General features: G+C 33.1%; 1 protein-coding gene across 1 annotated transcript; it reads right to left on the minus strand.

Annotated features, from left to right (window-relative positions):
* Nucleotides 1–1,288: 1,288 nt before the first annotated feature.
* Nucleotides 1,289–110,920, minus strand: LOC129216228 (uncharacterized). The gene is made up of 15 exons (XM_054850425.1): nucleotides 108,944–110,920; nucleotides 32,714–32,943; nucleotides 27,499–27,613; nucleotides 27,330–27,417; nucleotides 25,839–25,951; nucleotides 23,376–23,546; nucleotides 22,043–22,136; nucleotides 18,843–18,935; nucleotides 14,463–14,628; nucleotides 14,233–14,312; nucleotides 14,019–14,141; nucleotides 13,817–13,937; nucleotides 8,763–8,949; nucleotides 6,305–6,447; nucleotides 1,289–4,313 (listed from the first exon to the last, which is right to left on the minus strand). Exons 1-15 carry the CDS (start codon nucleotides 110,712–110,714, stop codon nucleotides 4,074–4,076), a joined length of 3,735 nt encoding a protein of 1,244 aa, XP_054706400.1. The 5' UTR covers nucleotides 110,715–110,920; the 3' UTR covers nucleotides 1,289–4,073.
* Nucleotides 110,921–144,179: the final 33,259 nt, after the last annotated feature.

Consider the following 144,179-nt stretch of genomic DNA (forward strand, 5'->3'; position numbering starts at 1 on the left):
TTTGCTCCAACCATCAGCTCATGTAAGGGCTGATATCAAATGATATTTACTCACAGAAAGTAAGGTATTCACCAACATGTACAGCAAAAAAATCAGAGTTCAAATAGCAACCTCGGTGCAATTTTCTTCCTTTTTATTTTTTAAAAGTAATTGTATATTTTTTTTTATTTAGATATCGCTTTCCTTTCCAAGAACAGCATAGTTTACAATTTGCTGTGTTTGAACAAAAAGAATGTTTGGAAAATAAAAACACAATTTCTGTTTATAACTATTAGGCCAGAAATTACAATGGGGTCGTTTCCGAAATTTTAAAAGTATTTTTTCTGAAAGATCATGTTTAAAAACATAGGATTTGACCATTTTTTTAAATTATTAGATTTCAAAAATTATTTGAATCGGTGCACAGACTCAATTTTATTAATTACGCTTCTGTGCATGACATCACAAAGGATAGGATGAACTGCCATTCACTGTTGCCATTAGCGCAATATTTAATTTGTTTCTTTACTCATGTGTACTGCTAACAATATGGTTGATAGCAAGCATAGTGCGCAATATCTAATTCGCTACTGAATTATCATAACCAGGAAACCGTGGTAGACAGCCCCCCCCCCCCCCCCAAGCATAAACATTCAGCGCATCAGTAAAACATGACTACTTCATTTGTGATGTCATAAAGGCCATGCCTTATGTGAAAAATCGTACCTTTCAAAAAATGAATGAAAAGAATAACTATTGGGGAAAATGAAAGTTTTCTGGGTTCATGTTATTTTGTTTTGCTCATTCTATCAACTTTAGGGATTAAAAGTAGAACTCTTGATTGAAAGAAACAAAACCATTCTTTCTGTTAATATTACTGCTACCAAAGTATTATCACATGTCAATTTGCCAAAAGAATTGAATTGAACAAACTAACTTTATTTCCATACAAGATTTTAAACTTAAAGTTGTAATATCCCGCTTGAATTTTCAGTGATACTGAAATGAAATTACATCACTCAAACTCATTTTTGAGGAAAATGGGTTTATTTAAACATTATCATTTCCAATCCTAAAACAAAACGCCAATTTAATGGGATTACAAAAATTTAATTATTTTAAATTTTGTACGTAAATATTGTAATCATTGTTTGTGACAAGTTCACTGATATTAAAATAAAGTATGTTTTTTGTCTTACAGCAAATAATTCTTATTGTTCAAATCAATCAACATTTTATTTTTCACAATATATCTGTATGAAATAAACTTAATACATCAACAAAATTTAATAACACAAAAGATACACATGCACAACATTGATGAACATAAAAATAATTTGAAACATTTTAAAATTGAGTTTCACATAAAAACACCTACGTATATATCATATAAAAGTCATTACATATTATCACAGAATATGCTTAGATGCAAGTATTATGACTTGCAAAAACTCTCCATATGACAAGCATGGGGAAAATGATTTATTTATCAAAAGAAAAAACACAAATACAACTTTAAAACGAAAATTGAGCGACTTAATTTAAGTTGCCATAGCTTCACAATGCTTACTGAGATTTACTTTTAAATAATATATTCAAAACTCATAATTATTGTTAAGACTTCTTATGCTATTACTTCTTATTATCATACTTAGTACATGTTCATATCTAGAATCTCTGTTAGTGAAATTATTTATAAAAGTAGTATTCAGCTTTAAGGAACTCTTAAATCGTTTGTGTATGCAATTACTAAGTAATTAATACTGGGGGAAAAATGCAACAAAATTACTACTATTGTTGGTGAAATATATTAACCAACATAGCTTAACAAGCTCAGGATCAATAATGTTAGAAGGAATTTAGTCTGGATCACACTTGGGGGGTGGGGGAAATAAATTTGCCAAGTAATAAGATAAGAAAGAAGGAAAATTATAGGAGAAATTGACAGTCTAAGACCAAGTGTAGTAAAAAAACACTGCTTGTGTCAAAAAGAAACGCACTCTCTAAACGAAGCAGACTTCAATTGTAAATAAATAATTTGGTCTCTTGCTTTTCCTACAGAACTACAGTATAACTTTGATTTAACGATACCCCATTTAAGGATTTCCCCAATTTAATAATATATTTCACCGGTACGGATATGACTGCATTAACTGTCTATGCTCCTTGATTTAACGATATCCTTGGTTTAACGATAACTTTTTCAGTCTCTTGACAATTGTTAAAACGAGGTTTGTACTGTATTTAGTTTACCTCAGTCAAAGCATTGCAGCCGTACGTCAGAAAATATGTATTAATAAAGACATGTATCATATGGATCATAAAATTTTTAAAAAAATTTTTTAAAAATATTTTCAATATCAAACAAAAAAAACAGCAAACACAAATCAAAGACGAATACAAGGGAGGGACGATGAGGGAGATTGCCCCTCCCTTGAGAGACCCTGCACCGGCAAATTTTCCTGGAAGACACTAAACGCAAATGTAAGCCATATTTGAAGACATTTAGGAATGAATTGGGGTTTGAATTCTATTCTAATTCTCAAAAATTTTTCAGAGTTGAAGTTTTAAAGATACAATATCAGACCGTTTTTGGCCATGTTAGGAAAAAGGAGTATAGAGATTTCCCCCGGTAGATAAAAATGTTGTGTCCCCGCCCCAAACATGTTTTAATTAAATAGACAGGTAAGTTAAAAAAATCAACCCCTCCTTGAAAATTTTCTGGATCTGTCCTTGATACAGATAAAGAATTGAACAAATCAAATGGAATGCACCAAACCATCAACCATAGTCTTTTTCTTTCTTCTAGGAAATTTGTCCATTTTAATTTTACAGAATATATTTTTATTAATGAAAAGCATATGAAGGCTTACCAAATAATTCATATTTCTTGCTATTTCCCTCTATTTTTTTTTCAAATAATTTTTATAAATTTTAAAAAAAATTAACAAATTTTCATTAAAATTTTTGAGCTTCATATTTTATTATCAATAAAAATTAAAAGGGTAACAAAAACACCAAAGAAATTGCTTTAAAAAAAGGGGGTAAAATTCATAAAGAATTCAAATTTTGTGCTGTTCAAATACTATAGTTATAAGATGTTAAACAAAAAGTTTCAATTCATAATAAACCAAGAAGTCAAAATCTCAAAATACATTTGAAAAATATTCATGTATCCTAAAATAAAAGGAACTCAATCAAAATATTAAGAATAATAATGAACAATTTTCAACAAAACATCCATGACCATCTTTGATGCAAGTCATGTCTCTGCATAACAGTCCACTGATTGTATCCAAATAATTCTGAGCAATTTTTCAGAAAGTTAAAATACTGCTTTTCTTCACCAGAAAAATGGTTCAAATAATCCCATTTTGTACAAATGGGATTAAAATTTCCTTTCACTTGTATATTCCAACTTCCACTTCCAACTTTAACAAAAACCGAGAACATTCTCCAAAAACAACTTCATATTTACAAAAAGGACAAATATATTCTGTACCATCCATTTTATATTTATTTACAAGTGTATAGCAGTGGCGCACACAGAAATTTTTCAAAAAGGGGGTCCAGGATCGAAGGTTTACCATTCTCGAATTATACTTCACCACATATCCAAACATGTTTTTTTGATTTCATAGATTATCAGGAACAAAAAACATTTTAAAAAATATTGAATTATTACTTAGCATGAATATTAATTTATTAATAACAAATGCTTAGTAAAAATTCCAGAAAATACAAGAAGGAATGTATTTACATTTGTCATAAATAAAACAACAAAGCAAAGTCATCATAACAGAACAATTTATGTTCACATACAGTTCAATGTTGCAGGGGAAGAAAGAGAGAAAATAAATTTTGTATTTTAATTTACTAAAAATTAAATTATTGCTACCTTTGCTTGGTATTTTACATACTGCATGCAAAGGATTATGATCTATCAAAAACACTCAAGGGCGATGGGAGGGGTCTGAACCCCCAGGACCCTCCCATTGTGTGCACCACTGGTGTATAGCAAAGTCTTTGACATGAATTCCCAAAGCTCTTTTTGTTTCCCATTATGATGTCACACTTCCTAGTGCTACCAAAAATCATGTGACAAATCGGTCGGGTCGCCTGCGCATCAAGACGACTGAATCCTTCAATTCGGGATGTTCTGGATGCAGCCAGTTGCTGTGGGGAAGCGAAAAGGATGCTCTTCTTTTTCGTTTGCTTTGGTCCAAATAGCTAGAGAAAACTTTCTCCAAATTTAGGAAAGGCAGTTCAAAGGCTAAAGAGAACAGGAATGCAAGACCGAAAGTCACGCATAGGTGACTCAAGTAGAGATACACCTAAAATGGATTAGAGAAATTAATGAAGTGGTAGAAAAAATACAAAACTCTAAGTTATGAGTACAGATATTTGCCCACAGCAGATAGAATTAGTGCCTCACAAAGTGCTGAAGTCATACCTTTATGTAGTCTATAAGCTTGGCAAAAAAGGAAAAAATATAGCCAATTTGGCAACATTTTTCCTGACTTTTTCTTGTCACATGACACTCAACAACTAATCAGAAGTGACCTTTAGCCAGATATGCATTATACATACATACATAAATTTGGTCGAAATTTAATAGCATAACTAGAAGACAGATCATCTCTCACTAATATGTCCTAAAGAGCAAAATTAGTGGTTAACACTCCGGTCACAGGAGGATTAGTTAAAAAAAATAGTGATCATAAAAAACATCAGTTGATCTCCAGCTTAGAAATAAATTGGTCTTAAAGTGTGTAGATAAGTAATTGATAAATCATTTGCATGAAAATAAAGATGCATTCTTTATGTATGTGACCTAGTTGAAAAATAGTTCAATAGTTTAAGTATTGTTTAAGTATTTAGTATTATACACTCCAAGAAATTAAATATATATATATGGCTTAATACTTTGAATTTAAAAAAAAAGTGGCAACTATTTCAAAAAAGTGCTATTAATGGAATTGCTACTATCAGCCACTGGAGACTAAAGACTTTCCCTAGTTTTACCCTTAATATGCCAGCAGCAGGGACGAATAAAAAAAGATGCGGCAGTGAGAAGACATGTAATTGAAACTAAACTTGATTGTAGCTCAAATTAAAATAATATTAGTAAAAAAAGTTGCAAAAAAAAAAAAAAAAAAACAGCAGTTTCAGTTTTAAGAATAGTTTGTGAGTTTGGTGTAAGGATTTTACTCAGGCACGACAGAATATGTGACGCATAAGAAAAATCACATTGATTTTCCTTGGACTTTTTGTTTAGGATATTTAAAAACCAAGAAAGAACTGAGAGATACTTAAAAAAAAAAAGGTTTACATATAAGTAGGAGGATATTGTACATTCATTTATGCTGTATTAAGTTTTAGATCAGTTTAGATGTTCAGAACAAAATTAGTCTCACGCTATCAACAGACTTAGATAAAATGAAAAGCTTTCTGCAAACACAAATCCTAACTGGAAAATTTTCTGCAAATAATTATTTTGCCTAACTCACCCTTGAATAAAGAATTAAATTTACATTCAAATATGAAAGAGGTCAAAAAAAAAAAAAAGGGCTCTTTTAATTTTTTTTTTTACAATAGCATATAGTTGCTTATTTTTCACCAACTGAAGAAAACTGCCAAAACCATTATTTTTTTCACACATGTGCTTTAAAAGGCTTTTGGTGAAAGGCTTTAACAGAAATAAACTGGGAAGAGGTAAAAATAAAAAAATTGTTTCCAGAAGTGCCAAGTGCTAAAAGCTGTGACAGAAAAGAGGGTGTTCTCAGAAAGGTGGCATGGAACTATTTTCTCAAAAATTAAGATATCTCTAATTTACTCTAACCCTATCTCACAAATCAAAAGATAATAGGGAAGAGGGAGACGAGCTTACATGCCCAGAAGGTATTGTTCAATGGATATAAATTGAGAAAATTATTATTAAACCTGATTTGACTGAGAATTTTTTTTCCTGTAAAGCTTTTTCAAAACAGTGTGCATAACTGACAGTTCTTGTATGTTTTGATGGCAAATAAAAGTTTTTCTAAAGAAAAAAGTTCAATTAAAAGTCATATTCAGTTTTTAAAAAAATATTGTTATTTAAAATCTAAATACAAATATGTAATTCTCAGATTTTGATTCAAACTTTTACAAACGTGAAATTTGACAACAGGAAAAAATGGAAGAAAAAAGAGGATAGTATAATCCGCTTAGAATATGCAGAAATGCTCTCATCAACTTAACATTTAAAAAAACAAAAACAAAATAGATCAAACTGAAAATGAATGCATTCATATAAAAAAAATTTATTGAACAGAAACATACTTACCACTACATACTGACTGAAATAAAAAGGAGATCTGACATAGCTGGCGTACAAATACATCAATAATGGATGGATTAGGTATGCTAAATAGGACAAGCGGCTCAATGGCACAAAGCCATGCCAAGACAATATGTCATTTACGATACCTAAGAGTTAAAAACAAAGTATAAAGAAAGAAAAGTAAATTAGCAAGGACATGTAGTGCAAAAATAGGATATTAAAGGGCTAAACACTGAAAAATATATATACAGTTGGACCCTGTTAAAATAAACAAATGATCTTTGAAATCAGTTCGTCTTATCAGATAAACAGTAAACAACAAACAATAGGACAGGAATCACAAATGTAGTTGGTCTTAGCAGTAATTAGTTTTAAGCGAGTTTAAATAACGAGGTCCCACTGTATATGTACGCTTTAATGGAAATAAGACAAAGTATAGTTACAACTGAAATGTCCCATTTAAACAGAAAATGACTATTTTAATCTTCTATTAGTTATTATGGACATTATTATATATGTTTATCGTTAAGTTTACTTATTAATTTCATTTTGTTGGAAATAAGAGGTAACATAGCATTACATGTGCCACCTATCCTTTATATTGCTAGAAACTAAATTTAGTTTGGCATCATCTACATTAATGTGCAGAACCCTTTTTTCTACATCGAAAAAGAAAGACATTTAATTTGCATGCATGCTAAGCAATAGCTGTGAAAATTCAAGTTATAAAATCTCGCTGAAGTGGTAGTTCATTTCTGTAGTACTCACAGGCAGGTGCAGGTAAGTGCATTTTTGTAATGAAATGCCGGGCGGCATGGTTTTCATCTTTGAACAGAAATAGTATTTTATGATTTTAGTTTGAATAAATTTTTATAAATGTCATCTTTACAAGTTTTTGTTATTATTCAAGTATAATGGTTCAGTTCATAGTCACATGATATTTACTGCCATATCTGCTTTAAAAGAAATTTTGTACAAAATAAATCAAACCATGCACCAGAATATCATAGTTCTGGCATTAATCCAAAAAAAAGCAATAATTTTCAAAGCTTTAAACTTTTAATAACTAATTTTTTAAAAAAATCAACTTTTCCTTTTTTTTTTTCATAGTTATAGCTTTTGATACTTTTTAATATGGTTTTAAAACTGTCCACTTGGTACCTAATATTAAGCAAGCTAAGAATTCCAATGCCTGAGAGTGCACCAAGTGGTGTCACATAAGTATCAGTATCCAAAGCAGGAGTGAATCCAGTTTCTGTTTTTGTAAAGGTTCAGTGTTGGAAATGTTAAAGTAAAGCAGAAGTCACAAGTATAAAACTCAAGCCCAAATAAGGGCTCAGGCGAAATTTCTTGAACTATAACTCTCCAAAACGCAGCTTTATGATATATTTAGGTTACTTAAAAGGGGGGGGGGGATGTTATGACCCCATGATCCCCTCTGGATCTGAGCTTGATTTCCACTAACACTTCCAAGAATCTTGGGACATACTAAAGTGATTGAGAATCATTCTCTTCCTAACTTCTAATAAGCAATTCAATGATCAATTACAATACATTTCACAACTAAATTTTACTTTTTGTTCATGTCAAAACAAAATGATTACATTGTAATGATTACATCTAAAATAAAATAAATGATCAAGGTAATGCAGGCAAAAATTAATTACAGTAGAACCTTGGTAAACCAAAGTGGTCAGTCCATACAGTTAATAGAAAACTTCAGGGGGGGGGGGATTTAATAAATGGGCTATCACGAACCCACAGAAACTTTAACTCTGGATTTCGACATGCGCGCACACATGTGGAAAATAATTATTAAATTTGGTGTTAAATTACATATTACTTAAATTTTTTAAAAAATGCATAATAAATGTTACGCAAATCAGAAAATGCAATGCAAATTTATAAGGACACATTATATGTACTTTATTTTATGTACAATATACTTTAGCTTCCACTGACCATGAAGAGATATTTAGCTTTAATCCATATGGACAATTGATAAGAACGTAATAAACTTTACTGTGTAATTAATAATACAACTGACTTTGAACATCGATACATATAGTTAAAAAATTATTTAATAAAATAAAACTTTACTTTCCAGTTCAATGGCTTTTGAATTTAACAGCATTTCAAAAGCTAGAACTATTTACGAGGTTCGAAAAATTTCGAAGAGTGTGGGGAAAAATGTAAGAAATGTATGGATAACTCAAGTTTTCATTAGGATTTTCTGCCTCATATGACCTTTAAGATAAAGTGATATTGTTTATTTACTTTAAAAAAAAATCAATGAAACTGATTTCCATTAAAAAAGGTTTAGGTTGAAAGTGATTCAGATAAACGAAATTCTACTGTTGCTAAACTAAAAAATTTGTTATTTTTGCTACTTTGTCTTCAAAAATTGAGGGCACAATATGCATGAAATTATAATTGCACTAAATTATATAATAGTACAAACCTCCATGTCCAGAGTAGCATACTATAACTAACCAAGCTACACCAAGAGACCAAATTGTTCTGCTTGAAGTGGCATAAGCAACCGACACTTTCCAATCTGGCAACTCTCCACTATTCCAATTCCACGTACCATAAATTACAAGTAAGCAGGTAATAGTCGAAGAAACCCAGCCAAAGATTTGAACAGACTGAAAAACAAAATAAAAGTGTAGAATACCTCTTCAAAATAAAAGTAAAAAAAAATATATTCAGAAAAGAGAAAATCATTTGAATTTTGATGTCCAGAATTCATGTTTTTTTTTTTTTTTTTTGCAATCAGGGTACAGTAAGACCCTACTCGTTGGGTTTCTTGTTTCTACAAATAAACTGAAATGGAAACGGAGTAGAAAATCAAACATATTATATTATGACTGGTGATTTTCTAGATTAAGTAAAATAAGGTATATCCATAAAACAAGAAATAGTCATTAGGATGCAGTAATAAAGATCTGGTTATTATGGGGCTAAGTGGAACTTGTACACTCACCATAAAGATTAAATTTACAGTTTATGACTTAATGGACTTTTATTTTTTATCAATCTTAAATGATAGGGATTAGTGATCTGGAAACTTTGTATTTACTTGAAGTTTTGCTTTTTAAGTTCATCTATATTAATGTTTTTCCTGAAAAATGTAATTTTACCCCCCCCCCCCTCCTTTAAAAGTAAAATCTGCTTAAGTTAAGCCTTGAATCAAAGCAAATGATTTGTAACCACAGGGATGAACATTTGTCCTCTTAAGATACATTAAAACAGCGAGCAAAAATAATTCCCAATGCTATGGTAATTTGAAAAATCAGAGCAATATCAACTTTGGTAGAATGAAGATAATAGCAATTTCTGACTGCTCAAAAATAATAAATATTTTTTCTTTTTTTTATCCTGCAGTTCTGTTAAGAAAAAAAATATCAGACTGATTAACTCATGGATGGTTAAAAGAAATTATCTCATTAGGTGAAATTTCTTTCTTTGCAATAATACAAAGCAATAAAAGTAACAGCAATAATAACATTGGTGTTACCTAGAAATTCATATACATTGAAATTGGAAAATTACATAATTTAAGCAGTTGATTCCTGCACTGAATTACTAGTTTTCCAAACTTCCCTATTCGCAACTCCAATGAACTATAGGAGGCACTGTAGCCACTTTCTAATAGCAGACGAAAAAGGTAAAACAAACGCATGTGGTAACGAAGAAAATGCTAATAAGCCTAGTAAATTTTGTTCGTATGCATGATTTTTTCACTTTATTCTTTTTAAATTAATTTTCAATGCCTTGTTGATATTCTGGCCCACGTAGAAATAAATGAGAATTCAAGAAGCATTACTAAACGTCAAATAATAATACAAACTATGTAGTTCGTAGTTCTAAGCAGCCATTCACACGATGTTGAATTCGATATTTATCAATTCTTGATAAAACTAAATAATAATTGTAGCCTGAAAAGAATAACAATTAATGCTAGATAATTTAATTATATGACATTACGAATTATTATCAAAAGAAGATGATACTTCTTTGCCCTTCTTGGCTAGCGCTAATTGTTTTGCATTTGTAGCTGAGTTATTTTTCTCAAATTGCCGAATCGGTTAATTTTCAATTTTTCTGTTTCGTATTTTTCTAATTTCTGCGTTATGATTTAATTATGTCATGCCATGCAAATCATGAACAAAATTCTCATGGATATATGGTGGCAGTTTTCTTTTTAATTGCTCTAACATTATTTCTTTAAACTTATCGAATTCTGCAATCTTTCTACCATTTTATTCCACTCATGATAAAAAATAAATATGGTTTAACTGACATGCGAAATCTCTCGCCAGATGCACAATTCTAAAACTATAACTCTAAACTATAATCCCAATATTTTGGCGAGGAAAATTCTCAGCGTTAAAGTGTTAAACATTTTTCATTTGTTCTACGATAAAATATATTCAAGAAAATATTTTGCAAACTGCCCATTCCAACTAAATGCTGCAGTAAATTAGGTTGGTTTAATTAATTATTTTTAAACTAGGCGGAGATGAAAGCTCTAATTCTTCTGCTAATGTTATCAAATCCTTCTTTCGAACTTAAGATCAAAAGAACCCTATATTCTTACAAATTCACACAAAACAATTTTTAAAAAATCTTACCTGGTATACCGTTATCCTCTTTCAAAAAAAAAATGCATCGAACAGAGCAAATGCGAAGTTTGTTAACCCAGAATTTTCTTGTTTTACGCTTTCGCCATTTACGACGATCATCACACTTTTTAGAGGGAAATAATGAAAACTAACATTATTTTGAGAAAATCGAGAATACCATTAAGAGACGAAGCAATTTCTGTTGCTGAAAGCAATCTAAGACACATCGAATGCGTTAATAAATACTCCAAACAAACTGCCTGTGTTTACGTCAACAGACACACATGGAACGCAATGTGGCAATGTTTTAGTTTTTTCCGCAGTTTTGTAAATCACCGCAAGGTAGCATATTCGAGCGCTGGAGTTGCGAATAAGAATAGGGGCGAGATAATAAAGGAGTGTGGGAATTAAGGGGTGATGTCGTCTTTTTCATCTCAGTGTTTTCACCACAGGTTAGATATTTAGCGCTTTTCTTTGACACTATGACCCACTTTGAGAACAGGAGATGAATTTTTTGTTGCTCAAAGGAAAACGTGTTCCACATAATTTCACGTTTTTAATTGCACAAATGGACTAATGAAAAGTTTAAATTGAATGTGCTTGAAGATAAAATTACAACTTTGAAGCCTCTAGAGGAAAGAAGATTGAAATGGCTACTCATATCAAAATAACTTGCTAATGGTATCCAAAGGGATCACATAGTACATGTATAAATATACGTATCATATATGTAGGCAATTGTGAGAGTTACTAGTGCAATTATTTCAAAACATTAACAACTCAAAAATTTGATTTCTTGAATTTTTTTTTCTCTTTCCAAGAGATTTGAGATATCAAGGTTGTACTGTATTGTATTTGTGTTTTTTATATTTTTCATACAATTTATATTGAATCTATCTATGCATTTAAACTTTTTGTATCAGTTTTAATAACTACCACAAATTAATTTTATTTCTTATTGATTCTCCATTTAATTGTATATAATCAAATAACAATGGCTAGCACAATTTCTGAAGAGTTTTATAATATTTTTGCTTTGGAACAAGATGGAGAATATGACGTGTACAAGCTTCAAGTCATCTTTTTACTAATAATAAAGCTGAAAGTCTCTCTGTCCAGATCTCTGTCTGTCAGGATCTCTGTGATGCACATAGCATCTAGACTGTTTGGCCAATTTTCATGAAATTTGGCAAAGTTAGTTTGTAGCATGAGGGTGTGCACCTAGAAGCGATTTTTCAAAAATTTGATTTCGTTCTTTTTCTATTCCAATTTTAAAAACAAAATTATCATAAGATGGACGAGTAAATTACCAAGTTATCACAAAGTGGAACCGTAATATGAGCAAGCCAATTGGCCAGAAATTCACCATACATTATTTGTAAATATACAGGCAAACCAAAAGACCATTTCATTTTCTATTACAGGCAAAGCCATGCAGGTACCAATAGTTAGGAAATAAAATGTGATTAAAGATCATCCTGAAATGCAGCAGTATAAAAATCTCTTAAATCAGCGGAAGGCAACGGGCCGATAGCCATCAGTCGATCTCGAGCCCATTTTGAGTCGATTGTGGCAATGTTTTGAGACCTGCTTTTTGTCTGAGTAGAATTGCTATACATTAATTTCTAGAAACGGTTTAATGTCTAAATCAGAACTTATTTGATAATTTTATATAGTCACTGGAACATTTTTAGTCACTACTTCATCAATTTTAAAGCAAACATTATACTTGTGTCTTAAAACATTCTGATATTGGCTAACAAAACATTATTTTTGCAATTTAAAACAACTAATTTTTGCGTATCAAAGTATTTTTTACAAGTGTTGACCTACCATTTGAAGTCAGCTTTCTCAACTTAATCCTGTATGCAAAATATCCATTTCAGTCTATAGTGTACGCATCATGCCCCCCCCCCCCCCCCCATCTTCCGCTCCTACAAGTCGATCTTGTGTTCACATTAAACTTGGAAAGTAAACCAGTAGTGAAAAAATTTCGGTTGCAAACCACTGTTAAATATCTTTCACATAAAAATAATATTAACAGATTTTTTTTTTTTTTACTTTCTTTTAATTTAGTCATGTCCCAACAAATTATATGGTTCATATTGGTTCTGTTACAGCTATTTTGGAAACAAAATAAACAACTACATTGAATCTGGTAATATTTTTTAAAAGGTGCATAACTTCTGTGCCACTAGCAAGCCACTTTCTACAGTCAACAAACAAGCTGTGTCTTATTCTTGTTTGCTAACAGTTAATTTGAGTTACATAATGTCCAATATGATGATTAAAAAATGATTATTACTAATGATTATCATTAATACTTTTTATTAATAATTTTTAAAAAGTTTTTTGCATTGATACTGAAAACATTATAACAGTTTAAAACCATCGTTCAATTTTGTGTTTTTTCTGTAATTGTAACTTTTCTCTTCAACTAGATTCTTTTTTTTAAAAGCTTAGTTCTTCCACTCAGCTCTCCATGTGTGGCAGAGTGGTTGAAATAATTTCAAATCCTTTATATAAATTACTTATGTACATCCATCTGATACTTGATTATATATCGTCACCTCAGAGCAACAGAAAGTTATCTTAGGGTTATTTCTGGGATTAGATGTCTTGCTGTTGTTCTGAGGCAATGATATAAGTAAATGGGAAATAAATAAAAAAAATATAACTAATTGGTGGTAATTATTAAATCTGACTTAAAAAATACAAACACAATTTTTATTATTTTTGCAAGAATGACTAACATTTGAACGCATGCAACAATCATACACCTTTGCAAGCTTTAATGTCATGATGGTGCATTTTGAAGCACTTTTTTTTAAGTAAAAGAATCATCAATAGGCAAACTTCCCAATAAACATTAGTTTCTAAAACTTACTTTAGTTACAGATATTTTCTCCTTAGCAGCCAACAAAAAGCCTGTTGCCATTCCTACACAATAAGCAGCATAATGAGCATAAGGTTTGTAACCAATTGTGTTCAGGTATTCATTTATGTCCCTAGAAAAATATGAACACAAAATTAAGACTCAATACTTAAATTTTTCAAATGCTAACTTTGGAGGAGGGGGGAGGGCTTACTTGGGGTCAGGAAGAGAAAATAGTGATACTGGAGGTAAATTATACATGAAAGTCAAACAGCCAGTGGTAGCCATTGAAGTTAGAATGCCGAGAACAATTAATAACATGCCAATTTTGGGTTTCCTGTTAATGAAAATAATCAAAACATACAGGTCATATGTGAGTAAATTTGACACTTCAAGAAACAAGTTCTGTTTGATTATTGGATACTAACCTATATAAAGCTAGAATAATTACAGGAGAAATGATATAAAACTGCATGTCACAAGATAAAAACCATCCATGAGGAACACACTAAAAATATAAAATATGGATGCATACAAGATTATTCAATATGATAGCATAGGGGATCAATTCACTACACATTCAATTTCATTACATATTGATCAAATCTATGATGGTTTTAATTTTCGATCTGTCAAATAAAAATAACTAATGACTTACAGTTTTTGATGTTGGTATAAAATTTGAAAAATAAAACAAGTTCGTCCACCAATAACTCTGGCAACCGCTAACAAAAGGTTCTAAAGTTTCATGCCAAATAGGTCCACTTCCAGCCAATGGTCCAAGCAAAATTACTCCAGAAATCATAAGAAAGGCTGGAGTTAACCTAAAAAAAAAAAAAAAAGATTTATAATTTTAAACACCAGTTATTTTGATATTGTCATTTAAAATCAAAAGGAAACTTTCAGTTGTACTGGAATTTTGCCGAATTTCAAAATCGTTAACTTTTTAGTTGAAAATTAGAGGGTCCACAAATAAAAATCAAGGGATCTCAGTTGAAGGTTACAACATCTGAATAATTACTAAAAATTTGCCCAGACTTCAAATGGCACTAAACAATCATGTAACTGAAAGCCCTCTAAATAAAAGCATACAATATTTTTAATAACAGATTTTTTAAAAAAATACTAAGCACTTTTCAAAATGCACTCAAAAGGAGAAAATAACTTTTCAGGATCAGAAAGGACAATCTAAGTATTCCTTTAGTTTTCGAAAATTCCAAGAAAATGACACCACAAAAGAATAAAAGTGTGGCTCAAGTCATGAAGAGAATTTCTTGTCATTATCTTGCTTCCAATCATAACTTTGAGTGTTGAAACATGCATATTTTTCTTAATGGGGACGTTTGGTTTAAAATGACTAGAACTGCACTTTTCTTCGTTTGTGGTGTCATTTTCTTGGAATTTTCAACACTGAAGGAATACTTAGATTGTCCTTTCTGATCTTGAAAAGTTATTTTGTCCTTTTGAGTGCATTTTGAAAAGTGCTAAGTATTTTTAAAAAAAATTCTGTTATTTTATTCTTTTTAGCGTAAATGTATTTCAGAAATAGAATAATTTTACCCTCACCAAACTTTACCTTATTTTTTTATATAAATGCTCGGTACTAAAATGGAAAAAACCTATAATATGTGTCTAAAACATTAAGCAGTTGGCACTAAAATTTAATCCTTGTTCCTCGATAGGATTTATGCTTGCTTCAGAGAAGCCTTGATTCAAAATTTTCATTATGATTGGTTTTTATCATTATTGTAGCAAGGCAACAAAATGTGTAACAATGGGTTTTATATTTAAACATTTAATGGGGAAATTACATGAAATTTGCTATTTTCCATCCTAACCAAAATAATTATTTTATTTCAGAATTTTAATTTTTCAGTGTTAAGTTGTACCTTAAGATTAAGTAAATCATTTAGTGAAATCCAGAAGTCTCTAAGTGATCTAGTTGAGGAAATATAAGCAAAACCAGGCCTCAGATTATTCCGTGACAAACAGGCCAAGTATAATAAGTGCTTAAAAATTAAGTTATACTTAAGTTTGCTAACATATAGTGTTCCACAAAAAAAAGGGCCGTTTTCTTCAAAACAGTTAGCCTAAACAGGGGTAAAAATCAGAGGAAGATTTTTTAAAGAAGTTGTTAAGCATTCCGACAAGGATTAGATAATTTACATAATTAATTTCCATTAAAAAGTTGTTTTTTTTTTTTTTTCCTTTCTTAAACAATGCTAACAATTTGATCGATTTGGAAGTTTCAGATATTGTTAACTTGTAGTGTTTGCCAATTTTTATGTCATTTAAAAAAAATTGTGATCGTAAATAATGAATAAATTCATTTTGTACTTAGAGTGTGATAAAAAATAATGAATAAATTCATTCTGTACTTAGAGTGTGATAAAAAATATAATCAGCAAACAAAATTTTAAGTAGTACATTTATAACAAGGGTACATATTGACACCATTTTTTATTAAATAAGAATTTGAATGTATGAAATTAAATTTAGAACAGAGATACAAAAGCATCAAACCGGGATAACTTTATCATTCAATGAAAAAGAGACTTTATTTTGCTCCTCAATATGTTTTTTTTTTTTTTTGGTAATAGTGTTTAAGTTAGAACCAAAACAATAGCTCTCCATAATATGTACTTGTTGATGAAAAAACACGACATAATCAATTAAAAAATAGTTCATGTACACAGCATGTTCCTGTTTAACCTGCGAAAACTTTTATTTTCACAACCATTGGTCCTCCAATTGCAAAAAAGGCAAAAATAAGGTGCAGAGTAAAGATGAAAGTTTGAAGCAGAAAAGTAAATGAGTCAAAAAATACAAAATATAACTTTTTATACAGAACCTAGGTCCCCTAACTTATATATTGGGAAATAATCCCCACTGAAAATAATTCCAACACAAAACATTTAACATTAGAGAAACAAATTTTCACCGAAATATGAAATGCAGTATTTTGTGACTTACACCAATTTACACTTGCTGCAAATAACACCATTTGGGGAGGGGGGTGGAATAGTAACCTTTGCTTTTTTTTCAATCGCAATGAAAAATAAAATATATATGTATATAAAGATATTTTACATCAACAACCTGTCATTTTTTTGAAAGAACGATAAGTTTCTATCTCATCTTTTGCATGGTCCCTTAAAACTTTGAACTCTAATATTTACTTGAGTTTTGGTCAAACAAATGCTTCAAATTGCTTGTGCTGAACTAATTTTTTAATGAAGATTTTTTCCCAAAATATAAGTTAGGTAACCTAAGGTTCGTACAAAAAAAAATAGATTTCGTATTTTGTCACAACCTTTCTTTTTTTGTTTCAAACTTTCAATATCATAACAATGCACCTTATTTTGATCAAACTCCCAGTTACTTATGAAATATGATGGAACAATAACCCTGTATAAGCGAATTTCACGGATAATGTGCAAAATAGGTAAAAAACGATATTGATGCATACAATAGCTAAAGAATTAATAAATTTTTCACAAACAATTAAACTAGTTAAAAACTATAAGTATTTTAAAAAATTATGTAAAAGCTAAAAATGTATCATTCATTTCTGCAAATGGATTACACACATGTGTTCCAATCATGCAAAGATATCAACTAAAACAAATCAAGTTAGGTTAAACTAAAAGCGTGTAGAGGAGGTAAGGGGAATTTTTTAGAACCAATCCAAACAATTTTTGGATTCAAAAAAATATTTATATAGGTAAGAACTTACTTGAAAACAAATTTATTATTTTTTTTTTCCAGAAAAATTTAATGTGCTACACAATAATTTTTCAATCACTAAAAATATCAAAAAAAAAATCAAACATGCAGCAAAAATGAAGTAAAAGTATTAGTGAACAGCGAAGCATTTGAGCTTGATTTTTTTTCTTTAGTACTTTTTTTAAATAAATATTTTATATTATAAACAAATAATGAATCTAAAACTTATTTTTTTAAAGCTGGTAGTTTTCTAAAAAAATCTGCGACAAGCAATAATTTAGTAAATACTAAAATTATGTTTACAAGAAATAAAATAAATAAATAATCAGAAAAAAATAAATATTAAATTAAAGTAGGCACTTAATAATTAACTTACCAGATATTACCAGATATACAAACACCAAAGATTAGGATTAGCTAAAAATATTTTTAAAATTCTGGATTGAAAATTCCCTGTTATATGTATATTTTATTGATATTCTAAACGTCCTTAATTAATTCTTTAGACAAATTTTATTTTCTAAAATTTTCATTAATGTAAGACACTGCTGAAAACTAATGATAATTTTTATGAGTCTCTTGAATCAACTCAGATGCAAATGACTTAAAAGTTTTGAGTCGAATAAGAGCAGAAAAATTAGAAATATTCCCCCAAAATAAGTCCTCAACTATACAATTTAGACAAATAAGGAGCTTAAAAATGATGCTAAACACAAAATTATAAACGTCCAAAAAGAAGAATAACATTGCAAAGAAAAACGAGCGAGTATTATAGCAGCGGATGTAATTGGATTTCAAAATGTGTGAAAAATCGGGACTGATGGGAAAAAGCGTAAAAAACGGCTAAGATGCGTAAATTTTGCACCTAATTTGTAGAATTTAATAAATATGCATGTTCTTGAACCCAAAATCCATGACCAGGTGTCAGTTTCCTTGACTTTTGAGGAGTTTTTGCTGGAAATCGATTTTCCATGACCATTTTTGATCATAGTTGAAATCCATGACTTTCCCTGACTTTCCATATGCACGAACACCCTGCCTATTATCTGCCTGCAGATAATTGGGAGCGTACATTATTATAATCTTCTGCCTCCCTTTTATACAACTCTTTAACTACTGATTTTAATGTAAGATTTAAAAAAAAAAAATTTAACTCTCTCACAAAAATATATCTCTAAATCCTCATCAAATATAATTCAGTTTTCATAATGAGCATAATTAAGGCAACAATTTCAGTTATTTATTTTTATCAGTCATATATTACAGTTTAGTTTTCTAATTCAAAGATCAACCTTGTTTTGAAAAAACTTACCTGCAATATCTGCGCACATAAAAACCCACAATAGAAAAGTGTCCATTATTTAGCTCTAAATAACTGAAGGCAGTATACACAACAAGAAGACCACTAAAATGTTTTTAAAAAATAAATAAATAAATGTTAAAAATAACAGAGGAAATATTTAAAAGCGAAGAAAAGGAAAAGAAAAATCAATACAAAAATAACACAACAATAAACACAAAACAAAAATAACGTAATTAATCTATTTAAAAAAAAAATAACATTAAAAGAAAAAATTTTGGAGACTTAGATGTGTACAAAATTGTAAAAAAAACCTTCTCTTAAATGTGACAGAATTGAACTTTAAACTGCAACACAATATTAAACATATATTTAATGAAGCTACAGGATTTTAATGTACTTTTAATGAAAAAAGAAAATAATGTGAAATTTGAAAGGATTATACTAAAAGTAAAATAGTTCCTTTTGAGTACAACTTACATAAGTTACTATTTCAAAATTTTCAAACAGAATAGCAACTTACAAATGAATAAAACAATTATAATAAAAAGGAATATTCATATGGAAGTGGAGGTACATGGAAGTGGAGATACATGCTAGAGATGTGTTTGGGCTCATTTTTGAGAGCCCAGGCCCACATGAGCCCGAAAATTTGTAACCGAGCCTGGGTGATATTGTCTCTGATCAAATCCGAGCCCGAAGGAAACTTTCTTGTATCAAAAACTGAACCTTCTACAGTCTGACAAGATCTCTCTGTTGATGAAAAATGTTACACTGAAATTTCAGTAAGTCGAACTTCGATGAGCCGAAAACTTTGGTAAGATGAAGTGAATATTTATTCCTGTCTAACTGAATGGAGAATCAATGTTATTTATTTTCGATAAGTCAAAGTTCTTTGAGTCGAAATATTCGATAAGTCAAATTTTATTTTGTGATTGTCGTCAAAGTTTCTTTGCTAACATAACTCTAAGTCGAAATAGTGGGTTTTTTTCTTCTTTTTTTTTTGCTTTCCAAAAAGTATGAACAAAAAGAAAAAAATCAGCACCATTGCATTGCATCAAAAGGCCTCTAGACAAAGTGGATCAAATAAATCTTGGACACCGATTATTTGCATGTAGTTTGGCAAGTTTTTTTTTCCGCTTAAATTCTGGCTTACTTCATTTCTTTCGGTACAAAAGAAAAACCTGCTCACAAGGGAAGTCACAGCTTTTATTTAGAGCAGCCAAAAAATTAGGGGGGAAATATTGCAGGGAGGGTTTTGCACACAAGTACTGAACATAGTTCATGAATGCAGTTGAATACATATATTGTCTGTTTTTTCAAGAGAAGGCACTTAGCCATGCCCCCTCGAACGTAGAGTTCCATTTTATGGGGGGGCGGGTGATCGGTATGCAATCAGCGCTCTTTTAGCGAGACAACCAGGCAGATTTAACTTGGGCATGCATTTTAATTCCGCAAAAAAGTCTTAGTGTCATTTACATCACTTGCTTCACTTGTCTCTTGTCATTTTAGTTATTCTTCCATTTTAAAAACTGCTTAAAACAAAATGCTATGATCTGAACATACCTTCTGCTGAAAACAGCGAAATAGAATCATCGGATACCACGTGACGGGGAGGAGTCAAGTGCCTTCTTGTGAAAAACGGACAATACATGAATTATTCAGTCTCTTTCTATAATGAACACCCCCATAATCTGAACACTTTTGTTCAGTCCCATGAGTGTTCAGAATAGAGAGAATCCAGTGTACCTCATCATTAGTTAGTAGAAAAGTATAACATCAAGTTGAGAAGGTGTCAACAACATCTTTTATTTAAAAAATAAATAAATGAAAAATAAAATAAAATAAAAACTGCATAGAGGTACTATATCTACACTTTGCTTCACTTGGAGTACCATTTCGATCTGTGAAACCCATAATAGAGTTGAAGACGAAACACCTAACAAAAAAAGTTTCGGCCATTTTTCGATCGGAAGTGCCAGAAAAAACGACAACGCAAGAAAAGCAGCAGATGTATTGCATGTTTTTTATAGAATCCCATCCGAATGTCCCCGACTCCCTGTTTGAGATTTTAAAACTATCTGAGGACTATTAAATGAGAGAAAAAATTTCTACTCAAAGCAATGTTTGATAACAGATTTTTAAAAAAAAATTTAGAAAGTAAAAACTGTTATATCATACATAAAACTATAAACTTATTTTCCAATCTATACAAGCTCTTGAATTTATAGAACCATATCCTACATTTATTATGTCAAGTACATATCATCGCCTAAGAGCAATGGTAAGACATCTAATCCCAAGAATAACAGTAAGATATCCTACTGTTCCCTTGAAGCGACAATATTATCTTTGATACATTATTACTCTATCACTTTTTTGCTCATATTTTAAATTTAATGAGTGTCAGTGGTGGGATTTATTTTTTTGCTTTTCTTATTTGATGTGCGGAATTTTTGATAACACAAATTCTTGTTGCTGTTCCTGCAACTTCGACTAATCGAAGTTTCACTGTATGTCAAATGTTCTTCATTAACAGAAGTTTCTAAATTTTCTCAAAATGCTTCACTTCAAATGCACTACTGTATGACATACTGCAATAGTAATCGCAAAAAAAAACATTATAAATAAACATTTATTTATTTTCTGTTTTTTTCTTTTTTCCTTTTTTGTTACATTTTTTCCTTGATTGAACTGATTTAAATGTTCCTTTCATTTTCTCACAGTAAGAAAATGCTTTGAATTTATTTAGAGATTGATGATTGAATATCTTAGCTTGAGCCCGAAACCTATTTTCAATTTTAGAGCCTGAGCCCACTTAGGGCACGGGCTGTCGGGCCCAGGCTGAGCCCGTCTCATCTCTAATACATGCCTTAAAAAGAGCTCTAAAATTTAAATGCAGAAAAAAAATCTACTAAGAGCTGTAATTAATCTTAGAGAATGTTTTTTTTATTTGGCATTCAATTACCGGAAAAAAAACATCATTTTTCTCCATAATCATGCTTTCATATCAAACTGCTACAATTCCAAGAAGCACGTTAAAATTTTTGGGAATTAGGTGGAAGGGCAGTTAATGTATGAAAAGACTAATAAAAAAATCATTCTGAGCAATTCATCAACTTAAATTTCTAAAAGTTAAAGTTTTCTAAAAAATTAAAAAGCAAGGGGTCACAAAATTGTTACAATGCTATAAATATAAGATTATTTATTACCTTAAGAAGAAAAATGTATCAGCAGCAAAAGCAGAGTTTAAAACAACTTGAAACGCCAGATTTGCCCCAAGGTCACGCACTTTATTTAAACCAGCTGCAAAACATTAAATGCTTGATAAATTTGTACAAGTCTTCTAAGTTTATGACAACACATACAAAAGATTATATTTCAATGTTTCAAAGCTTTTACAATAGGTTTGATACACATTATATTTCTCAGTGCCAGTCTCTGTTTTCTTTTTCATACAAAGCCATTTAAGTCCTGGGAGTTGGTATTTTGGCCACTAAATCATCTGGTTGATTTCTTAATCAGGGGTGCCCACAGGGGGGATTAAAAACATTTTTAAAATTTATTTATTTAAATTTATTCATCAATTAATTTTTAAATGAAATTATTTTTTATTTTATTTTATTCTGTTTATATTTTATTTCATTTATTTATTTAGTTGGCGTGTGTGTTATTGGTGTAGCACAGAACTATTCTAATGAATTATTAATAATAATTAAAAACAAATAAATAAATTAATTAAAATATTTTTTAAAATAAATAAACAAAAACTTTAAAAAAAAAATTAATAAAAAATATTTTTAAAAATAAATAAAAGAAAAAAAAGCTAAAAATAAAATTAAAAAGAGAAAGAGGATTGAGAAAAATGGGGGGGGGGGATTTGCGCCACTGAACTTGGGGGGATGGGCACCCCTGTTCTTAATTATAGGATTTTCATAGTCATAAGTTTAAACTCTTAAAAATTATGTTTGTGTTCATTGTCAGTTGATACATGACTACATAATGCAAACATAATCTTGTACGTAACTAACTTTATTTTTAAATTGAAAACATTATTAGTTAAAATGTAAAAAGAGTTAGATTTTTTAATTTTAAAAGCAGAAATTTTATTTAAAGTGATATCAACTGGCAAGGATTCTCCACACGCTTTCAAAGCAATTCATTTGATTGTTTGGTCAGTTCATTGGGGTAGTCATTATCAGCTTGGTTTAGTTCTTAGTGGATAACATTTTTTTTTTTTTTAAATCATCATCACTTGTGCAAGCAATTATGTCTCCTGGCATTGTAGCTCTTAACTACAAAAATTGATATAAAATTTTAAGACAAAATCCAATATGAAGCCCATGGCCTGTTTAAAAAAGTACATTAAAATATATTCTGCTAATACAGTGAGATATTACAGAAGGGTAATGTAATATAAGGTGAGACATCAGAAAAATACCTAGATTTTTATTCTAAATTAAACTTCCATATGACTTTAACAGATTATGGAATTACTTAAAATATAGACTCAGATTGTACTTAAAAAAATAAAAATTCATTTACCTAAAGTAAGATAGTCTTTACAATAGTACACATGACCCAACATTACCCATGTGATGCTCAAAAACTTGATCCCATGTAAAGATGACAGATGTGTTACAGGTAGAGAGGTATTTAAAATTCTACAGGCATTTCCGTAGGCTGAAAATACATAGCTGAATTGCCGCAAGACACCTAGAAATAACGAATGTTTTTCAATACATTTTGAATCATCATACTTTTTTTACTTTAAAAACATGAAATACATAGGCCACATGTGATGTGTCTTTGTACTAAGTGTCCTTTAATAAATTCATCAAAAATAGAAAAAAATTTGCAAATTAAGTTGAGGTTTTGTACAACATGATTTCTTACACAGAAATTCGGTTGTTTGGAAAACATGTGGCCGCAATTTGTGCATAAAAAATCTGTGCTCTATTTATACAGAATGTATTGAAAAGTGCATTTAAGTTTTTTTTTTTGGGGGGGGGGGACATTAAATACACCCAAATAATTATTTTAGAATTAATGAGGACTGAAATATGTTCAGTATTCTAATACTTTTCGCTGAAACATTATTAATGCTACAAGTATTTTTATAGATTGATATGCATACAGGGTGTTCCGTTTTAACCTGCAAGACCTTTATTTTCGCAACCGTTAGTACTAGATGTATACTTCCAATTGCAAAAATGTTCAAAATCAGATGCAGAAGTAAGATACTGAAAGTTTGAAGTAAAAATAAAAATAAGTCAAAAAATACAAAATTTAACTTTTTATACAGGACTTAAGTTCTCTATGTTATATTTAGGAAAATAATCTCCATTAAAAATAATTCCAACACAAAAAGTCTGAAATTAGTACGACCAATATTCACTGAGATATGAAAAGCAGCATTTTGTGACTTACACTACTTTTCACTCGCTGTCAATAACACCTTTTGGGGGAAATATAGTGTTTAACAAGTGTTTAAAATTATATGTATGCATTGAGTGTGGTTTTTAAAATTTTTCCAGGTTTTGTAGTGTGTTTTTGAGTATCGTGGGATGACATTCTCATTTACTTTTAAATTGTAATGAAAAATATAAATACTTTGTTCTTTTACTTCAACAACCTGTCATTCTTCTGAAAGAGCGGTAAGTTCGAATCTCATCTTCTGTATAATCCCTTAAAACTTCAAATTCAAATATCTCCTTGAGTTTTGGTCGCACACATGTTAAGTTTTTTGTATCAGTAAAATTTTTTAATGGAGATTATTTCTCTAAATATTAGTTAGGGAACCTAGGGCCCATAAAAAAAAAGTTAAATTTTGTATTTTTTGACTCATTTTTATTTTTGCTTAAAACTTTCAATACCTTAACTCTGCATCTGGTTTTGAATATTTTTGCAATTGGAAGTATACATCTAGGACTAACTGTTGCAAAAATAAAGGTCTTGCAGGTTAAAACAGAACTCCCTGTATAACATAAATAATTATAAGAATTATTAGATAGAGGCAAAAAATCCTTATAAATAATACCATTTTCTAATTAAGAAAATACAAGAAGAATTGCATAATGTTTTAGATGAAATAAAGGCACATAAGATATTATGTAACTGACACAAAAAAAAAGAGAAAAAAAATAAAAACTAAGTACCAATATTATAGTCTAGTAACTTTATTCATGACTCAAAAAACTCCTAAATAAGACTTGATAATGAACTTCTCAAACACTAAGTGTAAAGTCTCTACTTTATACAAAAAGTTCTCCATATTACTTACTACAGGGGTGTTTGTGAGTTCATCAAAAAACACCTAAAAGTTTCAAAGCGAGAACGTGGGGGGGGGGGGGGAGGGGTAATCTTTGGCCCCTATTAAGTGCACCTTTGCCAAAGTATTATATAGTTTAGAGTCAAAATATTGTGTGTACTTTTGATTAAGTTTTTAATTGGTTACAAAATTACTTTTGGAGTGGTGTTATACAAATTATCATGACATTTGTCCATCTTAAGAGATAGGTGTCCTTAAGGCTCTTGCAGGTATATTTGATGAGTATTATATAATTTTAAAAAATTGCGGAGGTAGGGAGATAAAAGTATAACCAAAAAAAAAACATAATTCCGGTATTTTCGGACATAAAAATACCGGAAATACGCCCGAAAATACCGAAAATTCGGTAAAATACCGGAACACAATCAACCCTGTTACTACACTGCCTTGCTAGTTAATAAAAGTCGTATCTTCAACTGAGTTCAAAATGGGAAATTGCTGTTTAAATTGTGCTTCCATGTGTTTGATTTAGATGCAACCTTTTCAGATTTTTTTAAAAAATATTTCCTGTTGATGACCATAAAACATTGCACTTAGGTGAAATATGTGACAAAGAATCAACTGTTAACTCAATTTCACAACAAAGTGCAGATACGACTTTTGTGCTTAGCATAGCAGTATGAGTAATAGGTTATTATTATTATTATTATTTGTTAAAGGATTTGATTTATACAAACTTTTCTTCCTGATAATGTCTTCTAAATCCATTTCATGTTTAGTTCTGAATCGAATACACATATCAATGATTGTTGCAACAACAACTATGCCAAACATAATAAACACACCACACCTAAAATAAAGAAAGAAAGCATGAACATAGTTCTCTCTGATCTCTTGTGAACATTTTTATTGTTTTAAAAGCAAATAGCATCTTGAATGTATAACTATCATGCTTAGAACACTTACTGCCAACAGTGTGTTGCACTGTTAGTTGTTAAAGCGAAATAGATGGTAATATTCAAAATAGTTTTATAAATAAAAATGTACATTTTTAAAAGCATTGATTTTTTTAATTAAAAAATAAATAAATAACTAGGGTAACGGCACCAGTAACAGACATGCTCAGGACATCGCTCTCAGGTTAAATCATTTTTCTGAGCCTTTTAATGCATTTATACTTTTTAAACTATTTTTCTCTCATGCTACTACATCTCATCTAACCTTTGGCTGCTTTGGATCCTCTGAATGAGTTAATTCTATATTTCTTTGCTCAATTTTGAAAAAAGGTCCGACCTCCAGTAACAGACACCAACAATTCTGATGATACCCAGTAACAGATAGGATAAGGAAAGGGTGAGTAATGGATAGAATTCCCCTTCAAAATGTGCAAAAGTTCTTTATTTTTAGATCTAAAACCTAATTAAATTCAAAGGAACATGAAACACCGACAGACCTTGTGGTGGATATTCATAAACTTCCACCACTGCCTTGTAAATACCAACTGACTCAGCAATTTCACTCTGATAACAATAGATGGTTGCACCGTATTCATGGGTTGCAGCAACATCAGTTTTACCCGCCTAAAATTTTTATTATTTAAATCCAAACTTACGGCTGTCTGTTACTGGACCCTTGTCTGTTACTGGTGCCGTTACCCTAGTTTCTGTACACATGAGAAAAATAATCTAAATAAAAAATGTAACATAGCTCATAAGATTTAATACTTTTAGTGTAAATATTCTAATAACAAACATTCAGAAAATATTTTTTATTTTCTTGTTACCAAAGTTGCAAAAACACTAAATCAATGTATCAACTAATACTCCCTTAAAAGCTGAAGGAGAGATTTAGTATCGTTACAACTTTGGTGCCAATAAAGTAAAAAAAATTTTTTGAATGTTTGTTAAATGAACATTTACATTAAAAATATTAGATTCATATAAAGTAGCTTCTCTGCTTTTTTCTTTTTCTTTTAATCTAGAACCTTTTCTTATAAAAGAATGACCTATAATGTAATGCATTCATATATTTTTGTATGGAAAAAAAAAAACTAGAAATTTATCAAATGGTAAACAAACCAAGTAGGAACAAATCTAAATTTTGATCAAAATTTTAGAATGTAATTTCAAAACAGAAGTAAGTTAACAATGTATAAAATTAAAATATACGTATTTCACATTTAATTTTTTTGGTAAACATAAAAAATAAAATATGAAGTTTATACACACATGCTGATGATTTGTCCTTTCGTAAGTCTAGGCTTCTCGGAAGTTTCACATCTTCCAACTGTGATTTTCATCTTTAATTGATCTGCCACTGAAAAAAAAAATAAATAAATAAAATTAGCTCTGTTCACAACAATGTACATGCATAAACAGACACAGAAAGTCTACCTACATTTCTCCGTAACGTTCCCAAGATCTTCTATACTGCAAGTTGAAGGCATACAAACACCAATTCTGTGTTTTAAGATATAATAGTAAGCCATGGTATCTTCTTCAATATTCATCTCCTAAAATGATTTTTCATACCAATAATTACAACCACAATATAAAGTAAAACATTCATTATTTAATCCTGTGAAATATATGTTGTGTTTTATTCATAAACATAAATATGCAATTTAGCAGAACCCTTCTTCCTTCCCTCCTATATACCACAAGGATTGGGGGACATGCATTGTATCTATATTAAATCACAACAATGTAACAAAAAACTTTTTTACCAAATTTAATTAAATGACAGTCTATTATGTACAATACATATTAATAATAGAACTGTAACTAAATGTCCTATTAAATTTTACAGAAGTTATGTTGCTCTTTATTGAACATGGAGTATCTGGTGGATTAGGTGTTAAAAAAAGCATGAATCATATAGTGAGAGCAGTGTTGCCCCCAACCCCAAATTACAAACTTCCTAACAGCATGCATTAACTTCATGCTTGATTTTTCAAAATATATAACATGTTCTTTCCACTCTCTCACCAATTCAAGTACAATGTAAAAAAAAAAAAAACAGCAGTAGTTTAGAAGTTTTGAAAGAGTACTAACTTTTTAATAAAATGTACTTCTAGTTTTAGAAATGAACAATAAGTACATACATACTCCCTCTAAATATTTTAAACTTTAAAAAAAAATAGAATTAACGTTTTTCTTTCAGCTGTTGAAAATAGTATAAATTGCTGATACATAATGCATTGTAAATAACAGTAACACATTTTCATATTTTAGCAGGGATGAGACCAAACTGCAGTATTAGGAATGCTACTGCTTAAATCAGGGCTGCAAAAAAAGCCAGTCTTTTTTGGTTTTTATAAATCATGTACTGTATTCTTCATAATAATGATCTCTAAATTTTAATAAGCTAACAAATGTCAATTGAAGTAATAAAACAATAACGAGTAACACATGAGCTGAAAGTAAAATGATAAAAGGAATATAGACACAAAAACTGAAACTCATTTCAGACAAATCCTTTACGCTTCTGTTGGATGATCCTCCGTAAACTAAAATGTCTTTAACACTGAGAATAGCTTCCTTTCTTCCTTAAAACACTTGTATGCAAAAATTTGCCACTCTTCATGCCTTAATAACATTTTTTTTTATAATGAATCTTAAGGTGTATTTGTAAAACAGAACTAAGTTCAACATTCATTAAACATTATATTTTAGGTTTCTGCTGCTATAGATTTGCCTTAATATTAGGACTCGACCGATGGCATTTTTTGGCCGATGGGCCGATGCCGATTGTTGGCCGATTGTTCCAAGATGGCCGATGGCCGATTGTTTTCCTCCAAATAGCCGATTGCCGATGGCCGATGGCAAAAAAAAAGAAAATCTAACAGAAATAAATTGATAAGATTGTCAGGGAATCATTAATTCTTTTCACTTTGCTTCCTTGCTCCGAATAAGGAATTGTCATCACAAAAAAAAAAAAAAAAAAAATCAGATTTCGACATAAATTTCTATTACGATTACCCAATTTAAACTTCACAAGTTTTTTCGGCACATGTGTACATGCATATGTACCTAAGAACATATAGATCACCAAAATATCCATTTTGAACACCTCCTTAGTTAATTATCGCAAATTCTTTTGTGATGTCTTTATGCCTGAAAACTTGTGTTACTCAAAAACGTTATGAAATAGTAAGTTGAAAACTCACACGCACGTAGTATGATCTAAGAGTTTGAGGACAAGTTGTATAAAACCTTACCCTGAATAGTTCACATTACCGAAGTACATATATCTACAAAATAGTCACCTTAAACGACTATGCACTTATGCCAACGTTCGTATAGCTTTTAGAAGGACTCCTGGAACACATTTGTTCGCAACCTTCTGTAAGGCCTCTTGCGCTGCTGCTTTAACTTCATCGTGGGGAAGAAGTCGACTTTCATGTTGAGGATGCACTGTTTGATTGGTCAATACTCTGATATGACAAACAAATAACATAACGTTTCGTCGGACTTGGCTCCGTGTGACTTTTACCTGTTCTCAGCAAAAAAATATTTGCATGGGCGCCGCTTTCTTCCGTCAGGAGAAGATAAAACTGCACCACAGAAGGTAGCGAAAAAGTGGCTTCCAGGAGTGTTTCTAAAAGTTATATGAACACTGGCAGAAATACATAGTCCTTCAAGGTGATTTTTTGAAGGTGAATGTGCTTTGGTAATGTGAACTATTCTGGGTAAGGTTTGATAATACAGCTTGTCCCTCGAACTTTTGGATCGTACTACGTATAATCTGTACAGGGTGTAGTTATGCTTCTCCTTCTTTGACTGCTGTAGGATGGAAGACAACAAACAGTCAAAAAAAAAAAAAAAAGAAAGAAAGAAAGAAAGAAAAAAAAAAGAAAGAAAGACAACGAGACTGTTTAACAACCAATTGATTTGTTTTCTTCTTTAATTGAACATATAACTAAGATTTCAGTATGGATTTAGTATAATGTATGGATTTAGGTACACTAAAGACAGTTAAAAAAAACATTAAATTATGTTGTTTAATCATTCAAAAAAATAAATAAATAAATAAAATAATAAGAATAAAACTATGAAACCGTCAACTAATTAAAGTGGAAAGAGTGCACGTAGAAATTTTTTAGTCATCAAATTAAACAAAAAAGGTAACAAATAAATTACAATAATAAATCCTAACAGGAATATTTGTATACTTATTTAAAGTTTATGAAAAGAAAAGTTTGCATTTTTCATAAAAGCTATAACAGTGACACAAATTTTACGGAAAAAAGAAATAGCCATGAAAAGAGCGAGGTTCTTAAAACGCAGCCAAAATAAACAAACTCAATATTTACACCAAGTTAATCACTGAATACATATACTACTTGATCTGATGTTTGCACACGTAATATTGAACAATTTGATTGTTTAATCTTTTTTAAACCTCTGATTTTGGAGTAATTCACAACATTAAACTTTGGCCCCAACTTCGGCCCCCTTTTTATCGAACAGAACCGCTACCATCAACGCCTCGGAAGAGTTTCTGAATCTACTTCAGCACTTCCGAAAAAAAAATTCAAAATTCCCTTTGAATTCCGAATTATGTCACCACTCAAAATGTCTTTAATCAATTTCTTACATTAATGCTCGAAATTCTTCCTAAACAATGGATCAAGCTTGAAAAAAAAAATCTCTAATTTTATCAATGGTTTTAGTTTTAAACAACTCAGAAGTACAACTAGAGTTTAGTTTCAGAAATTGAGGGAGTGGAAGGAGGGGCACATAAGTGTTCTCAGAAATACAAAAAATAGTCGTAAAAAATAGAGTTCAAAATAATCATAAACATTGAGCAGAAAAACCCTTTTAATACTTGCACCCAAGTTTGTTTTGATGTGCAGTGGCGGATTTAAAATATAGCAAATGTTGCAATTGCGCGAGAGTCCCCATAACCACAGTAGAACCGTAGGAATTACAAAAATGCCTATGATAAATGTTTTACAACTTCTGTGATGAAGAAATAGGGCCCCAGAATGTATTTCGACGGGCCTCAAACTTGTAGCTCCGCCGAAGAGATACAGAAAAAACTGCAATACTGTGATTCATATTACAAATATCGAAAAATTAAAAATTACCGTCGGTTCAACGGGAATCTAACAAAATGAAAAAAAACGGTTTCGCCATCTCATATTTGTTTCCATGGTCTCCAATGCGGCAAAATATCACCAAATGATCGTCAGTCTGAGACGCTTAATTAGTTTTGCATTGAAATAAATAATTAATAGCCACAAAAAATAAGTAAATAGGCTTTTTAGAACACCCGATCAAAACAAAAAGGAAAGTGCACAACTGGAACGTATGCACACCCCACATGCGAAAATTTAGCATTCTACAGCTTACCATTTTTGAGTTATGACTTATGAGAGGTACATACGTACATCCAGCTGCAAGAAACAACGCAACAATTAGCTTGTTTGGTACCTGAATGCAGTATTAAAAACTCTTTCAGGGGTGACTAAAATAGAAATTCATACTGAAATTTAAGTAAACGATTTTATATGAAAACGGTAACTCAATTTACTTTGTATTGAAAAGTAAAACAACAAAGGTCCTTATTTATTTTTTTTTCAAAAACATCGGCCAATTGCATTGGCTTTTCGATGTTTTTTAAGGCCGATGGGCCGATGTTTCCTGCAAGTTAGCATCGGCCGCCGATGCCGATGGCTAAATTGTTGAACCATCGGCGCCGATGCATCGGTCGAGTCCTACTTAATATATGTGAAAACAAAAACTAAATGACATAATATATCATTCTGGCAGAATTTAAATCTATTCACCATTGTAGTCTTCTTGGTTTTCTTAACTTATATATATATATATATATTATTATATTTACTCTTATGTAGGAAACTATTTTCTCTAAAAATGTTTTTCACTTTTTCTTCAGAAAATAAACAGTTTTGGTGATTAAACGAAAAGGTATACCTAAGTGCATTGTAATTTAAAGTCTGAACCAAATAACTGGCACCAGCAGTGTTATGTGATCTTTTAAATTTAGCCAAAATGTATTTATTCTCATTTAAATTCTATTGAACTAATTTCTTAATATTGAACAAGTTTTTTTTTAAATTCCTGTAATGAACGACGTTACTTAACAACTGTGCCAAATTTTTATTCTTGTTTTATGGAATTATACTTAATACAGTAGTAATTGCATTAAGGATATATACATAATTTTCATTTTGATTAAATTACAATTGAAGTAGTGGGAAGCAAAGGGATGCAAGTGGCAAAATTAAAAATTTGGAGATAACCAGTACTAAGGGTAGGTGAACCTCTCCTCTGTCTTGGAGCTAGAGATTGTACTAGAAGCCCTGGTAGGTGCTGCTGTACAGCATGATTTAGAAAAAATTTCAATGAAAACCTACCTAGGATTTGATCTTTAAACGCGTTTTTCTCGAAACTTAAAATAGTTCACTTGTATCCCATTGCTTCTCACTGTCTCAAATTTAAAAAAAAAAAAAGGCCAAAAAATTATTTTCTTAAAAAAGCCGGCTTTTTAAAAGTGGTTTAAACCAAAAAAAAGCTGGCCAGCCTTTTTTGACCTGGCTAAAATCGAACAGCCCTGAATCAGTAAAAATTTTCAACAAACTTACTTGAAATATTTGCTTCAACTTTGGATACTTCCTGAATGCATTTTGAATTGTGAAGTGCCGTTCATTCTCTGGCAAAACAGGCTGGATATTAATCGAGCAATATTGTCCTCTATACGGAGCTTGCATATTCAAATTGGGTGTTTTGATGCCAATGCACTCATCATAAGATCCAAACGTTGAAAACGTACCGTATAAAATGCCTTCCGGAATTTTGCTGGATGCATCCATCACTGCAATAAATAATAATTAATGGAAATAGTTAAATAAATTTTAAAATTATACAATTATTGCAACTAAATTTGTGACAATATAGTGATTAATGAAAGATGAGGAATGTCCGAGGAGAGCATACCTCTGAACATAAGGAATAAGAGATTTGATTTTTAGTTAAAAGTTTGACAGTCTTGTATGTAACTTCAGACTTCTCTGTTGACTGTCTGTCATGTACTCTCTTATACATAAATCAACTTTTTTTCTTCACTTCTTTAACTGAAATATTTTCTTGACAGCAAATAGCATATGCTAAGTATGAAATAAAGCAAAGTTTTGTATTATGCAGAGGTGCCTCCCCCCCCCCCCTCTCTTCCTAAGAGCAAGGGGTGCAACCCGACTAAATATTGTGATGGCCCCAAAAGCTTGGCCCAAAAAATGGAAAAATACCCCTCAAAACAATTCCCCTAGAAATTTCAATGGCGCAGTCTGCGCCATGATCCCCTTCCCCCAGGTGGGCACCCCTGTATTATGGGTACTTTGAATTATTCAAATGAAATTTTTGAAATTAAGTGTAAAAGTGCACCTGAATCTCGTAAATTACAATGCACAAGTAAGGTACAGAAAATAAAAATTCAAATATTGGGATTAATTCAAACTTTTACTTAAGACTTTCCTTAAAGTAGTGTATTTATTTGACAAAGGAAAAAAAATAATGATATTTAAATAATTAAAAGAATTTTCTTAATGTTTTAACTTTCTAAACATCAATTTTTGAATTATTTTTTTGTAAAATATTTTGAGTTAGCTTCTGAAGAACATTGTATTGCCATAAATATTGTAACAAACATATCACGAGACATCCAAACAGCTGATATATGGTGCTTAATGCTTGATTTAGTATATCTTTTTTAAGCATACAATGTTTTCTGTCATGCCTCTCGACTATTTTAAAAATACTTTCAAAAGAATAGCTAAATCTTTCACTTTCAAAATATTTAACACTCACACTGCCATTTCTGTTCTCCGTACAACACTTAATGCACTGATATTCTGGACCACTTTTAAGCATAAGATATCACGATTTTTGCCTCCCAAAACAAAATACAATCCTCCAAATTATACAAAAACAAATTTTTATTATCAAAAGTGAGTAATACTGTATAACCCTGATTTAACAATTGACAAGAGACTGGGAAAACTTATTGTTAAATCGAGGAGCATAGACACTCAAATACGGACCAGTGAAATGTATCATTAAATTGAGGAAATCTTTAAATCGAAGTTATACTGTATGTTAAAATTACTCGTTGTTCCTTTCTTCAATTAATCCAATTTTTAAATATTTATTTTTCCATTAGTAACATATTTTAACTTGGCTAAAATATTTTATGGAAGATGTTAACAATTTTGTCACAACTATACTAGACATTTGAATCCCCTTTCACATAAAATTTATGCTTTAAAAACTCTGAGTCTATAACATTCTATAGTATTTATGTTACTAAATGTAAACTAGTAGTAAATTTTAAGTGGCAGAATGGGCCAATCTCCAACAGTTAAAAAATATATATATCTTCGTTAATTATTTGCTATTTTCAGCAAAAACAAAGAGAGTGTAAAAACATAGGAAAAAAACCTATGAAGCATTACTTAAAATATGCAAAAGAATACATATTCGGTTAATGCAATCTAAAATTAAACCTACCCAATCATGTAATTAAGTTATTAGAAAATATTTTTCCAGCTAAAAAATGCTGATTTTTTTTATATGCAGATTCTAGAAACTTATTCCATTGCTACAGGAAACAATGTTTTGTTTCTTATCTTTATTTTTATTTATTTTTTTTTTTTTTTTTGGAGGGGTGGGGTCCATTCCCTAATACAATGTAATTGGTTACCAATATACTTAATAAATACAGTGGAACCTCTCTTCCACTGTATTCCGTATTTCTGTCCACCTTTCCGTTCCATGAAATTTTTAGTCGTTCAGAGGGGGTGGCCGCTTTAAAAGGTTTTTGTTTTACAGTTGCAATATTAGTTCCTATAATACATAATATAAGCAAGTCTTAACACATAAAACAAAGTTTGAGACCTTTCTAAAGGGGAAATAGAACATTATATTTAATTACTGTTTATGTCTTTCGAAGAAAGGATGCTATTTGCGACTAAATTTTTAACCTTTTTCAACAATTGTTATCAAATTCATTTATCTCTGACCAATTTGTTAGTCATTGAAAAAATTGCATCAGAATTTCTGACGACTTTATCTATTATCCCCAAAATCACTTGGGTTAAGTTTGCCGATGTTAATGATCCTCAAAAGTCAAATTAGTGGGCCGGTAATGTGTAAAAATGTTTTTGCTCAAAAAATGTCAATAATGCCCCCTCCCTCTCCCCCACAGAAACTGTTAATTTAAACCAATCCCACATTAATATTAGATTTGATTAAAAAACAGCTATTTTTTCCAACTCGTTAACCAGAAGACCTGTCTTAGTTGGCACTGTAATAGGGAAGTTTTCGATTTTTCAATTTTATTTTTATATGATAGAGTAACATGTATGAACATCATAGGTGAAAAAATTTTTGCGATACGATAAGTAGTTTTTTTTAAATTAATTTTTAAAGTTCAAGCGCCTGTGACGTCAGATGGCATAGGAAGTGACGTCCAATAGGAGAGAAACGCTAGCGAACCGGTTCCCATGTCATGGGAGAAATCGAAGAACGTGCATTCGACTTCGAAGATGAAACGTAAAAGGCTTATCTCCTCGCGTTTCTGGAACATTAAACCTCTCATCCTCTCGGAAATATTCGAATATCACCATTGATATTATTTGAGGAAGATTAATTAGGTTGTGCTTTAACGAATCCGGCCTCCATAGTGTGTTCAAAAGGATTATTGAATTTCTAAAAAATAAAAATATCAGCGCGCTCAAAATGTCCCTAGCGAAAACAAGGGATCTTCGGCGGAAGGCTGCCCATTCGCGCCCTGTGACGTAGGCTTGTGACGTTTCAGAAGAGCGCACTTTTGCGCGTGGATTTTTAAAAATTCATTAAAAATCAACCACGGTGTTTTAAAATTCGGCGATGGTGAATTTTTTAGTTTTGAGGGTCAATTAACAATATGCAATAGCCAAAATATGAACATTTAATAGGTTGCAACTTCCCTATTATTTAATCACTCCATTCCATTGCTGCTCTATGCTGGAAAGAATTCAAAGTCATACTCTTATTAATTTTTTTCCTGATTTTCTGTGCTCACATTGCTCAGAACTTCAATATGTTGTTTGAGATTCATAAAAATGATATTCGAGTCGTTTGCAACCCAGATTACACGTACACACTGACCAACTAATAAAATAAGCATTTGAGTGAAATTTTGACCTCTAATTGAAGGCCTAATTTGCTGTGAGCCTCCTTGAACTGAATAGTAAGTAAATTAGAAATAAAAAGTGACAATTTTCCTGAAAAATGAGGATGGACACTTAAACTTGGCGAGCGCTCAAAAGGGTTGGATGGCCGTTGTTAAGGGTGCTTTCAACATGAAGTCTATGGGTTCAAAATAGGCGAGGCAAAAATCTGGCCATTAATACAGGTGCTTTTACTGTAGTACAATTTTTACAAAAAATGTTAATAACTATTTTACCAACGTGTAAAAGCAGACTAACCTATTCGCAACAGTCAATAAAATTATCGTTTGTAGGAAGAATTGAAAGAAAATCAGTCCCATCAACTTCTGAAAACAAAAGCTCGACTAATGTTTTGTTTTATAAAAATTTGTAGTAAAATATTTTACTAGCAAAATATGAAATGTAAGCAAGTTCTCAGAAATATTTTTTTTTTTTCAAAAAATTAAAGTTTCTATGCAAGAAAAAATTGATAAGACTTGGTAACTCAGTTAAAAATTATTTTTGCAGTAAAAACCCCTGAAGCAGAATACTTTATGATGTTCTGCAAAGTAAAATCATTTGACCAAAATTGTTCTGCAAGTACTTCAAGCATTCTGTACACAAGCAACCAACGTGACCTTTTCCACAAATCGGGTGCCCTAAATCAAAATCATTTTATACCCAGGAAGTTTTTTTTTTTTTAGTTTTTAAAACTTCACTGTTGCTATGCATTTTTGTCTAACCTAAACCGATTGAGATACTCCAAAAAGATACTTCCTGAAATGCATAAAAAGAGAAAAGATACAAAATTTTATAAAAACCCGAACCTAGGTGTCACACCATGTTTTTTAGTTAACTTTACAATCATGAAGGAGCAATTAAAATAATATTAATAAATAAATAACAAAATAATAAACAAAATTAGTCGAGTTACGGTAGCATATAATAATTCACTTCAAAACTTTCTAAATAACTGAAATATTTTCAGGATGCAAAAGGATTGAAATCTCAAACAATACAAGCAATTTCCGCCAAATTATTGCAAATTCTGAGAATTTTAGATTTTTTTTCTTACTCAAAGAAATCTGCAGAATTTGCAAAATTCTATCTTGAGTTGGAAGATAATTGCACAAAATCTTCAGTTTTTACAGAAATTTCTTTAAAATCTGTAGAATTTCTACAGAAAATTTGTCTGAGTTTTCCTCTCATATTGGAACAGAATTGTTCTGCAGCTCAGGCATCTGTTTTGCAACATACGTCGCAAATTTAGTACTGTTCTGCTTTGGGGGTTAAAACTTTTATTAATAAAACATATTTATACCAAATTAATTTAGAGGGTTAAATTTTATAAGCACAGAATATTTACTAAAGAGATCATGAAACCACAGTTGCTAACCTGTATGATATATTAATGGATTTCTAAATCAAATTATGTAATAAATGGAGAAATTATTCCCATATATTTTCAATTCTGTTTATTTAAAATATTTTATAAAAATTTATTGCAACCCACTCAAATTCTCTATTGTTCAGATCAGCAACAAGAAAAGCATTTAAAATGCAGGATTCCGGTATACTTTCCCTCCCATCTTTTACAGCGTAGCCTTAGGTTGCACTACACAAGAAGTCAACAAATGCATAAAAGAGAGTAACTAGCCCTTTGCCTATCTTCTATGTTCATGTTATGAAGTTATGTTTGCATAGAGCAACTGGTTGCACTGGTTGTTTGATTTGGCGACATACAGAGGATGTTTCTCTTAACTGGTTGCTCTTTGCAAATATAAGGTCAGTGTTAAATATAAGAAATTAAATTTAAGAGTGATGATGCCTAGGGTAGTGTGTTCAGGCATCAAAATGAATAATTTAGAAGTCACTTTAAATTGATTAAATACAACAAAATATTTTTTTAAAGATGTTCTTAAAAAATGCTAAATAAGGTAGTATATTTTTAAAAAATCAGTGAAATATACTGATTTTTTTTTTTTACAAAAAATTAACTGTAGTTTAAAAATTGAAAGTCTCAATCACAATGAGCAAAAGGAAAATGTAATCCACAGCGTTGGGCATTAGTTAATTTCATTGCCTAAGTTTGTTCAAAGTGCGACTAACGACCGTTTATTTCTAAGACCATCAAGTTCAGTACCACCTTTACGTAAAAATAAAGTTGAGGGTTTATACACAATGCTATGTTGGCACAAAAGAATACAGTCAACTTTTGATAACTCGAAGTCCCAAGGGCCTGACTAAAGCGTTCGAGCTATGGGAAGTTTCCAGAACAGCCTCAAGAGTTTCAGACCCATCGAAAACTTCCGAGATAAAAGAATATTCAAGTTATGGAGATCCGACTATAACAGGGTTGGCAAAACCCCGGGTTTTTTTTAAAAAAACCCATGGACCCAGGGTTTTTTGGGTTTTTTTAAATAAAACCCAAAAAAACCCAACTAAAGCTGGGTTTTTTAAAAGAAATGTGGGTTTTTTTGTCTTTTTTTAGGGGAAAGGTGGGGTACTCGCAGCATATTGTAGCATAAGTATATGGACAAAGCACAAAAATTGTCTTGATAAAAAAAGCTGGAAAATTCAGCATTTTCAGAAGAAGGGTATTGGTGAAGTTTCAGATTTTTTTAGTTTCCATGATTACCAACAGTTAAGGCAAAGTTACTTCTTGAGTGATAAAATCTATTGTTTATTTGTTCGTTTTTTATTGCGACATTTTTTTTTTTTTTTTTTTGTATTTTACTTTATTGTATTTCATTTTGTTATGCAAAACTACTGTAGAACCTCAAGTAGTTTAAATCCCTTTTTACTGAATTCCAGCCTAATTAAGACATTTCTTTGAATTTTATGTTGCCTGTTTTTCTATTTCTGTGTACAGAGTAAGAAATATTAAACTTTTTCATAAGATAATGAAAATACTGTACATCCTATTCCTTTTTCTGTCCGACCATTTGTAAAACCTGTTAATTTCTAAAAAATATACCTTGTTTATTCGAGTTTTGTGACGTGTTGGTTCGCAGAAAATAATTCACACGAAAGCCTTTTAACTAGATTAGTTTTCTCTGTACAATCTACAAATATTGAGAAAATGAGACGTGACAGGACTTGGTCAAGATAATTTGAGTTATTTATTGACCAGTTTAAGAAAAAAGTTAAATACATTTATTTAAAATCTTTGAAGTATTTTTTAATGCCGTTAATAAATACTATTAAATTTCAAAATTCATTTTTTATGTCCATTGCCTATTGTGAAGAAGAAATAAGAAGTTTAAATTGTAAAAGTATTTAAAATATTTTTTAAAAAAAAAGTTCTCAGAAAATTTTAAAAAACCCAAAAGTGGGCTAAATAATGGGTTTTTTTAAATGGGTTTTTTCAAAAAAACCCATTGGGTCCAATCCGGCCAACCCTGGACTATAATCATTGAAAATTAAATGAAACAAAAAGATAAACACACTATTTAATCAATATTTTGAAAATAATTAACTAAAAGGCTTGTTGGCAAAACTCACTTAGTCAACAATCCAACAGCAAAATGCAAATAAACAAGTATTTTTAACAAACCTTTATTTCTTCAAAAGTAAACTGAAATTAGGCAACAGATTATGCTAATTAGTAACAAGTTTCCAGTCACCGACTCCATGACTAAACATGTTTTGAAAATAAAATACAAAAATGTCCAGTTTAACAATCAAGTTCATTAGTTCAAACAATGTCAGGCTTTTTCAAAACGCTTCTTCGCAAGTCTTTTATGGCACTTTTGTATCATCAACGACAGTTGTTCTTCAATTTCTGATGTCAGTTTCAGAGAACGAACCATCTCCGCAAGTCGCTTTTTATCATACTGTATCAAGAATTTCAAGGCACTACGTATAGTTCCAGTCAGTCGTAAAGTTCTTAAAGCCACCATGTGTTGCTCGATGCGGGTAATGAAGGGCAAAGAGGTAGTCAGAACAGTGTGAAACTTCCTTCGTACTCTGACAATAAAAATTCTTGTCGTAGGATTGAAATATTTGATTGAAAAACCGGCATGAATACAGGCTAGTCCATAATCCCCATGAAGAGTTTCAACAGAACTTACAATTGATTTTTTCAAGTTCTTCTCATTTATGCCTAATTCAATGCTATTATGATTGATTATAATCTCGGACAAAACATATCGATATTTAACGCGCACCATTGTGCGATGAAATATAAAAAATCGAAAACTAAGTGAAAAACAAAATTGCTTGACTTCAAAGTTACTTACGAAGAAGGAGCAAAATTATTCATTTTTTCCTTGAGGAAACAATTTTCCTTTTCTAAATTTTCAATAAGGCTTCTCAGAGAATCATTTTCTTCTTTTAAAGCAGTCATCTCTTGAAGATCAAAGTTGGTTACCGTGAGGCAATTCGTTAAATAACTGAGGGGATCTGCCGGTCTGTCAACTTTTTCATATATCTCTTTGAGAATTCGCGTAAGAGCATCCAAGATTCCGCTGCTTTCTAGATATTTTCGAAATTCTTCTCGTTCAGAGTCAACAGTAGGTGTCAGAAAACTTTTCGTCTCAGGCGACCCAGACATAATTTTTCAATTTTTTGAAATAGAAGGTTTATACAATTTTCTTCGACACTTCTCACAAGCAAAATTTCGCACATGCCGCCGCAGAACAAAATCAAATCGTAAACAGTTCAGCACTTACAGGAGTTGAGGTGTTTCTTTACTTCTTTTAAGCATTTGGGTAATTTATGCTAATTAATGCAGAAAGTTAAAAAATATATTATATTTCTTCCTTAAATGAGGGAATATTTGAAATTTTAAATTTGGTTATGGGCTTCTGCTCATGAAGTAACTTCAAGCTGCAATTTATTTACTTTAAAATCCATTAATATGTTACAATAGTTTGACAGATTTCAAACATTTTTTGAGCAATCACGATTGCTTATTGTTCTCATTTGACTGTTTTGATGTTCCGTGCCTTTTTCAGCTTGGACCAGAAGCCTCTGCAGCACCACCGCCCTCTGCAGGCGGCGCGCCGATCCTGAGCTATCCGCTTCTCCTACACACACGCTCGCTCACACACTCACACACATACACACACACACGCCTACGTGCATACACACAGGTCTACGCACACACACAAGCCAACACATTTACACACACAACTATGCACACGTAACCGCCCAGGAGGAGAGGCAGGCTTGGGGGGGGGGGAGGCAGGAGCTGTTTCTAGAAACAATAACTCCAATGAGTAGGGTCCTGTCTCAGTTCGTGATTGCGAAAAACATAATTTGAATTCAAAATTTCAGAATTCAAATTAATTTTATTTTATTTATTTATTTATTATTATTATTTTTTTTTTGAGCAATCACGATTGCTTATTGTTCTCATTTGACCGTTTTTGGTGTCCGTGCCTTTTTCAACTTGGACCAGAAGCCTTTGCAGCACCACCGCCCACCGTCCTCTGCTGGCGGCGCGGCGCGGCTGCTCCGGTTTTGAGCTATCCGCTTCTCCTGAGGCGTCCATGTCCTACACACACGCACGTTCACACACACACACACACATACACACACACGACTTCACACACGCCTACGTGCATATACACAGGACTATGCACACACACAAATATGCACAAGTAACCGCCCAGGAGGAGCGAGGCAGACTGGGGGGGGGGACAGGAGCCGTTTCTAGAAACAATAACTCCAATAGGGTTCTGTCTCAGTTCGTCATTGCGAAAAACATAATTTAAATTTAAAATTTCAGATTTCAAATTAATTTTTTTTTTTTTTTTTTTTTGCTGATTAAAAAAAAGAAAGGTCTTTTGGAAGTTTTTAACTCAGAAAGGCTGTAAAGTAACGACGAACGACGATTTATTTGGCTCGAAATATTTTAAATCGTATTTTCTTCCTCATCAGAAAATCGGTGCTGGTGAAAAGTCCTTTTTTATTTATCATTTTTCTCAGCATTTTTCACACAATCGTAAGTCTTCGTAAATCCTACGCATGTTCATCATGCATACAAAGTCTAGCGATTATTAAATAAAAAGCGTTTCTTTAGCGCTACTAAGAAGTTGGCTTCGTATACTGAAGGTTTGGTTCGAACTCCACCGCTTTCCTGTGTATTCGCAACTCCAGAGCTCGAATACGCTACCTTGCGGGTGATTAACAATACTATTGAAAAAGGTAAAACATTCCATTAAACGTGTTTTCTTTGGGGTTAATTACAGTCTTCAGACAGTTTGCGGTGTGATGTAATTACAGAAGAATTAAAAAGAAAGCCTCCGACAAACACGATGAAAAATTACTGTCATTCACTAAGCGTCAAGAGCAAGTTACGGTGGTTCCCAAAAGTGTTCGTACACTTTGAAATTTTGTAGTAAAAGCAAATAACGCAAAACTGAATTCGAATATGAAGTCCATTTTTTTTTCACATCATTCCTATGCTATTCTGAATAAAACCCAGTAGTTTTTTTTTTTCAAAATATTGCCAGATTTTATTTTTGAAATTCGTCGAAAAACGAAGAGACAGAGAAAAAATACGCCACAAAAATCATCGTACACTGAAATATTTTCGAATAAATTCATAATCAAAATTATAATATGTCGGTTTTTTTATTATTATTTTTGCATTGTGATGACACTGTAAAGTCATTTGGCTTTAATTTTTTGTTTATTTATTCCCTGATATTCTGCTCATTATTTTTAAATGGCAGGTATGCGTAAAAAACAACAAACATGATTCGAAATTTGATTTTTTCCCTCACAGTAGCCGTAAATTGGTTTGAAATGTCTCTAAATTAGTTAATTTATACCATTCTACAATGAAGTGTTTAATAAAATGCTTTAAAGACAAGAATCGGATCGAAAACAAGGTAAGAAAAGGTCAACTAGCAAAGTTAACAAAGCGTGATCGGAGATTTACAGTTAAAAAAATTATGAAAAATACACATTTGTGTGATGAAAAACATTCTGCAGAATTGAATGAAACATTTTACGTTTAATTTACCCCTAATATTGTTCGCCAAGTTCTGTGATTAGCTGGATTGAATGGGACCTCTTCCTGCAGAAATTTTCTTGTTCGTGCGAAAAAACAGAAAGCTTACGCTTTCTGTAGTAAAATCAATGACAAATAAGCTTAAAATGTTTTGGAACAACGTCTTACTTATAGATGAAAATTATTTCAACATTTTGGGTTAAATTGTTGTATGATTGTAAAAAGAAGAATAAATTAGGAACTTATAATCTTAAGAACTTAGTTGGACGGTGAAGGTGTTCTTGTGTGAGGGTGCATATCAGCATCAGGATGTGGAACTTTTAAATTTTTTGGTGAAATAATGAATCATGCTGTTAATTTAAATATTTTAAAAAACATTTTTAAACTATTTAGCCCCAAAATTTGGTAATCGGAAACAATTTTTTTTTATTTATTTTTTTTTATTTTTAAATCAAGATAACGATAAAAAGCACAAGTTTCCGTTTGGTGCCTCAAAAATTTACCTTAAGCCTATAAATATCTCCTAAATCGCCAGATTTAAACTTAATGGAAGATATTTGGAGATATCTGGTGGCTAGATTACGAAAATACACAATTGAAACGAAAAGCGAGCTAGAAACAGTAAGACTCGAAGTTGCGGCTGAACACTTACTCAGAAATTGCACAAAAAAAAGAAAAAAAAAAAAAAACAGTGAAATCTATTCCCAGATGTTGTAAAGCTGTTCTTGATACTGCATGATATTCTACTAAATAATAAATTAGTAAAAAGTTAGATTATTGACTGATTTTTTAATATTTTTTCAAAGTGTACGAAGACTTTTGTGAGATCAAGTTTCTGACTCTTGTTGATTATTGATTTCTTAAAAATCAAGTTTTGTTACGTTATTAAAAATTTTCATGTAGTTTTGTTGAAAATAGATCATAGATCTTATAATTAAATACTCATTCCAAAATATTAATTTTAACGAATGGATAATGGCGTATTTCATTGAAAATCGTAAGTGTACGGACTTTTTTGGGAGTCACTGTATAAGTTACGGCATTTGTTTGTTTTACCCTTTTCATCCGCCATTAGACAATGCCTTCAGTGCCCCCTATAGTTTATTGGAGTTGCGAATTACTTCCTTCTCATTGTGCTGCAAATTTTTCCTGTGCTTGTCCGAGAGTTAATGCCGTCCTCTATGTATGTAAAACTGATTATAACTTCTGTATAAATAAAGTTAACTGCACCGTAGGTAAGATCCATTCAAAGATTTGTATTTTGTACCTCGGATAATTGCAGCTAAACTTTTCATACACTATGTAGTAATTTTTACTTTCTTCTATATCTAATATATAGAAGAAAGTATTGGATTCGTGCAAATTTTCGAATTTCGAATTTTGACGGATTCGAACGTTTTGAGGTGTGCTGAGTCCATTTCGACTATTTTTGGAAAATGTCTGTCTGTCTGTGTGTGTGTGTGTATGTGTGTGTGTGTGTGTATGTGTGTCACGTCTGTGTGTGACCAGTTTTTTGTGGCCGCTCTACAGCAAAAACTACCGCATGAAATTGAACGAAATTTGGTACACATATGTGCCACTATGTGAACTTGTGCCCATTGGTTTTTGGCGCGAATTCCTCCAAGGGGGGTGGAGCAATGGGGCGTTTTTTGAGTTACGCGTGCTTGCTATTCCTCAGGAAGTAACTGGCGGAATCGAACAAAATTTGGTCCATATGTTGCCCCTAACAGGAGCAGGTGTTGATTCAATTTTGGTGTCAATAGCTCAAACGGGGGTTGAGTTATAGAACGTTTTTTGTCGTCAATTGTGACTGCTGTATCTCAAGAAATAACGAACGGAATCAAACAAAATTTTTTTGACAAGTAGCTCTTAGTGGGTATAAAAGCTGATTTTATTTTGGTGTCAACAGCTAAAAAGGGGGTAGCGTAATCGCCCGTTCTTTTTTTCCATTGTGAGTGCCCTATCTCAAGAAGTAATGCTACGTTCTGGTTGAAATTTGGAATATATGTGAATCCATACGTAAACAGGCTTTGGTTCAATGTTGACTCCAATCGCTCCAAGAGGTGTTTTTTTTTGCGAATAAAAATAGTTTCATTAATGCAACAATAAGAAAGATAAATCGTAATAGATTGTCGTCTGCGTATTTCTCGTGATTTTAATTGTATGGAAATGATCGGAAATATTACCTCAATGATTTAAAATTTTTAACTGTTGCCATCTTATGTTTGTTAACAAATAAAATATTTGTAATTAATTCAAGTAAGGCTTTTAAAGTAACTTTCAATTTTCGCTCTTTGTTTTGTTTTTACAATAATTCAGACATTGGGATGGTCGTCAAGTTTTTGCATGTGTAATTTTGTTTTTGTTAGGAATATTGCTTCCTCGTCAAGCATGGGGAGGGATCGGAAAAAGGAAAAATATAGAAGAAAGTTTCGTGATGGCCACAACATACTAGTTTAGCTATATAATAGCTAAAAGCTACACACAAAAAGTTTCGTCTGCAATACGAACGACAAAATTTGACCAAAACATTGGATCTGAAATTCGAGATCAATTTGTTATGAAAATTGAGGGTCATATGCAAATTAAAAAACTGAAATTGGTGAATAGGCAAAATGAATATATGTTTATTTATTTACGCATTTTCAAATGCATTTCTTTATTTTGAACTGTAATAATACGTGTGCAAAAGAATTTACGTAACAATAAATTGAGCGTCATCTTCTCAATTTGCTATGATTGATTTTTAACCCATCTCAAAAAAAGTTTCCAAAATGTAAAAAAAAAAAAAGAAAAAAAGAAAGAAAAAAAAAAGAAAAAAAGAAAAAAAAAGTTGCATAATAATTTTAAAAAGGGTAAAACAAGGGAAAAAATCAAATTTTTAAATTTAATTACGTTTTTTCCTCTCCCCCCCTTTTTATACAATATACAATGGGATAATGAGATTGTTTCCTTCAGTCAAAAATACTACTTTTAGTCACTGAAATTGATAGAATAAGCAAAAAAAAAAACATGTACCCAGAAAATACTTTCATTTTCCTAACACTTAATGTTTAATTTTTTTTAATGCCCGATTTTCAAACAAGGCGTGGTCTTTATGACGTCACAAGTGATGTACTTTGGCTCGCATTCTACTAGTGAGCTGAATGTTTACGCCTGCTGTCTACCGCATTTCCAGGTTTTGATAATTCTGAAGCGAATTAAACATTGTGCTCTATTCTTGCTATTAACCACATCGTTGCCACTACATATGAGTAAAGTAGCAAATTAAAAATTGCACTCTGAGCTCAGTTTTGCCAGATGGTCAAATTCAGATTTCCCCAATTCCCTTCCAACTTTTTCCCAAAAAGCGATGTTTTCTATCAAAATTCCCCAAATTCAAAAATTATTTTTCCACTAATATTTTCATAAAATGAATCGACTTCCTCTGATATTTTTGTCTTTTGAAAAAAAATTTTCCCCCCCAAATAGCCAAATTTTCTTAATAAAATTCCCCAACTTTTTTTTTTTTTTTTCCCATTTTCGCTTTTTTTTTTCTTTATCTTTTTTTATCTTTACTAATAATAAAGCTGAAAATCTCTCTGTCTGGATATCTGGATCGCTGCCTGTCTGGATGTCTGTGACACGCCTAGCGCCTAGACCGTTTGGCCAATTTTCATAAAATTTGGCAAAGTTAGTTTGTAGCTTGAGGGTGTGCGCCTCCAAGCGATTTTTCGAAAATTCGATTTTGTTCTTTTTCTATTCCAATTTTAAGAACATTTTCCCGAGTAAAATTATCATAAAATGGACGACTAAATTACCAAGTTATCATAATGTGAAATCGTAACGATGGCAAGCCAATTTTCGAGAAATTCATCATGCATTATTTGTAAATATACAGGGGAACCAAAATACCTTTTAATTTTCTACTATGGGCAAAGCCGTGAGGGTGCCACTAGCAGCGGCGTAGCGTAGGTTTCTGACGCCCGGGGCAGGCATCAAATTTGCCGCCCCTCTTACATAGTCCTGCTATATGCCCCCCCCCCAAAAAAAAAAAAAAAAAACGACATGCTAAACATTGTACAGAAAAAAACAAGATTTCATTACGTTTCATTACATGTTTTGCATTTTAATATAATCTTACTTCAACAGAAAATACTGTTGATCGAAAAATTCTGAAAAATATTTTTCAAAATTTATTGCATTAAGAGAGATATTTTCCCTAGATAAAAACATTTAAAACATGATCTAAAATTGTGTATACTGGTAATATTTCTTAAACATTTTATTGAAAAGAAGAAGAAAAAAATATGATTATAAATTACCTGATCGATACATTTTTTTTATACTTGAAAAGATTTTTTCATCTTAACCTAAAATTTTAATTTTCTACTTTTCATCAACGGATATTCTTCAACAACACTATCAATATCGATTGTATCAGTCTTTTCTGCAAAATGTTGTATAAAATGTCGTTTTATAAAATGACCCTCTGAATCCAGATATGCAGGCCTGGATCTGCGCACCCGCAGACCCGGCAGTGCCGGGAAGGGGGGGAGGGCACGGCCTTAAGGGCCCGACTGCCCAAGAAACTGAAAAAAAAAAAAAAAAAAAAAACTAGCACTAAGACTTATTAACGTCGCATATATACACTGCTCACCTCTGGGGAGAGGTCCTGCAGATTTAGCTACAGGAGTTCCAAAATTTATAGATCCGGACCATGGGCGGATCCAGAGCGGGGGCCATGGCCGCCCCCCCTCGAGATAATTTCAATAATAGTTAACCCCCCTTTTTGAGCAAAAACGTAAAAAACTACCCTTATGATGCATACGAAGTCTAACTATAAGGAAACAATGAGAGGGGGGCCATCGCTACCCTGAGAAAATTTCATATATAGTTAAAAACCTTTTTCAGAGTTGAATATTAAAAAAATCCTTATTATTCCTCAAAGTCTAACATGAATACAAAAACAACGCCGAGGAGCCATAAAACCACACTGAGGAAGTTTCAAGTATAGTTTTTAAACCTCTTTTCTCGCTTAAATTAAAAAAAAAAAAATCATTGTAATTCATGTGAAGTCTAACATGAATGGAAACAATGCCTGAGGGAGGGCATGACCACTTCACGAAAATTTTAAAAATATCAAGTGTATACCAAACATTTGAGTTCATTTAGCATTTATGACCGCTGTGTCTCCCACAAAGCGAGCAAAAAGAGACCGAGGTGACATGATTCAGTTGTTTAAATTTATTAAAATGAAAGATGTTACGGGGCTGAAGTTTAGCGCAGAAAGCAGGACAAGGGGTCGATGTTTTAAGCTATTTAAATCTCAGGCTGACGTGGATATTAGGAAAAATTATTATTTTAGCAGGGTAGTGGAACCTTGGAACAGCTTACCGGAAGAGGTGGTATTGAGCAAGGGAGTAGATAGTTTTAAGAGGGCCATTGATCTTCACTGGGGATTGTAAATTGACTAGGACCAGTCTAGCTGGGCCCAGAGCCTGTTGCTGGTCGTCACTTTTTTATTAACCGACTTCAAAAAGGAGGCGGTTATCAGTTCATACCGTATGTATGTTTTTTTTTTTTGTTTGTCCACTCATAGCGTCTCACCTAGTGAACCGATTTTGATGATTCTTTTTTTGATGGATAGGGGATGGCTCAACTTAGGTCCCATTACTTTGTTTGACCATATTTGTTCTTTAGAAAAAAAGTTATGGGCAAAAAACAGTAAATTTTATGCAATTTCCCTATTAAATGATATTGTAGCGAAGTTCGCACTTTTCATCCGTGGATTACGGTGGCTCAGTGGTAGAATTCTCGCCTCCCACACGAGCGACCCGGGTTCAAATCCCGACTAGGACAAAGTGAATTTTACTAAAATTTCGTTTCTACTGTTTCCCGCATTTTCTCGAATGTTCTATTAATTTCTGTATCTTTCCAAGTCGCTTGAGTATTCGCTTCATTTGGCTTTCACATTATCTTCGCTATCTTCATCTCCGCGACAACATGAAACTCATTGTTATAAAAGTTTGGTGCCATATAATAGTAATTGTAATGATAATTTTGAATAAAGGCTTTTCTAAAGCAATACAGTGATATAGGGCCGAACTTCTTATTAGGTAACTTCTTACTTTTACTGAAATATCTACATTTACACTAAAAAGAATGAAATAAAAAAATTTTGAAAAAAAAAATAGAACCGACTTCAAAATTGCTCTAAAAAGTGAAAAATAATTTTATTCTTTAAACACCATCGATAATACTTTTAAACATAATTTTTGAAGTTGGCGCAAAAACAAAAAGTAAAATCCATTGTAACCATGCTTCGTTCATATTTTTATCAAAAAATCATCCAAAGTTAGGAACGAAACATTTATATCGTTACTCAAATATGCTGTCATCAATGCGTAATGCATTTGGTAGTGAAGAAACTGGACCTGGTTAAATTTATACTTGTAGTTGAGTTATGGCTGTGAATGATTTTATCGATGGTTTTTGCGCCAACTTCAAAAATTATGTTTCAAAGTATTATCGATGGTGTTTAAAGAATAAAATTATTTTTCACTTTTTAGAGCAATTTTGAAGTCGGTTCTATTTTTTTTTTCAAAATTTTTTTATTTGTATAAGAACAGCCGGATGGTTTCCGGTCTCTTTGGAAGGTACGCATATTTTTTGCTGTTAATGGCAGATAAAAAAATAACCACGATTTTGAAATCCAGAGAAAATTTCTGTCTAGTTTCATATGTAATTCCATATATCTCATAAAAAACAACCCTGTTGTAAAAATTTCCCCGCCAAGAAAACCTTTGACTTTTCCACACAAAAAAGAAAACCTGCATCCTAAACCCAAATACCTTCAGCTATAAAAAGCTATGATATCTAGTTTGCCCGCCAAGTATCTGCCAAACTATCATCCTCCGTCTTCTCCTTTTTCATCACAGCTACTTCCATTAGAACCTTCTCCCACCTTCAACTCCTCAGAAATATGGATAGATCTTTTAAATTGTTTATCTTGTTTGGCAAGAAGCTTTTTGCTCACCAAGCAACTACTTCACTTTGAAAAGCTTCCCGCCAAACAAGATAAACAATTTAAAAGATCTATCCATATTTCTGAGGAGTTGAAAGTGGGAGGAGGTTCTAATGGAAGTAGCTGTGATGAAAAAGGAGAAGAGGGAGGATGATAGTTTGGCAGATACTTGGCGGGCAAACTAGATATCATAACTTTTTATGGCTGAGGGTTTTTGGGTTTAGGATGCAGAATAAACAAACAACATAGAATCTGAAAACAGAAAGCCCAATGAGCCAAGTCTGCGCGCATGCGCAGTCGCTGTGGCAAATTTGTGATATCCGCGATTTAACGTCTAGTTGCAACTGTTGGATATGTTTTATAGTCTTGATTGAATTTCATTTCCTACGATAACTTTGGAATAACTGTTAGATCTGTTCTAACCTTGCAATTGCAGTCCGAGATAAACAAACCCTATGAGCTGAGAGTAATACATAAGAATTTAGGGAAAGTTAGTGATTTTCAAACTTTAATTACTCCGGCCCATGATGCCCATGGGGGTTGAATTTTTGTATATGTACTCAATGGCCCCCCAAGAATATGTATACAAAAAATCATTACCCTAGCCCCCCGGGGGGGGCTGTGATAGAACCCCGGGAACGTACAATTTGGGGGGTAAAAACGAGGGAGGAAGGGGAGGGGGTCAAATGGCACAAAAGGCACATCAATAGGGCACAAGGAATGTGTGTGCAAAATTTTAGCTTGATTCCTTTTTTCGTCTGGGCTGTAGCCCTGTCAAAGAAAGCGAAAACTTTTTTGAACAGCGATTTTATAACTTTAATACCTCCTCCCCCTAATGGTCCAAGGAATTTTATTTTGGTTTACGGCGTCAGGGGCCACTAGAGATTGAGTGTACCAAAAATCAACTCCGGAGGTCATCATGGGGCTGAGATACAGAGGGGTGAAAAACCCAAAAAACCTCAACTTGTTCTGTCGTGTAATCTTGTCCTTGGTCGCTTTTATTTTCTTTCGTCTTTGGCGGTGGATTTGCTTCTGTTGGCTGCTGACGTTTGGTTTCCTTGGCGGGGCGGGACGCTTCCACGGGACGCGGGAGTGTCCCGTGAACAATATGGTATTTTGAGAAATAGATAGATTCACATCCCCAACAAGCCAATATCTCGCTGCTGGATAAGACGAAAACTATTTTTTCAGTCCCTGATTTAAGAAATGGTAAGTTATTTTAGTAGTTAACACCTACACAGATTAACTATATCGTATGCAATATTAAGTTGAAACTAAAAGAAAGTCCAATTTTAGAAAAAAACATAAGCGCATTTAGATCCGAGATTGTGTATGATATAACGCTTTTGTGTTCTTTTTTATATTTTAAATGTGTTACATTTCAAAAACCTAATTTTTCTAATTTTCAAACTAAAAGTGCGAATTTTGCTTAGAAATTTACGTTGCAAAAAACCTACGATTATGTACATTGGAAATAAAAGCAGCTCTTAGCTTAAGCTTCAAAGAAATTTGTACGTAAATTTTTAAAGAAACACTTTATATATATATGTAATATTTTTAAAATATTTTTTACTAGCCTGTCAATAGATACATTACCTGTTTCAATATTCCATCCGAACAGACGAACGAAAATTTGTTAATAATATTCTTCATTCCTTTTTTAATGTGGGAGCCTCCAAACCACCCCTCTTGTAAATATTACCAAAGATCGTCTACAAACTGCGTTTAAAAAAGTAATTTGTAAAAGTTTCCTGGGGAAGGTTCCCCACCTCTCCTTTTCGCCAAAATCGTTCAAGATCGGCCTAAAATTTGTTTTAAGCTCCTGAGTTTCAAAATGTTTCCGGGAGAGAACTCCTCCCCCTCTAACATCATTGAAAGTTTTCAAGAATTATGTTTTTGGAGCTTCAATTTCGAAAAATTGCTGGTCCTCAAAAAGTTACTCATGAATCATGGATTGCCTACATTTGCAATTTAAAGAGTTCAATTTTGAAAAAATTTTGCAAGAGGAACTCAGAATCTCTTCAACCCCTAACCTTACCAAAGATAGTCTAGAATGCGTTTTTAAGTCTATAAATTAAAAAAAATTCCTGGGATGGGTCTTTTAATCTCTCCTACCCTTAACATTACGAAAAATCGTCTAAAACAGCCTTTTTAGAGCTACAATTTCAAACTATTTCCGGGGGAGCGCTCCAAATCTCTTCTCCCTTACCATTACCAAAGATAATTAGAATGCATCTTTAAGACTGTAAATTACTCGTAGAAAAATTTATTTGTGTGCGCCCTCGAATCTCTCCTCCACGTGTCATTACGGAAAGATCGTATTAAACTGCGTTTTTAGCTCTACAATTGCAAAAAAAGAACCCCCTGCACCTCCCTCTTCTTAACATTATTGGAGATGATGTTTGCGTTTTCAAGGTTTCAATTTCGAAAAATGGTCGAGGGAGTGGGGAGGGGCTCGCACCCGAGCCCTTAATGTTACGAAAGACAGTTAAAATTCATTTCTAAGATTACAAATCAGAAAAATTTCCTTTGATGGGTCCTCAAATCTCTCCTCTCTCTAACATCATCAAAGATAGTCTAAAACTGAATTCTTAGAGCTACACTTTCGAAAAATATGCAGGGGAGCGCCACCGAACCTCTTCTGCCCTAACATTACCAGAGATCGTCTAAAATGCGTTTTTAAGACTACAAACTCAAAAAAATTTCCGGGGGAGAAACCCCCGGACCCCCTTTAATTAGGAGTTAATATTATACTTACGGTTGGTTCATATCGGATTCCTTTTAAAACAGAAGTCCTACACAGTCGCCTTAGAAACTAACAGTACTGATTACAGGAATACCACTTTGATGCGACGATATATGCACACGTTTGTTAAGAAAAGAGGAATATTATTGGAAAGGTTACAGCCTTTATGTTCAACTTGTGTCGCATAGTGAAAAATCCTAAAAAATGCTCTGGTTAAAAAGGTAGGCTCTATATTGATATTTGTAAAATTCTAAAACTTCCAAAGCATCATATTTTTCCAAATAGCCCCCTTCGAGAATTCTGTCTGGATCCGCCCCTGATCCGGACCTGAAAATATCAGTGTTTCTCCCTATTACTATAGTGCCTAGAAGGACCTTCTAGGCACTATACTATTACCCACCCCGTTTTGGAATTTTTGGAGAGCAACCAATTTTTCCTTAGCCAATATTTTTATTTGGAGTGGGAGGGAGCATAATATTGATCGTTAACATTCTTCTGGGAGACTAGAGAAAAGAAAAGTTTAAAAAGATCCGAAAATATTTAAAAAATCATCAAAACGAACTGTTTTTTTTTCCACAGTTTGTTTTCGATTGTATTTTTTGATGTACAATCATTTACTTTTCAATGTAAAATCCAAATATCCGCTTCACTTCTATGATCCCCATGTCCAAAAAAAAAAAGTTCAGGTTGACAAAAAAAAATAATAATAATACTAAAAATAAATATAAATACTAATAAAGTGCCGGGAAAAAAAGGACACAAAGGCGCACAAGTTCAAAAGGCCAAATAAAAATTTTAAAAAGTCGCACAGGTTTGAGGGTGCAAAAAGAAACGTGCGCACAGGTTCGAGGGCACAAATGAAATATAAAAAAAAATTAATTAAAAAAAAAAAAAAGCAAAGTCGCTCAGGGTTGAGAGTGCAAAAAAGGGGGGAAAAAAACCGAGGACGCATAGGTATGAGAACGCAAAAAAAAAAAAAAGATAAAAAAAAACCGAAGGCGCACATGTTCAAGGATGCAAAAAAAGAGAGAAGGCGCTCAGGTTTGAAGGGGAGCAAAAATAAATAAATAAATAAATAAAAAGAGAGGAAAGAAAAAAACCCGAAGACGCACACGTTTGAAGGCACAAATAAAATAGAATGAAAAAAAAAGGTTCGAGAGTGCCAAAAAAAAAGCTCAGGATCAAAGGCGCAAAACACCAGAAGGCACAAAAAAAAAAAAAAAAAAAAAAAAAAAAAAAAAAAAAAAAAAAAAAAAAAAAAAAAAAAAAAAAAAAAAGTTCGAGGGCGCCAAAAAAAAAAAAAAAAAAAAAAAAAAAAGAAGCTAAGAAACAAGGGCAAAAAAAAATAAATAAATAAATAAATAAATAAAAGATAAAAACGAGGGCGCTTAGGGTTTTTTAGTCCCGTCAAGGGAAACACGTGGAGGCGCAATCACGTTAGTTAAGGCAGTGACTGCTTGCAGGGGCGAACTGGTCTGCTGGCCTATGCGCCCTCGAACATCCTTCGTTTTTTTTTTTTTGGCTCCCTCAAACCTGTGTGACTTTGTTTACTTTATTTATTTTTGGCGCCCCTTGAATCTGTGCGCCTTCGTTTTTTCACGCGATCAAACCTGTGCGCTTTCGTTTAATTTTGCACCTTTAAAATCTTTGCGCTATTGAACTCCAGTTCTTACATGCCCTTTGGTAGTTAAGGTTGGAGCCCTCTTGGGGGACCCATTGCGCCCCTGCCCGTCGCCCTGCCTGCTTGTGGATCTTTGTGATTTATAATCCTCTCCAAGGAGATTGTTGTCCTCTCTCTTCTCGTCTTTCTATGCCAGCGCCAGTGATAATGGTCCGCGTGCATGTCAGTAACCAGTATTTCGTGCTCAAAAAAAAAAAAAAAAAAATGATTTCATCATAGGGTCATTCCATACGAAATGAGCAAAATTCGCAAAAAAGTGGTGGCCGCATGGTGACAGATTTTTATGAAATTTGGTATACAGGTTCCTTTTATGCCTATATAAAAATATCTAAAATATTTTTGCTTAAAATTTTTTATTCGAATAGTTACATGCGATTGAAAATTGTTCAAATTGATCAGCATTCTCATAAATGCTAAATGTTGCATTTTTGAAGGCTTGTATCTTATTAACTATTTAATGAAAACATAAAAGTTATATGTTGTTGCAATCTATAGAGTAGGGTAATTAATCTGATGTCAGTAAAGTTTTCAAAGTTATTATAGTTAACTTTTACCGAGTTTCAAAAACTGAAAATATTTCAATTTTCTCATAATTAAGCATTTTATTTTTTAATCTCAATCTTTAAGGAATGCATTAGCTTTGATGAAATTAATACCCAACAATGTGCTAAAGTATCATAAAAGAAATACCTTACTTTTGAAGTGGTATTTTAACTCTTTTGTCTTCAAAATCAGTTTTAAACTTAGTGCCATTTTGTAAAATGATGATTTTCCCCTTCACATACACACAAAAATTCAAATGAGGGAAAATTCAGACAACTTCAAAATTTTACAAGAATATAGAGCTGTGTTTCTACTATTTGCTTGAAGAAACTCGAAATTGGTTTTTGATTTCCAAACGTAAAATAAAATTCAGAAAAATAGCATTTTCTTTGTGTTTTATGGGTCAATCCATACAGTTCGATGGATTTGTGCGCTCAACCATTTTTAATTTTTTTGAAATTCATATCCCTAAAAGCTGGATATGAAAAATGTTTAAAACCACTTTTATTTTTTCTCTCAACTGGACCTTTGATTTTTTAGAGGTCATCAAAAGTGATTTGTCGTAGTCGAAAATGGTACTTTTAGATCTTTGCATTTTGGCCAAAATCTATTTGAATTACATTTATGACAATTACTTTAACGCTTTGATGTTAAAGTGAATAAATTGATAGTCTTACATGCTGAGTTACGTAGCTGTAAGTTAATAATTAAAGTAACGGCAACAGGTTAAAGTTCAGGGTCTAATGTAAAAATTTTACTCATTTCAAAGGGAGATAACTCGCGTAGGGGACGGAAACACAAAATGAAATACGGCAAAAACTAATCACTGGAACCATGCTAAAAAGAATATGTGACTGTTGCTGTGTGTTTGTGCACTCTTTATAGATTACAGCCCCTCAAAAATCGGAAAAATGACAAAAATGACATTTTTAGACCCCTGTAAACCAAAAGGGGATGGAATTAAAAATAAAATTTCGTAGCCAATTGAATATTCCATTCAAGTACTATGCATGTTATACATATTGTTTTTTGTATTTGGTTTGTAAAAAAGATACAGGTCTTTGAAATTGAGCAATTTTGCTAGTCAATTCACACACTAAAACAGAAATAAAAAGTGTGAAAACTTCATTGCACCTTCTTAAATTACGTATATTGTGCCCTATATAATACATTATACTGAAAAAACATATTGTAATTTTCAAAATAATTATTTTAATTTTATAACTTGGAACTATTTGAACATGAATGAATAGTTTATACTGTATGGAACCTGTATGGATTGACTCTTATGTGAAATTTTGAGAATTCAAAACACTAGATAAACGACTCAATGATGCAAAAGCAAGTATATCTAACATTTATTTCGATTTAAAAAAAAATGTACATTTATCAAATACTTCATAAACATGCTTTTGAGAAAATGAAACACGAAAGAAATGGTTAGTTTTGCTAAACTTACAATAAAAAGAACTAACTAATGAAATTTTGCCTAAGTTCAAATTACTCTAGTAACAAAAATACGCTGATACCAATGATTAAAATTTAATAGCATCTAAAAGACACTTCAATATATTACATATAAAAACTTGAGTAAATTTAGAGCATTCCCTCATCTTCAAAAAAAAAAAAAAAAAAACATCTAAAATAGAGGAAAAAAAGAAATTTTCGATTTTTTAAAGTACGATTTCGTCATCAAGAAATTCATTAGCAATAACTAATTTAGAGCAGATAGTTAGTTATAGATAGCTTTTCAATCTGAATCATTTTTACTCCTATATTTTCATTAAAAGAGCTAGAAGAGTGATTTGAAATCTGAAGTAAATTGGCAAAATTTCAATATTTGTTAATATCTCAGATTCAAAAAAAGATCCGAGTAAATTTTACTTTGCTTTTCCCAATAGAGATTTGTTTATAGAATGCGGAAATATTTATTTTTTAAGTGTACGTTTATAACTTATGGAGTTATGGAGTCACAAACTGGTAGCAATGAACTCCGAAAATTTAGGCTTAGCGTAAGCATCAACTTCTAATGTCAATAACAAATCAACAAACAGTTTTTAAACTTCCATACTTTGCATTTCTTCATAGATATGCATGGTTTACCTGAATAAAAATTTTCATTGAAATCTGTGACATGTCAGCCACAGCTGATTTGCTCATTTCGCATGGAATGACCCCATAGTGTTACAGAATTTGCCGCCCCTAGCAAAGTGCCGCCCGGGGCGAGTGCCCCCTTTGCCCCCCCTACGCTACGCCACTGGCCACTAGTCACATAATACAAGCACCTGACCGAAGGATAAGAAATAGGCAAATATTTTTTTTTCAACTCGCATTTACTACTCTGCTTCTGTATGTACATTTACACTATGAGTTTTGTATACATTTATCCAAGAACATTCTTCTTCAGACTCATTTTTGCCTGTTTCACGTATCAACTAGTTACTCACACAGAACTATTAATGCGAATTCCGTAGCATAATATTCCACATAATGCGAAATGCGAATTCCATAAAGTTGAGCAAAGCTAAACCAACGCTGTTTGGTACAGACAATATAACTACCAGATGTCAAGACATGAATTTAAATACAAAAAAAAAAATTCCCCCGAGGTTTTCCTCCCCCCCAGGTTTCCTCCAAGAGAAAAATGTTTCCCCAAAGAATTCCCCTCAAAACTCATTTCCCCAAAATTTCCCCAGAGAGCACCTAATTTCCCCAAAATGGGGAAAATTCCCCCAATCTGGCAACACTGTCTGAGCTAATGGTATCAGTGAATGGCTTTTCATCACTTGTGATGTCATGTGAAGAAGCGTAAAAAATGAAATTGAATCCGCACACCTATTACAATATTTGTTTAAAATATATTAAACTTTTAAGCATGCTCTTTCAGAAAAAAAAATACTTTTAAAAATTTGGAAACGACTCCATTGTTTTGTGCAACATTATTAGTTCCAAATTTTATTAAATGATAACAGAGACCAGGAAGCAGCAGCGGAATTCAGGAGGGGCACAAAGAGCACGTACCGCTCCTAAACTAATAAAATTGACTAAACTAATTGAATATTTTTTAATCATTTTTCTATAACACAAAAGAGTCATTAGTAAAAACAAAAAAAAAAAACACATAAGGCATGTTTGAATAAAAGCACCCTTGATGATATATTGGAGTCGGTTGTCAGTGGGACACGTGACTTCAAGTTATAGAGGCGCGGTTCTATTATGAATCGTCCCTTAATTTTTCTTTGAAAAAATAAGTGATTTAAAGTGTGTTTGTGAATCTAGAAGAGTCATTTCAAAAAAGAAAGCAAATTATAATTTTGTGGATTTCTTGGTTTTGGATGGTTGACTCTCTAGTACCCGACCTTGCGGTGCCCGTATGAGTTTTTCTGTCAAAGACAACATTTCCAGTTTTCGATGTTATGTCACCTACACGCCTTGAGTTGATATTGTACAAATGGGAGAAGGAGTGGGGGGGGGGGGGGAGACCTGATGAGATAAGATTTTTTTTTAAGAATGTAAAACTTAAATAGTTTTTTTTTTTTTTATAAATTTTCTATTAGTGCAAGACTTAATAAACCCCCTGAATAATTTTAAATATCATTTAACCAACGGGCCCATTCAAATTTTACGGGTTTCTTTGAATCAGAAAGGAATGGGCCTCGACTGTTGATCCTTCTATTCTGCTTTTGAATTTACGATTTGTCTTATCTGTGTACGGTTATAAAACTATTTCAACGGTGTAGTTATTCAGTAGTACTTAATAACATTCTAAACTACGGGCTTATACATTTTTCTTTTTAGTTTTTTTTGGTTTTTACGCAGTCGGGTTTTTTGTTTTTATTTAATAATTTTTTATTTAAATTCAATAAGGGTTAGTTCAATAATGGTGGATAAAAGGAAGGTGGGCGATCATGTGGGTCGCGACCTCCCCCCTCCCCTGCGGAATCTGTGAAATTTCTTTGTAATCGTTACAAGGTTCATTGCATTTGAGTAGTGAAAATGACTGCTTGGGGGGTGGGGGACCCTGAGTGTATCCATAAGAAAAAGGAAACAAATTTTGAATTCTTTTTTTTTTTTTTTTTTTTTTGTGGCATAACATGTCATTTGCTATTGATATGTAGCTTTGCTTGAGACAGTCTTTCTATGGCGCTGTTTTCAGACGCCAGTAAACTGAAGTAACAAAGAAGTGTCTGCCGTCCGGTCGCTTTTTATGCAGCAAATTTAATGGACGATAGGAATATTTCCAGAGTTATAAGGCATCGCTTCAATTGATAAAACATTTGATTGCGTAATTATTTTTTATGTAAAGTCTCTGTAAAATTATTATTGCTTTCTGTTGTGATTTTTAGACAGTTTCGTTTTTGTTCGTACTGAGTTTATAAATGTGCTGTGAATAGTTAATTAGTTTAAATCAGTGTAAATCAGTGTTTTGGATTTTTTGTCGTGCAAGAAATGTAAAATTTTAGTTTCGTGTTAGAGCGAAACCTCGTTAAACGAGGGTTTCCGTAAATTAGCTCCTTGTATTAGACTGAAACTATGCTGAAAAAAGTCGCGTTTTGTTAGAAAAGGACCAATTACAACAAAAACAATGACGTTTTCGGGTGACAAATTAATCTTGTCTTTTTTTGCAAAGTTTAAAAAAATTGATGAACCCAAATCCGATGGAAACATATCCGAAATTCCTGTATCAGACTCAGACTGTGACGTTCTCGTCCACTTCCGGTTTTTCTACAACCGAAAAGAATCAGTCGGTGAGTATTGATCAATGTCTAAGTAACATTCATAAAATATTTAATTTTTAATAAGATTTTAGCGGCATTTTAAAGCGAAATTTTAATAGTATATTTCTGCATACAAGATAGATGTGTCATAAATGAAATGAACCCTCTTTACGGATATATCAGTATTAGGAATGTAAAATTTTCGGAAATTTTGAAGTGGTGGAAAAAAACCGGTTTTTTACCGTTTTTTTTTCAGGAAAAATTGGAAAAAATGGAAATTTTGATTTCTTTATGAATAAAATTTGGCTAGTAGGGTAATAATGCCGGTTCTGCCCCAAGAGGCGGCTCTGCGGCTATGAGCCGCCTCCCAATCCCTCCGCTTCCCTGATGCCGCCTCCACCGCCTCCTCCACTTCCTCCCCACCCCCTCCCGACCTTGGGGTTGACCCTCCCCACGACCGGGGCCGCCGCGAGAACCCGTAGAAGGTGACGAGGGTTTTTCCCGCGTTTTAGATATTTTTCCCGCGTTTTCGGACTTAGAATATTTTGAACTTGTTGTCATGGTATCCACAAAGTTTTTACTTTTTGGATGGCAACACTTGTTTGAGTTTCGGTTTTGGAATGGCAACACTTGTTGTCATGACAACCAGAGTTTTTAGTTTTCGGTTGGCAACACTTGTTGCTATGTTTTAACTTATGCTATGTTTAACGTCGGTGGCGCCATCTATTGAGAGGTTTATTTTTTTATTTCTACGAATTTAATTATTTTTATTTTTACAGAGTGTTGAAGTTGGGAATCGAACACCCAAACTTTGAGTTAGCAAAAACGTATGCTAACCACTATGCTATATTTTTCATTACTCTTTCAGTCTTAATGTGAATCTGTACCATGACAACGAATATTACAATTAAATTAATTTTAAAACCATCAGTTAATTCACTCTTTAGTACTAATCATGGCATATCATTAACTGTATTTCAGCTCATAATTGAAACTATCATCATTATTATTATTTTTCATAATAACAAAGTTTTCACTTAAGTAAAGATTTATTTAAATACAACCCATTCGAGATTTTAGATTTGGTTCAATGCTTTGTGGACTTGAAATATATTTTAAACTTTGATTTTCTTTTTCATGCATTTCAAACTTTATCATTTTTATTTTTTTCTAACTTGTTAAATTTTCTTAACTAATTTCATTTTTCTTTGTCAAATTTACAAATATTTTTTCTAACTTGTAAAAATTTCGAAGAAATAATTTTCTTAACTAATTTTTTTTTGACTTTCATACAACAAAATATTTTTTCTTACTTGATAAATTTTCAAAGAAATAATTAACTTAAATATTCTTTCACACATTTTGAACTTTAACGTTTTTTCCTGTCATTTAGCACTTTGATTTTTTTTTTTCACTATTTTAGCGTTTTTCAATTATTTTCAGTCTTTAACTATTTTCTTAACTTTTTAGTCTTTAACTAATTTCAAGCATTTCAGACTTAGATTATTTTTTCGTGATTTCGATTTTTTTTAGTATATTTTAGAGTTTGATCATTTTCTCGCTTGTTTTTACTTTATCGTTTTTTTTTTTTCCGATATTTTTAAACTTAGAAATTTTTCACAAGTAGTGACAGGAATCGAACCTTCAAATTTTTCAAAACGTTATCATGTCTTCAATTTTTGCAATCATGTCAAACTTGCAATCAATTTACTCTTAGTAGTAATTAACACTTATCATTAACAAATTTTTACGGATTTTAAAAAATCAACTTAATTAATTTTTTCCAGTAAGCAAATTTCGCACTCAAGTTACATTTCATCACTGCATATACGTTTCAAGAGTTTCATTGAATTTATCACATTCCATTTAATTAACTCTAATAATTACTTTTTCATTAATACTTAACTTAATCATTTTATCATACATTTATTCCAGTTACAAAATTATGCTTAAAAGTTATTTATTTTTCTTAGCACAAGAGATTTTAACATGTTCCTACTAAAATGCTTTTCACTCTAGTTTGAGTTTACTAAAATAGCAACTCATTTACGATTTAGATTCATTTAATCGTCTTTGATTCTTTTTTCATTGTTAATATTTTAAATTATCACATACGTTATTATTTTTATACATTTATCCATTTAATTTTCGAAAATCTACAATCAATTTACTTTTCGTATTAATTAACACTTATCACTATCAAATATTTTCATGAATTTTAAAAAATTATCTTCTTAAATAATTTTTTACTGTAACCAAATTTCCCACTCAAGTTATATTTTATCACTACATATGCTTTTCATGAGTTTCACTTAATTTATCGCATTTCATTTAATTAACTCTAATAATTATTTTTTATCATCGATATTTAAGTTAATCATATTTTCCTTTCTTTATTTTTTTTTTCATGCAAACACTCTTGATGGAATAAAACAAAATTTTCAACTTTCATGAATTAAATCCCCTCTGAATATTTTATTTTTACTTTACCATACTTTACTATTTTACTTACTGCGTTTTACTATTTATCATTCATTACAGCTTTTCCAAAATATTACTTTACAACCAACCAATTTCATTAACAGAATTTTCATTACAATTTATAAATTTCACTTTTATTTAATTATTTTTCCCTACGGTAAAATAAAACACATAACACAAAAATGTTAAACATCAATGAAGTACCCAAGAAATGTTAAAATTATAAGTCGAGTATCAAAACTTCATGTCAGCAAATTTTAAAAATAGACTTACCGAAAAATAACTTTTACTGAAATTCATTTCAAAACTTGGAATCAATTTACTCTTAGCATTAATAAACACTTATCATTAAGAAATTTTCATGGATTTTAAAAATCAACTTATTTAATTTTTTTCCAGTAAGCAAATTTCGCACTCAAGTTACATTTCATCACTTTATATGCTTTTCAAGAGTTTCATTTAATTTATCACATTTTATTTAATCAACTCTATTAATTATTTTTTTTGATTAGTATTTAACTTAGTCATTTTATCGCATAGTGTTTTACTTTATTATTTTTTTTTTTCATACAAGCACTCTTGTTAGAATAAAACAAAATTTTCAACCTTCATGAATTAGAATCACTTTGGCTATTTCATTTTCCCAATAATATTTTACTTTAACAACTAATTTCTTTAACAAAATCGATATCATTTATTTTAGTCTTTATCCTTTTCGAACGATACATTCAAATGGACAGCTATACGTTAAATTAAGAAACTTAATCTAAATTTTGACAAATTAAGTTATAGCTAAATACTGACTAAAATTAAGTACAAAAGACTAACCTTTTTGGGGTGAAATCCCTCAAGTACCAGCTATCGCGAAGTTATTTAAAAACAGTGAATGAAATTGTAATAAGTGGATTGTTAATTATAACTCAATCTCACAAAATTACAATTACATGCATGTTTTATTTGAAATCGCTGCATACGGCTGGCTGCCCATCGTCGATTTGCAGAACGCATGCCGTGATATCACAAATCACAAATAGGTGATTTGTCATGAAATGATATACATCGATAGATATGTTACTAAGTGTGTAATAGTTTTTATTTTTCTTAAATTCAAAGTTAAAACCAATTTGTTAATTGTAGGATTATATTAAGTGCTAAAAAATGCGATATTTTCGCTTATAATTTCGGTTGATAAGTAAAGTTTTATTACAAGTTCCCTCACACGATTGAACAATAACATGCTAGATGGATATTTGAAAGCTTGAGTAAATGATTTGTAAGTATCTTAAACATTATTATTATTATTTCTAATGCGTGTGTGTTAATTAATACTTAGAGTGCAAAGAGTAAATGGTTAAGTGCTATTGGTTATTAATACTAAGAGTAAAGTGATATTGAGTTTTAAATTTAATTAAAGCATTTCGTTTGAAGATTCAGTTGAAAAAAATTTTATTTTGTAAGTTTGAAAATTTTTGAAAAAAAAAAAAAAGATTGAAAGGAAAAAAAAACAATATGTTACAAAAATATTATTATTATTTTGATTTGAAAAAAATATTTTTGCGGAAAAATTTACTGTTGTAAGATTAAAAATTTATTTTTATATGATTGAAAAAAAAATTGATTTTTTTTTTAATTAGTGGAAAAATATTACAAGTTTGAGAAATTATTTCTTAAAAATATTTTATATGATTAAAGAAAACAAAAATTTTTGATTTCATTTTCTAAGTAGAAAAATATTACAAGTTTGAAAAAATACTGTTTTGAATCAAAAATCTGTTTTTGAAAGAAATATTCTTACAAGCTGGAAATTTTTTTTTATAAGTTTGAAATGAAAAAGAAATTAATTCGAAACTACGAATTAAAATCTAAAATTTTGTTTGGAAAACCTGACATCAGGCTATTGCCGATCTATGTGCTTGATATTTGAGAAACGTGAACTAATTTTAATTGGTCAGAAACAGTGACATCACTTGAAAGACGTAGGCCAGGTGGTGAATAATACTAGCACGTGGGGTTTGTTATCTGTTATCGGTAAAGGGGTAGATAGCAATATTGATAAAGTCATTTTCTTAATTCGTCTCGATGTGTGTGTGTGTGGACGATCCGAAGTGCTGTGGGATTACGGTAGTTTCTTTCAACAGCCGAGTTGATTTGCGATATCACGGCATGCGTTCTGCAAATCGACGATGGGCAGCCAGCCGTATGCAGCGATTTCAAATAAAACATGCATGTAATTGTAATTAAATTATAAGCGAAAATATCGCATTTTTTAGCACTTAATATAATCCTACAATTAACAAATTGGTTTTAACTTTGAATTTAAGAAAAATAAAAACTATTACACACTTAGTAACATATCTATCGATGTATATCATTTCATGACAAATCACCTATTTGTGATTTGTGATATCACGGCATGCGTTCTGCAAATCGACGATGGGCAGCCAGCCGTATGCAGCGATTTCAAATAAAACATGCATGTAATTGTAATTTTGTGAGATTGAGTTATAATTAACAATCCACTTATTACAATTTCATTCACTGTTTTTAAATAACTTCGCGATAGCTGGTACTTGAGGGATTTCACCCCAAAAAGGTTAGTCTTTTGTACTTAATTTTAGTCAGTATTTAGCTATAACTTAATTTGTCAAAATTTAGATTAAGTTTCTTAATTTAACGTATAGCTGTCCATTTGAATGTATCGTTCGAAAAGGATAAAGACTAAAGTAAATGATATCGATTTTGTTAAAGAAATTAGTTGTTAAAGTAAAATATTATTGGGAAAATGAAATAGCCAAAGTGATTCTAATTCATGAAGGTTGAAAATTTTGTTTTATTCTAACAAGAGTGCTTGTATGAAAAAAAAAAATAATAAAGTAAAACACTATGCGATAAAATGACTAAGTTAAATACTAATCAAAAAAAAATAATTAATAGAGTTGATTAAATAAAATGTGATAAATTAAATGAAACTCTTGAAAAGCATATAAAGTGATGAAATGTAACTTGAGTGCGAAATTTGCTTACTGGAAAAAAATTAAATAAGTTGATTTTTAAAATCCATGAAAATTTCTTAATGATAAGTGTTTATTAATGCTAAGAGTAAATTGATTCCAAGTTTTGAAATGAATTTCAGTAAAAGTTATTTTTCGGTAAGTCTATTTTTAAAATTTGCTGACATGAAGTTTTGATACTCGACTTATAATTTTAACATTTCTTGGGTACTTCATTGATGTTTAACATTTTTGTGTTATGTGTTTTATTTTACCGTAGGTAAAAATAATTAAATAAAAGTGAAATTTATAAATTGTAATGAAAATTCTGTTAATGAAATTGGTTGGTTGTAAAGTAATATTTTGGAAAAGCTGTAATGAATGATAAATAGTAAAACGCAGTAAGTAAAATAGTAAAGTATGGTAAAGTAAAAATAAAATATTCAGAGGGGATTTAATTCATGAAAGTTGAAAATTTTGTTTTATTCCATCAAGAGTGTTTGCATGAAAAAAAAAATAAAGAAAGGAAAATATGATTAACTTAAATATCGATGATAAAAAATAATTATTAGAGTTAATTAAATGAAATGCGATAAATTAAGTGAAACTCATGAAAAGCATATGTAGTGATAAAATATAACTTGAGTGGGAAATTTGGTTACAGTAAAAAATTATTTAAGAAGATAATTTTTTAAAATTCATGAAAATATTTGATAGTGATAAGTGTTAATTAATACGAAAAGTAAATTGATTGTAGATTTTCGAAAATTAAATGGATAAATGTATAAAAATAATAACGTATGTGATAATTTAAAATATTAACAATGAAAAAAGAATCAAAGACGATTAAATGAATCTAAATCGTAAATGAGTTGCTATTTTAGTAAACTCAAACTAGAGTGAAAAGCATTTTAGTAGGAACATGTTAAAATCTCTTGTGCTAAGAAAAATAAATAACTTTTAAGCATAATTTTGTAACTGGAATAAATGTATGATAAAATGATTAAGTTAAGTATTAATGAAAAAGTAATTATTAGAGTTAATTAAATGGAATGTGATAAATTCAATGAAACTCTTGAAACGTATATGCAGTGATGAAATGTAACTTGAGTGCGAAATTTGCTTACTGGAAAAAATTAATTAAGTTGATTTTTTAAAATCCGTAAAAATTTGTTAATGATAAGTGTTAATTACTACTAAGAGTAAATTGATTGCAAGTTTGACATGATTGCAAAAATTGAAGACATGATAACGTTTTGAAAAATTTGAAGGTTCGATTCCTGTCACTACTTGTGAAAAATTTCTAAGTTTAAAAATATCGGAAAAAAAAAAAAACGATAAAGTAAAAACAAGCGAGAAAATGATCAAACTCTAAAATATACTAAAAAAAATCGAAATCACGAAAAAATAATCTAAGTCTGAAATGCTTGAAATTAGTTAAAGACTAAAAAGTTAAGAAAATAGTTAAAGACTGAAAATAATTGAAAAACGCTAAAATAGTGAAAAAAAAAAAAATCAAAGTGCTAAATGACAGGAAAAAACGTTAAAGTTCAAAATGTGTGAAAGAATATTTAAGTTAATTATTTCTTTGAAAATTTAACAAGTAAGAAAAAATATTTTGTTGTATGAAAGTCAAAAAAAAATTAGTTAAGAAAATTATTTCTTCGAAATTTTTACAAGTTAGAAAAAATATTTGTAAATTTGACAAAGAAAAATGAAATTAGTTAAGAAAATTTAACAAGTTAGAAAAAAATAAAAATGATAAAGTTTGAAATGCATGAAAAAGAAAATCAAAGTTTAAAATATATTTCAAGTCCACAAAGCATTGAACCAAATCTAAAATCTCGAATGGGTTGTATTTAAATAAATCTTTACTTAAGTGAAAACTTTGTTATTATGAAAAATAATAATAATGATGATAGTTTCAATTATGAGCTGAAATACAGTTAATGATATGCCATGATTAGTACTAAAGAGTGAATTAACTGATGGTTTTAAAATTAATTTAATTGTAATATTCGTTGTCATGGTACAGATTCACATTAAGACTGAAAGAGTAATGAAAAATATAGCATAGTGGTTAGCATACGTTTTTGCTAACTCAAAGTTTGGGTGTTCGATTCCCAACTTCAACACTCTGTAAAAATAAAAATAATTAAATTCGTAGAAATAAAAAAATAAACCTCTCAATAGATGGCGCCACCGACGTTAAACATAGCATAAGTTAAAACATAGCAACAAGTGTTGCCAACCGAAAACTAAAAACTCTGGTTGTCATGACAACAAGTGTTGCCATTCCAAAACCGAAACTCAAACAAGTGTTGCCATCCAAAAAGTAAAAACTTTGTGGATACCATGACAACAAGTTCAAAATATTCTAAGTCCGAAAACGCGGGAAAAATATCTAAAACGCGGGAAAAACCCTCGTCACCTTCTACGGGTTCTCGCGGCGGCCCCGGTCGTGGGGAGGGTCAACCCCAAGGTCGGGAGGGGGTGGGGAGGAAGTGGAGGAGGCGGTGGAGGCGGCATCAGGGAAGCGGAGGGATTGGGAGGCGGCTCATAGCCGCAGAGCCGCCTCTTGGGGCAGAACCGGCATTATTACCCTACTTTGGCTTTCTTAATAGTTCTGTGTTTCTTGTAACATATAAAGGATTAAGCATTAAAAAATATATGCTATCCACACATCTTCTTTTTCTGCTTGACAGAAATACAAATAAAGAACAATGAATTAAAAGAAAAATCTTTTTGTTTTATAACTGAGTAGAGGGCTTTCATGGTCAAACCCAGAAATAAGTCAAATCGTCACTCAACCAATAATATTGGGTAATGTGTGTCTAATCATAACAATTACATTTTCTATTTTAATTGCCTTTGAAACTTCTGAAATTTTCGACTTTCAAACATGATTGATTTTTTTTTTTTTTTGGAAGAAAAATAATACAATGTTACTGTCTGAAAATGAAAGCTATTGAGTTTTGATTTTTTCCAATCCATTCCAAGTCCAAATGAAAATTAAATTGGTTTTTCTTAATCTGAACAAAATTAAACTGGAGTTTAATTTTATTCATACGGCCGTGCAAAGCACAGTAGTAAAAGTAGTCATACCAGCCCTTTTGAACACATTTGAATTATTATAACCAAGTTGTTCTCTGTTTCGTATCTTACTTAATAAATAAAATGTTTTAGGGTCATTTGATCAAGAACTATTGTTTTGAAAAATTCTTTTAAATAAAAAAATTTTGAAAAAAAAAATAGAACCGACTTCAAAATTGCTCTAAAAAGTGAAAAATAATTTTATTCTTTAAACACCATCGATAATACTTTTAAACATAATTTTTGAAGTTGGCGCAAAAACGATCGGTAAAATCATTCACAGCCATAACTCAACTACAAGTATAAATTTAACCACGTCTAGTTTCTTCACTACCACATGCATTACGCGTTGATGACAGCATATTTGAGTAACGATATAAATGTTTCGTTCCTAAGTTTGGATGATTTTTTGATAAAAATATGAACGAAGCATGGTTACAATGGATTTTACTTTTTGTTTTTGCGCCAACTTCAAAAATTATGTTTAAAAGTATTATCGATGGTGTTTAAAGAATAAAATTATTTTTCACTTTTTAGAGCAATTTTGAAGTCGGTTCTATTTTTTTTTTTTCAAAATTTTTTTATTTCATTCTTTTTAGTGTAAATGTAGATATTTCAGTAAAAGTAAGAAGTTACCTAGTAAGAAGTGCGGCTCTATATCACTGTATTACTTTAGAAATGCCTTTATTCAAAATTATCATTACAATTAATGTTACAGTTATATGGCACCAAACTTTTATAACAATAAGTTTCATATTGTCGCGTAGATGAAGATAGCGAAGGCAATGTGAAAGCCAAATGAAGCGAATACTCGTTAGTCTCAACTCGAGATCTTTATTCAGAACCACGAATGAACGTTACATCTCCTTATATACTACTTGAAAAAGTACTGGAACTTTCCAGACTTGAAAAGATACAGAAATTAATAGAACATTCGAGAAAATTCGGGAAACAGTAGAAACGAAATTTTAGTAAAATTCACTTTGTCCTAGTCGGGATTTGAACCCGGGTTGCTCGTGTGGGAGACGAGAATTCTACCACTGAGCCACCGTTATCCACGGATGAAACGTGCGAACTTCGCTACAATATCATTTTAACCATTTAATAGGGAAATTTACTGTTTTTTGCCCATAACTTTTTTTCTAAAGAACAAATATGGTCAAACAAAGTAATGGGACCTAAGTTGAGCCATCCTCTATCCATTAAAAAAAGAATCATCAAAATCGGCCCACTAGGTGAGACGCTATGAGTGGACAAACAAAAAAAAAACATACATACGGTATGAACTGATAACCGCCTATTTTTTGAAGTCGGTTAAAAAAAAAAGACATCTGAATCAAATATATGGAAGAGCCACACTTTAAAATACAATATCTCAGCTTGAGCCCAACTGCAAAGTCCACTTTTTTGCTTAGCACGGCAGTATACAGGGTGCGGTGAAAAAAATATCGAACAAAAATTGTATCATCGAATGGAAGAAAGGTAATATCATTTTAATGAGTACCTAATTTATTTTTGTTTCTCACTTTATTAGGAAATAATTTACAATATATTACCTAGTTTATGTATTGTTTTACGGTTTTCTTATAATTTTAAGCGAAATAACTGCTATTTTAAGTTGTTTAACCAAATAGAACGGCAATTCGTTTGCTTGTTGTGCCTCGACAAACAGTATTTGAAACGGCATGACTTGGAAATGATAGTTGATGTCCGGAAAGTGTACAAAAATGAACAGCGAACATTTCAGTTAATCGTCAGGTCATCCAAAAGTGAGTTCAATGAAATCTTCGGGTTTCCACGAGAGCAGTCGTTTGTGGGAATTTGTGACCGATAAGTGCGACTAAGGGAAAAAACAGCTCAAACAGAAGTTTTGCAAGTTCCAAAAATTCAGGCATTGGTATGACTCTAAAGATGCCAGAAACGTTTAGGATGGGCCCGCAAGTTCACGCTGGAAGAGATACCTTTCAAGATTTACCGTTCAACCGGTTCATATCCCCCAGAACGATAGGATTTGGTCTGCAGACACCATAGGCTCCCATATAGGGGGGAAAGTGGGGGCTCAAGCCCCTCTTTTGTAAATGAGAACTTCATCTTCCTTTGAATACTTTTTTCTTTGTAAAAATGTAAAAACATTTTTTCTCCAGCCATTAATGAATTAGTTATCAAAAATGTTAAATTTTATTAGCTCTAATCTGTACTAAAGTCGGTTTCCATGGGGAAAATATCCTGTAAACCATGAGGAAAATATCAGAGCCCCCCCCCCCCCCCCCTCTTAAAATTTTGCATATGGGTGCCCTTGGTAGACACTCCAAGCACCTTAGAAAGTGTTAGATATCGCCAAAATCCGAAGTCAGGCTTGGTCTGAGATGGAATCAGGACAAGCGATAAAAAATCTCTTGTTTTTTGTAGATGAGGGCCGTAAAATGAATCAAAAAGTGAACCAGAGGACATTTTAGAAGTTATTGTACTTCTGTGAGCCTAAGAGCACTTCAGCATTGTAGACTGGACATTTTCCTTAAACTCCACACCAATTCATATCCATTCAAAAAGACAAGAGTGGTGCAAAGCACATTGTTTTTGACAAGATATCATCTTTTGAGTGGACGATTTACTCGCTTGACCTCAATACCATCATAAAATTGAATTCTCTAAACCAATTGCTTTATAGGGAATAGGATTGATAAAAGGACTTGCCGCCCTTGAATGAAAATTTCAGTAAGCAGTTGCATCTCTGTATTACTGCAAAAGACTGATAGTTTGAAACCAATTAAATTTAATGATTGCTAAAGGTCTTCTCATATTATTATTTTTTATTATCTTTTAGTTTATTTATTTTTAATAAAGTTTCTTGGAAAATTGCTTGCCCGGGTTTTTTTTTTTTTTTTTTGTCGCACTCTGTACATTTGGTTCACAGTCAGCAGAAACATAGTTTTGTGATTAAAGTTATGCTTGTTTGTTTTATGAAGAAGAAAAATAAATTCTTCACTGAGGTTATTGGTTTAAGCTTTTTTGTAAAAAGTATTAAACATTTTTTGATCTACAGGCAAATTATATTGTCATACAACAACTTACATTACGTTAGACAGTATTTTAACATAAAACGGGAGGGGGGAGGAAATTGTATCAGAATTTAAGCGTGAAAATTTTCTAATCACTTTTTGATGAAAATTTCAACTAAAACCCTGAAAAGTTGAACAAATTCTTTTTTTTTTTTTTTTTCAATTTTTCCGAAGTGGAAATTTATTCCTTCGGAAAAAAACGTTTTTTTTTTCCGTTCTTTTCGGAAATTTTCCAGTTTTTTTCCGACTGTTTTCATCTTTAATCAGTATACATAAAATATAAAAAAGAGCAGAGACCGTGTAAAAAGTTATTATCTTAGTGTTTATTTTACTATAATTAATGTGCAATCATATTTTAGTTACGTCAGTTAGTTGATGTTTAATCACAACTTTTATGCTAAATAATCCTTCATTTCAGGCCCAGATCTATAACTTTCGGGTTCCACTACAAAATATCAACAAGCCCTATACGTTTTTTGAACTCGTATCTGAGATGACCATTTTATTCAAAGTCGCTATGTAAATTTGAACAGGATAAAAACTTTTTTTCAGCACAAATTCAAAGTTCACCGTTAGAAAAAGAAATATCACACTATCTCTTCACGGCTCTTACAAGTGAATCCCAGAGGTCAAACCAGGTGAGTTACTTTAATTATTATTATTTTAATTAAATGTAACTTAAGTTTAAGAAAATTGACTTACGGGAGACTACATAATCTACGGTTGCCGTTTCCGAAAATTTAGGGTTTACAACAAATTCTAAAATCTGAAAAAATATTTAAAAAAAAAGCTTTAAAAATGGTTATTTCAATAATTTTTGTATGCAATTTAGAATTTTTTACGGGGGGGGGGGGAGGGGTGACTTTCTCATAGTTTTTGAAAATTTCAAAATGTCTTAAAAAAATTGTACTTGAGTCCACCCTCACCCCCGGCCAAGACCCACCCTAAAATGAAATCCTGTATCCTCCACTGATCGCATAGCTTAAACCAGCACAAGAGTTTAGTAAGAGTTTTGGAAAAAAGTTGTTGAGAAATGCGATGAAAAGTAAAATAGTAAAGATACGTAACTTAGGTTTATCAAAATGTGCAAATTGGAAACTTATTTTGAAAATTACAGTACTTAAAGAAAACAGAATGTATTTTATAGTAAAACTAGCAGTAAATTTGTACCGTAAAAAGGTGCAAAACATTCACTTTTTATCGATGGGAGGAAAGTGAAAGTAATATATTTTTCTAATGACGTATTTTCTATTTGATTATTAAAAATATTTTTGATCGAATGAATGAATAAATAAAAGAATTAGTGAATTAATGAATAGATAATGAAACATTAAACGAATAAATAAATAAAGTTAATGATTAATCTTTGAGTGAAAATAAATGAGTAAAGTGAGTAAAATAGTGAAATAGTAAGAAAATAAGTGAATGAATGAATAAATATATAGGCATTACTAAATGAAGGAATGTAAACAAACTACTTGAAAACAAAATAATTTATTTCACCTATTTCACCTGCCCCATCAACTTTGCCCCGCATGCACTTGTGACTATAATTGCATTAAACATTTGAAATAAAAATATCCTTAACAGCAAATAAATAAATACTGCACCAAATGTTAGTAGTTCTCAACTAATATTTAAAATGTTAAGAACAAGAACTTTATCATTTTATAATAACAAAAACATTTTTTACTTCCAACAAAATATTACAATATGAGTATCAATTTTTGAAAATTGTTTGTATTATCAAAAGCTTTGATTTACAGGGATAACTATTTCCTGACTTAAATAGGCTGCATGTGTTATTACATGCTTAAAACATTACCAGAGAGGAGTCGCTAAAAGAAGAGGAAATATTTCACCATTTCACTTTGGCTCACATTCCCTTACAAGGTATGTTTCAAACATTGTTCTCTGTGTGTTTCGGCACTTTTTGTGTGTATTCAAGAAGAATGGAATCATTAGTTAATAGTTTATAGGCAAAATAAAAGAGAATTTTATGTTGATAACAATTAATTTTGCAAACTTTTAATTCATCCTTTTAACTAAGGTATTAAATAAGTTCAAAGATCAGAAATGGTTGAAACAAGAGCTCCAAACACTATCTGTGCGCAGCTGCAGACAATTTAAAAAGCCAGGGCTTTAGGTGCCTACTTTAAGGGCTCTTAAAGCCCTGGCTCTTAAGATACATAAACTCGCTAAAAATCCTGCAATTTTTATTAGGTAAATTAAGATGTGTCCTTTAAATGCCATAATATTTGTATTTATTTAACTGCATAAAAAATAATTTGTAGCAACTGTATATTGTCTTCAATCAAAGTTTTGTGATATATTTATTACTAGTGGTACCCGCACGGCTTTGCCCGTAATAGAAAAATTAAAGGGTCTTATGATTCGCCTGTATATTTACAAATAATGTATGATGAATTTTCTCGCCAATTGGCTTGTACCCATGTTACAGTTCCACGTTATGATAATTTCGTATCTCGCCAATTGGCTTGTGCCTATGTTACGGTTCCACCTTATGATAATTTCGTAATTTACTTTTCCATCTTATGATAATTTTGTTCTTAAAATTGGAATAGAAAAAGAACCACATCGAATTTTCAAAAAATCGCTTCGCGGTGCACACTTCCATGCTACAAACTAACTTTGTGCCATATTTAATGAAAATTGGCCGAACGGTCTAGGCGCTATGAGCGTCACAGAGATCCAAACATCCTCTGGACATCCAGATATCCTCCGGACATCCAGACAGAGAGACTTTTAGCTTTATTATTAGTAAAGATAAGACACATTAAAATATGCATTCTGACAAAAATTTGAGTTTCCTTCAAGAAAATTTTAAAAAAGTGAATTTTCCTACACTTTTATCAAAAGTGTCCTGGATTATTTGCTGTGATTGCGGATTTTCCTTTATAGTCCCGCTCTAAAACATTTTGGATGTATTCATGATATGTAACACATCAAAATTTATCTATGTATTTTTTCAAAATTATTATAAAGCAATACGTCAATTTTTGTTTTTTGGTTTAAATTTAAAGTTTTGTGAAATTTGTTTTTCGCGAACAGCAGTCAAGTAAAAACCTATCAAATTAAATTTCACATTATAAACTTTAAAACGAACTACTACACAAATTTAAAACTTCCATAAAACTTGAGTTGAGTTATAACATTTTAAAATGCTGCTGGCATGTAAAAAGAGTGCTTTTTAACAAATTTTAAAAATTAATTACACATCAGTCCTAAATCACAGATTTTTCTTTATATAAATTTGAGTTATAAAAAAGCAAGATCTAAAGTATAATGAGAATCAAAGATGGTACACAATAAGATATAAAGTATTTTCTGGTTGATTCGACATGGAATGACCCAAAATTCACCTGCATTTATGGAGGTGGAAGATATTTTTTGTTACACACTCACCAGTAGCCGGCATTTTCGCACTAAGGGCCAAACAAAAATCGAAAAATCTTTTTACGCTCCGCCCTACCAGTCAGTTTTTAAGGGAACAGAAAGGTGCTATTCCCCCTTCGGATAATTTAATGAATTTATGTATAAGGGGCGAGATGTTTTTTTTTTTTTTTGATACATGATAGAGTAAATACCCTTTGTTAGAGGGGTGCCCATCTAAAAGGGGTCATGGCACAGACTGCGCCATTGAAGTTTTTTGAAAAGGGGTTTTTTAAGGGGTATTTCTCTCTTTCCTCCGCTCCTCCCCAAAAGAGGGCTCTTAATTGGAAGGAGGGTCATTGAGGTATTGGAGAGAAGTGCATCTTTGCTCTTGGGGGAATGGGCACCCCTTCCTTTGTCTCCTTTGGAAAAGTTTAAAATGACCGGTTCGCTCATCTCTTGGACTACAAACAATGATTGCTTCCCCAGCTCTTGCTGTTCGGGCTGCTTGTGTTAGAGGGTGGGTACAGGGGCTCTCTTAAATTAAATTTTTGGGAGGGGACAGTTCTCAGTTCACCGATTGAAGCTCCGAGTTTTACCCAGCAGTAAAGTACGAGCATGACTACATCTAATAGGAGACGTTTGACATCAGTTAAAAAATCTAGTATTGCAGCTCTACTCTCTCCAAAATTGCCGAATCGTTAGACAAAACTTTGAGAACGAAGAAGGTTTTGGGAGGTCACAATGACCACCCATCAGTTCGCTCCTGGACGAGAAGGAAGGAAGGAAGAAGTACATTATCACCTAACAAATCAAGAGCCATAAAGTTTCCATAACAAAAAGAAAGCTGTCTTTAATTATTCCTTTTATGAAGTAAAATAACTTTGGTAAAATGGCAACTCGGAGGTGTACAAGTATATTTCATAGTGTCAATCAATAGAACTGCAATTAATATTGATTTGTAACGATTGCAGTCTTTTTTTTTTTTTTTTTTTGGTGCTTGGCCAAATAATTGTTTAAACAAAAAACTAAAATGAAAAGAGATATATTTTTTTTAAATCAAGTTCTATGGGATTATAGGTCAAATTACAATTTTCTAATCTTAAGGCCATCAGAAAATCAAAGTTCTTTTTTTTTTATTTTTTAGGGGAGCTGTGAAACAGTTTTGCTGTTTAAGAGAATTTTCTCGTTCTTTGTTTGCAAAAGTTTTTCGTTTCAACAACAACAACAGTAATAATGATAAATAATAATAATAATATAAAACTTATGAGATAATTCTTTTGGAAGACGATTGCCCTGTTTGATTCCTTTGATTATCAAGTTCGCTCACAATAAACTTTCCCAACTGCGTACTCCAGGATAAGAGAGCCTCAACTTTTACATATTAGTCCACTGCGTTGATCTAATACGAACCACCATGGCTATTTTCAATAAAAAAATACCCCTTAAAATAAAAGTAACCCCAAAATTTTCATAACTTCCTTTTCCACTCAAAAAGCATAATGTTCGTTTTTCAGCAACCCATTATGAAAACAATGAACTTGAAACATAAACGTACTGATATCAAGACAATAAATCTTATCCTAGCCTTTTACGATAGAAATTTCATCTTCAGTTCCGCTTTTCTAACCTACTTGAGTTTGTGATAATTGTGAGTACAAACAATGAACTACGTTAAACAATTACAATAATTTTGTATAGTAATGGATCCAGTAGAGCAAGGGAGATGCGGTAATTATACCAAGTGCTGAGATTGGGTTACTAATCTAACATTAGCGAGACGAAGAAAATATAAAGAATTATCTTTGTGCAAAAGAGTAAGAGAAAATGTTACAACGTTAAAATACATAAATTTGCAGAGAACTGCATACACGTGCTTCAGAATTATAAGGAACCCGGAACAGAATTGAGCTTTGATGAAAAGATATCCGACAACAGCAAAAAAGCCTTCGAAATCCGACATTTTTTTTTTTTTTTTGGATGTCTTGGCTTCCATAAGTTCAATTCATTTGTATTGAAAAAGGGGTTCCCTATAACCTAGAAACACGTGTGTGCAGTTTTCTGCATGTTTGTGCCTTTTAACTTCGTAGTACTTTCTTTTAGTTAACGCGACGGTTTTCAAATACATATAAAATTGCTTTCATAGAAGATTTATCCCAAAAGCCTCGAAGGAAGAGGAGGGGGGCTCCAAGTTGTGATCCGGCCTATTTTCTCCTAGCGAAATCTCGTCAGTAACCACTGTTTTGTTGTCAGAGTAAAAAATTGGAATGTATACTAGCACACTGTCAAAAATGAAACGCTCAATTTTAACGATTCGGCAATCCTCGAGCACTATTTCGTTATTTTCGACGATCTTTTCGTCACCGAATCACGTGATATTTGACGAAACCTGAAATCTCAAATTTTTCACGAAATTATTTCGTCCCGATTTCGTCACATTGCAGTGCATTCCGGGAGTTTTCGTTTGAATCTTGTACTTGCTCGTTAAATTATCTTACCTCAATTATTCTAAAGGATTCATAAAAAAGGTTAGTAATTATTGAAATTTGTATGTGCAATGTGCCTTCTGTATTGTTACATTTTTGTTTAGTGTTGTGTTTATAGTTGTATTTAAAACACATTAAAATTGAAAACGAACGGTTCGATTAGGTTTAGAATTCTGTGTGTGTTAACTTTGAGTCACCTCCACGTTAGGCTTAGCTAGCGTTGTTTTTTTTATTTGTAAAAGAAAATGTTGGTTCGTTGACATTTGTTTTCAAAAGCGTACTTCCTTTATTTCGTTAAAAAAAAACACAGATGATAAATACAGCGCTTTTATAAAAGGCATAGAACTTTGAAGCTTTAAATTTCAACATGGAATTTATTACATGGTTATGTGTTTTCATTCTTCTCCATGAATTTTACAAAAATAATTCTGTTAAACGAAGTGTATTTTTTAGTTTAATTAATTCAAATTTGTTTCATTATGCATTTTTATTTTCTTAAACAAATACTATATACCAATCCCCCAATATGCTTACCAGCTTACCCCATGTTGTTTATATAATCTCTTTCCCTGCGGCAGATGTTTCTAGCATTAAGTGCTTATGTTCATTATTTGTGCAGCCTTTTTTTTTACTTGCATAAAACATGAAGTAAAGTAAATATCAATTTGATAAAATCATTTTAAGATAGATAAAATATTAATTTCCATAAAGAACTCTATCTTTGTGCTTGATATTTCAGCAGAATATTTTCAATATTTTGTCAATTTTTCCGCAAATCAAAATAAATTATTGAAGGTAGAAAATTAATGTTTAACCTCGATTTAAAAAGAAAAAAAAGAAAAGATAGTATAGCATGTTTGAAAATTGTAATAACAATAATAAGCATTTTTTGTTGTTTATTTTTCCACTTTATGCACTAAATTTATAAGTTTTTCTATGTCAATTTGTGTTACATGATTTGTTATAATTATGAATTTTTCCATTATACATAGTTTCTGCAGCTAAAATAAATGCAGCATTAATTTTATTGCCATATTTGCCGCCTCAAGATATTGTCAACAAAAAGTGAGAAATCCCGGTCTACATTAAATCAGACTAAGAAGCATTTTATAGATGAACTTCCAATAAATCCAAATCTTTTAGTTGGAGTTGTGATTTTGCTGGATATAAAGTAAAATGTCTGAAAATTTAAGCGAACTTCAATTGAAAAATTGAAAGGATAATGAAAATATACGATAAGCTTTATATATGTAACAAGCTTTGCTCACCACACTAGTCCCTATTTTCATACCTTTGAAAAAAAAATCCATTGATATCAGTCAATTAGTTCTCAAGACACAAACAAACAAGAAAATGCACTTTGTTATTCGGTTTCCCCTATCTTTGGCAACTCTTCTCTCTTGGCGTTTTTTTATTTATTGCGTGAAAATTGCATATTTTAATTGCACATATGCTAGAATATTATTCAGAAATAAATTCAGAAACTAACTAAAAGTCTAGCTGCCTTAATAAAAATTTTGTTCATCCGCTGTAAAAATAACTCATTCTTGCAATCTGCTTGAAAAAAGCTGTCAGCATCGAAATAATCATATATTTTGAAAATATGAAAATTAAATCGGATGCTTTTCAAAGTCACAAGCGAATCCTAGCTTTTTAACTTAAGAAAAAAAAAAAACTCAGATTTTGAAAGAAATCGTAAAAACATGTTTTATTTCAGAAATAAACTTCTGAATTTAATCGTAAAACTTCCCTCGAAATAGAAAAAGATCCATGTGCATACACCCATGGACTTAAACCTTTACTTATTATGTATATATTCTCTTTTTGAAACTTTTTTAGGATGGATCCAACATCACGGAGATAATCCGAAGAAGGACAGACGAAGACTTTTTCATAATTATAACAATATTCTAAGTGTTCGTATATTATACATTGATTTCATGTTACACATGTTTGGAAATAAAAATAAAAACTTAGGGGTAAAAAGCAAAGATATATTTTATAACTATTTAACAAACATTACACTAAATTAATTTTACCAAAAGATTTGTTTCACATCTGCATTTTTTTTTAAAGATTTATATTTTTAAATACCTTTTGCAATTTTGGCAGAGAATTGTTTTCAAAGTATGAAGTATGAAATGCATGCAATAATAAAGTTCCTGTATTAAACATAAATTTGGCCAAATAAACATTCTACATACAAGCAAAATTAATAAAACAAATAATTGATTGGAAAAAGAAAAAGGTAAGCTTTTTCTTAAGATTATCTAATTTTATTTTCTGTATCTAATTTTAGAACAAATATATACTAACTTAAAGTTGTCCATTTTATTGTACTTTTTCTTTGAAATTTGTGATATAAGTTGGATAAAAATCTTTTTTTTTTTTCTGGAATTTTTTCATGCGATGCAATGAAGAAAAAACTTCTCAGCAATTTTCTCCCGAGCATATATCGATCTAACTGTGCATAAAAAAAGGCACATCATTTATTTTTCCAGAACCCAATGTCTGCTGAGGAAGTAGCACTTTTATATTCCCAGTAGGGCAGGGCGATGTAGGAATTTCTACAGCGTGATGCATCGCCATCCTTACATCGCGATGTAGCGATGTAGTTCAAACAGTTTGAAATATTCTTTCCGCTTTAGGGGCAACCCCCCTCCCCCATTAGGGGAGTTTTCCTTACAAAAATCCAGGCTTTTGTCAGATCTTTTTCTTATTTGGCACATAGCTTCTTTAATCACATGGGGTAGTACCCCATATGAATACTACCCCATGGGAAACTATACTATGTGGATTTCTAGCATCAAAGGACATCTGGGCCGAATCTGGAAAAGATCCGGCGAAAACTGGATTTTTATAAGGAAAACTCCTATGGGGTTTGCCACACATCGCGGGACGAAAACTACACTATGAGAATTCCCAATCATCAAAAGACAAATGTACCAAATTTGGAGCAGATCAGACAAAAACTGGGTTCTTATAAGACCCCCCCCCCCACACACACACATACACGTGGTTTCCCACTCCATAGAGGGACGAAAACGGGAATTCCCGAGCGTCAAAGGACATCTGTGACAATTTTGGAAAAGGCATAATAAAACTGGTTTTTTATAAGGAAACCCCTCATTTGGTGGTTGTCCCCCATAGCGGGGCGAAAACTACCCTATGTGAATTTCTGAGCATCAATGAACGAAACTCTATGCCAAATTTTGGAAAGATCCAACAAAAAATGAATTTTTTTCAAGGAAAACACCCTATCGAGGTTTCCCCCCCCCCCCTCCACCCATACAGTGACGAAAGCTAACCTCCGTGAATTCCTGAGCCTCAAAGAACCTCTATGGCAAATTTAGAAAAGATCGGACAAAACTTTTTTTTATATAAGGAGAACCCATAATGCGGGGTTGTTCCCCCCTCCCCATCATGGAGGGTTGAAAACTACCATGTGTGAATTCCCGAGCATCAGAGGACCTCTGTTCCAAATTTGGGGAAAAAAAATATAAAAACTGGCTTTTTATAAGACCCCCCCCCGTATGGGGGTTACCCCCCCATAGCGGAAAGAAAACCACCCTATGAGAGTTCCTGAGTATCAAATAACGAAACTCTGTACCAAATTCGGAAAGATCCAACAAAAACTGGATTTTTTGTAGGAAAACTACCATAGGGGTTGCCCCCCCCCTCATAAAGGGCCGAAAACTTCCCTGCGTGAATCCCCGTGCATCAAAGAACCTATTTGCCAAATTTTGGAAAAATCCGACAAAAATTGGATTTTTTCAACCCCCCCCCCCCGCCCCACCCTTATAAAGTGATGAAAACTATCCTGCGTGATTCTTGACCATCTAAGAACCTCTGTGGCAAATTTAAAAATGATCGGACAAAAACTTTTTTTTTAATACGGAGAACCCCCAATGTGGGGTTGTCTGTCCCCCCAACGCCCCCACATAGAGGGACATAAACGACCTTGTGTGAATTCCCGAGCCTCCAATAACGAACCTCTGTGCCAAATTTGGAAAATATCCGACAAAAATTAGATTTTTTGAAGGAAAACCCCCATTATGGGGGGGGGGGGTAATTAGATACCATGGGGAGTTTAATCTGCAATGATTTGTTTTACCTTATTTAAGAAGTTGTTTGTTTGAATTTTTACATAAATAAAAATTTGCTTGACATATTTTATGTGCCTCTTTTTTTAACAATTACTTGTCTTTTTTATGGGGGGGGGGGGTGCTGCAGGCCCGTTGTTTCAATTTTTTCCCAAATATGACAAAGAGTCTACTCAATAAAATTTTTACAGAAAACCAACTAAAACAACGGCCAGTCATGTGTAAAAACATGAATGTTCAAAAATCAAGACGGGGGGGGGGGTCAATTGACCCCCTGACCCCGTAAATGACGGACCTGTGAAAGTGACTATACGCAATCAAGTGGGAAACTACGGTGGTAAGATTCTGAAGTTAGGATTTTATCAAACGCACACAAATCTTATAAAATACAGTCGAACCTCGTTATAACGAACTTGAAGGGACCATTAAAATCGATTATTATAAAACGTGGTTCGCTTTATCCAAAAAACAATAAACAACAAGACAAGGATTGCAAAAAAGTTCATTTCAGCAGTTATTTGTTTTAAGCGTGTACGAATTAACGAGGTTCGACTGTATTCTCAAAAAAAAAACTAATGTGCTCAAAGAAAAAAAAAAAAAGGAAATAAATTTTCTTAAAAATTTACGAAATTAACGTCCTTATATATGACGAAATTAATTTGACGAAACTAATGCTCTCAAAACTACGAAAATGATTGTTAATTTGACGAAACTAGAATGAAGAAATATTTCGTTACATTTGACGAAATTCGCATCCTCAAACCACTAACAAAAGCAGTTTCTTCAATTTGACGAAATGTTCGCTCGGAGCATATCCCTGGAAGTGGTTTCGTCAAAAACGAAGAAAATTTCCTCAAATTTGAAAGTCCATTTTTGAGAGTGCAGGAGCGTCCCGTCAGGAGGTGACTGAAATCTCGCAAAAATTTTCCATACTTCCATACTTAGTAAATTAAATTTTGTCTGACGATTCGGCAAACTTGAAGACATAATTATAACATTTCTATTTTCAAATGCCCAAATGAGTCAGTGAGAAGCAAAGGGATGTAAGTGGACACTTTCATGTTTTGAGTAAAACGCGTTTAAAGATAGCGACATAGCGTCTTAGGAAGACTTTTATTACGTTTTTTTTTTCTAAATCATGCTGTATAGCTGCAACTACCAGGGCTACTAGTACCATCTCTTGCTCCAAGACAGAGGAAAAGTTCCCCTACCATTTGTACTGGTTTATATCCAAATTTTTAATTTTGCCACTTACATCCCTTTGCTTCTCACTGCTTCAAATGTCTCTTTTCATTAGATATGCGCATTCCCGTATTTATTATTCGGCAAAATTGGAGTTCCATTCGGCAAATGAAGGATTTCCGCCCTCCCAAAAATTTTACTTCGTTCGCCCCTGTACACGAGTAACCAGAAGTTACCGCGATAGGCTCACGCTAGGATTGCGCGATTCCCAAAATATTTCCTTGAAAATGGTTTTTTTAAAACTCTCCAGCAAAAGTCTATTTTCACGCAGTTCCCATAAAAGCCCCTCCCGCTTAAACTTCAAGATGATGAAGAGAGGGGGGGGGGGCGAGATAGGCCCTCAAGCCTTTCCATCATTTCTACGCCACCAACCTCCAATTCTAAACCACTGCAAATATTTATGATCTATATAATGGAGTATGACTGAACTCCAATTATGATTAAATATTCAGGTAGACAAATGTGCAGGTGGAAAATATAATGTGCAGGTGGAGAGTAAAACGGGGACATTAAAATGCTTAATACTCGGACTCTCAAAATGATTTCGCATTCGAAAATAGAGGTTCTTTGTAGTTCGAGAGCACTTAAATGGAATATTTTTCGCAATCTGTGCCATAAAAACGTTGGTTTAGTCATTAATTGTTTCCGTACGAAGCTAAACGTTTTACTTTATATCAAGAGATCGTTCCATAAAAAATACGATTGCTTTTGGTGAAAATATGCCTGGAAATTTAAAGACATGTTCAAGAGAATACATTTTCCAATTTCTTTTTGCTAGAATTTGAGCTCACTTTCAAGGATGGTTAAAATGAAAGTTATGGTTGCAATTTGAGGGAAAGTTTTCGTTAGTACATTTTTTGATTGCACTGATCTACAAAGTACAAAAAAGAAAAAAAAATATTTTGATACAGGATATATATATTTAAAAAAAAAAAACTTGATCTTAGTGCAAAATGATGCGCTGAATTCAAATATCTAAACAGATTTTCTCTATCACCCACAGGTTTTTTGTCACATTCAAATGAAGTTTGGAAGAAATGTGTATACAGTGAAACATGTGTATAACAATAAACCTGTCTACAACGATATTTTCCTTGGTCCCAGCAAAATTTTAGCAAAAATAATCAAACTGTCTAACGACAACTTGTCTGCAACAATATTTTTTTAGATCCAAATAGTATCGTTGTGTAGACAGGTTTTACTGTATTCACAAGCACGATTAATAGTATTAATACAATCATCAAGAATGTAGCTATTGTTTATTTCTTTCTGTATTTGTCATCAAGAACATGCCTCTTAAGTGTCTAGCAATACTCAGCAAGCATTTGCTCACTTGGACAATGGAAGGCCTCCAAACCTGCCTTTTTTTAGTTTTACAACGATACTCATTAAAAGTATGGGAGTTGGGAAAAAAAAAAGGAAAATTTAGGTTCGTGAATAATCCGCCAACGGATTATCCGCTCGTGGATAATGGGGAGTTCATTCTACTGCTTTTACTTTGCGCAAACCAAAACCAATCCAGTGGCGCAAGTCCATAGGGACCAAGGCTTACTGAGCTCATCTCAGTTATCCTGACTGTGGGATCTGGGGTACAAGGCAGATGTTCCGGTTAGGTGATCAGTAGAAGGCGGAAACCCCAGGGGGGGGGGTTCCGCCCCCTTCTTCCGCTTCTGGGAGCAAAGCGGAATTTTACCCAGAATGCACTACACGAAACAAGTTCGTCTACTAGCTGCTAAGGATGCTGGGCAAAAACCGCTTTCTGTGGTACATTGAGAAACTTCTTTATACATGGAAACGGGGAATTTTTCAATCGTTTTTGGCGGAGCCTGAGCGGGGATTTACCGGGTTGAAAAGTGTGTTGTGAACGCGACTACTGAAGGGCTGACAGGCTGAGTCGATCTTGCTCAATCCGGGAATCGAACACGGGTCTGCGGCGTGGAAGCGCGAAGCGCTGAAATTTAAAAACGGAATTCCAAGCAAAAAAAAAAAAAAAAATCATGATGTCAAGTATCTCAATCCAAAGCACGCTGTTTATGAAAGTAAAATAACTATGGTGGGGAAAACATAGCCAGGCAGCGTCGTAATGCTGTGTTCAGAATCTGCCGCGTCTAACCCGGGAATCGAACCCGGGTTTGCGGCGGGGAGGCGCGAAGCGCTGGAAGTTTAAAACAGAATTCCAGGAAAGAAAAAGAAGAATAAAAAAAAAAGATGTTATAAGTCTCTCACTCCAACGAAGTAACCTACTATAATACGAAAATCGCACTTTTTATGCAAGTAAAATAGCTATGGTGGGGCAAACATAGCCTGGCAGCGTCGTCATGCTGTGATTAGAATCTGTATAGCTTTTACAAAGCTGCCAAGGTTAGGTTTACCCCAACTTTAGTTCTTAAGCGATGCGTGTTAAGCCATTTAGATGAAATAACTATTTTTAAAACTTTTCCCTGCTGAACATCGGATAACAAACATATCGGTCAACCGGCTTTCTCACTAATCTTCCAAGTCACACTTTCAACACAAACACGATATTGAGTAATTTTCGAATTAGTCCTTTCCCACCCATCGCGTGTCTCCATCTTGGTTCATCAACGAACTCAAGGGTGACGGGTTCCCTCATTTATTCGAATTTTTACTACTTTCAGCGGTTGTTTAGATTATTTAGACTCTGTTCCAAAGAATGTAGGTTAGTTGCAAATGGTAACAGGAAAGTATAATTAGAATATGTAATCCAGTAGTTTGAGCACTTTCTTTTGGTTGAATTGATACTTAAAATGCTTTATTTCACATCTAACACTTCACTCCCAGTTTAGATTGCAAATATAAACTATTTTGATAGGGGTTTGGTATCAATTTCTTTATTCTTTAAAGGCATATGGAATCCTTTTTACTTTCTTTTCTAGAGAAAGAATAGGCTATAATGCGAATGGTAAGGAATTACTTTTTCTAAAGTTCACCTTATTCGATTTTTGACATTTTGAACTCTCAAATTATGTTTTCCATACAAATGAGAAAAGGCGTAAAACAGCAGTCCGACCAATGGCATCATAATTATTAAGTTACTGAAATATCTCGTGCTATGCATGTTGAAAAATTCGAAAATAAAATTCCTCTCACACAGTTATTCCAAAATTCTTCTGCTGCATTGTTTTCACCAAACGTTGAAATTACCCTCATCACGCAAAAAAAATTGAATTTTGACATTTTGAATTCAAATTATGTTTTTCGCAATCATGAGTGTGTGTATGTAGACGTGTGTGTTTTTGTGTGGGGGAGGGTATATGTGTTTGTGTGTAGGGGGTATGTGTGTTTGTGAGTAGGGGTATGTGTGTTTGTGTGTAGGGGGTATGTGTGTTTGTGTCTGTGTGCTGGCATAAATGTGTGGGTATTGTGTGCATGAATGTGTGTGCGTGGGGGCGGGGTATGTGCATGTTTGTGTAGGCATATGTGTTTGTGTCTGTGTGCAGGCATGAATGGGTGGGTAGTTGTATGTGTGTGTGTATGTTTTTTGGGTGTGTATGTGTAGGTGTACGTATGTGTGTGTGTTTGTGTGTGTATGTGTTTGTGTATGTGTGTGTATGTGTTTGTGTGTAGTTGTGTATGTATGCGCGTGTGTGTAGGACATGGATGCAACCTGGAGACGGCTTTCGCTATAGGAGCAGCATGGTGAGGACCCGGTCGACGGTTAGGGTGCGGAGGGTGGCGGTGGGAAAATAAAATGATAGCACGCCAAAAACAGTCAAATGAAAGCAATAAGCAATCGTGATTGCTCAAAAAAAAAAAAAAATAATAATAATAATAATATAATTTAATAATCTATATAAATAAAGCGGAGAATATCTGTTCCCTATACAAATCCAGTTTACGTCGGACCTAGACCAAATTTAGCAGGGAGGTACTTGAGCATCCGAGAAGAAACGTAGGGGGTTTTTCGAACCCCAAAAAAGTACCGAGCAGTTCGAATTTTAATTTTATGACCCGAAAATGGCATTAAATGGCTCTTTCTACCCGAAATAAATTATCCGATTTTTTTTATCTTTTTTTTTTCTAGCTTCATTCAAAAGTCTACGAAAAATACCCCTGAAGTGGATTTACTTTCTCCGGATTTCAAAACCACCAAGGTTGTAAAATCACCAGTAGAAAAGTTATAAGCATTTTTAAGTCATCAATAATAAATCTGAAATTTATCGTCTGCCGCAAGCTCAGTTTAATTTAGCGTGAATAAAATCATTGAGAGGAAAGATCTGCTGCCATTTTTTTCTCGACTGTGAACAAATAAATTCTTGCTTTTGTTGTGAGGTTTTTCCTGTAATCAGGGGATTTAAAAATGTTACCTTTTTTTGTTATTTTTCTGTGATCTGTCGAGAAATTTTACAGATTTTTTTTTTTCTTCTTCTTCTTTTTTTTTTTTTTGTTCAAGCTTGATTGTCGAACACGCGTCGCTTGACATATATTTTATTTTCAAGGTAGACAGTGCAGAGGGAGACGCATCTAGTAGTAATAATAATAAATACCTTTAAAAAATTGAATTAAAAACTTGACTGTGGAAATTACATTTATTTGGTTTGTGCCCTTTATGCTCGAATCGTAGATTTTTCCTTTACGACTGCTTGATTTATGGGAACTATCTAAAAATTATCACAATCAGATAAACAATACACTTCGGAAGGGACATAAAACAGCAACTCAACCATTAGCATCGTAATTATTAAGTAACCCACAGTTCTCTATTGTTCAGTAGAATAGATTTTAGTATTCTACTAACGTTTTCCTAATGAGTGCAGTCATTAACCCAGGGCAATGCGCAGTCGAAATAATAGATTTAATGGAAGAGAAAAATACACCTTACAGAACAACTGAAGCGCGAGCATCATAAACAATGCTTGATACTCATATAAATCAGTTCGTAAATGATGACTATCCCAAATTGAGCAAAACTAATTGCTGTTTTGCCATCTTGAAAAAATGCAAATAACACGCACTTATTTTATTTATTTTACTTACTTTCCACGCACTTCGTTCAAATATTTTACAGAATGGCTCACTTTCTACACGAATTCGTGGGGAAAGTTTTCAGAAAAATTGTAAACCGATGTGTGTCTTCTTCCTCATATGGATCAACATTTATTTATTCTGGTGATGTCTGTCATGTTTTGAAAAATATTGGTTACAGTTATTTAGGTTAATTTTGAACCACGTGGCTTAACTTTGCGTGTACCATCTCATATTTTTTTCAGTAAACAGTAGAATATCAAAAATACGAACTCACTCTCATGAAGTTTTAAATAAATTTTCCTTTATGTTCATGAAAGATTAAAGTTAAAGTTTGTTCATAAAAGCAATTACATATTGTAGTGTTATTTACTGTATTGTATGTTATGTAATACACCCAAACCTGTTTTTATGCTTTTTTTTTATGCGTTTTCTTTTTTTTTTTGTGCGGTATATTAAAATTTCAATCAGATTGGGATTCAACTGACGAAATTATTTTTAAAACGAGTGCGAAGTAGTATCTTCTAGTGACAACATAGGCACCCCGATGGGAAGTCACTAAGACCTCCCAAAAATCTCCTTAATTGGGAAATTTTGTCCGAAAACTCGGCAAAAACTATCATTACTTGGTTTATGTTGATTTCGTTCAAAGACTATTTTGTAAGTTTTCGGATTGTTTTCTATGTGAGACTTTTTTTTATGCTGTCCCTATCCACTGCATTTTAAAAAAATAATAATAATAACTGTGTTGCAAAAACAACTTTTTAAAGCAACTCTTGAAGTTTCGAACATTTTTTTTTTTTTTAATGCGGCCCCTATCCACCGCATAAAAATGGTTTGGGTGTACAGATTGTCTAACCACTTTATTGGATTAAATGGTATACTTTTCCCCACTAATTACAGTAGAATCTCTTTTATCCGTCTCCCGCTTATCCGGATACCCGAATCTAAATTGTAGAGTTTAAAATATATATATTTATTTAAAAAAATAATTTTAATTATGATTGCACGACTTTTGTTTTGATTGAACGTACGACTCCTGCATAGAACGTACAATAAAGTATAGTACTAATTTAACAAACAATAAGGTGTACTTGCAGCGTCAGTCCGACACTACTGCATATGAACTATAAATGATAAAGTATTCGCGAGAAACGGTACTTTGAAAATTTGTTACAAAGAATTTATTTTTGCTGTAATAAAAGATAGTCTGCTTATTTAAGAACATGTTTTGCTTATTACCAGAGTTATCCGGATTTTCGATCACCCGGATTGCCTTTGTTCCCAGTTAGTTTGGATAAACGAGATTGTACCGTAGTTCGAATTTTTGACATTCTACAGTATTTGACTTCAAAGAAGCTGTAAAAGGCCAAATGCCACTCTCTGTTGGCAACAGTAGCGCAGCCAAAAATTACCATTTTTGGTGGGGCTAAGGACCATAATCGTCCTTACATGGTGCAAGCTACAATATAAGGATCGTCAATATGTATGCCAAGTATTCTGGGACAACGAAACCTCCTTACTTGACTGCGCCATTGCTGGCAAGGTCATAATACCTGTTTTCTGTTTTTTATTTGGAAGAAAAAAAAAAGCAAGTTGTCAACACTGTGCACAGCTAATTGTATGATGCAATAATAATGAAATCAGTGTTTGGAAGCTACTCTTGAAAGTTGATGCCACATTGTAACAATCTATACAAGATAATAGTTAATAGAAATCCTGTGATACTATGAAATTAAAAAAAAGGAAGTTTTTTAATATAACGAAAATTTAATGTCTTGGTTCAAGGTTGAGATTTTTTTAATTGAAATAATTTATTTTACATCACATTTATGACATGGTGACCGTGGAAGATTTACAAGTTTGGGGCCCTGTTGCAACGCATTTTTAAGGTTTCCTTTGACTATCTTGGAATATGTAAAACATGAATCACGTGCGTTTTAGTAACTCCTAGGGATCCCCGATGACCATGCCCTTCGCAATTGCGATATTTGCGTTATGATAAAATAGGACCTGCAAGGGGAAAGCTATTCCGAGTGGTAGCAGGGGTGCCCCCCCCCCCAAAATTCAATGGCGCAAATCCCCCCCCCCAAAAAAAAACAAATCCTCAACCCTCTTTTATTTATTTTTTTATTTTTTAGCTCGCTTTTTTATTTTATTTATTTTTTTTAAATATTATTTATTTATTTTTAAATATTATTGTTATAATTTTCTCAGAAAATTTCTGCGCTACACCAATAACATACACACACATACTAAATGAATAAATGAAATAAAATATAAACAGAATAAAATAAAATAAATAGTTTGAGTTAAAAACAAATCAATAAATAAACTCAAAAAACATAATTAAAAAAAATTAAAAAATCCCCCCCAAACATTTTGATGGCGCAACTTTCGCCATAATAGCCCCCCCCCCGTGGGCACCCCTGACAGTGGTAGGACAACTATGCCTCAAGTTAATGATTCTTTTTTTTTTAATGGTTTCTATAATTGAAGTACCTAAAAGCAAAAGAGTCGAAGGGAAAATGCTCCGGCTCCGACTTCTCAAGCACTGGCGGGGTTGAGGACTTTAACGGATAATGACCGACTCGATTCTAACTCTGACTCTTTAACCTCAAAATCAGTCCGACTCCGACTCTTTTACCCCAAAATCAGTTCGACTACGAATCCGACTCCGCAGTCATGCCAAATAAAACATTTAAAGATAACAGAGGAGTACTCGTTCGTTTTAGGGCAGGAGAGGATGGCCTAGTAGAGCTTAGACTAGTAGCTCTACTAGGTGCAACTTTTTTTAGCTAGAAGTCGTTTTCTTTTGTTCAATGGTGCTGCTCTACAGCTAGAGTTGGAAACAAATTTCAGTGAACGCCGTTTGAATCTATGATCGTTCTATTTATTCTAAAAGTATTTTAATGCAATTAAAGTTTAAAACCTTTAAGCTTTTAACGTTCTTGTCATCATTTCGAAAAACATTGAGGGGAGTTATGAGCTATAATACGCAGAACACGATTCGCGAGCGGAAATTGGAGATCATTTTCAAAGACATCCTGGGGTTTTAAATTTTAGTCTACTGTCTTTAAATTTAACGGTGCGTTTCAAAGTTAAATCTCAGCGCATGCAACAAAGTATAAATTATATGAATTTGAATGTAGCATTTGTTTCAGAACAATAACTTGAGTAAGTTTAAAGAAATTCCTACAATTTTAGATAAAGAAATATCCAGCGATGGTTCCTAATTGAACGAAAATTTGTCACAGGAAAATTTCTGTCAATTTTATAATTGATAAGTTGCACTAAATTAAGTATTTCTTAAAATTTATTGTTTCAAAGATGAGGAGCGAGCTTTTCAAATTTTGGGTACCTTTACTTTAATTTCAGATAATTTTTTCCGCGTCGTAACAACTGGATTCAACTTTTTTACTTCATCGCAAAAAAATAAATAACTATACATAAAATAATAACAATAAAATATGAAATAAATATATAAATAAATGTAAACAATAAACAATAATAAAGAAGTATCAAATAAATTAATAAATTAGTAAACACATATTACACAAAATAATACCAATATAAAAGTTAAATGAAAGTAAAATCACATTTTTTCTCTGTTCGGCAGGCGATTTACAGTAGTAAAGCTTGATATATATTCAAGCAGTTAGATAAGAACCTAATCATTTTGATAAATTAATGTTTCGTTTTAATTACGTACCAATGCCATTCGGGATATTTATGATGCGTTATAAATTAATTGCGATACCTAAAGCATAAATGATTATCTCATGAATGAAATATACAAATCAAAACCTTTCTTGTCTGCTCTTACTTTCTGTTGCTTTTCAGATTGAGTGATTATTTTCTGTAAGGGGTCGCTTCCAAAATTTTTAAAGTATTTTTTTCTGAAAGAGCATGCTTAAAAACATAAAATCTGACCATTTTTTTAAAAAATTGTTTAAGTTTAACATTTTTTAAAAATTACTTAAATTGGTATCCTTTCATTGTTTATACTTCTGCCGATGACATCACAAATGATGAAATGCCATTCAGTGTTGCCATTCACAGAACAAAATATTTAATACACATCTTTACACACGTGTATTGGCAACGATAGGGTTGATAGCAAGTGTAGAGCGCAATTTTAATTCGCTTCTTGATTATCATAACTTGGAAACGCGATAGAAAGATGCGCCAAAAAATCATAATTTGTGACGTCATCAAGACCACGCCTTGTTTGATGAATCGGACATTTGAAAAAATTAATTAAAAAATAACTGTTGGGAAAACGAAAGTATTTTCTGGGTCCATGTTATTATTATTATTATTATTGTTTTTTGCTTATTCTATCGATTTCAGTGACAAAAAGTACTATTTTGACTTAAGTAAACAACCCCATTATACAAGATGTTTGCGGCAGTGACATTTATTTTCAAAAATTAAAATTATATAAATGCCAAAGTCGTAAATATTTCCTAGTCTTAATAATTTTGGAAATCATTTGAAAATTATTTTAAACTTACTGAAGCATTCAAAATAAACAAAAAGAGAACGTGATTTTTTCCCTTCTTCAGTCTCCATCATTTTTTTTCTTCACTCAATTACCCAGAAGAAACAGTTTCTCTGTTCTCAATAAATTCAGCCGTGAGAAGAAAAGAAAAAAAAAGTTTTCCTTTTCGAAAATGTAGGTGAAATTGTCATTATATATTCGCTCTCGGAAAATCATCATTTGCTTAAATAGGTTTAAAATTTGATTTTCTCTGGTCTTCTTACTGAGAGCAATTATGCAAAACGCGAACACGGTTAATGCGAAACTGAATCGTATGAAATCGTCTGATTTGTTGTAGTGGAAGTTACACTACTTATTCCAGTGGTTCCCAACCTTTCTGAACCAATCACTCTTTTCTAGAGTTGGTGGATGCCTATCACCCCCCCCCCTCCTTTTTCCTTGGAAAAAAAAGAAAGAAAAAAACAGGGCGTAAGGAAGCATCGACAGTATTGATAATATAAATGACTAGCTTTAACTTGAAGTAAAAGCAATTTTATCAATTACTGTTAAACTTTTGAAAAACGTAAAAATACCTTTTTTTACGTTTTATTTTTACTTTTCCAAAATAAACTGATAGGCATTTGAAGGGAAATACTTAACTAAGATCATTGAGATACTTTTCAAAAACCAAAGTTCATTTTTTTTATGAAGTTATTTTTTTGTCTAAATTGGTGTTGGAATTAAAAACATTGACGCTTTAACTTATTTTTTTAAAAAACTAAAAATTCATAAATTTGTCGATGAATGCTGAAATAACTTCTTATAGATCAAAAGAGATATGAGGATTACGTCCCTAAACTGAAATTTGTCTGTTTCTTAACTTGTGCTTCTTTGTCTAAACTCTTAACAATTGGTTTCATATATGTTTGAAATTTTAATATTCACTATTTTTCTGTTATTATTATTATTTTTTAAATACATTCAACGCCCCATATCGCTCCCTTGATGAGCTAAATCGCCCTTTTTGGGGCGATCACCCCCAGATTGGGAACCACTGACTTTTTCGATCTACGAAACATTTCAAAACTAAACTAGGGCACATAAACATTTTAAAACATACAGCGTTCTTTTGAAATGAAATGTTTATCTCTGTGCGATATGTTATAATCACAAAATTAACATTAAAATTACAATCCGTAAGAGGCATACATGTGTTTCGGGAATACAAGGCAGTGGTGTAGGAAAGGGTCCGGACCCCTCACTTCAAGCTCAAAAGTAAACTCCAATAATGAAAATTGAAGTTGTTCTGTTCTGCTTAAATTACATTTTTCATCATCTAAACAATTTTATGTACGTTTGTCTGTCCATGCAAAGTTTAAATCAAATTATAACTGCCTTTATTTACATTATATCATATTTGGCTATTTTTGGACTGTACAACCCCCTTGAGGATTTATTCTCCGCCACTCATACAGGAATCTTTTTCTCAATGCATAAAAAAAGGAATTTCCGCACTTGAATTTTTGCAAACAACTCTAAGAAGTAATTTGTCGGGCTCCTAAGATTTTGCAATTTTTGTCGCGTTCGGTGTTAGTATAATTTATGCTTTGCTACTAGGGCTGTGACATCGATGTGTCGGTGTTTTGGAAACATCGATGTTTTACTTTCGATGTTTTTGGAAAATCTATGTTTTTTTTTATGTTGATGTTTTTATATTTTAACTGAAAATTGTTATAAAATTTCTCACAGAGAAGCGACATGGATTAAAAAACATCAATGCTTCAAAATATCGATCTTCAGAATGGGGAAAAAAATAAATAAATAAATAAAAAAGATGGTATTTTTAAATTACCTCAAAAACATTGAACTCTCGGAAACATCAACAAAAGAACTACTGAAGCCCCATAGTTCTGAAATACAGATTTCATTTTCACACGTATGTTGTGAAATTATTCCCATTAAATTGAATTCATGATTTCAGTATCTTCAATACATTCGTCGGGTGCGTATATTCTTTTGTATTGCTTAAATTAACAAATATATAATACTTTATTATTGACTTTACTCAGAAATTTCCGAAATAATAGTTATAATTCAACGAATTGACGCAAGATATTTGTTAGAGATTATTATATATGTAGTGTAGTATATTCAAAAATGTATGTTATATATAGATAAAAAGATCGATGTCTTAAAACATCGATGTTTGAACATATCGATGTTTTTTGTTCGATGCATCAATACCATCGATGTTTTGAAACATCGATGTTTTGCCATTGATGTCGCACCCCTATTTGCTACGTATCCACATAGTTAATAACTATTTTCCCCCTCCGAAAAAAAAGCTAGTTTTTCGAAAGAATAGCCGCTAAAAATGAAATTAAACAACTACTACTTCACTGATCCTGATCACGAATTTCGGCCGACCCTTAACCGTCACTCTTGCCACTCAGACGGACTTAATTGATTAACGAAAGTGTAAATTGATTTTTACAAGGAAAACAGAAACGACATGTCAAGAGTTCGAAAACCTGAATTGACATTCATCGAAACAATAGACAAAGAGAGAATTAGCTTATATTTGAATCTCAACGTTTTTTTTTTTCAAACGAAACGAAACAGAATTTGTATTCTATTAATGGTAATAACAACAATAAGAAGTACAAGAAAAAAACCTTATCACAATTCTAAGATGCGGTGTAATTATGATCTTTCGTTCCATGGTGTGCCACGATGGTTTATCAACCCTCCGATAGGTACTAAGTAGCTTTTATTAGTGTCAGTGGTCTGAATCTTGTTTTTCCATTCAATACTCGGATGCTTGGCCTGGAGCATCTTATGTCAAGGTCTGCAGGAAAAAAAGTAACAGCTTGCCGGCACGATGATCGCTGACCTGGATCTTTCTTTTTCACTCTTCTTGCTTCTGGGAAGAAGGTTCTGTCTGCAATTTTTATTTATTTACAATCGAATTACATGAAGATCGATGTTTTCGTTTTCTTTGTTGATATCATTTTATGGCCTCGTAAGAGATTTTTTTTTTTTTTTTGTACTTTTCCTTGGGAGTTATTTTTAGTGGCTGGAAATTGGGTGGTGCAATTTGGTTATTGATGACAAATCTGAAAAGCGAATATTTCAATTGCTTTATCTTGTTTGCGTAATTGTCAAGGCCTACTTATGTGAACGAATAGATTTTTTTAACGGGCAGCATAGAAATATCTTCATTTCGGAACATATCTCAATACCGTCCTACAAATGCATGCTGTACCACTAACCGCAAAGTACTGCTAACACTAGCATACTCAACCATCCGCAGGTACATATATTGCATATCGTACAAAGGTGCAAATGATAACTCTACCAATTTAAGGATTTGTGCATATACAGAGATATTTTTAACGCTTCTACAAGCTAATTCCAAGCGTTCTCTTGACACAACATTTATTTTCTTCGAGGTGAACCGTGCAACGCTAGACAACCCAGCTACTATTTCAATAAAGTAATGCCACTTTAATGCTGCAAAATAAAATTTCTCAATGCTCTAAAACTCCCCCTTTGTAATTCACAACATCACAAAATTTCTATCATTTATAATATTGCACGGAATATGGAATGTAACAACGCAGAAAGCGCACTTTCAACAACTTCAAAAAAAAAAAAAAAAAAAGGGGGGGGGGATCCGGGTAGTAAGGGGTAAGAAGCAAAACAAATCCTTAAATTGGTAAAGTTATCATTTATTGCGCCGACCGCCTTGTCTTTTGATTAGAGAAGTCCGACTGCGATGGGAGGTCCTGGGTTCTAATCCCAGTTCAGACATGGATGTACTTTCTGTCTCCTGTTCTTCCTTTGTGTGAATGTGTTGTTTTGATGTGAATGATTGCCTACCCTATAAACGAGTCCTTATGGCATGTGTGTACTGTAGAAGTCGGTCTTCACACCAAACTACGGTACAATTGGAACAGTGAAGAAGCGCACCCCAAATTGTCAGCTTAGCTAGCACAAGACTACAAAACCGTTTAGTACGCAAAAAAAACCTGATTTTGTAACAAAATTACATATAACTGTTCACAAGAAATTAAAATTTATATTAATACTTTCGTATCATTTCTTAACAAAGCGTTGGTCCATTGTCTTCTGGAGCCTTAATCATCAGTGTTCAAACACGTGTAGGGAATGAAGCGCGGTCAGGCAAACGTTTAAACTTTAATAAATCAAAATAAAAATCGAATATTTTATGGATTTGTGGTTACATTTTTGATATTTAAAATTATCTACGTGAACATAATTTATTTTAAAAGCTACAAAGTTGATCTGGATAAACGAAGGCCGAATAAATGAAGTTCTAATACAGCTAGAAAAAGACATCTTTACATTCTTGTACCACTTATTGTAATATGAGCAGTAGTTTCGAAATGATGAATTTTTGAGATCGAGTCCGCCCTTTGTGGTCACTTTGCGTACTAAAAACGATCCTTTCTTCTCTATCTTATTTCTACGTTGTAGTTTTTTCATCTTGGAAAAATATTCTGCCGATCCACTAAGCTCACAGCATTATCCAAAAGCTCTAAAAATTTTGAATTATCTCAAAACACAGAATTTATTGAGTGACACTCGAAATGTATTCATAGAAGGGAAAAAACTACTGCATATGTCTTATTTTTGAATGATTGTTCCTTCACTAAGGAAAAAAGGTCCGTAAACCCTCCAAGCAACATCGACTTATTTTTTATAAGTGCCCTAAATGTTTTGACCTTTTTCGAAACATTGAAATTATTAAATGCCATTTGAAGAAGTTCGGTTTACAGGTCAAAATAGAAACAAAACGGTGCATAGTTCCAGTGCTAAAGGTCAATTACCAGAACACAATGCACTAAAAGTGTTCACTTTCCTCACGGAAAAAGCGCAACACACCTGTTCCGCAAACGCCAGTCAATTTTCTCACGAAGGTCAATACCGTTCTAATTGCGGTCAATGGCAAAAACCCTTACAGCTATGACGTGATGAATAAATAAGCGGCTAGTAAAATGAAAGTAATAGAAACTGGGCTCATATTTCAAGACAACACTTTTGATTACAAGATATCGACAATATCTTCGAAAGGATCTGTTTCTAGCAAGACTTCGGAGTCGGAGTTGTGGACCAATTTTGGTGTAAAGAAGTCAAAGTTGAAGGTTTAAAAGTTGCAGAATTTGGAGTCGGTTAAATTCCTTCCGAGTCTGCAGCTCTGAGCAGACCCGTCATTTCAAAAATTTCCACGGGAGGCGGGTGGGGGGGGGGGACTCAAAGGGTTTGCATCCAACACATTTTATACGCAAAAAACAACAAAATACATACAAAAATTCACAATTGCATTATGTTTCTAACATCCGGGAAAGAGGGGGGGGGAATTGCCTCCCCTGATCGCACAAATGACTGAGCTGTCTCTGAGCTCTGTCATGGCTACGGAGTCGGAGTCGGATTGATTTTGAGGCAGAGGAGTAGGAGTTGGAAATCGGAACCATTTGCTTTAAAATTCCAGGATTCGGAATCAGGTTGATTGTGGGGTATAGGAGTAGGAGATGGTAATTGGAATCGTGTACTTTAAAATTCCAGGATTTCACTGTCGGAGTTATTTTGGGAAAAAAGGAGTAGGTGTCGTAAATTGAAGTTGTTGGCTTTTAAAACTCCAAGAACCAGAGTCGGTAATTTTCTCTATAAGTCAGCAGCTCTGCCATGGCTGCGAAGTCGAAGATGATTGATTTTGGGGTAAAGGTGTAAGAATTAGAAGTTGGAGTCGTTCGCGTTTCAATTCCAGGAGTCGGAGTTGCTCATTTTCCCTATGTCTCCATTGCCCTGGTTTTAAGCACATTTTTAGAAAAATACATCAAATCGAATCTAAGAATTTAAAATACTGTGATTTTCGGTAAAACAGTTTCAGTTCGTTTAGTTTAAAATGTGATCCCTTTTAAACTGCTGCACATAAAAGTACAATTTATTTGTGTTTAGGAACTTGTGAATCTTCGCTTTACAACCGAAACTAAAATAAATGCATGGAACTTCAAATTTTAGTCATTAAACAATATAAAATATTAATTATACGTACACAGAAGTTATGTAATGTTAGCATCTCATTTTTATTTATGCTTTATTTTTTTCAGCTATTATATATTTTAGCTTTACAAATGTATAACAGTTGAGACAGTAAAGAGAGAGAGAGAGAGAAAAATTTATAAAAACTGGAAAAAAGTCCTATTGTTCTAGTTGGGAAATTAAGATTGTGAATTGGTCTGTTAAGTAGGATTTTTGTAGACAAGGAGCCATTTCTAACAATGCTTACAGCAAGAAACACGTGTATTAAACATATACAAAGTAACATTCCAAAGTGTATGCAACGTGGAAGATTGAATATTTTAACTTAAGGAATACGTTTTATCATTTTTACAAGAGCATTTAATGGTGTAAATGAATGTTAAAAATATTTTTTGGTTGATTTAAAAAAAAAGAGTAAAAAACATGATAACTGAGTGACAAATTTTTTTTTAAAAATAATTTATATTCTGTGACAAATTGCTTTTGTCCTTCCGTTACCCGTGGAATTGCTGAGATATAGTTTCATAAATAAAAAGACCCACGCGTTATATATTCAATTCAATTTGTTTACAAAACGGGTTACATTTCTCGATAATGATAACTGTTTTTTCCCATTTCCAAACGGATTATTCCCACATCCTGCATACTTGAAATTGAGAAAGTCAGTTTTATTACTGACCTAATGTGCATCTAGAATTGAAATAGAGCAATAAAAACCGAGGCAAAAAAATTGATAAGAACATCAAAACTACAAATTCGGAATCTCCAAAGTAATCTATAATTGACGGATCAAAAAACCAGCAGAGTGAAGAGAATATACTCTTGTTCTCAGGGCTTCAGATGAAGAGTAGGTGAAGATTAAAACAAAAAATGGCGCGTGGTGAAGACAACCGCAAATTCTTTTCATGTTGCAAAAAAAGTAGAACATGTGTGCTTGTGTTGACAATGAATTAAATTTACATTTTATGTTAATTCGTCTTCACAGCGATTGTGTTCGATTTCTGAATACATTTTTTTTTTACTTTTAAGTTTAAAAAAACTATTATGTATATAACTGTATAATATTTTTTCAGCCGTAATTAGCTTTTATGTGCCACGATTTTAAAGTTGTTCGCAACTCCAACAAACTATAGGGGGCGCTACAGCCACTGTCTAATGGCGGATGAAAAAGGTAAAACAAACAAATGCCGTAACTTATAACTTGCTTTGACGCTTAGTGAATGACAGTAATTCTTCATCGTGTTTGTGGGAAGTTTTATTTTCTATTCTTCTGAAATTACATTACATCATAAACTGTCTGAAGCCTGTAATTTACCCCAAAGAAAACACGTGGAATGGAATGTTTTACCTGTTTCTTTAGTGTTGTTAATCACCGCAAGGTAGCGTATTCGAGTGCTGGAGTTGCGAATAATGCATTAAAAACGAGCACGCAAATTTTTGTCACCAGATTTAATAAAACCATTAAATTTACCAAACCGTAGTATCAAATTTAAGTTACTAATTATGGAATGATCTTTTGAGTTATGCTCTCAAAAGGAAAATTATAATTACTATGATTTAAAAAATACAAAAGGCTTTTTAGACTAAAAACTATTATTCAATCAATTTCCTTACACTTTTTTTTTTTTTTTTGAACAATCCAGATTGTTTTTTGATTTCACTTTTCCGTAGCTTGAAGTTTGTTTTGTTCGCTTTGTGGTTGGTAGATAGCGAGTCACGTGATCCATTGCTATGTGCGGCGAGTGGACTTTACTAAGACGATGTCGTGTTGCTTACCTAAGATCTTTAGATACGGTAGATGCGGTAATTTGAAATAATTATTCGTTAAACTATATGTAATTTAAGAAATCTTCATACCAAGGAAAAGAGTGACATTTAAACGAATTTTTAGAATGTACTTTTAATTTTTATTTTGCTTTAAAAAAATAGTTTCCTTTTTTTGTTTAAAATGTAATAAATTATACTTTTATTCGTGTAAAGTGGGGAATAGAATGGGGTGTGGAGTGGAGAATATAATTTGAAAAACAAAAAAGTAATAAATAAAAAAAAATCCTTTTAACTAAGTTTAAAAAGCTTGGTTAAATCGCGATAACTGACTTGATAACTCATATTGGGTTCTGAGGAATAGGGGTTGCAGAAGTGGCTTTTGAAAGGAGAGGGAATCGGACACCGAAATCCTTAGTTTTAACGCATATTGCCAATATACGGAAGTAGTTTATATGTAAGTTTCCTGCGCTTGTGGGTAGCAGCATCTTTTTTTTTTTTTTTTTTTTGAAACACAAGTGTGAATGCGTTACCGAACTTACGAGTAAATAAATTTATAGCAAAATATGTATTGCCACAATTAATTCCTAAAAAAATTACAATTAACAAGTTTTAGGTGTAATAGAACAATTTCATAAGGAGCTCTGACGCTGAACTGATTTTGCCTAATATCTCGTAGCAAATTGGAAACGATTTAATTTATTGTAAGTTTTTCTGATGTAATGTACTGTAAGTTTTTCTGAGTGAACCATGCCAATTCTTTTAAATAAGGATACTACTTGATACTAGGTACATAGTAGCATAAATAATTTGGTGGTTCACTCATGGCTTTGAGGGGGAAGAATGCACTAATCTTCAAATCAAATATTAAGAGTCATTTTTTTTTAAGTTGGACAAAGTGAATGTGGGCCTGATAGTTGATACCTTGAATTTTCCTGAAACTTTCAGGATATTTGAAAAAGGGAAGCTTCTTTCCTCTCTAATTTGAATTCTTGGCTCTCGAGTGGAGGTCAAAGTTTAGGATCGTGAGAAAAAAAAGAGCTAAATATATGTTTGCTTTGCTTCAAAAGCAATGAGTGAACCATGCCAATTCTTTTAAATAAGGATACTACTTGATACTAGGTTCATAGTAGCATAAATAATTTGGTGGTTCACTCATGGCTTTGAGGGGGAAGGTCAATTGAAACTGCTACTTTTTTTGCCTTGTTTATCCCGAATATCTGCTAAAGCCGTGAGTAACCCGCGTGGGTTTTAGCAGATATCTGGGCCTAAACAAGGCAAAAAGTTGTCGGATGTCTTTTCATCCATAAGCTCATTATTTTCTGCATTGAAAAAGGCGTTCCCTGTAACGCCGAAACACGTGTCTGCTGTTATTTGCAAATTTGTGCTTCTTCTAACATTGTTTTGTCTTACCTTACTAAAAGCATCATTATATAGAAGCATACCCCAGAATCATATAAGCGGATCAGGGGGTTCGCCTCCGGAAAATTTTCAAATTTGTAGTCTTAAAAATGCATTTCAGATTTATATTTTTCATAAACTTGCAATTCCACTTTGTGCGTCACCCCCCAGATGGTAACACCCGGGGTGAACCATCCCCCCCCCCCCGGAGTGACGCCATTGCATACATCCCCTAAGTTCATGTTCATTTAATAAATCACCGAATACAAATAAGTGGTAATTTTATGATATTATATGAAAAAAATATAAGGTTATTGAGACATAAGAATCGTAATGTTAGCACAAAAAAAAAATAAATAAATAAATAAATAAATAAATAAATAAAATAAATAAATAAATAATAATAATAATAAATGTCTTGTTCTATTTTTTTTGAAAAGACCACAAATCGAACTTTAATGTTCTACTTCAATACTTATGATCCTCAAAAGGTTAAGAACCTACTGAAAATATTTTTTAAGCACCATCAGCACCATCAACACACGTTAGAACAGGAACTTCATCAAGAAGAGAAACAGAACTCCTCTGTTCTCTTTGTCCTCTCAAACAAGTTTTTAAAAAGTCCGCGTCCCAAATGTGTGCCTAAATTTACGACAGGTCAAGGTTTCGATTAAAAAGGAATGCCAAGCCCATAAAATATTTGTTTCCTGTCGTCTGCTTCAACCTTTTGATAACCCTCCAACTTGCGCCTAACGTGGTAATCCTGTTCTGTCTACAAAGAATTGGAAAAATGGGTTAGATAACTATCTGCTTTGGAGACTTTAGCAAAGACGAGCTTCAGAGTAAACACGAGATATTTTCCCACCCATTTACGTGACAAAGCACGATACCGAGTCCAGAATAACAATCGAAACTCACGCGAACTTGAAAATAGAACCTCAACAGCTTATGATTGTTCACCGCATGAAGACTTGCAGTAAACTGAAAGCTGATTAAGAAATTTATGCTACAAGACGACAAATTTAAGATATTTGAAGGGAAATTTTCTATCTGAGGGCTCTGAAATTCTGATCTGCAAGCTTTTTGTGTGACGGAAGTGACGCAGTTGTTGTTTAATTGTTGCCAAAAACAATGAAAAGTAATAGTAATCGTAACGTTAAATTACTTCCGCTTTTTTATTGATGTCAAAAACAATAAAAATACTAGTAATTCGCAACTCTAATAAACTATAGAGGGCGTTGCAGCCACTGTCTAATGGCGGATGAAAAAGGTAAAACAAACGCATGCCGTAACTTATAACTTGCTTTGACGCTTAGTGAATGACATTAATTTTTCATCGTGCTTGTGGGAAGCTTTCTTTTCTACTCTTCTGAAATTACATTACATCATAAACTGTCTGAAGCCTGTAATTTACCCCAAATAAAACACGTGGAATGGAATGTTTAACCTTTTTCTTTAGTATTGTAAATCACCACAAGTTAGAGTATTCGAGCTCTGGAGTTGCGAATTATCGATTCAGAGTCACAACTGACTTCAACTGTATTTATGTCGAGGACTGCATACTAAGTGCCTTGCCTCCATTATTTTATATACCGATAGATGGCAGCACCATCACCGGATCAAACAGTTAGTGAGAATTTTGAACTAGTCCAGGAGCTAATAGCTACCTAGTACTAGCACCCCCAGAGGTATCGTTTCACTTGGAGGACATTGAGACCACGAGCATATTTAACGTCGCCCAGTCCCCATTAATGACGACGGTGGGTCTTCGACCAGCGAGGATCGAACCCGAGGCCCTCCGGTCCCGAGTCCAATGCCTTACCGATCAGGCTACCACGGCCCGAGTTGCGAATTATAAGACTAGTTTTGTTAGTAAATTTAACAAATTAATTTCAAGGCTGAACTTAAGCAGCATAAATTTGTGTAGATTAAGCATTTTAAACTTTTCAAATAATGCAAGTTTGCGAAGATTTCTTTGATTCAAGTCAAGTGATTAGTTTAAAAGCGTAATCCTCATTGCTTAAGTTCAACCTTGAAATTAGTTTGTTAACTTTTATTTACAAATTGACTTTATAATTACTATTATTTTTCATTGTTTTAGCAACAATTAAAAAGTACATTTCGAGTACTGTTTCGTTTTCTCGATGTTTGTAATCTGTTTTCTTCATTAAAATATACAATTTTTGTTGTAAATATGCCTAAATCAGGAGCAGAAAGAACAAGAGGGTAGCGTGAGAAAAACGCACGGGTGAAGGGACGATTCAGAATGTTAAAAAAGAAAAGAAAAAAAATTTTACAGCAATCTTGTGTCTTGACGATATACACAATTTCTTTTAATAAGAAATTTAAAGAAATTAAAGAAAAAAACATTTATCAGAAGAAATTAAAACATTTTGTTCCCATTCTTTCAATTCATTTTTCAACGATTTTTTTTTCTTTCTTTTTTTTCTTTTGCATCTTCAAGATCTCTAGCAAAGAAGTGAGGAATGGTTTTATGGGGGAACTTAATTCACAGACTGTATTACTAATTTACAGTTAAAATTTTGAAACTGTGAAAGCAAAGGTAATAATGACGCTACTAACTATACCGATAATGAATTATAATTAATGTTTCAAATTAAGTAATACAACGGAGTAAGTAACTGATGCATCTATTTGAAGCACAAAATATTGGCACATCACACAAATTGGAAAGAATAATTTTATAACAGCTTAGAACTTTCCTTCAGAGTGGTATAAGAACTAAAAAAATATATTTTGCAACGATTAAAACGAGTGAATTAGAAAAGTTAATTTTTCAAACTAGAACAAAGAGAAAGAAAAAAGGAAAACGAATTGTAATAATAAATAGTTGTTCTCTAAACAGCGTTGTAGTTGGGGGAGTGGAGAGGGATGGCGTTCTCCAAAAAACTTGAGAAATGGCATCCCCAAAAAGCAATGTAAAACTAATGTATTGAAAAAATGCATAGTGAAAATGAACTGCAAAAATAATGCATACGTAGGGTTAGTTGGTTTCGGACTATAACTTTAAAAAAATAATTAATTTGAATTTTGACCTCTTGAATTCAAATTATGTTTTTCGCAATCACGAGTGTGTGTGTGTGTGTGTATGTGGGCATGTGTGTTTATGTGTGTGGGGGTATGTATGTTTGTGTGTAGGGGGTATGTGTATGTGTGTGTAGGCATGTGTGTTAGTGTCTGTGTGCAGGTATGAGTGTGTGGGTTTGTGTGCATGAGTGTTTGTGTGTGGTGGGGAATGTGTATGTGTGTGTAGGCATACGTGTTTGTGTCTGTGTGCAGGCATACGTGTTTGTGTCTGTGTGCAGACATGAGTATGATGAGTGTGTGGGTAGTTGTGTGTAGTTGTATGTGTATGTGCAGGTGTCTGTATGTATGTGTAGGTGTCTGTATGTATGCGTGTGTGTTATGTCTGTATGTGTTTGTGTGTGTGTATGTGTGTAGGTGTATGTAGTTGTGTGTGCGCGTGTGTGTGTGTGTAGTTGTGGATGTATGCACGTGTGTGCAGCATATGGATGCAACCTGGAGACGGTTTTCGCTATAGGAGCAGCATCGTAAGGAGCCGATCGACGGTGATGCTGCAGAGGGTGCTGGCGGGAAAATAAAATGATAGCACATCAAAACAGTCAAGTGAGAACAATAAGCAATCGTGATTACTCAAAAATAATAAATTACAGCTTTTAAAATTAATGCCTGCTAAGAAATTTAAACTGACAATTTTTGGTCAAACAAAAATCCGTCAACCATTATCCGCTCTATAATAAGGCGAGTTCCCTGAACATTTTTTTCCTAACTGAAGCACTGGTTCTGTGTGAGGCACAAAGTTTTAAAAAAACGTCAATATTTTGAAAATATCTACCTCCAAGTCGCATCTTTCATTCTTTTATAATTAAACGGTATGTATCATCCAATGCCCTCATTTCTTAAACTAATTATCTCTCAACCGAACAGGTATAATAGATTTTTATTTGTAAAAAATTCATTTACTTTGTTTAAAACTAAACTTTGCAGTTCAAATGCCTAAAAGTAGCTTTATTTTTTTTTTTACATCCGTGTTATTGTTTTAGAAAGAAAAAACGTAATTCATTCAATAGCTACTTTAACTTCGAGGCAAGAGACAACAAAGAACTTTAAGCATGATCGCGTTAGGAAGCATAAAACTATTTAAATGAAATAGTTTGACGTTTCTTTTGTAAATTGTTTACAGAACTTTTTAATCATTGCTGTTTTATTTTAAGAATGAAATAACGAACTCAACATATTTAAACTGTATTAAAACTATAGTTAAAGTTTATTATGAAAACTTGCTTTGACTAAAAAGAAACAGGGCATTTTATTTACTTATTCATTTTTAAACTTGACCTGGATTTTATTTATTTACTTTTGAAAATCAAAACAGGACTAATATCAAGTAACTTTAATTTCTTTTTTACGGCAGGAATAAAAAGTTATGAAAGCAGTAAAAGAAGCGAATGAAAATAGTCATTCAGAAAAATTTCACCAGACTACGTACATATGTTGGCGTGTTATCATCATCAAATTTGAGATGTATCATGTGACTTTTTCAGTCTGAAACTGATTTTTCAACACTGTAGCACTTCTTCCATTCAGTCGACGGTATTCTTATTAACTTTTAATAAGTTACATTAGCATCGTTGAAAAATCTGCATTTTCGCTCATTGAAAGATTAATCAATAGCTTAATATATTTAATCGCACAGGTAGTACAAGATAGTCTTCTTTATCGTCTTTACTAATAATAAAGCTGAAAGTCTCTCTGTCCGGAGGATGTCTGGATGTCTGTAGGATGTCTGTGACGCGCATAGCACCTAAACCGTTCTGCCGATTTTCATGAAATTTGGCACAAAGTTAGTATGCAGCATGGGGGTGTGCACCTCGAAGCGATTTTTCGAAAATTCGATGTGGTTCTTTTTCTATTCCAATTTTAAGAAAAAAACTATCATTAATGACGAAATTATCATAACGTGGAACCGTGACATGGGCACAAGCGAATTGGCGAAATACGAAATTATCATAACGTGGAACTGTAACGTGGGTACAAGCCGATTGGCGAGAAAATTCACCATACATTATTTGTAAATATACTGGCGAACCAAAAGACCTTTTAATTTTTCTATTACGGGCAAAGCCGTGCGGGTGCCACTAGTTACTAATAATAAAGCTGAAAGTCTCTCTGTCTGGATGTCTGTGACGAGCATAGCGCCTAGACCGTTCGGCCAATTTTCATGAAATTTGGCACAAAGTTATTTTGTAGCATGGGGATGTGCACCTCGAAGCGATTTTTCGAAAATTCGATTTTTTTCTTTCTATTCCAATTTTAAAAACATTTTCTCAAGAAAAATTATTATAAGAAGGACGAGTAAATTACCAAGTTATTATATCGTGGAACCGTGACATGGACAGGCCAATTGGCGAGAAATTCACCATCCATTATTTGTAAATATACAGGCGAACCAAAAGACCTTTTAATTTTCTACTACGGGCAAAGCCGTGCGGGTACCACTAGTTATATATATGAGGTCAATTTCTCGAGTAACTGACCGACATTTGTAGAGCAAAACAGTGTGTATTTAGCAACATTCAACGCAAAATATATGTTGTGCCAACGATCTTTTCTCCTGGATTATTGTATTTTTGAAGCTGAATTTAATGGTATAGTTGAAATATTGAAATAAATTTTGGATGATTTTAAAAAATTCTCAAAAGCAAGGTAACTGGCTGACATGGTACTTTTTAAAATGTCAGTCAGATACTGTGTTAACATTTTTCTTTATAAATCAACCAAAATGTATTTCGAGAATTTATTAGGCTACTGAATTCAGCTTAAAAAATGCAATAACCCAGGAGAAAAGATCGTTTGCACAACGTATATTTTTCGTTCAACGTTAAACTACTTGCAGTTTTGCAAAAATTATGAATTAAGATAAGTCTATGTTAAACAAATCTTAATTTCTGAAGAAAAAAAAATCAATGAGAGGTAATTAGCAAAATTTCTTCGGAAAGTGAAAACGACCAATGTCCAAGTGAAATGGACCTGTCGAAAGTGAACGAAGAATCGAAACTGAAACAATGTACGCGTCACGGATGGAGTCCCGCCTCGGAGAAATGGACACTGGGTATCTAGACATGTGTGACCGGCAGCAGAAATGGAAACAAGTGCTGTAAACAGGTGTTATGTCTAAAAAAAGATGAGAGTATTCTTATTAACCCGTTTGTCCCTCCGATTATTTTGAATCTGCAACCGCAGCATGCAGAGCGTAAAATCCACCGGCGCTGAAAATATGAGCTCTGCAGTCACCGAGATGATGGCGATACTGGCTGGAATGAATTGCCGCATCATTGCATTGATCAGGCAAGCAAATTTTTCAGAACTCATGTTTTTTACGCCTTTTTATGAAATGCACGTGCTTGTCACGATCATTTACAGTGCTCATAGGAATGATTTTTTTTAAGTTTATCGTTATCTTTAAGTTACCATCACAAAACACCCCCTCTCTCACTTTTTTTTTTTGTTGTTTTGTTGTTGTCGATCAGTTTGTTCTATTCATTTATCGTCGCGGTGATTCTGCAACAATAACAGAACTCAGTGACCAAAAACACTCCCCCTTTTCCACTGCATTCCCTTAGAAGCAAAAAATTGTCTCAAGGCTAGACCCCATCTTACGGCAACTGAACTATGATTTTACCTGCTCTATAGAATTTTCATGAGTTTTAATTTATTGAGTGGTTTTTAACCAGTGTTCAGCCAGATTTTCAATTTGAATAAATTAAATGAAGGCTGTTTCTGCCGAAATCTCTACAAGTATTTTGCATATTTAAAATATTATTCTCACACAGATTTACACTATTTTGGTTGTAATATTAAAGGCTTAGGTGCCCACGGAAAGGGGGGCGCCATTGAAATTTTTAAGGTGTTTTTAGGGGTCTTTTTATTTTTTGATGGGGGAGGGGGGTTCTAGTTCTTAAAAGGTGCTCAGTAGTATTTGAGAGGATGCCTCATTGCCAGGGCCTGATTACTGAATAGGCCTACTAGGCCGTGACCTAGGGCTCTCGACACTTAGGGGCTCTCAAATGGCTAAAGTTGTTCGAGCCAATAGCTAAAATTGAAAAATTTGACTGCAGGGGCCCCCCGAAAAAGTGTTTGGCCTAGGTCCTCCCAATATCTTAATCGGGCCCTGCAAACTGCTCTCGTGGGATGAGCACACCTGTTAAAAGGAATAGATATTTGCAATCTGAAATCTATTGAGGGTAAAATTTCCTTTGTAAATCAGCTACCATGTCAATAGTACACAGAATATTACATAATAATGTTCAGAGACTTATGAAGTTCAGTTTCTGTACCTCCGAAGCTAATGAATTACTATTTAAATTTAAAAAAAGAACTTACTTTGAACTGCCCATTGTTCCATGGATTTGATCCCTCGCAGCCACCTCAACAAAGAAAACGTACAGTCATTGGAAACGCTAACATCAGAACTTAATCCCATGAACATCGGCATGAGGTGTCGGAACCCTTTGGACATCATCTCCTGCATTTTCACCTTCATAGATTTGAATGATTCGACGATCGCTTGTTCCTCAATCGCCAGTTCCGTGGTCAGCTCAACTCTGGAACCATCATCACTTGGAGAAGTTGTTGCCTTTTGGATGGCATTCCGAGTGGTTTCGACATTTACTCGAAAATCCTCAGTCTGATTAACGTAGTTATCTAAAGTAGCGTCTGTGGTAGAATCTTTGGAATTAAGTTTTGTCACAGTTTCAGGGCTTGCTTCATGTGAGCCAATAACTTGGATATCGTGTGCCCTGCTGTAATTTGTGGAAGATAAACCACCGTCGTAACTTGGGTATCTGTTTGGGCGGTTCGTGGTCCTTAAAGTTGAACTCGGATTTGTTCCTAATGACGATATTTCATCGGAACTGACAGAGGGAATTACGCGGAAGTCGAACACATTGGAAGTGCCTTTTCGCAAAAACTTAATCGTTTCATTGAATAATTTTCGGTTTGGTGGAACGGTGGGGCTATTGTAAGGCTTAGTAACAGGACGTAAACTTTTATATAATCCCATGTTGTTATCATTTGATGAATTATTAAGAATAAGTTTTGTATGAAAGGTTGTCTCTGGAGAAACGTTTCTTATAATATGCGAATTATTTGTTTTCAGTTTGAAATCGAACTCGGTCGTGCCAGTTGGAAATCCTTCTGTAACGGAATTATGAGAACTGCTTTTGTGATTAAAGTTTGGCAAAATGGAGCTGGTTTGGAGAGAAATACTGTCGGTAGTTCCAGTTCGGAAATTAAAAACTAATTTTCTTGCTATAGTAGGGTTTTCAGAATCGAAAGTACCTGTTGAATAGCTTGTGGGAGCGTATGTGAACTTGTGTTGAACATTTGGCTTTGCTGTGCTCGTTGAAGTATTAATTCCGAACTTACTTGTATGATTTCTTCGCCCGAAAACTTTATTCGCTAATTGCAAAGCATTTATCACTTTTGCATGAGAATTCGCAGAATAAACTTTCACATTTTGTTGACCAAACATATTCAGCGAATCTGAAGCTGGTAGGGGAGTTGAAGTCAATTCAGCACTATTTACATTGCTCCTTAAGGTAGTTGAAGAGGGAGCGTACGTTGTTGTCAGGTCAACATCTGTTGTGGAGAATGGCGTTGTATCTTCAAAGGCGAATATATGTTGTGGACCTCTAAAATATTGTTTGACTAATTTAAGTTTTGATGTTACTGTAGCTGAGATTTCGGAAGAAACGTCTTCCTCTTGATTTCTATAAATTGTCTTATCTAGATTTTGTAGCTGCTTTTCGACGTTTCCATAGTTACTCCAAGTAGCATTTAGTAATGGTACACTCGTTGTGTAAAGGTTAGACGTTTCATCGAGTGTTGAAACAATTGTTGGGTTCTGTGTTGGAACAACTGTGTAATCTTTTGCCTTTTGAATAAACGCGTGACTGCTTCTTGTAGGGGAAGGAGCATATCTTACGCCATGATTCCACTGAGGAGACCTAGTAGTTTGCAAGTTATTTTGGATACTTATTGAAGTAGAAAACCCGCTAATTTGCCTATACTTTTGATTTTGGTACAAATTTGATTTTCGAGTGCTTAAGTTTGATTCGTTTGGTGTGGTTTTTGCTTCCGTCACTTTCGGCATTTCAGTTGTGTAAAAGTTAAAACCAATAACAGTAGTTGCTCTTTGTAACTGTTTAGCTACTGCTTCCTGTGGAGAAAGTGTAGTTGTCAAATCTAAATTGGAGGTGACAGTGGAATAACGACGAAACGGTGGGGGTGAACTACTGGTGTAATGTCGAGGAGAAAAGTTTTCATTAGAGCTTTGATTACTGCTGTTGGAAGGCTTGCTCACCGTTTTATTGATTTGAGGAGCTCCGCCAAAGCTGTTTGGCATTTTTGTTGTTTTTCGCAAGCTATTAAAAGTTAATTCTGATTTTTTGGAAATCTCGTCGCTCAAAGATACTGGAGGAATAGATTCATGATAGTTATTGGTCCTTTCCTTATTAAATACACTTCTAGGTGGAATTGGCTGTACTTCTTGCTTCGGTAGCGTTCGGGATAAAAATTCTCTTATTTGCTCTAAATCTTCGTCGTAGGTTTCTTCCTCGTCATGGATATTTTTGTTATAGTGTTGCAGATATGTTTTCGCGGGTGTGATGTTCCCTTTTGGAGATGATTCCGTAGTTGTTACAAATGGTATGTCGTCATTCGAATCCTCCAGGGAAATTTTACTATGGAAGTTTGAATCAGAGCTTTCCAAATGATCTTGGTTAAAATTTTCTTGCTTCTGGGAAAGATTGCTATCATTAGAATCTACATTCAAGTCAATTTCAGATTGTGGATTTTTGGAATGCGAGTTATTGTCACCCAATGAATACCTTTGAGCTCCTACATCGTCAGCTTTGTTACCCAGTGGTCTGTTCTCATTAAATTGTGGGGTATTTCGAAAGCCATTACTTTTATAAACATCACTGTTTCGAACTGGTTCAGAATCTGCGTTTGATACATAAGACGGTGCCATTTTAGCTGAAGGCGCGAATGGTGAAACAGAAGCTTGTTCCTTTGAGTATTGACTTGGTCTCGTTAATAAAGGCTTGAAATTATTCATGAAGATCTCAGGCCGTTTGTTTTCTGGAATGGCATAGGGTTGCATAAGAGGCCCCAAACTTAGTTCTGCTGGTAATTTGAGGGCTGATTGCGACAATCTTGATGATGGATTTAAGTATATTTCCGGATGCATTGTCTTTAATCCACTTAACCCTTGAAGTTGAGGTTTAGATATATAAACAACAGCAGGCGATCTCTCGCGCAGATCTGTGTTTGCACTTGCCGCTACTGGTATATGATGATAAACTTCAACGACTCTATTTTTTTGCCCAGGACGGTTCAACGCTGTTGGTTGAAACTTGTTATGTGAAGCTGACTCAATAAGTTCCATAATGTTGGGACGCTGCTGGGGGACTCCAAACTGCTTCACAGGATGAGTAGCAGACGTTCTCGGAACATTAAAAGAGTTCTGTACCTTTGAATTCAAAACTTGAGGTTTCATATAATTTTGCCTCAATGCGAAATCAGCCTGCAACGGAATCCTTGGAACGTTTGGATTGATCTGCGTTTCACTAGCTGTAGGTACTTGACTAAGGGAAGCTTGTGGTCTAAGAGTCATTACTTTTCCTGGTAGGCGAAGTGGACCTCGAAGCATTGTTGTCGGCCTTGGATGATGTTGCTGATAGATTGGATGGTTTTCAATCGCAGCTTTGTCGATTTCATGTAAAGCTGGATTTATAATTGAAGTACCCAGTACTGAAAAAGCAGGACGGTATTGTTGGTTTCTCATTAACCCTGGACTAGAACCTTGTGCAGCCATTTTGGTGTTCATCAAGGATCTTAGTGGTATGTGCCTTTGAAGTTGCGGAGACGTCAGCATCGGTATTCGAGACTGCTGATAATTTCTCATACGATGAGTCATCAGTTCCCGCGTTTGACGCTGCTTCAGATTTTCTGCTTTCTGTGAAAGGACACTACTTGGAGATTCAAGTAATGACTGTATGTTTTGTATGAAGGTGTTCCTTGGTAGAAGTTGCATTGAAGGCCCCGTTGCACTTATATAATGCAACCTGGGAATGGGATAGTTTCTAAGTGCATCTGCAACTAGGCAGAAACCTATCCATAAACAAAGAGTTGTGATAGGTTTCTCCATTTTTTGTGATACTTTGGTAAAAGTGCTTAAAAATGTTTCAGAGTGTGAAACTGGAAGTACTATCAAAGCAATTCAGTGCTGATATACATAGTCCATGATTTTCCTACACGAAAGAAAAGATACAATGAGTATGTAAAATCATGTAATGAAAGCATCGTTCATCAAAAATACATGGTTGAAAAAAAAAAGCACGAAAAAATGATTGAACTTGAAAAATAAAACTCCAGTTATCCCCTTGGTACAACAAGAAAAGTTTTTTATTTCAACCAATGCATTTTCTTATCTGACAAAATAAATTTTAAATGTTTAAAGATTAAAGTGAAGGAGGACATGCTTGAGAAATTTCAAAATTATTTTAATAGAAAGCATCTAAATTATAACAGAATATTTCTAACTAAAATGTTCAAATTATATTTGAATTTTTTTCGCTGGTATTGCAAGAAAAAAAAAGTTTTGGTAGCAAGCAGTATTATGTCGAATTCTAGTGTCAAGCTACATTTAATGTATGGTTTTGTCCTTTGATTTTCAATAAATTTGATCAACTTGTCACATTCCCCACCCCATTTAAAACTAAAGGGTATAAGTTATTTTTGTATTTGATAATGAGCACATCAGTGGGTATTGAGATACAAAATCGTTTATCATTTTCAAATTCCATGGTTTTAAAGTATTTTTTGATTAAAGAAATTTAACATCGATTTATTTTTCATTAAAGATGGCCTGCACATTACCTAGTTGTAAAACAAGAAGTTGAACAACAGGTACACACACTTCACTTTTTAATTTCACATGACGTGTTTCAAGTTTGATTAAGAAAATACTGGTTGTAACTCGGGGGTGTCTCCCCCTTATGAGCAAGGGTGCAGCCCATCCTAAAGACCCCCCCCCAAAAGCAAGAGCCCCCTCAAAAATGAGAAAAATACACCTCAAAACACTCAAAAAATATACCTAAAAATTTCGATGGCGCAGCCCCCCCCCCCCTCTCCAGGTGAGCACACGTGTCTAACTAGATATTAAGCTAAATTCACACTCATCCAGAAATCACCAACTACATTCCACAAGCCGCGAACCAAGGGCGCCCGGATGGGAGGTTACGGGAGTGCGCTGTGATATCCAAAAAAAACTTTTTTCTGAAAATTTTGTCTGACGATTCGGCAAATTTAAGGATATAATTTCAATTTTCAAATGCACGAATGTTCCTTTTTATATGCACTTATGTGCGCATTACCGTATTTTATCGCTCGGCATAATTTCAGTATAAATTGAGAATTTCTACCCTACGTAAAATTTAAGTTCGGAGCGCCCCTGCCGTAAATTACTAAAACTAAAAAAATCCTAATCAAATTGTACAGTGTTTGGTGACGCACGATAAGCTAAAAATTCGATTGGTTTTGTAAGAAGTCGATTTACTGAGTACTGTGGGCACAGCTGCTGTTTGCAGAGAATGGAATACAGTTTGGCTCTAACAAAAAGATGTCAACTATTATTGTAGTATCAACCAGAGGCGATTTTTTTTCTTTTTGCGCTTTCGAACTTATACGCCCTTTGGGAGTCAAGGTAGGCGCGTTCTTGGGGGACACAGTCCACCCCTTTTGTCAACTACTATTGCAGTGTCAATTATTCGTGCAGTGTCAACACCTGGTGGTTTTACCTTACATTAAATTAGGTTTTTCTGAAAATTATTCGATAGCTACGCTGCCGTGCTAAGCACAAAAGTCGTATCTGCACTTTTTATCAAAATTGAGTAACAGTCACCAGGTGGTTCTTTGTCACATATTTCAACTTAATAGTACAATATTTTATGGTCATTTGAGGCAGTGAGAAGTAAAGGGATGTAAGTGGCAAAATTAAAAATTTGGAGATAACCTGCACAAATGGGAGGTGACCCTCTCCTTTTCTTGGGGCAAGAGTTAGTACTTTAGCCCTGGTAGGTGCTGTTATACAGCATAATTTGAGAAAAAAATTCAATGAAAACCTACCTGGGACGTTATCTTTTTACACGTTTTGCTCAAAACTTGAAAATGTCCACTTACATCCCTTTTCTTCTCACTGCCTCATTTGTAAATGATTTTTTTTTTTTTGATTTTTTGAAAAAGTGGCATCTGAATCAAATACATGGAGGCGCACACAATTTTAAACGGCAATTTCGCCGCTGTAGATACGACTTTTGTGCTTATCATGGCAGTACGTTGCGGCCATCGCTATAAATCACAGGAAGAAGAGTGACGAAAAAACGCCCGCCACAAATTCAGCACTCTCCAGAATGGGGTTGCTTCCTTCAGTCGAAAACACTACTTTTAGTCACTGAAATTGATAGAATAAGCAAAATAAATAACATGGACCCAGAAAATACTTTCATTTTCCCAACAGTTATTTTTTAATTAATTTTTTTAAATGTCCGATTTTTCAAACAAGGCAAGCTCTTGATGACGTCACAAATGATGCTCTTTGGTGCATCTTTCTACTGCGTTTCCATGTTATGATAATTAAGAAGCGAATTAAAATTGCGCTCTACGCTCGCTATCAACCATATCGTTGACATCACATGTAAGTAAAGAAGCGAATTAAATATTTTGCTCTGTGAATGGCAACACTGAATGGCATTTCATCATTTATGATGTCATCGGCGAAAAGTGTAAACAATAAAGCGCATCGGTTAAAGTATTTTTTTAAAAATATTAAACTTAAACAAATTATTTAAAAATGGTCAGATCCTAAGTTTTTAAGCACGCTCTTTCAGAAAAAAAATACTTTTAAAACTTTGGAAACGACCCCATTGAATAAATCGCTTTGATTAAATGTTCATTCCATCACAAATATACGATTGAAATCATGGGCGACCTAATTTCAAGGCACGACAAACACCCCGAAGATTCGGCGAGGATTGCGATCATCTTGCTCATCCCTTCTTGTACGCAGCTAATAAGCAACTTCCTGTTTCGGGTGAGTGCTCCAAAGGTTTGCCGGTGGGCCCTCGGATTGTGACTCCCCGATCGGAACTCGGAGGGATCAACGGATCCTGAGCGTTTAGCGCTCTGTTAACGGAATCCGTTAGCCAGGCGCTGTCCCACTGATCGACTGACGAGATCGGATCAGAGTTAGGTGTCAACCGTGGTGACGATATATCATCGACTGTCACCTGCTCCACTGACTATCATGGACAGACAGAAAGTGAGCAGTTGCTTTCGCGATAAGTGAAGCTGAAAACAGTTTTTGTTTCTGATGCTTTAGGATACATTCATACTTGGCAACTTTTCCTATAATTTCTTTATTTTTAACTGTCCTTGGTCCTCATTGGGGATTCTATAATGACAGACGGCTCAGGTTCAACTATCACATTGAACAAGTTATCAAAAGGGCCAATGTCAAAGTGGGCTATTTATACGCTCTCCTTAATAAAAATAACTCACTGAACACTAAAAGCAGACTACTACTTTACACCACGATCATTCGCTCTGCTCTCATATACAGTATCCCCTGCTGGGGATATGCTGCTGCTAGTAACATCAAAAAATTCAAATTCTCCAAAATAAAATACTCAGGAGAATTTTTAGAGTTCCATGGTTCGTCTCCAATAAAACCCTGCATAAGGACTCGGGGATATCTTACATCAAAAACTATATTGTTGACACCACCACAAACTTCTTCACCAAACTTGGTTATCACGATAACCCACTGATCTTCGATCAAATCTTCTTCACATTTAATTCTGGTGGCAAAAATATGCCGTCGGATGCTATGTTCATCTGTTGATGATTCTTGTTTGCTTAGGTTTTGCCTAAGCTTCTTTTCATTCTCGGCACTGATAGGACTAGGCCTATCAGTTTTCTTTCCACTTGTACATTCGATGTAAATACTTGTATATACTCAGTTCTTATCATATTCCAGATTATTCAATTCTCCTGTCATTTCAATTATGTAATCCCTGTAAATATGTATATAGTGTGACCCTGAAAAGATTCCTTTTTTTTTCTACTCCATCCCCCCCCCCCTCACACCATTTCAAATCAACTCCTTCATGACTTTCCCTCATACAGGGTAAAAGAGCCCCGCTCTGGCCCATATAAATTCCTATCTGTATCTGTATTGGGGATTCTAGAAGATACCAGGGTTGCGGAGTCGGAGTAGTTGTCTTTTTTTTTTTTTTCGAGAGAGGGGGTAAAGGAGTCTAAGTCGGAAGTCGAAGGTTTAAAATTCCAATGAGTCCAGTCATTTTCACGCGCAGAATTTCCTTCTTCGCTTAAAAACAAAGTATGCCGTTACAGATTTGTGCCTCAGCGAGATCCTGTATTTTACACGAACACGCCAGTTCATAAAAAATAAACTACCAGCTGAAAAATTTCTTCCCTGGCGCAAAGTCCCATCACATCGCCGTTGCGTAGACTTCCGACCGCAGATCCCAGCCATGCGGGGAGCTCGCTACGCGAATCCGGACGGTAAAACCTAAGGCGCATCGCTAAGTGGTGGGGTGATGTGGAGAAAAGTGCTTCGGGGCCATTCATTAATTACGTAAAGGTCACGACGGGAGGAGTTGGAAAAATCTCTACATACCCTTACTTCAGGGGGGGCGGGGGTCAAACCCATGTAATTTTCCAAGTCGGTATTTTATATTATAAATCGCTAGGTCAAGTGGATTGGCAGGGATCATAGTTCATTTGCGTCTGGAAGGTAAAAAACGTACTAGGATGAGCTGTTTTTTACTTGTTGGACTGTTTTAATGTATATTTTAAGGCTTGGCAAAACTGGAAGGGGACTTACACACGGTTGCATTGGAGGGCACAATGGTGCCCCGAGCTTTAACGTTTGGGAAGGGGCCGAAGGGAACTCCAAATTTTGCCGAACGTTAAAATATGGGTATGCACACATAGTTACATCTAACGAAAAGTGACACTCGGTCATTGAAAAATTACAAATTATGTCTCCAAATTTTCCGAACTGTCAGGCAAAATTTTCCGAATGAGGATATTTTCGGGAGGTCCCAGTGACCTCCCATGGAGCGCCCCTTGGAGAGTGGAAGGCGTATACTTTTCTGGCATGCTTCAAAAGATAGCGTATTCTCTCAGTTTTTTAAATGAATTTGATTTTGCATATTTATGATTATTTGAAAATAGTAATGTAACAAAATTCCGTACATCAATGACAGGGTTGAGAAGCGTTCGATGATAGCAATTTCTATCATGTTCATTCGGTTGTCATCGTTTGACCATTAGCACTTGCTGGAAACTGCGCTTCTGCCTAAATGAGAAAAGGACGACGACGAGTGGCCGTGTTAATTTTCATAATCATATTTCTTTTGTGTGCTATAAAAAAAATCCTGAAAGTTTCATGAATTTTTATACCAAACTCGGAATATAAATATGGGATCTCCTGGCATACACAATACTAAGAAATAACCTTTTTGCGTTACTGAAGAGCACGAAATTATTTTATACTTTACTGAAAATTTAACTGCTTGCAGCGACAATAAAATAAATTAAAATTTGTTGTGAACAGTAATAACACTTCCGAAAAAAAAAAACTTTTTTCAATTCAAAAAGGTTTGTGTCAAACGATAGGAGAGCAGTGGGGATTCCTAAGGGAAGCACAGAAGTTAAATTTTTGAAAGGGTGGAAACACAATGTGCCGGATAGAGCTCCAAATTTTGCCGAATGATGATAATGCTGCCAAATAGAGCTCCAAATTTTGTCGAATAATGATAATTTTGCTGAATCGTCAGAAAAAACTTGCCGAGTGATAATAATTTTGCCGAATAAAATTCCAATTTTTTTTCAAATAATGATAATTTTTCCGAATCGACAGGTAAAATTTGTAGAATAAAGAAATTTTGGAAGGTCACTGTGACCTCCCATCGCCCCTACGGATTCCTGTGATAGGTACTCTCCCGAAAGTGGTCATTTGCATAAGATGTAGAGAAAAGACTGACTTAAGTAAAAGAAAACTAAATACAGTTTTGAAATCGTCATGCCTATTTTACTTTAAAACAGCTCACGCATCTAAAACACAACAGAAATTTCGTTAAACATTGTTTCCCGTGTGTAGTTAGGCCTTTTAATCACATCGAATCTAATTCAGCACTCGTGTGTAACATTACACAGAGTTCGCGGATTTTTTTTTTTTTGAATACAGTTCTCCTGGAAACTTCCAATCCAGCTCTTTTAGTTTTACTACGCTCATTTACGTTCTAATAGTTCCACAGCGTCAAAAAATAATGAGCGATTTACTAAAGTTTCTCTCTACTCCTTGTTTCCTTTCTTCCTTTAACACGAAACAGTTCGATATCTGATCAGTCACGGTCTCGTTTCCCATTAATCATCGCAATGATGCAAAAAAATACAACCAATTGTGAAGAGTCATTTTATGTAATTTCCCTTTCGAGTCGCTTGTTGACTGCAGGTTCAGAAACAGCATGGGGTTCTATGCGCAACACTGAATTTCATTTAGTAGCTATGCATAGTGATGCCGGGGGGGGGGGGATATTGATGGTGTCCAATGTCCAATAGCGTCACTATGCGAGGGGGCGAGAGGGGCGGTTCGCCCCGGATGACACCCAACTGCGACATCTAAAGTGGATTTTAGAGTTTATAAAAAATATAGATATTTTAATTCTGAAATTTCCCTCAATGCATCTTAAATTACAGGGTGGCGACAGAAACTGAAAAAAAGTTATTTGACTTTTTCCTCATTTCCCTGATTAAGTTCATCAAATTTCCCTGATTTTTGTTACCAATGATAATGGCTTCCAGGGTTCATACACAATTCCAATGAAAAAATTCCATGACTTTTCCTAGACTTTCTCATGACTTCATGAAAAGGTTCATGACCTTGTTAAACGAAGAGAATGGTAGTATTTAATGTCAAACCTGCCATTTTTTTCGGAAGTGGGCATTAGCAAAACTTTTACATGAATCCCACTACCTCATCAAAGCACTTACTTGACTAAAAAAATATCAATGCACACTGCAGAAACTAATAAACTATTCTTATTTGTCTTTATCATGTAAACTTCAGTTAAGTAAAAATATAGTGAATGCAATATACTGATGTTTAAATGTCTAATAATTATTTAATAAATATGGCAAAATAGTAATGAATGGGACAAAAGTGGAATGATTTATTACTAAGGTTTCAATCGTAAATTTACTTCAAAAAAAAAATGCCGTTTGGTGTCAACAGTGCTTCTAATCACCCATGTAACTTGACAGTATTTTCATTCATTGAAGTAAAGTCATGTTTATCAGTAAATTCATTTTTCTAAACCAGATATTGCAGCTGGGCATAAGGATCAATTTTGCGAGCTGCACGTTGAGCACTACTGTTTGACTTTTAGAATTTCCCTATTTGTATGTTCTATCGTCTGACTAGAGTCTTCATTTTCTAAAGCTTTCAACAAATTAAGATAAGCTCTGACAATTACAAGTGGTTGAAATAAACTCGGATGCAATTAAATTACAGTTTTTAAGTGGGCGTGGTAAAAGCAAGAACATGCTAAATCTACTACTACAGAATATAACATATAAGTTCTAAAAATAATGGCGAATTCAAAATTAGGGATGTTTCAGCAGTAAAATCACATTACAAAAAAAGGCGGGCGAGTGTTAGAGAAGCGGATGCAATAGGATCCCTAAACTCAGATTCGTTTTTGAGATTGTTCAATTTTCGAGTATTAATAGCTTTTACATGCAATTTGCAATACGGTTGAATCACTCAAAATTTTAATTCTCTACATTCTTTATTACTGCCCAGGACATTTTTCGATGACTTAAAATAAATTTCCATGACTTTTAATGAAAATATTAATTTTCCATGACTTTTCCAGGTCTGAATTTTTTTTTCCATGACTTTCCAGGATTTCCATGACCTGTACGAACCCTGGGCTTCCTTACTTTGCCTTACTTGAAAACCATTGTATTTTAAATAAAATGCAGTGTTTAAAACGTTTTAAGCTCTTAAGTAAAAATATATTTTGAAAAGATGCTCCTTTTTTCAATGAAAATAGTACATTAAATTATCTACAGGGAAATATTGTAGGAAATCTAAAACAAATACTCTTTACTTCCAGTAACCAGTTAACATAAGAATTTTAAGAAATTATTACTAACACTCTTAAAGAAATATCTAATCACGATAAAACTAAAAAGTTTATATGTAAATAATTTTGAACTAAATTTTCAAGCAGCGTAATTATTGCTGCAAGAATAACAAGTAATAGTGAAAGTATAGAAGTAATGTAGTTTTATTTATGTAAATAAGAGACATATTTATGTAAAACAAATTGAAACCTTATGACGACAAGTCATATTGAGCTATTCTCTAATCAAGAACTTAGGTTTTAATGAATGAATACAGCATTTTAACTATTAAAAAACAATAAAAATATTTACGTATGTACACAAGGTAACTTAATTTCAAATGATTTCCTAATTTGTCGGGGAATAGATCTTAGATTACTTTTGTCAACAACCTCATTGAAATGCAAAAAACAATCAATTAATTTCAAAATATATATGTATATATAACTTGGTTTTAAAATAAGAGAATTTTAAAGTCTGAAAAAGAAAAAAAAACCTTCGTATGATCTGAAGCAACATCGAATAATACGATGTCGAAAAACAAAGCTGATTTTCATTTAACGTTTAATTTTAGCAATTAAATTAAAAACACAAAGAAGTAATAACTTTTAAGCTTTTATCTGTATTAATTTAAAAAACAAAGATTTTTTCTTGAAATCATGATTATACAGTACGCTAATTACTTCAAGACAATGAGTAAAAGTAATGGAGCTTAGACACTAATGACGGTTTCCTCTTCGTTTATTTTAAGTAGCATGGAACGCGAAAAAGGTAAATTCGAGCAACGTAGGAAAAAAAAAAAACTTTACAGACACAGAAGGAATCATAGGAAGTTCGCCCTGTGTTTAATACTTGTAAGTTAAGATTCAATACTTTGACGTGGAGAAAAAAAAGATGCACAAATATGCCGCAGTGTATAATCGGGCCTTATTAATTTTACTTTTTTCTAAACAGAAAATTGGCGGAAGATGTGTAGGAAATTAGGGTACTTAATTTTGCAAAGCAAAAAAAAAAAAATTAATTATTTAATCAATTTTCCCTGAAATTTTGTTATTTTTTCGAAATTCCCTAATTATTTCCCGATTTTTTCTTGATTAAAAAGTTCCCTGACTTTAATCTCCCTGATCTGTTGCCTCCCCGAATTATGTTTAATATTAACAAATTTCAACGAAACCAGAAAGCAATATTGCGGGGAGGAGCGGTGAAAATTTTACACGAAATGCGTTTGTAATTCATTTGACTTTTAATTTGAACTTCTGATATTCGTTACACTGCAAAAATAATAAAGATGAATTGTTTGAATTGACCGATCTTCGTGTTCACATAAGACGTTAAAAGTCTTTTTTTTCGGGGGGGGGGGGCGGACAGCAAATTTTCACCTCGAGTGAAAGTTGAGATAGAAACGGAGTTGATGGTGTCACCTGATGAAAACGATCAAAGTATAAAAAGCGAATAAGCATGAAGTAATGGATTTTAGAAGCAACATATTTAAACAAAAATTCAACTGTACATAAATCATGCAGTATCCAACTACATTTCTATCAATCGATCAAGAGTCAAAAACAAATGTAGAAGAAAGCATCTAAATAAACGGTTAATAAACAAGTACTGATAAATGAAGAAAAGCCAATACATAATTAAACAAAATTTGCTTTCTCTTCAAACACCACCCAGTATCCCCACTTCCCACAGGCTTATTACTGAGCATGTAAGGAACCGCAAGTGTCAAGTCTAGAAACATTTTTTTTATATCTTTATTTTTACCCTCTTTTGCAATTTGAATTCCTAAGGATTTTAGCTGATAAAAAGCATGAGGAATGTATTTTTGAATGCGAAAACATTGCTCATTAAAAAACAGCAAAGAAAAAAAATCAGAAAGAAGAAAAGCAACTCAGCAAAGAAATCCAGCTTCAGCATCGTTTTAACACATTGTTCAATAAGTCCCGAGACTAACCCATAGATGGCGCTAGTAGTACCAAACTAGCCACGTTTCCCTAGAGACATAACCTTTACATGAAACGTGTAAAAATTTCACGTCGATTGAACAACAAACAGCAGAGTTATAGAGGTTAGAGTAAAGTGATTTTGTTATTAGTTTGAAAAATGGAAAAAAGCGAGTTTCGCGTGTTAATTAAACATCGTTTTTTAATGGGTAAAAACACCGTACAAGCCCAGCAATGGCTTGAAAAACATTACCAGGACTCCTGTCCATCCAAATCAACGATTTGTCGTTGGTTTGCTGAGTTTAAACGTGGTCGTACGGACACAAATGATGCGGAACGTTCGGGTAGGCCATTGGAAGCCGTTACACTGGAAAATGTGAGTGAAACGTTAAAAATAGTATTGAAAAATCGCAAAGTGAAGGTCCGTGAGATTGCAGAAATGATACAAATATCATCTGGAAGCGTGTTTAAAATCCTTCATGAAAAATTGAGCATGAAAAAGGTTTTTTCAAAGTGGGTGCCGCGATTGCTTTCAATGGAGCAAAAACAGCAACGAATTGACGACTCAGAGAGCTGTTTATCGATATTCAATCACGATAAAAAAAATTTCCTGCACCGATACGTGACCATGGATGAAACGTGGATACACCATTTCACTCCGGAGTCGAAACGGCAATCATCTGAGTGGCGCATGGCTGGAGAAAGCCGCCCAAAGCGTCCAAAAACGCAGCAGTCTGCTGGCAAAGTCTTGGCGTCTGTTTTTTGGGATACAAATGGCGTCATTTTCATTGACTACCTGGAAAAAGGCAAATCCATCAATAGCGATTATTATGTTGACTTGTTGGTACGTTTGAAGGAGGAGATTGCGGCGAAACGACCGCATATGAAAAAGAAAAAAATCCTTTTTCATCAGGATAATGCGCCATGCCACAAGTCCATGAAAACAATGGCAAAAATTAATGAGTTGGGCTTTGATTTGCTTCCCCACCCCCCGTATTCGCCAGATTTAGCCCCTAGCGACTACTGGCTCTTTGCAGATCTGAAAAAAATGCTCTAGGGAAAAAAATTCGGCTCGAATGAGGAGGTCATTGCCGAAACAGAAGCCTATTTTGAGGCAAAGGAGAAATCCTTCTATACGCATGGAATAGAAATATTGGAAAGGCGCTGGAAAGATTGTGTCACTCTAAAAGGAGATTATATTGACGAATAAAAATGATTTAAAAAAAAAAAATGTTGTTTTCATTGTTAGTCTCGGGACTTATTGAACGATGTGTTATTTCAAGGTGGTTTGAAATTATTTTTGAGGGGGGAGGTGTTTAAGGTTTTTAAGCCCCCCCCCCTTCAGCTGTGCCACTTGCTATGCATTGTTTTAACAAAAAAAGAAGTGTTAGAGCGTTCCTTGATTTCATCAAGCAAGTGTAAATATACAAAGTTTATTTCAAAATGTTTATTTAGGATGTTTAAGATTTAAATTTCTAAAAAACGGGTCACAAAGCTTAAAGATTCGTAACTCCAGATATAGAGTGTATAAGTGTGAAAGTGTAAAACAAGCAGTTCCAAATATTTAAACTTAACATAATTTCAGATTCGATAGCTTTCGAAAACGATAAGTATCATAAATTGTTAACAGATCATTATCGATATGTTGTCGATGAATTTACACGCGTAATAAAATCTATCGCACGAATAATCACAGCATTAAACGCGATTACAGATCGTTTATGTTAACAGAAAAGGATAGCCCATAGGGCTGGTGTATTTATGCATTCATGAGTTTAACTTGACACGAAAAGAACGAATTGTTATGCAGAAGAGGGGATTGTAAAATGCTCCTCGAAATAGATATCATCATCTTCCTTCGCATAACCGGAACCCGAGAGAATTATGATGTGGAATATTTCCTGAAATTAAGCATAAATGCCGTATTCAAACTTTTAAGAACTGGTTTGAGTTGTAGAAATGTTTCATATATGAAGTTTTTTTTTTTTACATTACGGGAAAAAATGCATGTTAATCGGAAGGTAAAGCATCAGTGATGATTTGAAATGCGCCTTAAGTAGTAGAACGATACCAGAATAAGTTATCTCAGAGTTAAGCTATTCCACGTATTACAATAAACAAATAAACAAAGAGCTTGTGTCAGAAAGAATGTTCTAATTTTGGGCCAAAAGGTGTTTTGATGGAAACATACACAAACAATGAAACTAATTTTAAAAACTCATAAATTACGAAAGTTTCATCAATTGTAAAACAAATCAAAGTATGAAAAACAACGTTAAAATTGCAGACACGCGCTCTGGAGTTGCAGTAAAACTTTTTCTCACTCCAAGAAACATCCACCATTGTTCGGGGGTATGTATTTTTATTTTGTTCTAACTATAATGGGAGGTTTGAGGGGCAGTTGCCGTTGTTCTAATATGTAGAGTTTTTACTACTGAGCGAAATATTCTTGAAGCATAAGTTAAATTACGTATGCGCATTTTAGTTTTATAAAAAAGGCTTCCTTTTTTCTGCGGTGCGTTCACGTACTTGTTAACATCTTCAAGAATTAATCCTAAGTCATAAGCCACATTAAGAATTGACTTTTTAATAGTACTGCACAACAAAAAAAAAATAATTAATTTGAATTTTGACATCTTGAATTCAAATTGTTTTTCGCAATCACGAGTGTGTGTATGTAGGCGTGTGTGTTTGTGTGTACGGGTTATGTGTATGTGTGTGTATGAATGTGTGTGGGGGGTATGTGTATGTGTGTGTAGGCATATGTGTTTGTGTCTGTGTGCATGCATGAATGTGTGGGTGGTTGTGTATGTGTGTGTGTGTGGGTGTCTGTATGTATGCGTGTAAGTGTTTGTATGTGTGCATGTGTGTGTATGTGTTTGTGTGTGTATGTGTGTTTGTGTGTGTGTATGTGCGCGTGTGTGTGTGTAGTTGTGTATGTATGCGCGTGTGTGTAGGACATGAATACAACCTGGAGACGGCTTTCGCTATAGGAGCAGCATCGTGAGGAGCCAGCCGGAGCCGGTCCACGGTGATGGTGCGGAGGGTGGCGGTGGGAAAAATCAGCGTAACGCCAAAAACAGTCAAATGAGAACAATAAGCAATCGTGATTGCTCAAAAAAAAAAAAAAAAAACTTCAAAATCTTCTGACATAATTCTTGCTGATTCTTGTGTAAAATGACCCCCTGAATCCAAATACGACCTCCGTTTCCCCTCATTACGTTCCTCTTTTTGAGGACGGCGCGCTTAATTTTTGTTTGAAACATAAATGAAAAAAATTGAAAACAAACCCCTAGAAAAAGAAAAAAAGATCGTTTTTGATGATTTAAAAAATATTTTAGCGGGGAATACCTCCATGAGTCTTCCAACTTGCTCCAAATGTTCATGCTTTTGAACTTTGCACCTCTCTTGCCTCTCAGAAGAGGGTTAATATCTAATAGAATAAATAATAATCCCTTTCCCTCAAAATAAAAATAATAGCTATAAAACTGTCGGAACTCAAAAAAAAAAAAAAAATTTGAATTTTGACTTCTTGAATTCAGTGTTTCGCAATCACGAGTGTGTGTATGTGTGTGTGTGTGTGTTTGTGTATGTAGGCGTGTGTGTTTATGTGTGTGGGGGGGTTGTGTGTAGGTGGGTATGTGGATGTGTGTAGGCATGTGTGTTTGTGTCTGTGTGCAGGTATGAGCGTGTGGGTAGTTGTGTGTGTGAGTGTTTGTGTGTGTGGGGAGGGGGAATGTGTGTGTGTGTGTAGCATATGTGTTTGTGTCTGTGTGCAGGTATGAGTGTGTGGGTAGTTGTTTGTGTATGTGTTTGTGTATGTGTGTAGGCGTATGTATGTGTGTGTATGTGTTTGGGTGTGTGTATTTGCGTGTATGCATGTGTGTAAGTGTAGGATATGGACGCAACCTGGAGAGGGTTTTCGCTAGAGGAGCAGCATCGTGAGGAGCCGGTCGACGGTGGTGCTGCAGAGGGTGCTGGAGGGAAAATAAAATCATAGGACATCAAAACAGTCAAATAAAAGCAATAAGCAATCGAGATTGCTCAAAAAAAAAAAAAAAAAACATTGGGATGCACCGTTTTCAAAAAAGTGGGACGCGATGGGGAAAAACTGTGGTCATATTTAGACTCAGGCACTCAGGGGGTCATTTTACATGAAAATTAGCAAGAATCCTGTCAGAAGCGTTTGAAGTTATTTTTTGCCACGCTGTGTAGTTATTTAGCTTTTGTTTTATTTATTGCACTATTTTTGAACTATCCGCTAGTCTGATTTACATGGAAATACTGATAATTGAATAAAAATCACGTAATTAACCCAGAAGTAATATTCTCTCCCCTTTTCATGTTTTTGAGTATGTCAGGAAACCTGAACGTCGCACGCATAATTTTATTTTCTCCGGAGTGGCATTCTTCCCAAAAGGTTGTCCACCCCTGATCTAGAACGTCTCGGATAACATTCAGGAAATTAGCAAAGGTGTTCGAACGAATTCAAATTTGCAAGGCAATGGTGTGTTTATCATAACTTATCTCAAAAACAGTTGAATTTCTAACTACAGTAGAGCCTTGTTTATCCGAAACTCTTTTGACCGAAATCAGTTTCATTGATTTTTTTTTTTTTTTCGAAATAAGTTAGCAATATCATCTTAAGGCAGGGTTTGAAAAAACCCTTTTAAAAAAAAGCCCAATCCATCTGGGTTTTTGAGCAAATTCCCAGACTTTTTCGGGTTTTTGATGAAAACATTTAGTTTTTTCGGGTTGGGGAGACTGGGGATATTTGATCCCCACTTTAGTTTTCATTTGTTTTCTCTGCCGCAAATTATCAGTTTTTTTTTTTTAATTTTAAAGTACGTGAACAAAGGTAATTTTTCCCTCTCTCTGACAGTATTTTTTTAGTTGAAACTAAACAGATATTGTTTTGGTATAGTATTTTTTTTTTTCAAAAATTTCATAAAGGGATCATGTATCCCCCACATGAAGGGATACATGATCCCTTCATGGGGGATACTTGATCCCACTGAGAAAATACATAGACTTTTCATTAGATCGGCAATTTATTTTTGGACTTTAGTTTTCTACATAATGTTTCTAAAAAATAACACCATTTCTAATTTTCTTTATTAGATTATAATAATGTGAACACAAAATAACATAGTTTCAAATTTCACTAGACATTTGTAAAAAAAATGTATACAACTTTCATAAACTTATGGTGCTTTTGATCAGTTACTTATTATCCAATACAGTTGTGAACGAAAAAAAAACTATTTTATTTTTAAAAAAAATTAACAATTTTTTAAAGTAGCGCAATGAAACTAAAATTACAACAAATAAAAAAAAAATAGGATGACAAGCCCGAAAATTATCTTATTTGCAAACATCTTGTCTTGCAATAATAAAATTAAGAGTTCTATCAATTGAATTAAGTTTTAAAAAGAGGGAAGAAAAATGTAAGTGTCAATGTACTTATATATAAAAAAAGCCTATCTTATATGTTTACAAAACCTGAAAACTCAAATGCAACCAATTCGTTTGTTGTAGTTCTTACAGTTCAGCTCAACCCATCTAGATGCATGCAACTTAACACATTCATTCTCAGTTACTAAAGTTTGTCCATTTTTCAGGAAAAATAGATTGATTAAGCATGTTACCTTTTCGCTTTAGAGAAAACTTATTTCAAACTCTAGTTTTGAAGATTACCCCAGACATACACACATACATACAGAAGTAGCCATTTATGTATAAAGATGAGGATACAATTTCTAAGAAAGCAATAAATGTCATGCTTGCTCCAGAGAAGCCTTGATTCAAAATTTTCGTTATGATTACTTTCAATATTGCTGTTGTAAGGCAACGAATTTTCGTAACAATGGGTCTTATATTTAATCATTTATGGGGAAATTACATGATATTTACTGTTTTCCATCATAACGTTTTTAAATTAAATTTTTTAGGAATAAATTATAGCCTAAGTTGCTCCCTGATAATGTGGCTATCTATGGTGAAAAAATGGTTAAAATCGGTCCAGTAGTTTTGAAGATTATCCGGATATACATACACACATACAGAAGTAGTCATTTTGAAATTCATTCGTACTTTTAACTTCTAATACTTGATACATTGCAAAGAATGGAAAGTGGCAATTTCTGGACTAGGTATTGAAAAAAATATACTGCAGTGAGAAAATAAAAGACAATATCTGCAAATTTGTCATTTTTTTCATTTCTGCCATTTATTTTCTATAGTACTTTAGCTTTGTTGTACAAGCTTACTTATTTGGTTTCCACTGAAAATAAAGAACGAAAAAAAGAAAGAAAAAATAATTTGAATTTTGTCATCTTGAATTCAAATTATGTTTTTCGCAATCGCGAGTGTGTGTGTGTATGTAGGTATGTGTGTTTGTGTGTGGGGGGTATGCGTTTGTGTGTAGGGAGGTATATGTATGTGTGTAAGCATGTGTGTTGTGCAGGCATGAGAGTGTGGGTAGTTGTATGAATGTGTGTGGGAGGGGGTATGTATGTGTGTGGGTGTGTAGGCATATGTGTTTGTGTCTGTGTGCAGGCAGGAGAGTGTGGGTAGTTGTGTGTATGTGAGTGTGTAGATGTGTGTGTGTGTGTATGTGTTTTTGTATGTGTATAGGTGTATGTATGTGTGTGTATGTGTTTGTTTGTATATGTGTGTAGGTGCGTGTATGCATGCGTGTAAGTGTAGGATATTGACGAAACCTGGAGACGGTTTTCGCTAGAGGAGCAGCATCGTGAGGAGCCAGTCGACGGTGATGCTACGGAGGGTGGCGGTGAGAAAATAAAATCATAGGACATCAAAACAGTCAAATGAAAGCAATAAGCAATCGTGATTGCTCAAAAAAAAAGAAAAAAAAAGCCGTCAAATACCAGCATTTCCTTACAGGTAATATAGAATCCAATATGCGTTTCTTCAAATATCTCAAACACTCATTTCTTTTCTCACGGCCGTAAAAAAAGTTGATCTCTGAAGTAAATGTTTTCAATACGCAGCGAATTCTTTTAAAAAAATTAAAAAAAAACTTTTCCGAGAAAGTAGGTTTTTCAAATTGGGCCCCCGAAAACCCACGCGGTTTTTTCGGATTAAGCCCGGTTTGGCGAACCCTGCGTTAAGGTCACTGAAGGGTTCCATGGCAGCAAGTCCTGCTCCGGACACAGAGTTTTCCGTACATTTCTATCTCATTCTTGTTCTTCACCACACCCTTCAGTAAATTTCGGGAACATTGTAAATAATTCTAGCTTTTGAAATTCTTTTAAGTTCAAAAGCGACTGTATTGGAAGGTAAAGTTTTGTTTCATTAAGTTTTTTTTTTTTTTTTAACAATGTGTAAGTTCAAATTAACTGTATTATTAATGACACAATAAAGTTTACTGCATAGTTACCGAATTCCTTATGAATTAAAGCTAAATATCTCTTTCGGAGGCTAAAGTACGTATAAAATGCTTAATAAAACTTACATTACATTCGGGGGGGGGGATCATAGGAGGCCACGGGAGGTCGCTATAACCAAACAAAATTTTCCTTGTTCGAAAAATTTTGTCTGACGATTCGGCCAAATTGTAGAGTTCCAATAGGAAAATTTATCATCATTCGGCAAAATTTGGAGTTCCATCCGGCAAATTGAGAATTTTCGCCCCCCCCCCTCCAAATTTAAGTTCAGAGTGCTCCTTGCATTTTCTAATTTCTGTAGCATTTGTTAAGCATATTTATTTTTTATAGCTAAAGTAATATCTACACACTTAGTAATTGTTTTGTAGTTGTGTACGTGTAAAAATCTTGAGGTTTCTGTAGTCTACCTTGAATCACCTCTTTTATCCGAATTTTTCGATTTACTGAAGGAGGTTCGGTCCCAACCAGCTCGTTTAATCGAGCTTTTACTGTAAAGTGAAATAAAATGCTCAGCCCTTAAAGCTGGAACAAGTCTACAGTGACTTTATGTAAAACCACGTAGATTCAGTAAACCCTCATTATTCGCGTCCTATTAAACCGAACTTAATTTAATCCGAACAGCACCTTAGATGTACATACTGTACAAATAAAAGGCGAATTAGCGCAGTTATGTATGTTTGTTGGCCGTATTTTGCATTTTTGTAGTTGTCTATTATGCAGCTTTATATTTTATTCCCTTGCAATCAAAATACAATTTTTACTTTGTACACTAGTTTGTTTATCTACCTAAGCTTATTTTTTGCGATAATTTGTTTAATCCACACCTTCATTAATGGGGTTGTTTCCTTCAGTCAAAAGTATTACTTTTAGTCACTGAAATTGATAGAATAAGAAAATAATAATAATAATAATAATAATAATAATAATAATAATAACATGGAGCAAGAAAAAAACTTTTATTTTCCCAACGCTTGATTTTTAATTTTTTTTTTTAAGTGTCCGATTTTTAAAACAAAGCGTGGTCTTTATGACGTCACAAGTGATGAACTTTGGATCACTGAATGTTAATGTTTGCTGTCTACCGCGTTTCCAGCTTATGATAATTCAGTAGCAAATGAAATATTATGCTCTAAGCTTGCTATCAACCATATCGTTGCCAGTACATGTGAGTATAAAGAAGCAAATTAAATATTGCGCTCTGCGCTAATGGCATCAGTGAATGGCATTTCATCACTTGTGATGTCATGTGCAGAAGCGAAAAAAAAGCGCTCCGATTAAAATATTTTTTTAAAAATATTATACTTAGTCAAATTATTTTTAAAAAAATAGTCAGATCCTATGTTTTTCAGCATGTTCTTTCAGAAAAAAAAAACACTTTAAAATTTCGGAAACGACTCCATTCTGGCGACTTGGATCCTCTATTAGCCCGGATTAATAGGATCTGACGGTATTTTTGATTATTTTTTTTAAATAACAAACTAACTTTTTATAACTGTGTGACAAAACGGGATTCAAGAAGATTGTATACAAAGTATACATGATTCAACATGGAAATATTTGAATCATAAAAATATGCTAAATTCCAAAAAAAGCAATAAACATAAAAATGCTAAAACCTAAAGCTGGGATTTTTCTGACTCTACGTTTATTGACAAGTGAAGAAGTAGCTTTAAAAATATGCTTTTTTCACAACTGAAACACATTTCCATCAGCTTTCACACCACCGACGAATCTTCAAAGTACAGACAACATAAAAAATTCATGAGAATATGGAAATTTCAGCTGATTCGGTAGGTTTCTGAGATTGCACAGAGGTTTGTTTCCAAAAGTTTGTTTTCCCGAGTTAGTTGCTATAAGAGTTCTCTTTCTTTCTTTCTTTCTTTTTTTTTTTGTACGAAGGCACTTTAAAAACGAAGAAATAACCTATATGTAAAATCCTCTAAAATCTATTGAAAAACTACTCATGATTGCTTACTGTCGTGGTTCTCTACATTTTCCAAGCCACTTACCCCCCCCCCCCCCCGCTTTTTTTTCTATATCATTAATTGTGTAGGTACCCAGCAAAAATATTTTATTTTTATTAGTTAACGTATGAAGTGGTTTTTTTAAATGGGGAGTTCAAAAACACGAGTATAAAATTTCCAAAGCTATTTGTGTGCTCAACATTGATAATAATAATTATTATTATTGTTACGAATTTATTTTTTTTAAACCTAAAAGAGCAATATAGCGATAGCTAGCAGAAAATATCAGTCAGAGTATTTTAAAATTTAGGAAGCACCAAATTTGTAGAACCAAACAATGAAGCAAGCAAATTCGGAAAAGAATCTAAGGAACATTAAAACTGCTAGAAATGGAAACCAAAGGTTTAAAGGAAACAAACCTGCGCCCAACCGGGAGGCAGAACTTAAATTAAGCCTAAGTGCCATAAAATATTTCCGAAGTTTGTAAAAAAATTTTAAACAAGATCACTGTAAAAAAATGTCTAATTTTTGATATTATAAACCTTTGATGTGTAAGTTTGGAATTGTAAACACTGTAGAAACATATAAACAATGAAAAATAATAGTAATTATAAAGTTAATTTTTCTGATAAAGTTAACAATCTGGTTTCAAAGTTGAACTTCAATCAAGCATAAATTTGTGGATTTTGGGCATTTGAAACTTTTTAAATAGTACAGGTTTTTGAAGCTTTCTTTGATTGAAGTCAAGTCATCAGTTTACAAGCGTTTTAAGATTGTTTTGAAATTTTATATTTGTTCGAAATCGTTTTTAAATTTGAGTATACAAACTTGTAATATAAAAAGCAGAGCATCGATAATTGTAAGCTATTTTCTCTTTATGCGCAGTACACTTATATTGCAATAAAAGTGCATGCCGGTTTGTTTAAATAATAATAACGATAAAAATAGGTAACAGGTAAACATGTTTGAAATTTTAAAATGTTCCCGCTTAAATGAATTTCAAAATAAAAAAACTTACAAATAAATATTTAAAAACGGTTTTGTAGTTCTAAAAACTATTTCTATAAGCTTAGTTCGCTCTAAAAAGCATTTTATTTCGTAAGTACCGTAATACCCCGCATTATCCGGCATGACGCGAAATTCGGGGGTCACCAGATTTTCAATAACACTTGCCAGCTCTTTCTGCCATGCCCGAAAAACCGAGATGATATATATATATATATATATATATATATATATATATATATATATATATATATATATATATATATATATATATATATATATATATATATATATATATATATAATGTGTGTGTGTGTGTGTTCGGTTTAAAAATGAATTTAAATTCTATACGTACCTTATTGGTATTGGTAAAGCGTTTAATTTTGTAAAAATATTTGCTATGAATGTCATTTGTTATTTTAACAAGAAAAATATTGTTTAAAAACAAATAAGTTTATAAAAATTAAATTAAAACTAAGTAAGCAAACATTTAAACAGTAATTTACCGCCCCTAAACTAGTGCTAAAGAATTTACCATAGCTATTGAATAAATAAAAATTAAACATACCTCTCTAAAAGGAACCTAAAATAATTTATTTTAAAAAAAATGAACAAATTGCAGTAACGATGATTGCTTCTGAATTGATTACTTTATTGGCATACAATTAAATCCATTGATAATGATCTACCATAAATAACAAGCACATATTATATGCAATACACTTTTTTTGAACGGAGGTTACTTTCTGGGTTTATTCATTTTTCCCTTACAGTGGTTTGCGAATTACCTTAATATATTTTGTTTTAATAAAAATAAAACCTTGGTCAAAAATTCATTTATTTGTAAGTAAATTTTAATCTCCCTAATGACTCTCTTTGACACTATTTTCCCCAGTCAACATGTGTTTCATTTTTCAATAAGATTTTGAAGAGCAAATTTCCAACAATATGATTGCAAACTTATCTTTTGCAAGCTTTCTTATCAATTGAAATTTTTTTAATGGATTTGAGCACCGAAACGTCATTTACAAAATTTCGTTTTCACTTTGGAAATAAATAAATAAATAAAAAATAACTCCGACAGCAGAAACTGCGTGACACTGCGATGTGCGTTGCAGACTTTTGAGCAAGTCTGCCGACTATTTCTTAGTTGGGGGAGAAAAAACTTTTAAGGAAAAAAGCTGAACTTCTGAGAACGAAGATTTGTATTGTATTTTCTCCGATATAATCCACAGGTAGCATGTACTTGTCAAAGCCGTGTTCAAAGGGAAAGTTTTATTGGCTAAACCCCTCCCACTGAAAGAAAAAGGAAGAAACAGATGAATAGTTAAATAATTTTCCAAAATGTATTAAAAGTTTAAATTAATTTTAGAGTTAATGCACTAAATAGTGTTTACCCTCTTTAATATTTTCCAGTCGTTAACAGTTTTCCCATCGTTAGGGCTCCATAGCACCTTCACTGCTTAATGTTTGAAAACATTAACGATTAATCTGGTAAAGCATTAGTCTGGCAATGCCAAGCATGCAGGGAAAAACTATTTAAAGGGAGTGTTAGGTAGTGGTACTACAGCCAACCAAAAAAAAAAATTTTTTGAATTTTGACTTCTTAAACTCAAATTATGTTTTTCGCAATCACGCGTGTGTTTGTGTATGTACGCTTGTGTGTCTGTGTGCAGGCATGAGTGTGTGTGTGTATAGGTGTGTGTATGTATGCGTGTCGCGTGGGTTTTTCTGTGCGCATGCATGAGTATGTGTATGTACGCGTGTATTTGTGTCTGTGTGTGTGTATGTGTAGGGATGTGTATGTATGCGTGTGCGTGTAGGATATGGACGCAACCTGGAGACGGTTTTCGCTAGAGGAACAGCATCGGGAGGGGCCGGGACGGTGCTGCTGCAGAGGAAAGCGGGGTGAAAATAAAATCATAGGAACATCAAAACCATCAAATGAGAACAATAAGCAATGTGATTGCTCAAAAAGAGAGAGAGACAGACGGTGCAAATGGTTACTTTGCTTACTATTAGGGATTTATTTTTTTTCGTGATCAAAAAAGGAAAAATTTCTGCGTTTCGGGAAAAGATATAACTTTAAATCCCTTCCCTGGGATACATCTTTGGTGTTGGATGAATTTGTCGTTTGACATATAAGAAGAATGTTTCTATGCGAAACAGCAATTGTTTGGTAGAAAATTGCTATTTTCATTGAATACACGCTTAAAATTGTTATATGAGGGAAAAGAGAGAGTGGGAGAGAGAAAGAAAAGAAAAGAAGGGCCAAAAAATGGCATTAGGTGGCATAAAAGGAATATTTGAGAACTTTTTTCCACATTTTACAAAATGTTGAACAGTACAAAAGAAGATTATTAAAAAAAACCATACATACACACACACACACACACACACACACACACACACGAACTAAATTATCGGCCTAAAATGAAAGTCAACACGTTTAGTTGGTTTTATTTCGATTGTATAAGTTTTTGAGGGAGGAAAATTTGAACCCCTTTTGTTTTGAAATCCTAGACACGGGCCTGGTACTTGTAGTTTTTAAGTTTAGCAACTTATTTTAAGTATTTCTCGAAGCCGATTTCGACTTTACAATTGATCTAATATCGGATTATCCCGTAGGCTATTTTTGGATTTTTAATCCCACGTCGCAGACTCCTGAAAAAAATTCTGCTGCCGGGATAGTAACTAGTACATTTGAAACATAACAAAATATGCAAAAAGAAAACTAATCAGAATCGAGTACATTCACTAATAAACAAAAACAAACAAGCGTTCAACAAACCGATCCATCTTCTGATTACTTTCCCCATGTGCTTCCTTTTTCAACAAGATATGAGACTGACTTACCGGTGTGTGGATGAATGCAATTATCAATTCCTTCGCCACGTTCCTACTGTCTTGATCGTTCGCGTTCAGAACACTGGAGGAGATAACGGTGTGCGAGCATCACTAGAGGATCTCGCTAACCCAGATACGCACACGACAGGTGTCGGAGGGAGGAGTGATCATAAGGAAAGATTTAGTTGAACCCCAGCATCTTTCCGATGGCGGTGAGTGGGTGAAATTGTGTTTTTGTCGATGAGTTTGCATAAAAAAGAAGTGTTGCCTGGATCATTTCGAGCCATTTTGCTGTTGGTCAATGTCTTAAGTGTCCTCTTTAATATGGAGAGGATTTTGAAGAAGATATTTTGCACGTAATGTATTGAAGTGAAAGTTTGGGCTATATTTTGCTGAAAGCTGTATCGTGTAAAAGATGGATTTTAATGAAATACTTTGAATCAAAGCTTCGAAAATGAAAAAAAAACATTGTGATGGATTATTTTGAATCAGAAGTTTTGAGGTTGCAATTTAATAAAATAGAGTTTTTCGTCACCAAAGTAGAAATTGCGAGGTGTTACAGAAAGATATAGATTTTAGTAAAGACTACGCTACATAAAAAGAAATCTTTCCTACATTTTCTGAATAAAAATTTAAGTAATTCCGAAAATGCTTTTAATTGTGTTACTTTTCTTTAAAATCTTGCTCAAACCAAGTGGAAAGTATTTGAAGAAATCATAGTTTGGTTCAAGTGTGGTGAATGGTTAAAAAACCTTGGCATCATCGGGGACTTTAGCTGAAAAAGAAACACAATTTACAACTATCACTTCCACCCTCGTTCACCAACCCATTTTTGGCGGCGTACTTCGGGGTTGGCTTTGTCCCTTCCTCGCTGACTTTGGTGGCTGTAACTTAGCAATATTTCACAACTTAATGTTTCCTAAAAACATGACAAAAGAATGTTAATTGACGTTTTAACTAATATATCTGCTAATTAAAGTCGTACAAAAATGAAACCTATCGTGCCTTGTAATGTAAAATAACAAATTTTTCGATACCTCCTTCTATTCTCTACTACCAGTGGTTCTCGAGGAGAAGAGGCTTAGACAGACAGATAAGCAGTCACAGATTTTATACAATCAAAGAAGTTGTACTATTTAAGCAGTAGTAACACATTATTCGTCATAGAATAAAAATAAATAGAATTCTCAAGCACACTAAACTAAAGAAAACGTCCTACATTTGCGAAATATTGGAAAAAGAAATCTACTTTTGTTTTCCATCAGATTAGTGCTGCTTTTTACACATTTAAAATTGATACAAAAGCATCTTCAGAAAAGAATCTTATTACTTATTGACAACTACAAAGCTTCGATCTGTTTTTATAGTAGTTTGGAAGGCAAAATTGGGTAGTTTGCAGAAGATCAAGATTAGAGGTCGCCACTCGTCAATGGCGAATAAAAAAAATGACAACCAAAAATATAAGGGGCATTCCAAGGTATTTTTGACATTTATGTAGAGTCCGTAACGTGACCTTTTTTGCCATAACTTTTTAATTTACTGTTTGATTAGCATATTAATTTGCTTTGATCTTTACCAACCAACATACCAGCTCAAATTAAAATAATTTGCAAATCAAACGGTAAATTAAAAAGTTATGGCAAAAAAAGGTCACGTTACGGACTCTACATAATGTCCAAAATACCTTGGAATGCCCCATAAGTATCATTTGCCACTCTTCTAATCCCTCCCGTGCTATCAACAATTTTAGTCGTCAGAAAGCGCCCATCTTTAATGAAATACTATCTTCACTTAATTATACAATAAACGTTAATGCCACTACTTAGTTGTAGTAACCTTTTTTTAAAACTAATAGTTTTTATGATTTAGTATTAATTTAAAAGCTAACTCGTAGTTAAATTGCTTTATTTTTGGTTTGCTAAAAAATGTCACGACTAGAAAAAGAAAGTGGCAACTAATAAATTTGCATGTACTCGCCATTGGCGAGCAGGAAAATTTTCCAGTCTTCATCTTTCTATGTAGCCCAAATGCCTACGCGTTGCATTTATGGGTTATGTTGTCTTTGCAAAAAGATTTCATGTGGAACGTTCTCAATAAACATTTCTCGCAGGAATAAACATTTTGAGAGATGTGAACGTTCAAATAATAAGCATTTGAGATAAACATTTTGAGAATGATCTCAAAATAATTAACACTTTGAGATCACAAAGGGAAACAGAAATTTCTGTGTGGAATTATTCTACAAGGAATTGTCTTTTCAACAACAGAAACGAAAAGTCAAGTGCAATGGGGTTGTTTCTTTCAGTGAAAAGTACTAATTTATGTCACTGAAGTTGATAGAATGAGCAAAAAAAAAAAAAAAAAATAATAATAATAACATGGACCCCCAAGAACATACTTTCATTTTCCCAACAGTTATTCTTAATTATTTTTTTAAAATGTGCGATTTTTCAAACAAGGAGCGATCTTTATGACGTCACAAATGATGTACTTTGGCGCTACTGCACTAACGCGCTGAATGTTTACGCTTGATGTCTACCGCGTTTCCAGGATATGATAATTCAGAAGCGAATTAAAATTTCTCTCTACGCTTGCTATCAACCATTTCGTTGCCACGACATTTGAGTAAAGAAGCGCATTAAATACATGAAATTCACCGCCAGCTCAGTCATTTCCAGCCGAGGACTGCAGTTTCGTGCTTATTAGCACTCATCAGCCCGGCATAGGAAAGTGACTGAGCTGGAGATGGAAAACCTCTTGAAGAAGCCAAGAGTGCCAAACAAACTGGTAGCTAATAATGTTTGGCACTCTTGGCTTCCTTAAGAGGTTTTCCATCTCCATCTCAGTCACTTTCCTATGCCGGGCTGATGAGTGCTAATAAGCACGAAACTGCAGTCCTCGGCTGGAAATGACTGAGCTGGCGGTGAATTTCACGTACTTCTGCTTTAGCCCTTGCTAATGGGCGGTAATTTGCTGAATAAGCGCATTAAATATTGCTCTCTGTGCTAATGGCAACAGTGAATGGCAGTCCATCATTTGTGATGTCATGCGTAGAAGCGTAAAAAATAAAATTGAGTCTGCGCACCGATTAAAATTTTTTTTTTTTCAAAACAGTAAACTTTGTCAAACTATTTAAAAAATGGTCAGTTCCTATGTTTTTAAGCATGCTCTTTCAGAAAAAAATGCTGTTAAAATTTCGGAAACGACCCCAATGCTATTTATTTATTTATTCATTTTTTAAAAAAGGTATAGCAATGTTTTTTTAACAGTACAGGAACATTTAATGAAGCAGGTATAGTAGTAGAAATTAGAAACGTATCTTAAAGGTTTTTCCAGCTACGCAACGCCACAAGTAAAGTAAAATTTGTGAGGAAACAATAAGCAAAAAAATTACAACTATTATTGCACAATTGTAAAAAAAAAAAAAAGCATGCATGTGTTTGAGGTTACAAAAGGAACTTTTTTTTTCAATACGAAAAAGGTTTTTTTAATGCTATACATCCTCATATATAAAAAAGCCAATGATCGAGTAACGCTCCTGACGACTCAACAATGACACTCTCGCCACGGCATGAGAATTTGTTAATATTTTTAAGAAGATTATTTAATAAGAAAAATGAATAACCTTCCGGCATACGGCATTTGATTTCAAAAATATTAAATAACAAAATTAGAGCAATTAGAATAGCTTAGTGAGCTAACTGACTGACATTTGTAAATCTGCTATATATCCTAACATAAAAAATTCAGAATTAAGCAGTAAAACATACAAATAAGTGTACACAAAAACAGAGCTTTATTTGCCTTTAGGGTTAGACCAGGGAACCCTCAGCCTGTGAGGACCCTCAAAATAATAGACCATATAGAAAAGTACTAAAAATATAGTTTTAATATGCTAATTATGACGCTTAAAAGCAAGGGCGATACAAAACGTATGTAAAGATTGATTTTTAACATCGAAATAGCAGTTTTGTGCTACCTTGTATTTTGTTAAAGTAGTTTACACCCTCAGTGTATCCTAGCTGTAGTATATGAAATGATACAAACTGTAGGCGAGATTGCAACTCTGCAGCACTTCCTTTCGATAGTAGGGTCTGGTGGGGGAAAGTGGTCAATGGGGTAAAGTGGTCATAATTCAAATAAATGGCTATACCTTAAAAATAAATGTTCGAATGAATGTGAAAATTTTATTTTAGAGTAGTGCAGTTAGAAACTACATTTTGAATACAAAATTTTACAACTGGCAAAATTTTATTTAATAAAAAAAAATATTTTGAGTGATTATGAATTTTTTAAAAATATAAACACCTTTTTTCACTTCCTTGGGAAATTTTGTTTGTTAGAATTATGAACAGATTGACTGCACAGGAAGCTTCCTACATGTCTCAAGAACTCATACTCATTAGCAGTTAGCTGAATCTCTTTTGAATAATTTTTTAGAACAATTTTAGTGAGATGGGGTAAAGTGGTCATAATATTAGGCTTAACGAATATTGTTCTTTTAAAATCACTTAATCTTTAAATATAAGGCAGGTATCAATTAAATATTAATTTCACTTAATATGTATTGTTTTTACAGTAAACAAGGTTAAATATATGAGTATATGCGCATGCATACGCATATACTCGTGTAGGCACGTATATATACGTATTCACATAAATGCACCAATAAACACGTATTTGGGTATCTCGTAGTATTTTTTATCTGTACAGATATACATTCGACTATACACGTATATACCCGCTTATACTCGTGCATATACGAACACTTATATACTCAGGTAGACACGACGTATATACACGTACATACTCGAGCTGACACTTACATACTAGCATATGATATACATGCATGCAGGGTGAGTTTAAACTCTTGGACAAATTTTTAAAAGGTGTTAGAGAGGAGGATAAGAAGTAAGAATCATAAGAAACATATGGCCACAAACTCAACGCTGACGCGCTACATGCACGCAAAGCCAGAAACTAATGAATGCAAAACAGGTCACAAATTTATTACAAAAAAGACAATTTTACACAACGACTTAAGAAAGTTTTAAAGTCATTGATGAAACTTGCGGCCGGCATCTGTAATACATGCGTCGTAATCACTCTGTTGCAATTACGAGACTCCTGAAAAACTTTCATCAGTCGCTGCGCCTTTGTTGCGATGCGTGTATTAGAGCTACTACCGGCCTTACTTTTTAACAATTGTCTAAATATTTCTTAAGAACTAAAATGTCGGATAAAATCATCTTTGTGTAACAAATTTGTGACCTGTTTTCATTCCATCGATTTCTGGCTTTGTGTGCATGTAGCGCGTCAACGACCATAAGTTCCTTACGATTCTTTGCTTCTTATCCTCCCCTTTCACACCACTTAGATTTTGCCCAAGATCTTGGATTCACTATGTAAGCATACATATATATTAGCGGATATACTCGTAGATATACGTAGATACATGTACTGATGTTTACACGTAAATGTACGTATATACGTCTAACAAGTATATAATCGTGTTTACACGTAAGCATACGTATATACTCTTGCTTCCACATATATATATATACGTGAGTAGGCACGTACCAAACATGCACTGGATATATCCACGAATTAACTCTTGTATACCCGTATATGTATGTAAGTACACTACTGGCCGTTAAAATTGCTACACCAAGAAGGAATAATCTGAATGAAACAAAATTTTGCGCACATGATGGTATCATCGACACTAGAAAACGATTACAAAATGAAAGCAAAATGATCATTTATTACTGGAAAAATCTCACATGAATGGAGGTTTAAGTACCCTGTTGCGCCACCTCTAGTTGGAATTTAAGAACCGATACGGTCGAGCATTGAGGTACAGCAGTTTCGTACGATTTCTTACGTCTTCTCGTACCACAATTGCTGTAAACGCGCCACTAATTTGATCAAATTTACAGGCTGTCTAATTTACCGTCTCAAGTGATCCCAGATATGCTCAATTTGTGACAAGTCACAAATCGCAGACCAGAGCATCACGCAGACCAGAGAAAGTGATAATGCGGAAGAGGAAATCCCTTTACACCCTTGCTGTGTTTGACCGAGCATTGTCTTGTTAAAAAATGGTTCCTGGGAGCTCCGTTGTGAATGCTAACACGTATGAGTTTGATCGAATGAGTGGCACGTTTACAGCAACTGTGGTACGAGATGACGCAAAATATCGTAGGAGACTGTTATGTCTCAATGCCCGATTGTTTCGCTTCAAGTACATCGTACATTCACGCTAGAGGTGGCTTAACAGGGTACTTGCTTTAATTTTGTAATCACTTTCTAATGTCAATTTTATTATCACGTTTGTAAAATTTAGCTTCATTCTGGCAATTTCTTCTTGGTGTAGCAATTTTAATGGCCAGTAGTGCATCTATGTACACTTATATATGCGTATATACGTCGACTATACACGTATATGCTCAGAAACTCAGGTATGCACATATATACTCGAGATACATGTGCAAACGCGCAAATGATGTTCGTTTTGCGCGTATATACTCGCATATACACGTGACTCGTATATACTCGCGTAGACACGTATACACTCCTGTAGGCAATCACGTATACATGCTTATACGCTGGTGTATACACGAATATACTTGAGTAGGCACATGCATGCATGTATCTGATGTATACATGTATTTATTCATATATGAACATGTTTGCTCTTGTTTAAACGACACGTATATACTCGTGCATACCCGCATATACTCGTACATGTACTTGTAACTATAAAAATAACGAAAATATACAAATAATAGGGTTATTTGTAAGTTTTGTGGCTGTTTTTAACTATGGCCACTTTACCCCATGCTATGACCACTTTCCCCCACCCCATGGGGTAAAGTGGTCATAAATACAAAGGGAAATGAAAATGTTATAAAACTACTTAAATCAATATTTTTTTCCTGAAATTCAATGTACGTGTTCTTTAATAATGCAATGTAAAATAATAATAAAAAAAGTTGAAGTATTTAAAGAATTTATTGTATTTATTATCCACGTAAGTTGAAAACCTACGATTTTATGACCACTTTACCCCACCAGACCCTATTTTTTGTAGCATCTATAAATGTGTTTGACCGAATGTCTAAAAGCCTCAAAATTTGTAATAAAACTCTACGCAAAAGAAAAGCAATTAAAATAAGATTTTTTTTTCCACCGATAACCCCTTTTCCCCTCATATATATAATTTTTAAATTGCTAGAGGATTTGAAAATCTTTTCCTTTTTTTTTTCAATATTTAAAAATAGATCACATCCCTGTAAAATTACTGAGCTTATAAAAAGTAAACTATTTCTATTTCCTCTTCATCATCTTAGCCATTCATATGATTGAACAAGAACTTTTATCAAGAAGTTCACCTTAGCCTTTCCCCTATTGAAGTCCTATTGCTCCAAAATATTATAGATGACAAGAAACTCCATAGAAATGTTCTTTACTAGCAGTCACTTCCCATATTTCTGAATTTTATTCCTCCTTGTGAAAGTTGTAATATTGTAAATTTGTCATTTGGCTGTACTGACTGTAAAATGCTTTCCTCTTTTGTTTTGAATTGATGTATTTTTTTCAATATTAGGCAGTTATTTTTGAAATTTAGGCTCAAGCATTACTAAATTATGTAAGAATGAATAACGAATAAAATAAATAAAATGTGTTATTATTCTTAAAAATGAAAAGAGTTGGGTTGTTTGATATTACTTAAAGGGCTAAAAAATAAAATAATTCTTTTTTCAGGAGTATTAAATTAATTACATGGCAGCCATTTTTAAAGTTAAACGGAATGTCAGTCAGTTACCGTATCAAGTGCGTCAGTCAGTTACCGAGGAATTGTCGGTGTTCCGGATGTAAACTTCCAATTCTACTTATTCAGCATTTAAATAATTCTGATGTAGGCAGAGAATATGAATTTTTTGGAAAATTTCCACCAATAATTTTCATGCTGAGGGGGAAAAGTTGATTTTTTATGCTAACTGACTGACAACTATAAACTGATTTTAAAATTATTTCTGAACGAAACACTATAAAGATATTTATTGATATAAGTTTCCAGTATAAAACTGTATTATGAGTACAACAAAATACTCTAATCTTATTTCCTTTTAACTAGAATTTGTTTTAGAAAAAAATTTGATTAATA

Source organism: Uloborus diversus, chromosome 2 (genome assembly GCF_026930045.1).
Source record: "Uloborus diversus isolate 005 chromosome 2, Udiv.v.3.1, whole genome shotgun sequence".
NCBI lineage: Eukaryota > Metazoa > Arthropoda > Arachnida > Araneae > Uloboridae > Uloborus > Uloborus diversus.

Coding starts and splice junctions, on each gene's coding strand:
- LOC129216228 (XM_054850425.1), bottom strand. CDS start 110,714: ATGCCGAAAGTGACGGAAGCAAAAACCACACCAAACGAATCAAACTTA. Junction 32,944..108,943: donor GGAACAATGGGCAGTTCAAA/GTAAGTTCTTTT, acceptor TATTTATTGCAG/TGATGGATGCATCCAGCAAA. Junction 14,142..14,232: donor ATTATTCTAGCTTTATATAG/GTTAGTATCCAA, acceptor TTTCATTAACAG/GAAACCCAAAATTGGCATGT.